This window comes from Notechis scutatus, chromosome 1, assembly GCF_049901735.1.
Source record: "Notechis scutatus isolate UNSWTSFEM ecotype Mainland chromosome 1, rNotScu1.2, whole genome shotgun sequence".
In the NCBI taxonomy this organism is placed as follows: Eukaryota; Metazoa; Chordata; class Lepidosauria; order Squamata; family Elapidae; genus Notechis; species Notechis scutatus.
Genome location: NC_142009.1, coordinates 234,717,185 through 234,827,714, shown reverse-complemented (window position 1 = coordinate 234,827,714; position 110,530 = coordinate 234,717,185). Strand labels below are relative to the sequence as shown.

Below are 110,530 nucleotides of genomic sequence, written 5' to 3'. Positions count from 1 at the left end.
CTTTTAGTTCTGGAAAATTTTTGACAACTTAATAGTGCACAAGTCCTGAAATCCCATATGTGCATCCCTTTAACTTCCCAAATCAATATGTTGGATCCATTTCTCTCTGCTTCTCAGAAGCTATCTTGGCTTTTTTTTTTTTTTTAAAGGAAGACAATTACATTATTCTATTTAAAATTACAAGAGTTCTAACCTCTTTTCAGAATAATCTATGCTTGCAATTTATAATGATAGAAATGGAAACAATTGTTTCAGAACTGACTGCTACATTTGATGGCATGAAGATACAATGTTTTAAGATGCCATGGATTTTTTTATGCCCATCTGCCATTCTCTGCCGTCCCATTCTTCTATTGCCCTCAATCTTTCCCAGCATTAAGGCTCTTCTCCAGTGAGTCCTTCCTTCCCATTAGGTGGCCAAAGTATTTGAGTTTCATCTTCAGGATCTGGCCTTCTAAAGAGCAGTCAGGGTAGATTTCTAGGACTGACGGGTTTGACCGCCTTGCAGTCCAAGGGACTCGCAGAAGTCTTCTCCAGCACCATAGTTCAAAGGCCTCAATTCTTTGGCGCTCAATCTTTCTTATGGTCCAACTTTCACAGCCATACATTGCAACTGAGAAAACCATACCCTTGACTATACACTTTTGTTGGCAGGATGATGTCTCTGCTTTTTAGTATGCTGTCTAGAATTGTCACAGCTTTCCTCCCCAGGAGCAAGTGTCTTTTAATTTCTTGGCTGCAGTCCCCATCTGCGGTGATCTTGGAGCTCAGGAAAATAAAATTGGTCACTACCTCTTATTTCTTCCCCATTTATTTGCCAGGAATTGAGAGGGCCGGATGCCACGATCGTAGTTTTCTTAATTTTGAGTTTCAAGCCAACTTTTGCACTCTCCTTCTTCACACACATCAAGAGGCTCTTTAGTACCTCTTCACTTTCTGCCATTAGAGTGGTATCATCTGCATATCTGAGGTTGTTGTTTCTTCCAGAAATCTTAATTCCAACTTTTGATTCATCTAGCCCTGCCTTTCTCATGATGTGCTCTGCAAAAAGTTAAATAGGCAATGTGACAGTATAAGCCTTGCTGGACTCCATTCCCAATTTTGAACCAATCAGTAGTTCCGTGTCCAGTTCTCACTGTTGCTTCTTGACCCACATATAGGTTTTTCAAGAGACAAATAAGATGGTCTGGTACTCCCATCTCTTTAAGAACTTGCCACAATTTGTTGTGATGCACACAATCAAAAGCTTTAGCATAGTCAATTAAGCAGATGTTTTTCTGGAACTCTCTAGTTTTCCCCATAATCCAGCGTATGTTGGAAATTTGATCTCTAGTTCCTCTGACTCCTTGAAATCCAGCGTGTACTTTTGGTACTTCACGATCCAAATACTGCTGGAGTCTAGCTTGTAGGATTTTAAGCATAACTTTACTAGCATGTGAAATGAGTGCAATGATGCAATAGTTTGAACATTCTTTGGCATTGCCTTTCTTTGAAATTGGAATGTAAACTGACCTTTTCCAATCCTGTGCCTCCTGTTTTTTCCACATTTGCTAGCACTTTTACTGCATCATCTTTTAAGATTTTGAATAACTCAGCTGGAATACTGTCACCTCTACAAGCTTTGTTGTTGCTCAGATTTCCTAAGACCCATTTGACTTCTGATTTTAGGGTGTGTGGCTCAAGGTCAGTGACCACCCCATCATGGTTATTAGGGACGTTAAGCTCATTCTTGTATAGTTCTTCTGTATAATTTTGCCACCTCTTCTTAATCTCTTCTGCCTCTGCAATTTTGATCCTGTATCATGCCCATCTTTGCATGAAACATTCCCTTCATATTTCAATTTCCTTGAAGAGATCTCTGGCCTTCCCTATTCTATTGTTTTCTTCTATTTCTTTGCACTGTTCATTTAAGAATGCATTCTTATCTCTTCTAGCTATTCTCTGGAATTCTGCATTCAATTGGGTGTATCTTTTTCTTTCTCCCTTGCCTTTCACTTCCCTTTTTTCCTCAGCTATTTGCAAAGCTTCCTCAGATAGCAATTTTGCTTTCTTGCATTTCTTTTTCTTTGGGATGGTTTTAGTTGCTACCTCTTGTACAACGTTGCAGACCTCTGTCCATAGTTCTTCAGGCACTCTGTCTATCAGATCTAATTTCTTAAATCTATTTGTCACCTCTACTGTATATTCATCAGGAATATGATTTAGTTCATACATGAGTGTCCTAGTGTTATTCCCTAATTTCTTCAATTTAAGCCTAAATTTTGAAATGAGAAGCTCATGATCTGAACCACAGTCAGCTTCTGGTCTTGTTTTTACTGATTGCATAGAGCTTCTCCATCTTTGTCTGCAAAGCACATAGTCAATCTGATTTCTGTGTTGAGCGTCTGGTGTGATGTCCATGTGTAGAGCCGTCTCTTGGGTTGTTGGAAAAGAGTGTTTGCTATGACCATATTCTCTTGACAAAATTCTGTCAGCCTGTGCCCTGCTTCATTTTGTACTCCAAGGCCAAACTTGCCTGTTATTCCGGTTATCTTTTGGCTTCCTACTTTAGCATTCCAATTCCCCATGATGATAAGGACATCATTTTTTTGGTGTTAATTCTACAAGGTGCTGTAGGGCTTCATAGAACTGGTCAATTTCATCCTCTTCAGCACCAGTGGTTGGGGCATAGACTTGGACTACTGTGATATTGAATGGTTTGCCTTGGTTTCAAACTGACATCATTCTGTCATTTTGGGGACTGTATCTCAGTATTGCTTTTCCTACTCTTTTATTGACTATAAAGTGTTGTGCCTCCGATGTTTGAACCAGGTCAGTCAGCAGATGTAGGCTCGAGTGATGAAGAAGATCTGGCATTGAGATTCGAGCCTGCATTACTGAGCGACATTGAGAGGAGTCTGGGGGAGGAGGAGGAGTTGAATCTGAGAGATGAGCCTGATTTATTAGAAGTTTCAGAGGCGTCTTCCTCTTCTGGAACTCCCTCCCTGATTGCACCTCAGGTGTTAACTGTTAATCAGGAAAGTGTGCCAGAGGCTTCAAGCGATGATGAAACTGCCAGATGCTGGCTTGATGCTAGGACTAGGAGAAGATTGAGACGTCAATCTCAATTAGAAAAGAGACGTCCAGCCAAGGATTAATTAAAGAGACTGACATGCCCCTTCAGGGGATATATAAGGAGCGTGTTAACGCCTCTCCCCCACTTGAAGCAAAGTGCTTGAAGCAGCCGTCGATTTATGGACAATTCAGACTTGCCAGACAGATTCCAGGAAGACTGCCAAGGACTGTGAAAACAGCAGTTAACTCTTTTCGGTCTGGTTTTGTTTTGCTTGAATATTTGAACTCTGGAACTTTGGATTCTCACCTGTGGATACAGGTGAGACATAACAATAAAGGCTACTCCATTTCTTCTGAGGGATTCTTACCCGCAGTAGTATACCTGATGGTCATCTGAATTAAATTCACCCATTATTCCTTTCCATTTTAGTTCGCTGATTCCTAAGATGTCGATGTTCAGTCTTGTCATCTCTTATTTAACCACAACCACGTTGCCTTGATTCATGTTCCTATGGAAAACAGAACTTTACAGCATTAACCTTATGCTATATTAAATGTTAAAAGGTTATTTGCTGCAAACTTTTTTTTCTGTGTAAAATAGCCAGAATAAATTTCAGTAGGCAATAATATAAATGGAAATTATTTTACCAATAAATGAGAATATTTGTAGCTTGGGGTTGAAATGAGGGATCCTTGATGTTCTTTGAGCTTGGTTGTTTTCTTGCAGAGATTTCATTGTCTTGCAGACTTTTCATTACTAGGTAACATCAGTGCTAGTAAAGAAATTATTCCATATTGATAAAAATATTTTGAAAATCACAGAACCATAAAATCAGTTCAAAAAATTTATTACAGAAATTGTAACAACTGAAATAACATCAAATATTTCAAAAGTCCTAAAACAATTTCAGTGGTCCTTTTGGTGTTATTTTATTAGCTGCTTCATCTATATAACATTTTGTAAAAGATTGAAATGTAGAAAATTTTCATAGACAGCAAATAAAAAACCAATTTCACCAAGGATTTGACAGCAGTATTTAGTTTCTATGTAAGATCTTGCATTCTTGGTCTGTGAGGCTGGAACATATTTGCTGTTCATTAAGACTTTTCTAAGCTTGAGGATGGGGAATGTCTAGAAGTGCTTTGCTGCTATAAGAAAAAAAAATCTTGATTGCATTTTTGTGCCATAAAATGTAATTCATTAAATATATAATTATATTATATTTACTGACATTAACCATTTAAGTGGTAAAATAAAAGCCATAAGACTTAAATAAATCTATAAATTGCTTTCCTAAGAAGCATAAGGATAAAACAGAAAATAGAAACGATATATTTCTCCTTGTTCTGTGCTAGTGATGAACACTGGCCACAACTGGAATATAAATCGTACTGAAAGCCCAGAAGTAATGTATAAGGAAAGAGATGGGCCAAAAACAGAGAAGAAAAGCAGAATTCCACTACCTAACAGTGCTAACATAGTTTTTAAAAAAGGTTTGGTGCCAGAAACTTTGGAAGTTTACAAATGAGAACAATTGTCTATCAAAGACAATGGACAGATCGAAAAATAGATTTGGTAGTGAAATTTTTAGGTGGGATTAACAGGAAGAAGAAAGATGTAAAGGAAGAGTTCAGAGAATTTAATTTCAGAGTCAAATTTAACATTGAAGAAAGCATGGAACTGAACTGACATTAAGATTACTAGAGCTGGTGTGATGTGGAAAATGTATTAGAGTTACTAGCTTACATTATAGTAGATGAGAAAATAAATACTATAAAACTACATTAGCAAGTCCTGTTTTTTCTTCAGAGGTAAAAGAATGTTAACAGTTATCAACAGGATAAGTCAGCTGAGTTTAGGATGAGAGGAAATGTAATTTATTGGAAGAATGTACAAAATGTGTGAAAATGAAAAGTATTAATCAAAGGTGGTAATTGCAGAGTACAGAGAAGGCGCCTGTTAACAGGTATTATTTCTGCCTTGTCTGTGGCAGCACATGCCCTTTGGAGAGCCCTAGTGTCTGAGATTAGGTTGGCCCTGACCCTGCCACGCTTTCGGAAAGCTCTTAAGCCCTGCTATTTTCCTGGACGGGAATCACCAGTCCAAGATGTATCGGTTGATTGGCTATTGTTGGTTGCCTTTTTATGCTTTTGTTTTTGTTTGTTTGTTTTAGTTAATATAAATAGTTTGTAATGAAGTTTTAAATTGTGTTATCTGAACTTACCTCCCAGAGTCCCTCTTGCAAGATGGGTGGCAAGCTAAATAGAAGTGAATGACTGGATGATTATGGAGATGGAATTAAAGAGACAGAAAATTCCACAGTAGAAAGGCCAGACAAAAATATTCTTTATAAAGAATAGATCAAAAGTGTACAAGTAAGCAAGAGGAAGAATTTGTCTAGTACTGAAGGCCTCATTCTGGCTTAAAGAGCTGCACTCTTTGTCATGTGCAGTTAACATATTTATAAAACAAGGTATTTTTGGAGTGTTTTCTGCACTGAACCTGAAACTGTATCTGAAATAGACTGAACTATATGTGGCAATAAAAGTTTATTCAATTGTTTGTTCCTACAGTATTTATTTGAACTAGAGCTATAAAAAAAGAAGTTGCATCTAGGAATCTAGTTTTCATTTACCTTCCCTAAAGGATAGTCTAGTGACAAAGAAGTTATTTATCATGTTTGCAATTGATGTGTAATTTATTGGCTACATAGCTCTGAAGGGTTAAGAACATTTAATTTTAACCCCTACAGAATTAATTTCTTTAGATCACCTGAAAATTTAATTCTAAAAAATAGTTATTTATGTTTGAACTATAAAGTTTCCAAGAACTTTTCTTCAGGTAGGATAATTAAAAAGAAGGTAGAAGAAAGCAATGGAAGGAATTGTGATGAAATGTTATTTTTTTAGAGAATAGGTAGTCCCAAGACAGGCTTTTATGGTTGGATTAGCAGCTCTCCCAAATCATGCTGGGAAGATAAAACAAGCAAGTTTACTTTTAATTTTGAATCCAGTATAAATAGACTCTTTAGTCTTCACCTATCACCCAAAGCAGACTGACATGATGATCTAGGAATCCTTATACATACATATTTCTGTATAAATGCAATAAGTATACTTACTATATTGTCTATTAATGTGCCTTGGCTGCTATATTCTGAAGCAAAAATGTGTTCCAAAGTTCCTATATATGGAAGACAAAAACATTTGAAAGCCAACTGAATTGATTTTAAAAACTTCCAATAGGTAAGCAGAATTACAAAATATTGAAACACAAAATTTCTCAATATTCATTCTCTTCAGTTATCTCTGAATATTTCCATAATAATTTAAAAAAACTAAACAGATTTATATATGTTGTCCTTTTAACTCTTACTTTTGTGTTTATAAGCTACAAAATACATATTGTTGTACTGATTGTTTTGTTTTTGGATAGCATAATATTGCATTAGTTAAATTTGTCTCAGATAGCCAATTCGGTATAGTGATTAAGACACTAGGCTAGAAACTGACAGTGTGAGTTCTACTCCCATTTTAGACATGAAGTTAATTGGGTGATCTTGGACCAGTCAATCTTTCTCAGCACTAGGAAGAAGGCAAGGACAAACCACTTCCAAAAATCTTGCCAAGAAGGTTTCATGGACTTGTTCAGGAAATTGCCAGGAATCAAGATTCGCTCAAAGGTACCACCAAAAAAAGAAAAAAAGCCAACCTATGTCACAGATTCTTTCATGTTTGGAAGCCAAACAGTACAATTTAAATAACTACTATAAAAATAAGCTAACTTTAAGCATAAATAACTAGTTTTTGATATATTTGTAATTAGTTTGATCATTTCTTTGAATTGCAGGTGAAATTATTTCACCTATTTTAGGTATTTTTCACCTATTTTTCAAATAATTACTTTTACTAATTAATATTTAAAGCATTTTCTTTATTAAAATAGTAACTTTTTCCCTAAGAATCTTAGTTAAGGCTATAATTAAATGCACATTTGCCAGGGAATAAAGTCTAATAAACACAATAACTTTAACACAGGCATTAATATTTATAATCTAAGCACATACTATGTTTGTTGCCATACTTTTTCTATGAATAAACTTATAATTTTGTTCTCAGGAGACAAATAGTGATAAATGTAATCCCTTGCTTTCTCAGGGGAAAAAAAAATCAAAAATCCAGAATCACTTTTTAAATTATGTGAGATGATTAGACTTTTCAGTTCTTCAATAATAAAAGCAACCTAGAGACTTTGACTTTTAATAAATCATAACACAGATATATACAAGCTGTACTTGAATTATAAATATATAATTGATTTATTATATGCCAACAAGTGTGTCAGCTCTTAGTGCCCATGTAGGCAAGATTTTTTTATGTCCCTAACCTGACCCTTTTAGATCTTCCAGTGGTGCACCCATCACTGCGGTAATTGAGTCCATGCACTTTGCTAATGATTGCCTTTTTAAAAATCTTTCCTCTCACAGTACGAAAGGACACAGCTCTCCTGAGAGGTTTATAATTCTGAGAAAGGTAGAAAGAAAAGGACTATAATTTTAATTAAATTCTCTGATACTAAGCGTTTCAAGTTCCTCCTCACCAAATCTCTTCCTTGCGTGATACTGGCATATACCATTAGGTGCTGTGCTCTTCCGCTCTCCTTTTTCTTCAGTTCGTATAATTAATAATTTTGTTGCGGCTGAAGTACCTTGTATCTGGAAGAGTATCTTAGTAAGTTATTGTGGAAATCACAAGAATTCATTCCTATAGAATCAGTGTAGTGAGCTCTACTGATAATGATTATTAGGCTGATTTGATTCTTTGGATGCCTGTGCGTCTTGTAAATAAATATTTAATCCTAACCAGCAAACTATCATCATATTGATAACACTGTTCTTTTAATTCACTGCCAGGTGCTGAAATATAAACAAAATATCAAAAATATTCCATCTATTCTTTATTTTCTCATGCTTTCCAGATGTTTGCTCTCCTACTCGGCTTACTGATTGTTATAAATTATATAATTATTGGCTAGCTATAAAAGTATTTCTTACCTGATGGCAGATTTTAGGTAAAATGTATGGTGCCAAATAAGGCTCCCCAGATTGACAATCCTGCACAGTTCCATGTACAAGAATTACCTCATCCATAGCTTCATCATAAATATCACATTTAGTGTGATTTGGTACATCCACGACATATGTATTAGAAAACTGCATACATATTCTGTATGACCAATCCTGTACACCAAAGACATAAATTAGATGAACATTTATAACAATTCTAACTTGGCTATAATTCAAGATTTTTATGCAGGACAAAGTAAAATTTCTCTTGAATCAAGCTTAACTCTTGATAACCACATATCCATGTCCAAAATGTTTATTGTACTCAAAAGTATTTTGAAAGGTTTTAAAGTGTTGCTTTGATCTGCTCATTATTGTATACTTTGGATGAACTATCAAAACATCAGTAAATATTGTTATGTATTTAGGTTCTAATTTATAGGCTGGCTATCTCAAATACATTTACTTAAATTATTTCCCAGATTTGTACCCTAAATCATACTTTAACTATAAGCAGAATTTTCCAGTTAAGAGCCCTTAGATCTTCTAGTACTCAAACTTTAGATATTTAACAAAAATATCTAAAAATTTGGGAAGGCGGGGCTCACATTGCGGCAACATGACACATCTCCATGGAGATCCACGGGTTCGCACCCAATTCAACCTGCTAGGAGGTTCTGAAGGAACTAAGTCACCCTGGAGGGGTAATGAAAATAGAAAGGACATTCCGTCGATCACAAACTCCTTGTTTGATTCGGAGGAAGCTAAAAATTTTGCACAATAAGGTTAATAAATAAATGTAACACATATGTTACATTTGGCATACATATTTAGTATGTATTAGCAGTGTGATATTTAACCCTCTCAGTTTGAACTCAACAGGAGACTCTTGAACAATAAAGAGCTTTATTATTTAGCTTTTGCAAAAGCTGGAATTCTGTGCTCATATAAGCAGAGCCACAGAAGACATCTTACATAGGAATACTTGGGGTTTATATACAGTTTCAAAAACAGTCACTGCCCCTTTCTGGGTTCACAATCTATCCAGCAACTCAATCCCCTTGATAGTTGCTATATCCTATTATTAATTTTAGGATAACAACTGGTTTCTTGACCTGCCAGCGATCTTCCTTTGACCTGTAAACCTAGTTCTGTTGACCTGCCAACTAAATTCTTTACTGGAAATAAGATTTTTATAGCCTTGTTTGTTTATTTCCTGACAGGTAACATTCTTATACAATTCCTTACATAAATTCCCATCAGGGATTCTTAAGTTATACAGAGGATAAATATGGCATTTCTATTGCTCTTTCTCTACAGGAATAATTCTCATTTCTCTCAAGCTGAAACCATAATTAAAAATTATTATCAATTCCATTCTGTACTCAAAGACATATATTTGTTCAGTAGGATTAACACATAAGGAGACTGTCATTCCCATATATAAACCTAAATGTTATGACTCCATTTAAATTCATACTTCATTTAAACAATAAGCTATTCTTTATAGTTCTTCAGTATTTTATAAATATGTCAATTTCATAAACATATATAATTCAGACATTTGTTTTAATCTTCCAAGTTCCTTTTCTTACATTTGGCATCATGATTATAACAATAAGAAAATGTTCTTCCCCGCTTTTTTTCCTAAAAGGAAAATGCTGCTTGTATCTCATTTTTATCAATCTAGGAGTATGTTTTTCCTGCTTTCTAATCTTCCATTAGAACAAGAAAGATTGCTTTAATAGGGATTATTTCAATACAATGCATCCTAAAACTCAAAGTAGTGAGATATCCCACAGCATCACTCAACAACATTTTTTTTTTCTTTGAACAAATTACCACTGGCAAACCACAGCTTTTCTGTAACACTTAGTTTATATTAAAACAGTAGATATCCAGAAGTACGGATGAAACTCGAAAAATTAGAATATCGTGCAAAAGTTCATTTATTTCAGTAATGCACCTTAAAATGTGAACCTAATATATGAGATTGATTATAGCTTGCAGCTCATAAAAACCCCAAATCCACAATCTCAGAAAATTAGAATATTACATGCAATCAATAAAACAAGGATTGTACATAGAACAATCAATATCAGACCTCTGAAAAACAGAAGGTATTTATGATAAGTTGACTGATTTACATAAAATTTTGATGGGTACTGATGAAAAGGTAATTAAAAAACTTTATGGATACTTGTTAGAATTTAAATTGGAGGAGGAACAAGTTAAAGAAACGATGATTGCTTGGGGGAAATTTTGGATATGGGATTGATTTAGAAAAATGGCAAAAATTGTGGTCTCAAAATTATAAAATGACAATGTCAACTGCATATAAAGAAAATTTGTATAAGATGTTTTACAAGTGGCATCTACCCCCAACGAGACTTGCAAGAATGTTTAAGAATAAATTGGATAAATGTGGAAATGTCATCAGATACCTGGTTCATATTACCATATGTGGTGGACATGCTCGGATGCAAAGAAATATTGGACTAAAATCCACACATGGTTGGAAAAAATGATAAAACAACATATAGACTTTAAACCAGAGATCTTTTTATTGGGAATTATACTGGAAATATACAACAAAGAGTTGAAATATTTGATTGTAAATGTATTAACAGCGGCTAGGATTGTATTTGCTAAGAATTGGAAAAACGATAAAACACCTATGCAGGAGGAAGTTATAAAGAAAATTATGGATTGTGCTGAAATGAGTAAATTGACATTTGAAATTAGAGAACAAGAAGATAAACAATTTTATATGATATGGGATTTGTTTTATCAATGGTTGGATAAAAAGACATGGTAATGTAATAGATTAGATAATTCTGTGATAGAAATTTAATAGATTGATATAAAACATAATACAGACATATATAACCATTGGTTGAAAGTATAACATAAATTTTAAGATAAAATTTGGAATATCTCGTATAAAATGATGGAATAAGTAGTTTAGTCATGGATGATTAATAACTGATAAACATATAAGCATGTTAGTTTGACAATGTGAAAATTGATATAAACTGTGAGTAAATGACTATAAAAGGATAGCACAAAAGATTTGTAACTAACTGACACACACTGTATGTATATAAAATGGAAGATGGTTTTATGTTTTTATGTTTTGTATATGTATGTTTGTTTATTTAAAAAAATAAAAACTCTTTATAAAAAAAATAAAACAAGGATTGTACATAGAACAATATCGGACCTCTGAAAAGTATAAGCATGCATATGTACTCAGTACTTGGTTTAGGCCCCTTTTGCAGCAATTACTGCCTAAATGCGGCGTGGCATGGAAGCTATCAGCCTGTGGCACTGCTGAGGTGTTATGGAAGACCAGGATGCTTCAATAGCTGCCTTCAGCTCTTCTGCATTGTTCGGTATCATGTCTCTCATCTTTCTCTTGGCAATGCCCCATAGATTCTTTATGGGGTTCAAGTCAGGCGAGTTTGCTGGCCAATCAAGCACAGTAATCCCACGGTCATTGAACCAGGGTTTGGTGCTTTTGGCAGTGTAGGCAGGTGCCAAGTCCTGCTGGAAAATGAAGTCAGCATCCCCATAAAGCTCGTCTGTGGAAGGAAGCATGAAGTGCTCCAAAATCTCCTGGTAGATGACCCTGGACTTAATGAAGCACAGTAGACCAACACCAGATGACATGGCTCCCCAAATCAACACAGACTGTGGAAACTTCACACTGGACTTCAAGCATCTTGCAATGTGTGCCTCTCCATTCTTCCTCCAGACTCTGGGTCCTTGGTTTCCAAATGAGATGCAACAGTTGCTCTCATCAGAAAAGAGGACTTTGGACCACTGAGCAACAGACCAGTTCTGTTTTTCTTTCGTCCAAGTAAGACGTTTCTGATGTTGTTTGTTGTTCAGGAGTGGCTTGAGAAGAGGAATACGACATTTGAAGCTAATGTCCAGGATCCGTCTGTGTGTGGTGGCTCTTGATGCACTGATTCCAGCCTCAGTCCACTCCTTGTGAAAGTCCCCAACACTTTTGAACGGCCTTTTCCTGACAATTCTCTCCAGGCTGCAGTCATTCCTGCTGTTTGTGCACCTTTTTCTTCCACACTTTTCCCTTCCACATAACTTTCTATTAATGTGCTTTGATACAGCACTTTGGGAACATCCACCTTCTTTTGCAATTACCTTTTGAGGCTTTCCCTCCTTATGGAGGGTGTCAATGATGGTTTTCTGCACAACTGTCAGGTCAGCAGTCTTTCTCATGATTGTGATTCTTACTGAACCAGACTGAGAGACCATTTAAAGGCTCAGGAACCCTTTACAGGTGTTATGGCTTAATTAGCTGGTTAGAGTGGGACACTTTGAGCCTAGAATATTGAACCTTTTCACAATATTCTAATTTTCTGGGATTGTGGATTTGGGGTTTTCATGAACTGTAAGCCATAATCATCTCAATTATGACAAATCACAGCTTGAACTATCTTGCTTTGCATGTAATGAGTCTATCTCATATATTAGGTTCACCTTTTAAGTTGAATTACTGAAATAAATGAACTTTTGCATGATATTCTAATTTTTTGAGTTTCACCTGTATTTCAGGTGAAATTCAAAACTATAGTTTATTGGCCTCTCCCCCCATCTTCTCAAAGCAGACAATCCAGAGATATAAAAATCTGTATCTAGGAACCAGTGAATCCAGATATTCACATGTCACTATAAATATTAAGAAGGTTAAGAACCAGTGAATCCAGATATTCACATGTCACTATAAATATTAAGAAGGTTTGCGAGTTACATTTCTGAAAATTATTAAAATTTTTCAGCTTCTTCCCTGATAAGTCTATTTCATTTGCAGCACAGTTTAAGCAAGAGCATCAGCAAAACTCAGACTAGAACCATAAGAAAGCTGCAGATATGCCTACCAGATTTGGAAGACTTTCTTTAAAGGTTTTGAGAGCAACATCAAGAGCAATTTTCAACCATATTTTATATTCCAGGGAAGGTGGTTCCAAAAACGTATCAAAAGCTTCAAATAAATCATCAATAGAGATGAAACATGTCTGGAGGGGTGGAAAAGAAGAAAGTAAGCCCATGAGACAATTACAGCTATCATGGTACGTTATATTTGGGCAACTGTATTGACTTCAATTTCAATTTCTTCTTTGGCTGAACCTTACAATATCTTGCCCTTTTCATACTTTTCATAGAGCCTCTGTGGCGCAGTGGTTAGAGTACAGTACTGCAAGCTACTTCTGCAGCCAGCTGCCAACAGTTTGGCAGTTAAAATCCCACCAGGCTCAAGGTTGACTCAGCCTTCCATCCTTCCGAGGTGGGTAAAATGAGGACTCAGATTGTTGGGGGCAATATGCTGACTCTGTAAACCGCTTAGAGAGGGCTATAAAGCGGTATATAAGTCTAGGTGCTATTGCTATACTCCCTGTGTGAAAATTGGAGCAAACATTGTGTGCCATCCTATCATGAAAACTATTATACAATACAAGCTGTACTTGTAATTGAGATAAACATGAGGTTCTCCACAAATGTGCATGCATGCAAACAAACACACACAGACACATTGAGTCTCACAAGAGAGAAGGAAGAAATTCAAGTGGCATAAAGAGCTGGCAGGGGAAGAGTTGTCATTGGACTAAGAGGAAAAAATGAGAAGATAGCTAGCAAGGAAAGTTGGATTTATGTAGTTTTAGACTGCTGAAGATATGCAAGTTCCTGGATAATGGAAGAGAATCAGAGGACATAAAGATCACCATGCAGGTAGGAAGGCAGCATAACATTGGGTGTCTACGTGATATAGATTTCAGAGAGGGAGAAGAGGAGCCAAAAAGCAAAGTTCTGCCAGTATGAGAGTTGCTTGATAAGTTTTAATTAAATCCTTGATTAATTTTTCAGGGAATTTAGTCATAACTGCTCACTTAACAAAAGCTTACTCGGGTGGCATTACTTTTGAGATCAAAAATTATGCAGAACAAATAATAATGTAAAACAATTTGTCATATTCCATTTTATTTTGAAGTTAAAAATGGAGGAAGGGAAGCGTGGAAAAGGATTTGCTTCTCTCAGCTTCAGGTTGGTTAGTCTCTATCTTTTTCAAAAGTTAGACAAATGTTTCTTCCCTTCCCCAAATAGTCTGTCTTCTTTTGTCAGACATGAAGTCAAAATGGATGGACAGCCAAGTGGTTTGAACTAAATAGTCCTTCCAAGTAATCAAAGATTTTAGTCTCTCACTTTTGTGTCAGGAATCAAAATATATTCAGCTTCAAATTTTTCCTCCACTCAACAAAATTAGAGAATGGTAGGCAGGAGAGAAGGGGGCAAAAATGTCAAAGACAGAATTTAAAATGCTCCTACAAAACCCATCATCATCTGTTAGGACGCATATATAAATGTTTATCAATAAGAACAAACAAAATTATGAGTGGTAAAATGGATGTAAACATTTTAAAGAAACACTTAAATAAAATAATGGGAAGAAACTGTGGATTAAATCTATAAAATGAACACCAAATTCTAACTTAAAGGAAAACTAGTACAAAATGTTCTACAGCTGGCACACAATTCCATTAATAATACCGAAGATAAACAAATCATACAGTAATAAATATTGGAAATGTCATAAAACATAAAGAATGTTTTATCACATGTGGTAGACATGTAAAAAAAGATTTAAGCAGTCACTTTGTAGAGTGAGGTGGGCAGCATATAATTTTAATAAAAATATAACATAAACAATGCAAAAATTTGAAATGGAATTAACTTTCCTAACTATGTATACTCTCAGAAAAAGTCAACAAGAACCATCATAATTTAATGGGATAAGTGAGATAATGAGCTGTGAGAATAAATTTTGGTCAAAACTGAAAGATACAATTTTAACAATATTTGATTGGGAACTTAAATTTGTAGAATATGCAGCAATGGCAAATCTAACTATTCATAACAGATGTTTAACCAAATTTAAGCAAGAAGGTGCCCCATACATAAAATACATCATGCAGTATCGCAAATATAATCACTTACAGTCTAGTTTCTAAGGGAGCCTAAACATCTATAAATATTGCATATTAGAAAATGTATAAAAAGAGGAAATTAGAAACCCAGTAGTTTGTATTCTTTGGGGGGGGGATTTTAATTGTTAAGTTTGCTTTGCTTATCTAGTTTTTCCTTTTATTAACAAAGTGCAGTGGAGATCTTAAACCATAACCTTGTTGTACAAAAAATCCTTTGATGCAATCCGAAGTAATTTTTTTGCTTAATGTTATTTTATTTATTTATTAAACCCATTTGCAACCCATCTAATCAGAGACTGTTCAGAAATGTAAAATAACATTATATTAAATTCTGGATGAAAAACTGCTGGGCAATTGGTGGTTGTTATACTACCAGCAGCTTTAGCTTCTTCCATACAAAGGAACTCATATCCATTCACGTCCAGAGCACTGGCCCTTAATACGGTAATAATTTCTCAAACTATAATAGAGCCCCTCCTCAATTTTTATGGTGCGACTGCTACATAGCAGCTGAAACTCAGCTGGAATTTTCTCAAGAGGATTATATCTCTGTTGCTTTCCATCCAGGTCTCAGGGATACATGGAAGATCTGCATACCTTTCAAGAAAATATCATAAAGGGATGCAGACCTGGCTTTTAGCAACTGCAACTGGAGATCAAGGTGCTTGACAACTCAACCATAGGCTTAGGAAAAGGACAAATGGCTTAGAAGAAGGGAGATGCAGTAATATATATGTCTCCTTTCTCCTGCAATGGGCTTCCCAGACTACTCCATAAAACAAAGGAATTAACTTTCATCTTACATTCTTTACAAGAAGCAAATATGTCTAGGGAGGGAAACACTCAATGGCAATGGCTCAGTTCTAGATGGAAGAAACAATTCCCTAGAAATATTTTTTCTCCTTTAGATCATTGTAACTTAAAATCGCAATACAATTTGTGCTTAGCAAAGAGTGCAATCCCCAAATAATTATACATAGAATCTATATACCCTTGACCAAAAATTTATATACTCCTTTTGTCTGGGATGGTTGTCGACTTCCATTGAGCAAACAACTTTGGAAGGGACACACATGAAATGCTAAGGGACAGACACCAATGTAGCCTACCACATCTGTCAGATCAATATTGGCAAACAACAGGGTGACAGATGTCACAGTCAGTTTGCCCTTTCAACCATATATATGTAGGAAGCATTGAAAAAGAACAATCAGTTGCTTTTCTAATCTAGTTATGACTACCACTTCAAACGCCTCAGGTAATTTCCTCAGCCATAAATTCTGTAATACCTTTTTAGTATTTTTAAGAGCAGCTTATCTGGCAACTATTAAGTGAATTAATTTTGTGCAATGGACACAATAATTTGCTGCTTTCTATACTGTCCTACACTGATATAATTTTATCTTTTCGACTTTAGGGCACTGGAGAAAATACAAATATAATACAAAGCAATTGCATAATTCAATATGCTTTATTTAAAATTTGTTAAGATTTGATTTAACGTTAAGTATTTTGAATTCAGTTTTAAAACCTAAAATATGAACTACCATTACAAAATGTTTACACATTTTATATAATTACATATAATTTCTTATTAGCCAAAAACTTTAATTCTAATACAATGTAAAATCACTTTATAAAGTAGAATTCTCCAACCTGCACAGCAGTTTCACAAAAAATTCTATATTCCATTTCTTGCTTAGTTAAACAGTTGAGCTCTCCTAGTATAGCTCCAGTCACAACGTAATCTGTGTAGTGAGAGGTAACAGGATTATGAATTCTTCTTTGAATATTTTTGTCAGTCTCTTTCAGAGTATCTTTAACTTCTTGAGAAACTCCATAAGAAGGGGATTTACCAGAAAGCTAGGTATAAAGAAACAATAATAATTAAATTTAGGAAGATAATGAAGTAATAATTTGCATGTACTGGTATAGGTTTTCACGGCTGGCATCAATGCGGTGATGAGCTTTTAGGCTGGATGTCAATGGTCTAGTTTTCTTTTGTTGTTTTCTTTTGTTTTGCTGTTCCACCAGCTGGTGTGACTGACATCTTCAGAAGCAGAGAAGGCTGCTTTGTAGTGTATCTCTCAGCAGCTAAAGACAACTGAGCTAGGTTGACTGGGCTCTTATGCAAGCTGATTTCTCATTGGTCCTTGTACAGGTGGACTTCTGATTGGATTATTTTGGACAATTCCAAGAGTTATGGTTCCTGATTAGACTGTTTTTGAGCCACGATGCTGCTAAGTATTCTTTCTGGTAAGGGTGCTGAATAAGGAACCAATCAGTAGTCTGGCTCAAAGATAGGTTAATCAGAAACTGGTATTTTGGAATTTCTTCAAAATGGACCAATGAGACAAAGAACTAATGAAGAACCAGCTTTCTTGCATATCCATGATATGGACCAATCGGAGATCAGCTTGCCAGCATGCCATCACTGCTTCAATAATTTGCACCTATTTCATTTCACTATTAACCATTAAATATACATCTAAGAGATACAATGCAGTAAATGCAGAAAGACTATTCTAAAGCAAACATTTTTAAAATTGCATACTTATTCCCTAAAGCATGTACCAATGAGACCAAGGTAAAGGTAAAGGAATCCCTGTGGATTTTCCTCTGCTAGTTGTTGCTGACTATATGTGGTGGAAGTGCTTCCACAATTTGCCATATTATGAGAGAACCTGCATATGCAGTACACCAGCCACTGAAAATATTTCTCATATTTTGTTCAACTGTCAATTATATGCTCCCATTAGGCTTAAATATTTATCATCCCTATGGAAGAGAACAGCCCACTAGGATCTAAAGTTCTAAACCACATATTGTTGTATTCTTCCTGGGCTCAAATGTACATATTGTAGGCAGAACTGCTAAATTTATAACTAAGGTAGTGGTCCTAAGAACCAGATACATTGAGAAAATTGGTGTATTCTGTACGGGAGATCCATTTATCTGATTACTGACTCCTTATACCAACACATAGGTATTTTATTACTCTACTTCCTCCTATCTGTCTTATTCCAGAATTAGACTACGTACTGAATTTTATTTTTAATTTATTTTATTGATAAGGTTGCAAGATTAATCGAGTTATAAGCTACTACTACTATGTGCCAAATATTAAGAATTAATATTTTGTCCCCTTGTTCTATTGTGACAACAAAGATACCAATTAAATCTTATATTTAAGGTCATGGAATTGATTCTGATGGATGTAGATGTAGATCAGTAATTTTATCAAAAATAATTTTATAGATACAGTATATGGGATGATAAGCAAGATGACAAAAAGGGCATTCTTCAATATAACAGCAGACAAATAATTATGACAATCAACAGTCCAATAAATAAGCCTTAAAGAAAGAAAAATTCCAAATCCTCAGTTGAATAGAATCAACCTAATCCTCATTTTATTAGAATAAATAAAAAGGACAAAATGAGCGTACAAGTTTTTAAATTCTTCAGAACTTTTAATCAAAAAATTAGTAGCAGACAGGGACATTCAGTGAAGGGAGATGTTCTGATGTAAGCTTCACAAAATCACGAAACAGACTCCTTGTCCTGACAAAACCCATTTTTATTTGGCTAATGTGAACTCCTATCATTCACATCCAGCAAAGTTCTGGCAAACAGTCTTTCAAGGGTGAATTACAACCACAGACCTTATCAGGCTTGGAAAGTTGCCACGCCGATAGCTTCCAAGTGCAACACTGTACAAGAAAATACTTGGCAAGGAGTCTCTGAGAATCATGAACAAATCTTTACACTAATTAAACGAACTACCGTATATGCCGGGGCGTATAAGACGACCCGCGTATAAGACGACCCCCAACATTTCCACTCAAAATATAGTTTGTTATATACTCGCCACTCTTCCGCACGCCTTCCACTTTTGCACTTTTTTTTTTTTTTTGAGGCATTTTTGCGCACCGTGGAAGCGATCCGTGAGCCGAAAGGAGCAGCCAGCCTTCTCCCAGCTCCCAAGGAAACGAGGCTTGCACCGCCCGGGCTCCGCTGAGGTATCCGGCTGGGTCTGTCAGGAGTTGTTACCGCTAGCGCAGCTCAGCGCTGCTCCAGTCCCGTTGCCTTTGGGAAGGAAAGGCAAAAGGAAGAGCCGCGGCGGCGCTTGCAATGGCAGCAGCGGCTCCTGGTTTTGCCTTTCCTTCCCGAGGCAACGCGGGACTGAGCCGCGCCAGCGGTAACAACTCCTGACAGCCCCAGCCGGATACCTCAGCGGAGCTCGGGCGGTGCGAGCCTCCTTTCCTTGGGAGCTGGGAGAAGGCTGGCTGCTCCTTCGGCTTCACGGGATTCGCTTCCACGGTGCGCAAAGTGCCTCAGCCGCAGGCAGCCGCAGTGCTTCCCAATTACTATTTGCCGGCGTATAAGACGACCCCGGCATATAAGACGACCCCCCCAATTGGAGGCATGTTTTTCAGGGCAAAAAAGTCGTCTTATACGCCAGCAAATACGGTAATTGTCTCCTGCAACCCTTTAGTTCTTTATTCTCTCTGGGAGGGGCCATTCACCGTCCACCTGTGCTTTAACTCCCGAGTCAACCCTTGTTCCTTAAATGTTCCCTTCTGGCAGCTCTGTGCATTGGGAACAGGCTCCAGCTGTTCTTCTGCCCCACTGATCTCCGATTCCTGATAACTGTCAGACAGCCATCTCTGCCTTTGACACAGAGCACTCATCAGAGCTTTCCCCAGACTCCAGGACTGGCTCATGTTCCTCCCCAACCTCCTCACTGTCCGAGTCTGCCACCAGCTCTGCAGGCCGCTGGCGGGCCACAACAGAAGAGGGCGTTTGTCAATACAATCAAGAAGGTGGTTACAGTGCATGATCAAAACCCAGCCCCTTTTTTATATGCAATACATATACTTTTAATTATAGCAAACAATAATAAAGAACAAAGAAGTCTAAAACTTTGACCGGCAACAAAAAAACATTCGGTTTTTAAGTTAGATTACAGACTAGTAGCAATTGAGAGTTACAAGTTGTATACAATATTACTAACATTCTAAGTAATATTAATTTCTTCATTCCCAGTTATATTCCTGGGTATTTGTTGATACCAATATCTTACCTTAACCATGCCTGATACAATTAAATGGATTCCTTGTGGCATATCGCCTTCTTCACATATGTTATCTCCATAATCATAATAAAGAATGTTTGCTTTTTTCTGAAAATAAAAATAAGTATTGAATACAGACTAAATAAGTTTCTAAGCATACTGCCAAAGACATCCAGTAACAAAAGTATTTTTAGTGCTCTGAAAATTTTAAGAGAGTAGCAACTGACAAATACAAACAAAAGCATTTTAAAATTAGAGGACAAAAATCAATGATAAATAAAATTTACATCAGTAAAATATATTAAGATATTTAAATTATGTAATTATTTCAAATTTCCCATTCAGAAGATATCGACAATAAATTTGAGTACAAAATACTGGGGATTTTTGTTAGGCAAAAGATGAGCTCCAGATTTTGGTCCCAAACATCGAATGGAATATCAGATGAATGTAAGAGTGGCCTGGGATTTGAAGGTGAAAACCACTTGACCATCTTGCACAACAATGGAGAAAAAGCTCATATATAACAGGTATCAAGTTTTTTAAGATGAATGTTAAATGGGTAAAAACTTATTTCAAACAAAGACCATAACCTCAGTTGTCAATGGTGATCTACAAAGCATCCATAATGGTCCTTGGCATGGTCTTGTTGATATTTAACCTTTTAGAGGGTTTGCAATTACTAATTCACTGGAAGAACAGAAAACTGAGGAAAAACAAAACAAAAAGCAAGCAAACAAAAGAAAATTGCTGATGCCAAGGTATGCACTAAAATTACTACAATCAAATTCTCAAGGGGCAAAAAACCCCATTCTAATAGTCCTATGGAGAACTAACAGAGTAACACAGCACTGTTAGAAGGCTACAATCCAGACCTTATGAAAAATCAAATCTTCAATTGTCCAAAATGTCCTACAGGCTGTCATAACAGAGATGCAAAAAGCTCTTTCTTGATGGAACTGGATATACCTAATCTTGGTGGTATAAAAAATGTATGAGTGAAAAGACCAATCCCTACATCAGAATATGATGAGTTCCCTGCAATGGGTTTCACATACAGATTTGAATTCTACAGACCAGGGGTGTCAAACTTGTGGCCTGCAGCCCAGATGTGTCTCTGAGGAGGCAACTGGATGGTAACAAGTACTGTGACGACTGGATTTAGCTTTTTTCCTAATTTGGCAAGGGTCATCCGGAAACTGAGATAATTAGCAAGTGTTTGTATTTACATTCATTGGAGAAAGGATTATAGATATTCCTTGTTTAGTGATCACAACTGGATCCAGCAACTTGGTCCTGATGGCGCAGTGGTTAAAGTGCAATATTGCAGGCAAATATTGCCTACAGCCTGGAGTTTGATCCTGATAAGGCTCAAAGTTGACTCAGCCTTCCATCCTTTCAAGGTCTGTAAAATGAGGACCCAGATTGTTGGGGGTAATATGCAAATAATGCTTCGACATTAGAAATTGTCCAGAGAGTGCTGTAAAGTGTTATGGGGCAGTATATAAGACTTAATGCTATTGCTCATTAAGCAAAGCAATCACTATGTGAACCCATGACTATGCTTGCAATCTTAATTCAGCTTTCTTTTGCTTTACAGATCTGTGAAGTTGCAAATGCAAGGACTGGTTGCAAAGTTACTTCTTCATCACTATCATAACTGCATAACTATAGTCACTAAACAAGGATTATCTGTATAAGAGCAAGCAGGCACACAATGGGGAATGCACTGGCACCATCTGCCTAGCATACTACTGTCAGCCTCAAGATATCTTCCATAATATGTATATTCTGCATTCTAACTATTGCTTCTCTGCTGCTATGCCAATCTATTTCTTTCGGCTGTCATTAGCAACGGAGGGAGGGGGGAATTTGGAGGAGAAGAAGGCTGGAGGTGTTTTGCATTCCTTTGCTGGGTTAGCAAGGGGCCGGTAGCTCGTAAAGCTTTGGACGAGGCGCACCAGTCTCATAAGAAATTTGCTGACAGAAAGTGAGCCCCGCAGATGTCGTATCAAGTGGGCGACAAAGTATTCCTCTCGACTAAATATTTGCAGACTACCCAGAAATCGAAGAAGTTGGGTCCTAAGTATGTGGGGCCTTTTCCCATTGAGCGGATTGTAAATCCTGTGACTGTTCAGTTGACTTTACCAAAGACTCTTCGTCGTATTCATCCGGTTTTCCACGTCAGTTTGTTAAAACCCGAACATACCTGTACCTTGAGACCGACCCAGACTGATCCCCCCGTACCATTGTTGATTGAGGGTGAACAACATTTCGAGATTAAAGAAATTCTAGACTCTAGGAAATGGAGGGGTCGTATCCAATATCTTGTAGCTTGGAAGCATTTTCCTCCATCCTATGCTGAATGGGTTAATGAGAGAGACATTAGGGCTCCTGAACTGCTCAAGAACTTTTATGCCAAATACCCTGATAAACCATAGAGATGTATGCAAATGCTAACATATGTTTATGCTATTTTTTCTTACAGGGACTAATGTCCTTCTTCTAGGGGGTCCGAATGTCAGCCTCAAGATATCTTCCATAATATGTATATTCTGCATTCTAACTATTGCTTCTCTGCTGCTATGCCAATCTATTTCTTTCGGCTGTCATTAGCAACGGAGGGAGGGGGGAATTTGGAGGGGAAGAAGGCTGGAGGTGTTTTGCATTCCTTTGCTGGGTTAGCAAGGGGGGGGGATTCCTTTCTTTAACTTTCCATTTCTTGGCTAGCTTCTGTCCCCTTTTGCGCAACTGCGAACTTTTATCAAAATATGTCAAGGTCAACTGACAGAAGCCTCATCACCACCTGGAGATGGCCACATGATCATATTCAGAACTTTTAATTGGAAGAGTCATTTGGACTTTGGGGGGTGGGAGCATTTCCATTCCTTTGTATATGTGATCTGCCCGCCAATTTCTCAGTTTCGGAATTGAATCTGTAGCTTTCACTTTATTTTCCAGTAAAAGGATAACTTTGCTCTAACCATGGAGTCTGAGTATTTCTTTCTTGGGATTTGAAGGGAGCACAGACTGACAACTACACTGCAAGTTGTTAGCAAAAAGGCTTTACTGTGAAACTGACTAGAGTCTTGTCAATTTCAGATTGCAGCTACATCCCATCCAGAAGGTTCTAATCAACTAATTAAGGTCATAGAGCTGAGCTTGTTAACTTGCAATTAGCATTTTTGGGGTAGTGCTAGGCTGGGGAGAAAAACAGCTCAGGAAAAGATAATTTGTTTAGACAATCCACTGTCGGAGGGTGAAGAGAGAAAAATAGGTCAGGCACAAGACAACAGGTACTGACTATAATGGCAAACACATGTCTTGAAAGAGAGGCACTGCAAAAGTTATAAATGCAGGTGTGGGTTGCAAAATTATTGTTCATCATTATTATAACTTCAAATGGTCCCTGTCCAAGACAGCCATTAAATGATGACTACCTGTACTAGTTTGCTTGATCAGAAGGAAATTTATTTTAGTTGCATGTGACTAATTCTGAGCTAGGAAGATAGCAGTGTTATTTCTCACCATGATTTTTTGTGGAACACCAATCAGAATTTTGCAATAAAATGAGCAGCTTGTTATTGACTAAGCCTGTGAGACAATCACCAAAGTTCTGAGCTGATTCAACTATAATGGAAGTATCTGGTTTAGTTGTTATAATTCCTCATTATACTGCCAGAATTGATTGGGTGTGGTTTGCTATTTAAGCTTATTTGGCTACCACTGCTTAATGAACTCTAGCAAATTTAGATGGCAGGCCTATCACAGAGGGAAAGCCAAGAGAAGCAGTGTGTCTGAGAGAAAGAGCGGCTTAGATAATGTAATCTGAAGTTCAAAGCATTGATTTTAGTCTAATCCAAAGAAATAGTGAAGAGATGGTCATAAGTCATTCTGTCAGCCCTCATACTTGGTTTGTGACATGGGACCCTCAGAAAAGAATGAGTTGAAACCAAAAACAAGGGCAGACAGTCTGCAGATTATAGCTCTTCTCCAACTGTCCTCCAGCTGTGCTGCCAAAAGACTGCATCTTTGCCCAAGCAGCCTCAGTTGCCTCTTGCTGTTCCTTGAAGGATTAGATTCCACCAGTTCATCAACTGTAGTTGTGTTCTTTTAAAATGGTGGGGGGGGGGGGGGGTGGGGGTTGTGGGGGGGGGTTGGGGGGGGGGGTTGGGGGGGGGGGGGTTTTGGGGGGGTGTTTTTTTTGGGGGGTTTTTTTTTTTTTTTTTTTTTGGGGGGGGGGGGGGGGGGTTTTTTTTTTTTTTGTTGGTGGGGGGGGGGGGGGGTTGTTTTTGTTGGGGGGGGGGGTATACTGTTTATCCCCAGCTTTACTCCCACAGTTGGCTTAGTCACCTTGCTAGTTCTAGCCCTAAAGGGACATCAAGTTCTCTTTATTCAAGGATTCATAGAGCACACATAATATTCCTCTTATGAAAGTCCACCCGCTGTAATGAGAAACTTGAATTCAGAAGGCATGAAAACAATACATTCATCATTTCCAACAATATTGTTGTAGATAAAATTGGTTGTCTAAAGCTCTTCTGCTGAATCTGCCATTATCAACTCATCATGAGTAGATAGATATGACAAGACCCAAAAAGCAATGAATGGGGATCAGCTGTGGAAATGCCCATAACTCATTAATAGCAACATATATTACATTCCTGGGAATCTATTTGTATATCAAATAGAAAGCTCTTCTTATGCATTCCGGCATTACTTCACCACCAATGCATCTCTTTAAGTACCATCATTAAAATGATTGTAACATGCATTCTAATGACACAGTTAAGTAAAAGCCTTTCTGAACAGCTCAGTTTTTAAGATATTTCTAATGATCAGGATCAATGCAACCATCCAAATATCAGTAGAGAAGCTATTCCATAGGGTTGGTCTTAATGCTAAGAATAGGATGATATTGGTGTCCCCTAAGGTGTCAAACTCATGGCATTACATTGTTGTCACAAGACATATCATGACGGTTTTCCCTTTGCGGAGCTGAGGTGGGTGTGGCCTGCCCATGGTCTGGCCTGCGGGCTGTCAGTTTGATACCCTGCTCTAGATGTTAGAGAGGAAACGAACCCTCAGCAAACCAGAGATATGTGTACTGGGTAGGTTGGATCTAATTGATATAGATGGCCCTTTAAGAGTCAAGTTTCATAAGGCTTGAAAGATCAGATAGAAAGCCCAAAGCACTGGAGTTGTGTGCTCTGGAGAAAGTGGCTTTCACAAGCAGGATGCTGGATTTTGGACTAACCACATCTTCCAAGTAGTTTTCAAAAGCAGCCTCGTATAGGGTGCACTGTAGTAATCTAAGCAGGAAGTAACAGACAAACCTCAAGTGAACAAGGGAGAGTCTGACCATGCAAAGGAACATGCAAATGGAAGGTCATTTCTTCCATTTTGGCATCCTCTACTGATTTGAGGTGAAGATTAGATCTAATGTGTGACCACTGATACGCATTGGGCCAGATATTACCTGTGTGAAGCATCCAAAGCATCAGTACCTGAATGTATTCTATCTGTTTTTTATTACCCTGAAGCCACACAATATTGCATAGAAGGTCATGTGCAGTAGGTGGGTCAATTGTAGGGGGAAGTCTTCCAAGCTGTTGTTTTCTTAAAAGAATCACCTAAAAAAGAAGACTATTGTTATAATACATAGTTCTTTAAATTCATATTATTAACAACCACTATGAAATGATTTCTACATTCTTAAATCTAAGACATCTTGAATGATATAATTCTAAGGAAGTTAAACGGCTCTAAATGACATAGTATACTTTTCTGATTAATGCAGAGATCCTTTTTCACAATGTGCTGATCATATAGTTTCAAAAATTTCAAAAAAAATCCTCAGCTGCTGTTTTTTATTTCGAACATATTTTATACTACTCTCAAAAAACACTAGTGAGAACTAAGGTGAGATACATTGTTAACCTTTAACAGTCATTGTCTGAGAGTATGTATTTATGATGATCAAGTATATTTGTTGAATCTTTCCAAAACTACGAAGTTTTGAATAGAAGTATGCCCCCACTGTAGATAACCTTGGGTTTAGCTCCTCCTATACCCTCAATTCCAATAACTGATACAGTAAAGGAATTAGAAATGCATTATATGGAGGAAGCCATAGCTGAAGCCAGTTCGATACAAATTGGAAAAGGCTTATCTGCTAACTGACAGCAGAAGCAAACTATATGTACAATCCACCCAGAAAAAAATTAAGCTAACTAGAAAGTGTCACTCTAGATCAATACAATCCAAGACAGTAGGCCAAAACCCATTATGCACCAAAGACTGCCAGTCCATAGATAGGTTTAACAAAAATAGATCTACAAGTAGGTTCAATTTACTATTGAAAACTAATTTTGGAATAAAGCAAAAGAAGTTGACATTAGGGCAGAACTGTCAATAATATATGTCCATCAAGAAAACTTACAGTGTTTGAGGAATTGTCTCACCCCAGTGGGACTAGGTCATCCCACCTATGTCAACAGAATAGGCATGCTGCTGGTCCTGTCAGTCAAGGAATTCTGGTGAGCAGGGTTCAGGAGAAGAGCCTTTTCTGCCATGGCTCTTGCCCTTTGGAACATTTTTTTTGCCCCACCCCCACCCCCCCACCCCCACGTTAGATCTGCTCCCGCTTATAAGTCTAGCCAAATTAAAGAGCATTCCTAAGTTGCAGATCTGCTGTTTTGGGGAGTGTATGACACCCCCCTTCAAATGAAGGTGCTTAGATCTGGCCCACGGGGCTGCCCTGGGAACAGCAAAGGACTGGCCTGCAGTGCCTCTGCCTGTGAAAATGGAGCTTGGGAGGGCCAGTCTTGGACCACCACAGGCATCCCTGACATGAATGACATCGAGCTGGCCATGTCCATCATGGTTGCGCCCCTCCCCAACCCCCCCGAGGTCAAACATAACCCTAATGCAGCCTGCAATGAAATTGAGTTTGACACCCCTGATCTAGAGCCTTAAATCCTCAGGCATCTATCATTTGGGTCCAAGGGAGATGTATAACTGGGCAACTTCAGTATGATGATATATCAATCTAAACCAATGAATTTTTTTCTACCAGTTTACCTAGATGTTAAATAGAATGGAGAGAGAACTAAACTGAAGCACCCCATATAAAAAAGGCCAAAAGCTTGACTACTCACCCTCCCAATCAATTTTCCGCAGGAAGGAATGGAAACAGCATAAAATAGTGTTTCTAAATTCCAGCTGTTGTATCATGACCCTAATCCTAATCTATAGTCAATATTATAAAAAATAGCTGAAAAATCCCACAGTGAACTTTTATTATTTTAGTTGTGCATTATAATTTTTTCAAACATGACAGAATATTGCAAACGAATGGAAGCATTGCCTCAAACAAAATAATGCAAAATAATGCACACGCACACACTGTGAAGCATGGTAAGCTTAAAAATGTCTCTGGTGAAGAGTCAAAACAACAACCTAGACAAAGAGCAAAGAAACACAAGTAGAATGGTCACGCGGAACCTCTCTGGACAAGTATTAGATGAAATGCTGGGAGACAATTATTCATCAAGATCACATCTATGGCAGTGCTTTTTAAAGGACACTAAATTGGCTAAATTCATTTCCAATCCTTGTAAAATCTCTTAGGTAAATGTTTTAGGACTATTGGACATTTTGGGAATGACAAGTCTGACAGGTCACTCAGTAAGTGAATATTTCTGGACCACAACAAATTAACTAAGTTTAACATTTGAAATACGTGGCAAACATCTAAATAAGATTTGAAACTAAGAAAATAACAAATAAAGGGTCCAGGGCAATTTGGAATATTGAATTTTTTCTATAAGATTTTAGAAAGCTACATAAAATAAATAGATTTTCATGTGAATCAGAATTATTATGACTACCAGAAATTATAATAGAGACCTTATGAATTAAATTAGACACTACAGGAGATTATAGTCCAAGCAAAAAAACCCTGACTTTAGGATTGGGATATATAGAAGTCACAAAATACTATAACATTTAAAATATTAAAGGAGATATTAAAATAGTAGCCATAATATCAGCAATGTTGTCTGCTTCTACAGGTAGGCTATGTTTAAAAGATGTTAGTTTAGTTTAGTTTATTGTCATTGCACCTTTTACAATGAAATTAAATGCCATCTTCAGTGCACATTATAACTATAAAAATACAATACAAACACACATCCTTCACATTCTATACAACTGAATTGAAAAACTCTGATATTGCATTAATATTGCTCTATACAGTAGAATTCAATATAGTTACTGCTCTGGGATAGAGGGAATGACAGATCTGAAACAAATTTTGCTTGATGCAGAAATAGTAGAATCGAGAAAAATTGGATTAAAAATGTGGACTACAAAGCAGACAAGGCATTCCAAATAAATATACAAATGACAGGAAAATGGATTAAAAAATAAAGAAGAGCCAAAAGAGCAACCCTGAAACACCTTTATTGGATACAAAAAAGAAATTGGCTAAACATTGAAAATCAAAAGGGAAAACCAAGACAATAACCTGACAATGATTTTCCACTGGACTCACAAAAGAGGTCTATTAAAGCTCCAAAGAAGCCTTTGTGATAGGAAAAAGATAACATCTAATGAATTAAAGATTAAGATTGTTAGAAATAAAAGGAATATAAAATTGATTTGTTTGATCAAGGTTAAAATCAGACATGTTTTATACAGCGTTAGTAATTCTGTACAAACTTTTTGCTGATATCAGGATTGAAAAGTTGATGATTTATAGTTTGCATACAGGAAAGGATGGGTTAAGAAGAAATTTGCTTGTAACTTTATAGGGGATGATGAGTTATCAGATTTGTTTTTACTTGTTCTGATGAAGACTGTTAGTCACTTCTTTACATATTTTTTTCTTTTAATTCAGTTCAGCTTTTCTATATTTTCCATTATTATGTGTTTCTTTTTTGGCACTTTTTTCTTTCTCTTTCTCTCTTTTTTTCTGAGTTTAACTTTCATTTGTTTTTATGTTACTTTATATATTTAATAAAAATAAAATGGGAAAAAAGAAACAAAAAATAGAGGAAAAAATGCCTACTCAGTCCAATTCACCATACTGTACCTAGAAATCTTAATGATCCCAATGCAATGCTTAAGATTTCTAGAGTTTATCTCATTGAAGTGTTTTCAGGTCTGTTATCTGATCCATCAGGGCTGGAACAACTGGGAAGTTTAATTAACACCCAGCTTCTTCTTCATACAACAAAATTTGATGATGGGGTACCATTATATCATAGTGTTCATTATGTAATAGCAAATCTCTTGAGAGTGCACAATTAAAATCTTTTATAAAAATAATATTAAAATAGGAAGCAGAAGCAGTGGTTACAGGCTATAATTAGGCACATCTCAAAGAAAGGTGGAGAAATATCTTGAAGAAATTTTTAGGTCACAAAGAAGCTCAGCACTTGAGCTCAGATTCCAGATAACAGTAGGAGCAAATGATAGTTGCCCATTTTTTTTTGGCAGAAATCTATGTGAAAAGTAAATATGCAGCCATTTAATGTTCTCAAAATTCTTTCAATGAAAATTTATTCATATGAGGTTAATGAAAATTTTGTTTACTTTTATCTCCAACTTTCCATTTTTAACATTGGAAATCCCCATATCCAAAATTTGTATATATAATTTGAATTTTTCTGTATTAACAGAAATATCTCATGTTTCATATATAATTTTGTTTGAATTACCTTATGTAATTCATTTCCTTCATTCTTATCCACGATTCCTCCTGCTATCATAAATTTAAGAGTTTCAAAAGCTGTATTTAGTACCGTCTGAACTGCTTGTCTGGTTTTCACAGCAATGACAATATCTGGATAGTCACGCTGCATTAATCCTAAAGTAAACAAAAAAAAATTTAATACAATAAATTATAAATGCCATTCAAAGTGAAAGAAAACTGCTTAGGAGTAAATGCCCCCTCCCCAAGAACTAGTAGGAACTGCAGGTATGGAGATATGCACAAATGGATATGAGAAATCATGCCTATAAAAAAATCTTAGTTCTAGACCATTCTTGAACAAGGTTCTGAATAAGTGCAGAATTCCATTCACATGATGTGCAAGATTGCAAATATGTTAATACAGCAAAACTCATTAAATTATACTGAAAGACAGAGAACAAAAATATAAAGTATTCTTTTTTCCAAAACTGAAAGTTCTTTGCAGGAGGTCCTCGTTGGATTAAAAAATAAAAACCAACTGAAAGGAAAAGAAAAAAAATCAACAGTTTTTTCTAGTCCTATTGACTTTAACATGACTTTAAATGAAAGACAAGTACTTTCATTTTTGTATTTTGTTCTTTTGTTTTTTTCTCTAAGTAATAAAGATTACTTTTATAATAACAAGCAACCCAGAGGCTGTTTGTTCCCAAATAAAAAAACATTTTTTTCAGTATCCAAGAAACCATTTAATAATTTCTGAGGTACTATTTCTCCTATTGACATCAAATTTGCAGCCCTCTCAGACTAGACTGGAAAAGCAAAGTGAACTCTCTCTGTGCTCCTCAGAAATAAATATATAAACAAGTACTATTTTTTAAAAAAATAAAAGTAGTTTCAGCTTGAAAAGAGAAATATAAGTAATTAGAAGTAATCAAATAATTTATTTGGATCACTGTCAATATCTCTTGTATGAAACAAAAGTCTTAGGAAGAAGGATGTTCTCCTTTAGATAAAAACATGCAATTTAAAAAATCCACTTTTTTCTTGCGCTGAACATTTCATTATCATTGGATATGTCTGCACAGTAAATCCAAGTATACTTATGAAGTTTCCAGATACTACAGCTGCCAAAAGTGGTATCCATAGATAAAAATACATCTATTTTATATTGCTTTGCATATACAGGAAAGTTGAAGTGCTTCTTTATATAGGTAAACTTCGACTTACAACAGTTCATTTAGTGATTGTTCAAAGTTACAACGGCACTGAAAAAAGTTACTTATGACCATTGCAACATCCTCATGGTCATGTGATCAAAATTCAGATGCCTGGCAACTGGTTTGTATTTATGATGGTTGCAGTATCCCGGGATTATGTGATCCCTTTTTGCGACCTTCTATCCAGCAAAGTCAACGGGGGAGCCAGATTCACTTAATTGTGTTACTGGTACTAACTTAACAACTGCTGTGATTCTCTTAACAACTTTGGAAAGAAAAGTTCTAAAATGGGGCAAAACTCACATAATGAATGTTTCACTTTGCAACAGAAATTTGGGGCTTGATTGTGGGTGTAAGTTGAGAACTACTTGCATAAATCTTCTCTATTAATGCACTGTCTCTACTCACAGTTAAAGAAAAAAAGTGTCTCTGCATAGAGAAAGCAATAATTCTTTACAACTGAAAACTGGTAGAAAATGAGATTTAAGGGCAGCGACTACCCACTCTAAACATCAGCATAATTTAGCCCCTGGGTGTTTTTTTAAATAAAACTTTTTATTGCTTTAAAAAAAAACAGAAAAACAAAAAACAAAAAAATGTGCATTATCAAAAAACTCCACAAATATGTAAAAAATAGGTGAAAAATAAAAAATAAATAAAAAACAAGATAAGAAAGTATAATGTGTCCTTATATATACATAAGATTTTTTTATCCTACACTATTTCATTATATTTTGTTTCTTATTTACAGTAGCTCCCCCCTTTTTAATATTGCTGATGTGATTAAATAATTAGAGCAATCTTATTGTGGCTTTAATAGTTAAGAAGTATTTGCCATCCAAAATAGTATTTCAGTTATGTAAAACGTTAATAAGAATTAACTGTAAATATTAATCAGGGCTATTTAATTGAATGTATTTCAGGTTCTTCTACAATTTATCAGCTGCGGAAATTCTCTGAGATAGATATTTAGGCATCCTGAAATAAATTGTGATTTATGCACTCATCCAGTATGCTAAGAAAGACTATGGAATTTAAGACACTGAGGACTGCTTTGGTCATGCAGATAAACTTTCTTTCCATTCCCTTTTTCTTTCTTTTAGGAGCTACTAAAAATGCAAATGAACATTGCATTAATAATGGCAATCCAGGTAGTCCTGATTGCTGTTGTAATTCCAAGACACAGAGTTCATTAAGCAGAAAGTATCAAGGAAAGGAACACATGGTTCTGGAGGGAGATGAGGGAGCAGGTCACAAATAAGTTGGAGGAGGGGGTGCTGCAGGTACATTCATGCAAGCATAGGGAGACCCCAAAAAAGAAAGACACAGGTCATAGGGAGGAGAATTACAGAGTGATTTGCCACCTTCCCTGCTGGCTTCCCTATTGACTTTTCTTGTGGGAAGTCAGCTGGGTAGATCACAAATGGCAATCACATGACTGTGGGACACTGCAACCATTGTAAGTGTGAACTTGTTCCCAAGCTAAGCACCTAAGCTGAGTTCACATGACCCAGGGGTGTTGCAACAGCCAGAACTTCAAGGACTGTTTGTAATTACCCCTCATTCAGTACTCTTACAACTAAACAATCCCTGAACAGGAAAGCTAAGTTATGTGACTGCACAGATAACAACTTGAAGCATTGCAATGTTTTTATACAGGTAATCCTCAACTTACAACTATTCATTTAGTCATTTGAAATTACAATGGCACTGAAAAGTCTGACTTAAGACAAGTTGTGTTTTTCACACAACTGTTGCAGCATCCCCATGGTTATGTAATCAAAATTTGGCCTCTTGACAACTGGCTCATATTTATGACAGTTGCAGTGTCCTGGATCTGTGTGATCACCTTTTGCAACCTTCTGACAAACAGTCAATGGGGAAGCCAGATTCACTTAACAACTGTATTCTAACTTAACAACTGCAGTGATTCAGAGTAATTTTGGCAAGAAAAGTCATAAAATGGGGCAAAACTTACTTAACAACTGTATTGCTTAACAAGAGAAATGTTGGGCTCAACTGTATTTGTAATTTGAGAACTACCTGTAGTTAATGTGCAGTTTCAAATGGGGCTGAGCAGGATATAGTTATTGAAGCCAGAGTAAATGCAGAGGAAACCATGGAGCTTACTACTGTCTTTCTGATTGTCCTTGCTTTGAGTAGCTCTTTCGTGCACATAGAAAATGCTATTTCGGCTTTGTAAGAATCAACACTATGGAAATTAAAGTTTCATTAATAATAATGAAAACAATATTAAGTCATAATAATGATAATGTCTTTAAATTCATACCTAACTCTTTCATGGCTTCTTGTTTGTTCATTTCCAAAATTTTGCTAATTGCCTGTTAAAAAGGAATATGCATTTTATATTAATGAAACTATAAATGGCCAAGCAAGACCATTTTCAATTGTAGCAATCTTCCCAAAAGGCTACAGAACACAATGGTTTAGCTTGGTTCTCCCCTCACCCCCTTCTTCTGTTTTTTTTTACTTCCCATGATGTTTTTCATGTATGGTATCTTTTACATTGTTAGTGACTAAAATTATTTTTAAGATAAAGAATGCAATAGAATATTTAAATAAATTGTCTACAATGATCTTTATCTATTACTGCAAATTAACTTTAAAACAGATTTCTCCTAGAACACACACACACATACACAATTTCTGCTAGAACACATATAGGCACATACCAGTGGTGGGATTCAAATAATTTAACAACAGGTTCTCTGCCCTAATGTCCAGCTGGGTAGGCGTGGCTGGGTGGTCATGTGACTGAGTTGGCATGGCCAACTTGATGTCACTAATGTCAAAGGGCACTTTGCCTTGCCCAGCCTCTTGTGATCGTAGGGATGCTGCAAGTGTGAAAATGCTCATAAGTCACTTTTTTCAGTGCTATTGTAACTTTGAATGGTCACTAAATGAACTGTTATAAGTCAATGATTATCTGTACAAAAATACAAAACGCTTCTTTGCTTGCAAAAAGCTGCTCTAAATACCAATCATTGGATTAGAAATGTAAGAATACACACTGAAGATCAATGATAGCCACAGCCATCATGGACCTAAACCATTCAGCAATACCTGTAACCTGGAGTTACAAATCAGGCAGGGTGCCAGAGCACCTTGAGGAATTAAAATAGTTAAAATGCAAGGATAACTATCAGCAAAAAACTCTTGCTCATAAAGTGAAAACTTTAGCAGAGAGGTCTTTTAAGCTCTCCAGAAAGAGGGTGTGCATATTTGAGCTACAAAATGCTGAGCTAAAAAGACAAATTAACGAAGTATACAAGGGACACAGGTTCAAGTCTCCCAAGCTTGGCCACTCTAAAGCAATGCAAGAGATTCCTGTTCCAAACGTGCTTTTTCAAGAAGCAACTGGGCTTTCTGGAAACCAAGAATGTCTAGTTGCCTCTTGTAGAAAATTAGCACCCCCCCCCCCACACACAAGAATGAAATATTTTGAGAAATATTAAAAGGGTAGAAAATTATATGAGAAATAGAGAAACATGCTCTTAAAAGGCAGGAAACAGACTCAATCTTTCTTAATAGCCCCAAAGAAACTGAGGAGGTCACCTTTTAAAAATGCAGATTTGGTAATCCATTCAAGACTGGATTAAAACCCCAAGGAAGCCAGCATCTAGGATTAATTACATTTGTTAAACAAGATTAAAAACCCCAACTCACTGCCAGCCTTTGGGAGATGAACTAGTTAAAATCAAATAACAAAATACAGAAAACAAGCCTCTAAATTACAAAATGCTGTAGAACAAGCTGTATAAAAATCCATGTATTCATCAAACCAATTGGTCAGCTGCCCAGGACCTCAAACCCATGTAGTCCTGTTCACCAATAAACCATCTTTCCAATGGCTTTCTCTGAACCAGATGGATATTTCTTCCAACACTCTTGAAAAAAGTATATTTGGGACAACCATGACCTGGACAACTGAAGAAACCCCATAGAAAAAGAGACTCCTGTGGCTCTGTGAACTGACTGAAGGGAGGCCCCCTCCCCAGATAGAGGAAGAAGACATGAGGCAGAAAATAATCAAAACACAATACAAATAATTAAATCACAAACTATTTAAATCCTTTTTAACTAAAACACAAGGGAAGGGGGAAAAAAACCCTGTGTGGCTCATTGCCAGAGCTTACAGCAGCTGCCCTTGTTAAATCAATTACCAGAACAAATAGACACAGGAACTAGCCAGATTTCTCAACCCTGCTTCTTTTCAGGAACAGAGATTAACCTTTTTCCTTCCAAACAAAGCTGAATAGGGAAAATTATCTCATCAATAAACACAGGATTAAACATTACCAAAAATGGATGAATGTCAATCTTTCTAGCTAGCCAAGAAACCTTGCTGAATGTCACTCATCTTGGTTCCTTGTTATTAAAAACTTCTTTCTGGCATTATTCAATTATTTCTTCAAAGCACTGATCATTGCATCCTGGCTGGAAAAATCCCAGTAGAGGAGTATTTCCTCCCAACATGACAAAGCACCCTTTCACACCCACGAGAAGCAATACTTGGATCCATTTGCACCACTTAGAAGATACCAGCTGGTCTCACTCAGCTCACAAGTTATGCTAAGGAAAGCAACCAGATTTAAGGAAAGATCACATGCCCCCAGAAAGGCAGTAAAAAAAATCAGAGTGCCAAGCTTGCATCCTGCCTCTTGGAAGTACATCCCAAAAGTACACTCCAAGCAATGTAAAAAGCTTTTTAAAAAGTCAAGCCCCTAACAAAATATCAGCGCACACACACACACACACACACACACACACACAAAAGCCTCCAGAGAAGCTCTGGAGGTTCCTGCCAGACTGGGTGTACTGCCAAGAACCACTAGCTGTTACAATGTAGGAGAGACAGTTTCTGGAAATACTTAAGCAGTGCAATAAAGATAAGGATTAGGCTGGAAACAACACAGAGGCATGCTTTCCTGACAGGATTAGCCCTGTAAAGTGAGAAGAAGATTTCTTCCAACAACCGGTTCCTTGAACTGCTCAGAAAGTTAACAAACGGTTCTCCCATACCAATGTGAACTGGCTGAATCCCATCACTGGCACATACATCACAAACACTTTTGTGAATCACTATCAGAGGAAACAAGAGGAAATTCATAATCATGAGAATTTTTTTAAAATAATTTTTTAAATTCTGTATTTTGCAATAATTCCATTTCATTTCAACCGTGTGTCGACTGGGAACATTTATCTTATGTTTACAATTATAATTAATACTTTTCTTATCAATATAACAATAATCACATTTTCTGATATAGTATCTCCCCCTCACATTTTATAAATATTTAAGTATATCTTTTTATGTGACAACACTGGAGAAATGACACTTGGCTACAATGTAAAATGGTGAGTATACAGCTTGTATAACAGTGTAAATGTGCTGTCCAATCAAAATAACGCAACACACAGCCATTAATGTCTAAACTGCTGGCAACAAAAGTGATGTCAAGTAGCTGTTTTCTCTCCCTGGTGGCATGTGACTCGTTAGTGTTACAAGGTTTCAGGTGTGAAGGGGGAACAGGTGTTATCGCCCTCACTCTCTCAAACTGGTCACTGGAAGTTCAACATTGCACCTCATGGCAATGAACTCTCTGAGGATCTGAAAAAACGAATTGTTGCTCTACATCAAGATGGCCTAGGCTTTAAGAAGATTGCCAAGACCCTAAAACTGAGCTGTAGCATGGTGGCCAAGACGATACAGCGGTTTAACAGGACAGGTTCCACACAGAACAGGCCTCGCCATGAACCAAAGAAGTGCTCAGTGGACATATCCAGAGTTTGGCATTGGGAAATAGATGTATGAGTGCTGCCAGCATTGCTGCAGAGGTTGAAGGGGTGGAGGGTCAGCCTGTCAGTGCTCACTTTTGCTGCCAGCAGTTTAGACATTAATGGCTGTGTGTTGCATTATTTTGAGGGGACAGCACATTTATACTGTTAAACAAGCTGTATACTCACTACTTTACATTGTAGCCAAGTGTCATTTCTTCATTGTTGTCACATGAAAAGATATACTTAAATATTTATAAAATGTGAGAGGGTGTACTCATTTCTGTGAGATACTGTAACTATTATTTAATATATCTATTATTTTTTAACAATCTTATCTTATTGCTTTATATATTCATCTAATCCATTTTAATTTATTTTATTTTCCAACCATTGATAAAATAAATCCCATACCATATAATATTATACATGTATTAATTATTCATGTATTAACAGCAGCTAGAATTGTATTTGCTCAGAACTGGAAAAGCGATAAAATACCGATAGAGGGAGAAGTAATTGAGAAAATATTTGAATGTGCAGAAATGAATAGGTTAACATTGGTAATAAAAAAAGAGAAAAGAATATTTCTAAGGCATAATCTCCTTCTCCTATCTATTCATGTATTTGTGCTTAGTTTCCACAATGGGAATACTTATCATTTTAAAGAAATGAATATACCGTATATACTCGAGTATGTCGACCCGAATATAAGCCGAGGCACCTAATTTTACACAAAAAAACTGGGAAAACTTATTGACTCGAGTATAAGCCGAGGGTGGGAAATGCAGCAGCTACTGGTAAATTTCAAAAATAAAAATAATTAATTTGGGAAACGATCTCACTATCTCACGTCGCCTCGGGAAGGGAAAGGCAAAGCGCTTTTGCCTTTCCCTACCCGGCTGGGGCTGTTGGGAGTCGCCGCCGCCTGCCTTTCCCTTCCCGGCTGGGGCTGTTGGGAGTCGCCGCCGCCTGCCTTTCCCTTCCCGGCTGGGGCTGTTTGGAGTCGCCGCCGCCTGCCTTTCCCTTCCCAGCTGGGGCTGTTGGGAGTCGCCACCGCCTGCCTTTCCCTTCCCGGCTGGGGCTGTTGGGAGTCGCTGCCATCGGCGCGGCCCCAGTCCCAGCGTCGCCTCGGGAAGGGAAAGGCCACGGCTGAAGGCCGCCGCTGGAGCGAAGCTGCGCGCGCAGTCGCTGCGCTAGCATCGGATCGGGCGCGCCGGACGGTTCCGACCGAGCCCTGAGCGTCGTCTTTGGCGGCCGCCCAGCGCCCCGAGCTCCCTGTGCCGGGAGAAGGGAAGGCCCCCGGGCGGGGCAGGGAGAGGAGCTTCTCCCGCCCGCCCCTCTTTCCGCGCCCACGGTGTCCCTGCAGGGCGACCCCCGCCCGCAGTCGCCGCCGCTTGAAAGAGCGGGCCGGGGTGGGTAGAAAGCGCCGGGCGCCCTTGGAGGAGAAGGTCCCGCGTTCGCCTGTCTGCCCGCAGATGTCAGCGGAGCAGCCGCTGCTACGGGAACAGTTTACTGCCATCGCCCTCAAAAGGGGGGCAACCGGACAGGGAATCCGAGGGCAGCGCTCGTTGCGTGCAGGAGGCGACAAGCCCCGCTCGGGTGGATGTGTTTGCCCAGAGACCCCGGACGAAGCAGCGGCAAAGCTCCACTGACATCCGCGGGCAGACAGGCGAACGCGGGACCTTCTCCCCAAGGGCGCCCGGCGCCTTTCTACCCACCCCCGGCCCATCTCTTTCAAGCGGCGGCGACTGCGGGGCAGGGGTCATCCTGCGGGGACACCGGTGGGCGCGGAAAGAGGGGCGGATGGGAGAAACTCCTCTCCCTGCCTCGCCCCGGGGGGGGTCTTCCCCTTCTCCCGGTACAGGGAGCTCCGCGGCGCTGGGCGGGCGCCAAAGACGCACGCTTGGGGCTCGGTCGAACTGTCCGGCGCGCCCGATCCGATGCTAGCGCAGCCGCTGCGCCGCAGCTTCGCTCCAGCGGCGGCCTTCCAAGCCGTGGCCTTCCCTTCCCGAGGCGACGCGGACTGGGGCCGCTCCGGCGGCAGCGACTCCCAACAGCCCCAGCCGGGAAGGGAAAGGCAAAGCGCTTTGCCTTTCCATTCCCGAGGCGACGCGGGACTGGGGCCGCTCCGGCGGCAGTGACTCCCAATAGCCCCAGCCGGGAAGGGAAAGGCAGGCGGCAGCGACTCTAACTAGCCGGAAGGAAGGCAAAAAGCGCTTTGCCTTTCCTTCCCGAGGCGGCGGGACTGGGGCCGCACCGGCGGCAGCGACTCCTAACAGCCCCAGCCGGGAAGGGAAAGGCAAAAAGCGCTTTGCCTTTCCCTTCCTGAGGCGGCGGGACTGGGCCCGCGCCGGCGGCAGCGACTCCACACCATTTTTTTTTCAGAGGGGAACCTGACTCGAGTATAAGCCGAGGGGGATTTTTTCAGCACAAAAAATGGGCTGAAAAACTCGGCTTATACTCGAGTATATACGGTAATTGGAAGATAAGCATTTTCTTGCCCCTAAACAGGAACACCAGACAGTGCCTCTCTGATGGAAAACAGAATCAGTCTGTAGAGTTTATCAATAACAAAATGAAACCAAACTGCTTTTTAAAGTTTCAGTTCCATATTCTTGGTCATTTTAACTTTTGGTTTGTGTATTCATATATATTATGTTACAACAATGCACCAGATAACAGTATTTTTGTGATCTAAATATATTTTCAAAATAATAATTTGTAGAACGTAAATAAAGGATATGACAAATACACTTCTCTTTATATATATGGCTATTTTACTCACAACATAAACTTTCTCATGGCCAGCAATCTGTCCAATTAAACATTTTACATCTTCTTCACCTTGAACATATCCTTTAGCAATATCATACCGAAAAGTGAGCTGTTTGTTTATTTGTTTATTCAACAAGAAAATCATTTTGGGTATCATTATCTGAAATAGATAATATACTAAAAATCAATATTTTTTCTACACCCTTTTGTGACTTCTTTGTCCACCTGCATTCCTTATTTTGCTCCACCATAAAACGTATATTTCTATTAATTTTCTGTTTCACCTTCCCAACTTCCAACGTTACTTTATCTGCTTTCTTCACAGTAAGACTAATTTCCTCAGCTTGCCTGTTCTTTCCTGATTTCCCTATTGCTTTCTTCAAATTGCCACAATTTTTCTAACTCCCCATGCTTTCTGCATCTATTCATTTTTTTCAACCTAACTTTCTTATTTCTATATCTTTCTACTATTATATGTTTTCGGTTGAGAAAAAAAGGAAACATAGAATACACAAATAAAAAATAATGCTATCTGAACATCATCAGTTAAATTTAATGAGGCAATGCAGTAAATGCCTCTTCTGGAAACACTGTTGGTATCAAATTACATTGGGCATTTTAAGTCATAATTATCACTTTGCCTTATGCCTTGATTAATCAGAAGTGAAGCTGATGAAATAAATGAAGTTGCATTTGGCTTGCAACCACCCAATACATTTTTTATAAAGAACACTGTTGAGTCTCATATGATTTTCATGATCAGTCTTTGATTTTTGCATTATCTTTTAACAGTTCCTTGCTTTTAGCTCTGGGTGCTTGAGAATGTTTTGAGAAGGTTACAGAGTGATTATAAGGAAGGGCATTGGTGAATAAAATTATGGAGCAAATTGGTTTGTAGAGTTCTGATGAATGACTATGAAGGAAAACGTGTGCACTTACATGAAGTGAAATTGGGAATATTCAAAAGAGAGGTTCTGATAAATTTGTAGTATAGAATGGGTTTGCCAAAAATGAGTAGGTGCCGCTAAAAAAAAAGTTTTAAATACAAAGAAATGGTTTAATGTAACAGGAACTGGATCTATTCTGCTTTGGGTTACTCAACCTGACAAGAATCATGCTATGAGACATGTAATTCCATGAAATTCCTTGTAATCCAATGTATTTAATTTTAAAAAAAACTTACCGTATTTGCCGGCGTATAAGACGACCCGGCGTATAAGACGACCCCCCACCACCACCGGAAACGCCCTCCAGAAATCCCCGGGGCTGCAGCGGCAGGGCAGAGTGCCAGGGGCCGTGGGAAGAGCAGTAAGGCTGCAGCCTCGGGCGGAGCGAGGCGAGCGGGATGAAGCGGAAGCGACGCAGGGGATCCAGGAAGCCAGAGGCGCCTTCGCTGCGTCCAACAAGCCTCCGAAAGCCGGCAGTGGATATACCGGCGTATAAGACGACCCCCCCACTTGGAGGCATGTTTTTCGGGGCAAAAAAGTTGTCTTATACGCCGGCAAATACGGTATATAAAAATCTTGTCCTTTTTCAATTTAGAAAAAAAAACCAGCCCATGGTTTTTTCTCTTTCTAGACAATTCTCTTTAACTATTCTATTTCACTGTTTGGAACTATCATTAAGTACAATAAAATAAATAAGTATTGGAGAGCAGACAGCTTTATGCAGCAGAACAAATGCATGGAAAATATTCTAAAATAAAATTTAAACATTTGTGAGGTAGCATTCTTAAGATTAGTACTTGAGTAAAAAAATATGAAACACACTTCTTCAGGAAATAACATGGATATAGCAAAAGCATACGATGTGCTTTCTTCCACTATGGACAAATAGACAGTCAGGTAAATACTGAAACACACAAATCAGATTCAGATGACAAATAGAATTGAAGTGAGATAGAAAGGAAATGGTGAAAGCTCTAAAAATACTAATTTAACCAACAGGTTTTTATATGTAGAAAAATGCAAACTAAATCTTTTAGACAACAGGATAAGAAAAATATGCAGAATCCCTGTAATTGCCTCTACATTTATTGCTCCTATTAGTCAGTAAATTTATAGAAAAAAAATAGTACAGGCAAAATTGAATTCTAATATTGTCTGCCCATAAGAAGAAAAACATTCAGCACATAAATGCAAGAGAAAGCAAAAAAAAACCTAGACGTGGAAAATATTCTCTTAAGGAGATTCCTAAAGTAAAAATGTAATATATGAATGTGGCTTTCAAAATATGATTACACTTGATTTAAATCTACTTTTTCCCCTTACTAAGAAATGCAGACACATCTCATGAAATAACCACTTTTGCTTTTTTGTATTATTCATTAGTAGGAAAGTATAAAATGTCACTAACCAAACTAGTTGGCTATCACAAAATGAGTGATGACAATATTCCAATACTGTATAATATGCCTCCCAAAAACTAACACCCAATTGATAAACCAAAGCAGAAAACAAATGTCTTTATATCATTTCAGATTCAAACTTTCACCAATACTCAAGAGATATGAATAGATGATACTATCTTTTTGTGGAGATTGTTGTCATGAAGCTTATAATAAAGGGAAAGACAGACTGTTGAGAAGCTTATTCAGTGCCTTTTCATGTTCTGTGAATAAAATCGAATACATCGAACCTTCCCAACTTATGGATTCCATAAGTATTTGCTCTGCATTCCCAAATTAGCAGAAAACACTTTAAATGAATTTAATTGAACAGTCAAACAATCCAATGCTTATAGTCAATAAGCATAAACAAACAATGGACTAAATGGATTTAATATTTTAATATTTGTAATATTTTCTTTTTTAAAAAATTCTGAAACAAACGAACACCTCAATTTTTCAACAATAACATCATATTTACCTTTAAGAGACGCAGAATTCTTACAACACGAAGAAACCGTAATATCCTGATAGTGTAAATAATGGCATATGTTGGACTAATTGATTTAATGATATTGATAATTACAACATCTATAATTCCAATGATTATTATTAGTACATCAAACTGGTTCCAATGATGACGGAAATAGTTCCTTCCCAGTGCAGACATCTGTTAAAAACAATACAATGGTACTAGATAGACAGACATTAAATGTAAATATCATGAGACTCATTTTAAGTTATATATTTATACTTGAAGTTACTGTATAATAAAAATTATCACGTAAATGCTATAACAGTAGGATGCCAGAACATTTACAATTTTCCATTTCTAAGCATGGGCTCCTGCTTCACTATATAACCCACAAATTATTATCTATTAAATTTATGTGCTGCCTGACTTCCAGCAACTCTGGGGAGTTTACAAATGATTTAAAGCATGAGAAACATGACAAGAAAAAAGGAGGAAAAAGGATAGAGAGGACAGAATACTGAATGGAAGCAAATGAAAGCAATCTAAGTTAAAAGGAGGCTCTAGTCATCCCTATCAAAGGCCAGATCTTCAGGTCATAATTTCTGAATTGACCAATGCCCTCTTCTGTTCCCCTAATGCAGCTTTGTGCCAGCTTAGTTCTAAGGAAGATTCTGTGCCTTCCTTATGGTACTCCTGCTACCTATCTTTGAATGAAAGTAGGCCTATCCTCAATCTCTGTTAGAATTCACCTTGCAGTGTTAAGGAACAAAAAATTAGAAAGCTTCCCAAAATCTCATCATTAAACTCAGTTAATTGTACAGAAAGTCTTTGAGTTACAATTGTGATGGAGCCTGCCCATCAGAGCCATAACTCAGGATGGTCATAAATTGGGTCACTCATATGACCGACCTGATTGTATAACTTTTCACAGTAGTCATTAAGTGAATCACCATGGTCATTAAGCTAACATGATGGTAGTTAAGCAAACCAATGGTTCATTATGAATGAGATAGCTGTTGTAATCCCAAGATCATTATGGGAAAAGGCAGAAATCCCAGGGAAAGAACAGGTAGATGCCAAGGCTGGGACACAGGGAAGGCCTGAGTTCTGGTCACATGCAGTCAAGGGAGGCTTGGGGAGAAACTGGGTGGGGTTGGCCCATGCCACACTGAGCTACAGGTGGCTAGAGAAAGCCTGGGAGGGTCAGTGACAGTTGTGCATGGCGGGGGGGAAGGATACAGCAACTTGGAACCTTCCCTCCTAGCTTTTTCATTGAGCTTGCTTGTGGAAAGTCGGCAGGAAACACCTCAATCATGACAACTCAAATCATGAGGTGGACACCAGTGGTGGGATTCAATATTTTTTACTACCGGTTCTGTGGGCGTGACTTGGTGGACGTGGCAGGGGAAGGATACTGTAAAATCTTCAGTCAGAGGTGGAATTTGCTGGTTCTCCGAACTACTCAAAATTTCCGCTACCAGTTCTCCAGAACTGGTCAGAATCTGCCGAATAACACCTCTGGTGGACACCCTGATAGTGTTCACATGATCACATGAATTTCACAGACCAATTATATATCCATTTTTTTTTAGTAATTTGAACAATTCCCATACAAATAGACATAAGCCAAGGACTCCCTTTACATCTGTTTACTTAGATAATGCCTTTTTATTATTTTTAAGGGAAGTTTTTTACATGTCCAATGGAGAGTACCTGTGCCCCTGTAGTGCCAACCAAGTAGACAAGATTAATAAATATGTCCTCTACTGCCCTAAGATAAAATCGAAAGGAAAATGCTAATGACAAATGTATGGTGCAGGATATTAAACAATCAAATTACCTTCTCACCAGGCACAATTGCAATTATTAACAATAAGGTCAACTACCTTTGCCATGCCTTTTTTAAATTTTGAAATGAAATTTTAAGCCCCCAATTGTAGTATTGGTTGGTTTTTATTTATCTTGTATGCTTTCTTTACTGCTGATTACAATTTTATTGTTGATCAATTTCATTCTTCTTTTCTGTTATGTCATGTTGTTATGGCCTGTGGTCACAATAGTAAATTATTGAATTATGTGATTATTGGTGATGGACTGGCAACATGTGAACCTCAAGCCATAAAATAGAAAATTATATTATTATATATCTTAATAAAAATAGTTTAGCTTTCCATTGTAGCTGATTTCCTGATCTGGCCTTTCAATTTCTCTTGGCTGGTTAATGGTTCTTTCATATTTCCAGCTTACCATTTTATTTTCCTTGTTCTTGAAACATATAGAAAACATATTGTAACATATGGCTATATTATCACCCTTGTAAGATCACACATGATGCTTGAATTAAAAGTTCAGCAAAAGGCAAAATATTAAGTTTAGAAAAGCAATTACTACAAAAACACTGAAGAAGTGATAGCACGATATTTTATATTTATAAAAATCTCTAGGGCTTCAATTCATATTTTTGAATAACATATTTACATTTCTAACCTGCAAATAATAAAAAATGCATATTCAGGTTATTGAGCATAGCAGGCATGTTTATTTACATTATTAATAAGAAATATATCATTAATTTATGTAGTTTGTACCTTCAGTATAGCTTCCAGCATGTACAAAATCAGAAAATAATAGTTGCACAATTTTAGTTGTGGAAAAAATGGTGTATCGGTAGTAAGTATGAAGTAAAGAGAAATTGGAAAACAGTTCAAAAGGGTTACTATGCAACATATATATTCAAATTCCTCCATTATCACTAATTGGTAGCATGTTCTCATAAACCTGTGTCTGTAAAGGGAAAAAAGGTGCAATTAATAAGTCATTTAAACATCTATTACTTTTCATTTCTTGATACCATATATGGACAGTGATCAGCATTATCCGAGAACCTTGCTCTGAAAGAGTAATTCAACAAGAATCCAACTCTGTGATTTTATGAACAGTTACAGATGCCAAATAGATAACTCAAATTACCACAACAAAAAAATAATGGAATGGAGTGCTTTGCCCGCAAAAAGATAGAATTTCTGTCAAAGGAATTAAATCAACATGAGGTAAATTGCCCAAAATATTTTTGAAGGATGTTGAGGGATCATAAATATATGGAGGTATAAAATGGTGATTCCAAGGAATATATGTTCTTTTTTGAAAGACATAACACTTTCTCAAAAATAGATATTTCTAAGTATTTCCAATATGAAAAATGTATATGATCTGAAGAGAAATCAAGTATAGTATTTCTACAAACAAACTGGAGTTATTATGATAATCTTTTTCAGATTATAGATAGTTCTCGATTTACGATATTTTTTATAAAAGACTGGAAAACTTTTATGAAAACTTTTTGCTGATAATAAGAAAAAAAGTAAAAATGGTGATTTCTGAATTTGATTATTGCAAAAGCATTGAATAAGGGGCTGAATATTTTGTAATATTAAAGAGGAAAAATAATGACTTCGTAACTGCTGTAAAAGTTGGAAGTTGTGTCTTTAATTATTATTTTTCTTTCATTAACTGTACTTTTCTCTGCACTTTTTCTTCTTTCTCTTTATATCTCTCTATATTTGTCTTTATATTTAAAAAAAGATATTCAGCAGCCAAATTCCCTTGAGACTAAATAATCTTTTCCCCCAGTTTGCAAGTAAACTAAGTGTCTCAATGGACCCATCCAAATGATAATTCATAAACAGACTGCTAACTGATCATGATTGTCACAATTTTCTGAGCAACTTAACTTTGAGAATTTTCCACATTCTTTCTCATAAATCTGTCTTAGAAACTGATTACCAGTCTGTACTAGCCTTTCTGATATCGAGTTTCCAATTTGAATCATTTGTTACAGTTCCTTTTTTCTGCATTCAACAACATTGATTGCTATTTCAGGACTAGAGCTTGCTGAATTGGAATGAAAGCTAATTTCCAATAAATACGGGTACTTGGGCTCAGTAATTCTTAATTACTAGTTATTCAGTATTCCAATTATTAAGGCTAGATTATAATAGTGCATATATCACCTTCCTTATATACTGTAAAATGTTAATATTTCCCATCATACATATTTTGATATCTATTAATGTATACTAACCTTGATGGCTTATAACTTTCCTCTTTCACAAAGTGAACCCATTCAGTTAGCCAGTTCTTAATTGTGACCAATACACCTTTGCTTTCCCAATAACTTTTTACTTCATGAATATTCATAAACCTGGAATAATAAAAACATATATTTCTGTTTTAAAGATAAAAAGTGAATACAAGAGAATTCTCAATACTTTTACCAAATACAGATAATACTCAAATTATGACCATTCATTTAACAACTATTCAATGTTAACATTGTTAAAAAGTGACTTATTTGTGGTTTACACACTTATGACTGTTGTAACATCCTGTCACATGATCAAAATTCAGATACTTGGCAACCAGTATGCATTTATGATCATTGCAGGATCCCAGGGTCATGTGATTGACATTTGTGACTTTCCCAGAGGGCTTCCAAGAAAAGTCAATGGGTGAATCCAGATTTGCTTAACAACTATATAGTGACTAGCTTAACAATTGTGCCAAAAATAGTTGTAAAATTGAATGACTGCATCACTTAGCAACAAAAGTTCTGGTTCCAGTTGTGATAGTAAACAGGGAACTACCTGTATGTTGCTTTGGATTATTTTTCTCAATAAATAGATGAACAAGTACAATATTTTTTACTTGTATAGTTGTTTTTTCTTAAATCTAGTTCTAGGATGTGTGGAGAAAATATAACATTTCAGGTCATTTTTATGCAAAAGTACTGAAAATGCAAGAGTTTACAAAGTTTTAACACCATTGTGAATGCACATAATAATGTAAAAGAAAAAAAGGGAAAACAAAAAAATAAGGAAAAAGCTAAAGAATAATTAGTAAAAATACTTATTGGGAAAAACACATTTTAAATTCCTTCCTATTGTACGTGACTGATATAACATAAATATATTGTATTTCTCAACTGTTTCTAGTTACTGTCTTTGAATCAATTATTTTCCCCTTGAAAACTATACTGTTAGGTTTCTGAGTTTGCCTTATTATGAGAATGACTGTATATCAGAAAACAATCTTACTTAAATTTAGTCAAATTTCTGTTATGAATATATACTGTTAATTTTACTATTGTTGCATATATTCTACGAGTGTGGTTTCCCAGTCTGATATTGTTGGCAATGTCGATAATATAGTTTGTTAGTGATCTTAAATTTAATAAAATGTAAGTTTTAAATATTTCCACTTTAAAAAAGTTTTTTTTAATTTCTCTCCATAATCTGATTTAATACTTTTAATAAATTTGATTTGCCATTTCTTTTGGTTCTGAAACATGCTACTTTATGTCTTAAATTGATGTTCTTTTCTTAATAATTTATTTGAGTTGTTATCTTCCTTGAAGTTTAGCTTACTAAAAATTCATTTTCTTGTAAGTATCATTGCCTTCCAGAAGATTTAACTAGTTACAAATTGCCCTTTCCCCTCCAGGATTTGATCTTCTGACTTTTGATTCTATTTATTTCAAATCTTTGAACAAAATAGCTTTCTAGTTTTGTGCAGCTTGCTTTCTATTTACTGCCAAAGAGATAAATATTACAATCCTTTCATAAACACTGCTGAACTTCCAAGCTGTGAATAAAAATATATCAGGAATTGAGCTTCATTTTATTGGCCCTTCAAGATTGGTCTTGGAACCAGGTCTGTTTAGTATATGAATGGATTTCATCCAGGAATTCTTACACATGTAGGACTCTGTCTATCATGGTTGTAACTAGCGTCAGTCGTAACTCTCGCTTCATTTCACTTTATGGTATTTTATACAGCTGTTTATATATTTTTGTTACATGTAAATTGCATTTTTTTAAAAAAGTGTACATCTGCCAGGAGAATGGGGTGTCATTGTTTTTTATATTGGGTTTTTATCTTTGTCAGCTGCCCAGAGCCAATGAGTGAGTTGGGCAGCCATATAAATTTTATTAAATAAAATAAACAAAAAAATAAATACAATTATAACATTTTATACATGTCAATAAAAGTAATTACAATAGTGTCAATATATTATAGTATCTACTCCTCATTGAAAATATTGAATTACAATAGCTGCGTGTGCATTATTTTTATTAATTGTTAAGCACTTACTTTCCTTTAATATCAACATAGCTTTCTGCTGCACCTATCAATATTTGTGCAGCATCTTGGTTTAGCATTCCACTGTTATATTGCTTCTGATAACTAGCCTATATTTAAAAAAAAAGTCTGATTAAGTAGAATTTCAGAACTGTTTACTAATTAACCCATAAAGCAATTTATATATCTATATATATATTATTAACTGGTATCTTTGGACTTCAACCATTCTGAGGGGAAAAACAGAGATTGCAGTCATTCTGCTGTTAAAATGGATGTCAACTTGAATTATCTGTAATTGCTATTGAGAACATTTTTCCATTTTAAAATTAATTGGTTACTATGGGTCATATAATACCTGTGGTTTCTCTTTATCATACCAAGTATTGAATGAAATAAAGTTGATTTCCTTTTGCTTTTAAAGTCACTGTTTTCTCAGAACAAAGAAAAATGTAGTTCCATTCCCATGAAAATAGAAAAATGACCCCAGGCATGGAAGTGTCAATAGGTAATATGTTTAAAGTTTTACCATTCAGAACTTTTTGAGCCTGACAAAGTTCATGTCCTAAAGATAAAACTACTGTATATACTCGAGTATAAGTCGACCCGAATATAAGCCGAGGCACCTAATTTTACACAAAAAAACTGGAAAAACTTATTGACTCGAGTATAAGCCGAGGGTGGGAAATGCAGCAGCTACTGGTAAATTTCAAAAATAAAAATAATTAATTTGGGAAACGATCTCACTATCTCACGTCGCCTCGGGAAGGGAAAGGCAAAGCACTTTTTGCCTTTCCCTTCCCGGCTGGGGCTGTTGGGAGTCGCTGCCGCCTGCCTTTCCCTTCCCGGCTGGGGCTGTTGGGAGTCGCCGCCGCCTGCCTTTCCCTTCCCGGCTGGGGCTGTTGGGAGTCGCCGCTGCCTGCCTTTCCCTTCCCGGCTGGGGCTGTTGGGAGTCGCCACCGCCTGCCTTTCCCTTCCCGGCTGGGGCTGTTGGGAGTCGCCGCCGCCTGCCTTTCCCTTCCCGGCTGGGGCTGTTGGGAGTCGCCGCCGCCTGCCTTTCCCTTCCCGGCTGGGGCTGTTGGGAGTCGCTGCTGCCTGCCTTTCCCTTCCGGCTGGGGCTGTTGGGAGTCGCTGCCGCCGGCGCGGCCCAGCCCGCCGCCTCGGGAAGGGAAAGGCAACGCTTTGCCTTTCCCTTCCGGCTGGGGCTGTTGGGAGTCGCTGCCGCCGGGCGCCCAGTCCGCGTCGCCTCGGGAAGGGAAGGCCACGGCTGGAAGGCCGCCGCTGGAGCGAGCTGCGCGCAGCGCTGCGCTAGCATCGGATCAGGCACGCCGGACAGTTCCGACCGAGCCCGAGCGTGCCTTTGGCGCCCGCCCAGCGCCGCGGCGCTCCTGTACCGGGAGAAGAGGAAGACCACCCCGGGCGGGCAGGAGAGGAGCTTCTCCGCCCGCCCCTCTTTCCGCCCACCGGTGTCCCCACAGGACGACCCCGCCCGCAGTCGCCGCCGCTTGAAAGAGACGGGCCGGGGTGGGTAGAAAGCGCCGGGCGCCCTTGGAGAAGGTCCCGTGTTCGCCTGTCTGCCCGCGGATGTCAGCGGAGCTTTGCCGCTGCTACGGGAACAGTTTACTGCCATCGCCCTCAAAAGGGGGCAACCGGACAGGGAATCCGAGGGCAGCGCTGCGTTGCATGCCGGAGGCGACAAGCCCCGCCGGGTGGACGTGTTTGCCCAGAGACCCCGGACGAAGCAGCGGCAAAGCTCCACTGACATCCGCGGGCAGACAGGCGAACGCGGGACCTTCTCCTCCAAGGGCGCCCGGCGCCTTTCTACCCACCCCGGCCCGTCTCTTTCAAGCGGCGGCGACTGCGGGGGTCGCCCTGCGGGACACCGGTGGGCGCGGAAAGAGGGGCGGGCGGGAGAAGCCTCTCCTGCCCCGCCCCAGGGGGTCTTCCCTTCTCCCGGTACAGGGAGCTCCGCGGCGCTGGGCGGGCGCCAAAGACGACGCTCGGGCTCGGTCAGAACCGTCTGGCGCGCCCGATCCGATGGTAGCGCAGCGGCTGCGCGCAGCTTCGCTCCAGTGGCGGCCTTCCAAGCCGTGGCCTTTCCCTCCCAAGGCGATGCAGGACTGGGGCCACTCCGGCAGCAGCGACTCCCAACAGCCCCAGCCGGGAAGGGAAAGGCAAAGGCGCTTTGCCTTTCCCTTCCCGAGGCGGCGGGACTGGGGCGCGCCAGCGGCAGCGAGTCCCAACAGCCCCAGCCGGGAAGGGAAAGGCAAAGCGCTTGCCTTTCCCTTCCCGAGGCGGCGGGACTGGGGCCGCGCCGGCGGCAGCGACTCCCAACAGCCCCAGCTGGGAAGGGAAAGGCAGGCGGCGGCGACTCCCAACAGCCCCAGCCGGGAAGGGAAAGGCAGGCGGCAGCGACTCCCAACAGCCCAGCCGGGAAGGGAAAGGCAAAAAGCGCTTTGCCTTTCCCTTCCCGAGGCGGCAGGACTGGGGCCGCTCCGGCGGCAGCGACTCCACACCATTTTTTTTTTCAGAGGGGAATCTGACTCGAGTATAAGCCGAGGGGGATTTTTTCAGCACAAAAAATAGGCTGAAAAACTCGGCTTATACTCGAGTATATACGGTAATCTGCCAAATCAAATACTTCAAATGAACCCCAAAACCTCAGAACCCCAAAGAGAATTATAGCCATCTTCTATAAAGGAGGGCAAAATAATTTTTGTACAAAAGATCCTGTTTGCATGGAGTAAAGGTTTTAAGAATGCTAAATAGCATCTAGGTAGTGGTGACATGCATTCATTCATTTTCAAACCATAGTCCCCATTATCAGCAAACACCATTTCAAAATAACAAAATGGAAATTAAAACTAAGAATTAGGGGTCTCAACTAATCTTTTATCCCTAAGTTTTATATTTTTTATTTATATATAAATATTTTGAAAACTTATTCTCCAGGCACTTAATTTTACTGAGAAACAATAGATATATTAGTAGTAATAATAATATACATAATATAGCAATAATTATAGTTATATTAGCTTATTTGTAATCATATTTATACTAGCATGCTTATAGCCATAAATAACATTCATGTTTTACATACACATAACAATAAACTTTCTTCTTCTAACTTCTACCTCTTATATCTAATCACTGGTAAAACCTATCCCATGTTGAATAATGCTATGTATCTTCTTTATCTTTCATTTTTAATATCAATCTGTCTGTCTCTGCACATTCCAATGTTTTCCAGATTATGTTTTTGTCTGGTGGGTTGTTCTCACCTTGGTTTTTTAATTCCTGTCTGGTTTTGAGTTCCCCTTCCCTGTTTAAGATGTCTTTATAGGGTACAATTTTTTCCAAGTTGACAATATTTGTATGTATCAAGTTTTCCATTGTAGAAAGCCAGACTGCTATTTTCCTACTTTTTTATTTAACTTTTTCCCATACTAAAAATAAAGCATTTCTCACATAGTGTCTTTGAAAGTATCTATGTACTTTATTCCTTCCATACCACAGAAAGGCATGCCACCCTAATTGAAGATTGTTGCCCTCCAATAATAATAATCTTTTATGCCTCAAATGTATCCATTCTTTCACCCATGTAAATACAGATGCCTGGTAATACAATTCCCAATCCGGTAACCCAAACCCTCCATTGCCTTGACTCCTGTAACATTTTCACTCTTATTCTTGCTTTTTTCCCTTGCCAAATATATTTCAAAATTATTTTATTCAATTCCCCAAAATATTCTTCTCTGGTTTTATCGGTATTGTTTGGAATAAGAAAAGTAGTTTTAGCAATATATTCATTTTTATAGTAGCTATTCTCCCTATCATTGAGAGTTGTAAATTCTTCCATTTCTCTAATTTTATAAATTTTTCACCAAAGTCCATACACTTTAATTGTTGCACCATAAACTGTCAATTTACATTGTCAAAAGCTTTCTGAGCATCTAAAAAGATCAATGCCAATTGTTTTTCAAAGTGTACTTCATAATACTCTAACATATCTAAAATAATTATCACATTATTTTTAATTTGCTTTTTAGGTAGAAACCCATTTTGATCAGAGTGTATAAACTCATTCAAGAATCTCTTAAGTTTTTCAGCTATTATTGAAGCAAATATTTGCTAATCTTGAGACTGAAACTTGTAACCAGTGAAAAATATATTTGGACCTGGCAAAGATATCTTGGTGGAAAAGTTATTTTTGTATGCTCTTTCATGTAATATCATGTCATTTCATGTCATGTAATATAATATAATTTCATGTTAGTATGAAACTAGCAGAAAGATTTATACTTGAAACTATTTGGAGGAAGGGTGTTTTGAGTCTGCAGTGCCGAATACAGATGGCCTTAGCCAGTTCTGCAATCGTCTTTCCTGAAACCCATCACTTTGTTCTTTATTGGCTAATTAAAAGCATTATTAAAATGGGGATGTGATATATAAGAATGAATCTCCTCACACACTATTTTCTTAGCATAATTGGACTACATCTAGTCTTCTAAACAAGTTAATGAAATAACCTGAGATTATCGTTGGATGTTTGAGGGATCATATACATATAAAGGAATATCTTACAGATCCAGAGAAGCTTTATTACATAAAAATGTCCTTAGGTAAGTGATGTTGTGGCCCAAACTTTGCTAACCTTAAAGCATCCAGATTATTTTGAAGCGACCACAAAATTTTACTAGGCATGCAAAAAATACACTGGCTACCAACAAACCATTGGCAACTTGTTGCAGCCCTGAGCAAAAGGAAAACTAGAGCTTATTTATCTCCTTAGGCCTACTACAATGCAATCCTTGGCCTACTATACTGCAAAGGCAAGACAAAGGAAAAAGCAAAGCCAGTATAAATTATAGGTTCTCACTAGAATGTTTTTGACAAACCCATTTGAGTGACCTTATTATTTACCCCTTCCTAGTAGGTCAGAGAATATAAATAACTTGGTTTACTAGGCCACTGGTCATTAACTGATTCTTCTCCTTTTTGCCACTGAATGTCAGTTTAGCATGTTCCAACAATTTTTTAGAAGGGCCCTTTAAGCAGTTCACAAGTGGGGTACAGGTCACAACATCTCAGATTTTGTAGTGAATGCAATTCACAAGTGTATGAGTAGTGGTACCTTTTATTACTATATTGTGTATATTTACTTACTTCAGTTTAAACAGCCACCCATCTCAAGTATATGACTCTGGGCAGAATACATGACTGTAGATGGATAAATAATTTATTTAATTTATTATTTATTTGTTGAATTTATATTGCCATCTATACACCCATGGTGACTTGAGACGGCTTACAGAATATAAAACCATATTTAAAATAAAAAAACAATAAAAACTATTTAAAAGAATCAAATAAATTAATAAAGGACAATGGCTGAAGAACAAAATCTGAAAAAAAAAAATCACCCCCAACTCCTACCCCCGCCCCGACGACAGCAGATCACATGAGCCATATGATGGGCTCCATCCCATTCTGGGTTCCCAGGCCCACTGGCAGAACCAGATCTTCAGTACCTTCTGGAAGAGTATTAGTGAGAGGGCCATTCTAATCTCTGGGGGAATGATGTTCCAGAGAGAGGGAGCCACCATGGAGAAGACCCTTCTTCTGGGTCCCAACAGGTGTATCTCCCTCAGGGATGGGACCCGCAGCATTCCCTGCCTCCCTGCTCTAATGGTAGATGTGACCAGCAAGAGACTTTCCCTCAGATAACCTGATCCCAAGCCATGAAGGGCTTTAAAGGTGACAACCAGCACCTTGAATTGCACCTGGAAGCAAATCAGCAACCAATGTAGCTCCCACAGGAGAGGTGAAACAGGTACACACCGGGGTCTGCACAAAACCATGCAGGCCGCTGCATTTTGCACCAACTGAAGCTTCCAGATGTTCTTCAAGGGCAGCCCCATGTTGAGTGCGTTGTAATAATCAAGATGAAAAATGACTAGGGCATGAGTAACTGTGAGTAGGGACCACTGGTACAGGAAAGGGCATAACTGGTGCACTCCCTGATGGTCCTGGCCCCATCCCTGCATCACACACAGACCCCTCATCTGAGTCCTCGCTCTCCGAGACCTCAGCCATCCGCACCTGCTTCCGGCGAACCACAATACTGACTGAGAGCAGCCACAGAGGAAGGAAGTGAACCAGGACAGCACAAGGCCTCCCACTCCCATCCCCCAAAGTCGCCCCAGTAGAATCCTATGGTCAATGGTATCAAAAGCCATCGAGAGATCAAGTAGCGCAAGGATGGATGCACTTCCCCCATCCTGCTCCCGCCAGAGATCATCCAAAAGTGCGACCAGTGCCGTTTCTGTCCCAAATCCAAGCCTGAATCCTGATTAGTAGGGGTCGAGATAATCTGTTTCATCCAGAAACCCCTGGAGCTGCTGCGCGACCATCTTCTCAACAACCTTCCCCAAAAACGGAAAATTGGAGACAGGTCGGAAATTATCCAACCGGGTGGAGTCTAACGATGGCTTCTTAATAAGAGGGCGGACCACACAGAGGTGGTATTCAGCAGATTCTCACTAGTTCTGGAGAACTGGTGGCAGAAATTTTGAGTAGTTTGGAAAACCGGAAAATACCACCTCTGACTAGAGATTTTACAGTATCCTTCCCCTGCCATTCCCACCAAGCTACGCCCACAAAACAGGTAGTAAAAATGTTTGAATCCCACCACTGGGACCACAGCCTCCTTAAAGTGCTGGGGTACTGCCCCTCCCGCATTAATCAATGCCAGAGTCCACCTGCCTGTCACCTCCTGGGAAGCTTTCACAAGCCAGGAGGGACATGGGTCCAAAACACAGGTGCTTGTGCGCATACTCCCTAAGATCCTGTCCATTTCCTCAGAAGCAACAGGGTCAAATCGTTTCCAGATAACAGGGCAAGAACTTGCCTCAGGAGCTTCCACCAGACCAGCAACCACACCGGCATCTAACTGGGAACGAAGTCAAGCGATTTTGTCTTCCAGAAAATTTGCAAATTCCTCAGTGCGCCCCTTCAGGTGGACCTCAAGCTCCTCCTTCCCCGGGAGGAGATGGTTCACCTTAAGGAGGGTTGTTGGGTTATTATCTGCAGATGCAATTAGTGTGGAGAAATATTTACACTTCGCTGCACGTATCACCACGAGGTAAGCCTTAGTAGCACTCTTACCCGTGTTCGATCGAGTTCATCTCCTGTCTTCCACCAGCGGTGCTCTAGATGTCTCCTCATGCATTTCATCTCTCTCAGTTCCTCTGTATACCACAGAGCAGAGAGGTCTACGGGTGAGGAGAGGCCGCAAGGGTGCAATCCTATCCAGAGCCTCAGTCACCTTCCCATTCCAAACAGTGACAAAGAACTTGGCTGGACTGCGCAGTAGATCTGCAGTTATAACCTACAGCTCCTTCTGGAACGGTGCAAGGGGAAGCCAGCTGCCAGAGCGTGCTGCAGCAGCAGCTCTTGGTTTTATTTTATTTTATCAATTTTTATTTAAATAATATTTTCCGGAGAAGATAACAGCATAGACCACAAAACAAACAAAATTTTTTGTTTTGCTGAGGACTAACAAGGCATGGGGAAAAGAAATAAGTGCCATAGCACTAGCCCAGGATCTCTCCCACCAGTGAAGACTGCAAAACAACCAAGAATTGAGGAGCACTTTGCTGGCAAGAGATCTGTAAGTAAAACTACCCCCCCTCCATTTCCAACAATCTTGAGAAATTAGAACAGGACCTGCAAAGAGATCTTACAAAACAACAGATATTAGACTTTCCCGATCTAGTGGGGGAGAAGCAAAATGACTGCCAGATTTTTTCACAAACAACTAAACCAGTTACAGCTGATATGGAGACTGTGATAAAGACTAAAAAGATTAACAATAATCTAACTCAAAGTGAGGAGAGCTTACCCTGGGAGAATACAACAGAGTTTATGGCAAAACAATGCCTTCTCACAGCACAAATGGTTGTCTCAATATTTGAACAATTAATAACCATCCAACACAATGTAGAGATATTAAGAAAAGATATCGCTGTCTTTCTGCAAGCACAGCATCGGGCTACAGACCCCACCACCAACGTGCTTACAGCAGACCTGGGTAAATCCCATACTTAGGATATGAAAGAAGAAAAAGAGCAAAGACCCAAGGAAACAGTTAAAAAACCTGTTAAAAAGTGGCAGCCCTCCCAGAAAAACAGCCCTTCTCCAGACAAGGCAACAAGAGGAGGAGGTATCGATAGAGAAGTTTCATTGGAAGCCAGGAAAACGTCTCCCCTACAATCACATCGCTCATTGCAAACACAAGATTGCTTTGAGAATCCATATGAACAGACTTGGATTACTAAGAGTGCTATACTAAATTCCCTAAGTCAGCTTTTTCACTGCCATTAGGGGCAGATTGATCTTCGTACTGTGGAGTGGCTTCCCGAGTTTCCAAATTGGAAGCGGATACTCATGTCTTTCAAGCAGCCCACCATACCACTGATGCTGTTTAAGATGAAGGCACATCTAGCCTCCTTCCAATTTTTTTCCATCAGAGTTTTCTGTGAGGAAAAGGTTAAGCCTTTAATTGTTAACATGTGAGCTCCCACGGCTGCTGTCTCTTCTGCATTCTCAATCTTGAAAAAAAGAGAAAGAAAGTGGGAGTCAGCCAGCCTTGGTCGGTGAAGATCTACTTAACAGCACAGAAACCAGCCTCATTAATGCTTTTGGAGCTCTCCCAAGAAAAAAACAAGATAACATATTATTCAAGCTAGAAAATTTAAAGAAATCCTTGTTGGTCACAATGGACACTGCTGAACCGCTTATAGATCTGGCCTCCCCAATAATTGAACCTCTTACTTCTCCCCAGAGAGCAAGGGACTGCATGAATACAAGATGGAAAACAGAAGCCAAGATACACAGGGACCACTAGGAGCTCCAGTAGAGATGGAGATACTATCATCCTTATGTAAATATCCTATGATACCTTCAGCACCACCACAAGAGATTGGGAGAGGTCCCACGACAATACCATCATCTCAAAGTCGAATGAAGCATAACCTAATAACCCCTTGCCCTATACCTAGAGAAGAAGCACAGGAATGGCAAGCTCTGCTAGCTGGTGCTAAAACCCCTTATCCTGAACTATTTTCTCAGGAGTCTACACAGGATGTAGATGGGTCTCCCCTCCTTTTAGAGAAAGCCAATTTTGTGGGTGACGACACTTCAGTCCATTGAAACAACCCTACAACTTCCCTTTGTATAAATCAAATTTCCTGATGAGCAGCAAAAGATGATCCCCTCTCCATTATAACCTGGAATATAGCGGGCTGGACTGTCCCATCAAAAGACCAACTATTTTTTGACTACATATCACAATTTGACATCCTCTTCTTACAGGAAACCTGGACCCCCACAGAGATACAGTTAGATGGTTATTGGACCAACTCTATCCCGGCTGCCCCAAGTAAGGTGGGTGGGAGGGCTAAAGGAGGTATTGTGACACTAGTTAATACAGCCCTGCAATTTAAATGTGCATCACTGCCACCTTTTCAGCCATGGGTTGTGACTACCTTACTTTTATATAAACAGGTGGAGATTTTGCTTTTTAGTATCTACATTCCTCCACTCAATAAGAAGGATTTGATCAACAAGATTTGGGCTGGCACAGAAGATTTTATCCTTGGCTGTTCAAACAAATACCCCACAGCAGCAATAATTATTGGAGGGGACTTAAATGCTAGGATGGGTCCAAATGATCAAGCATTATTTAATCAATTTAAGATCCATTATGATGAGAATGTAACAGAAGAACCCCTGCATTCCAGACAATCTAAAGACCCTAAAGCAAATCGGGAAGGTTTATGTGTAAGACAGATGACTTTATGTTTGGACCTTTGTATCCTTAATGGTTCCACAAAAGGTGACTACCCAGCAGAATATACTTATCGGGGAGCAGGAAGAAAAAACATAGTTGATTATTGGATAATATCATATGACCTCCAGAAGTTCTTGCAAAAGATGGAGGTAGACTCATGACTGGAAAGCGATCACAATTCAGTAATCCTTATTCTCACATTACACCAGAAATCTCTAAGGACTGGTTCAATCTACCTACCCAGGCTAGAGAGCCAAAATACCCAGGTAAAAATTAAATGGACCAAGAAAAATGCAAAGGAAGTTACTAAATTGATGTTATTGCCAGAAACAATAGAACTTCATACATCTCTACTAAAAAATAAGTTTGAAGGATCATACTTAGAGGGGTTTGAAACTTTAATTTCAAATTTGAAATCAGTTCTCACTAACAGAATACTAGCTCAATCCAAAAAGCCAATTTTAAAGAATTAAAATTGGTTTGATAGAGATTGTGTGCAACTGAAAAGGACATATAACAAAGAGTATAGGAAAAGTAAAAACACCCCTTCTGAGGATCACACTCACTACTTAAAGCAGTTGAAGGCACAATATAAGACCCTGCTAAAAGAAAAGTGTGGCTCTGAAGGAGTCTCGGCATAGATTAATTGCAGCAGTCAAGACAAAAAATACATCCCTTTTCTTGCACATCACTAGAGGATTGGGGAAATCCCCCCTACCCCCAACTAATCAGGTACCGATTCATGCCTGGGAAGAATATTTTAGAGAGCTATATACAGACCCTGACTGTGTAACTAAGGAGAGCCAAATTAGTTTGGACCAAACTCCTTACTGGCCCCCAGTTACACAAGGAGAGATATCCCAGTTGATTGGAACCCTCAAGGCTAACAAGGCACCAGGTGCTGATAATGTCTTGCCAGAAATAATAAAAAAGAATGCCAGTTGGTGGGCTCCACTCTTAGCATCTCTGTTTACATTTATAGATAAAACGGACCATATGCCAAGAGATTGGGGATTAGCAATTATCATACCAATCTATAAAAAAGGTAATAGAAATGACCCAGGTAATTATAGACCTATTAGCCGTCTGAGTGTTATTAGTAAATTGTATGCCAAACACCTAAACTATAAACTCCAGGATTGGCTAATTTCCGGGGGGATAATTAAAGATGAGCAAGCTGGTTTTAGAGAAGGAAGATCTATGGTGGATCATATCTTGGTACTTCACCATCTGGTTCAAAAATACACGAATAAAAAAAAATCCTCTTTTTTCGTGGCCTTCCTTGATTTTAAGCAGGCCTTCTATTCAATAACCAGGAACATTCTCTGGGAGAAATTAAAACGCACTACCATCAATAAACGCCTCCTTTTCCTCATACAAAAATCGTATGATAATTCCACCTTGAAAGTGAGGTGTAATCCTCAAGGGACTTTAACCGGCCCAGTAAGGGTACAAAAAGGGGTATGGTAGGGTTGCATCCTATCCCCCTCCCTTTTTAACTTTTACATTAACTCTCTGATCAACCTCTTACAGAACCCTGATTTACAGCCTCCAAACGTAGCACAACGTAAAATCCCAATTCTCCTATATGCCGATGATGCTGTTATAATCGCATAAACTCCAGTAGGACTGAAGAGCGCAATTACGGCAACACTTGAATTTTGTAAACAGAATAAGCTGGTCCTTAACTTTGATAAATCAAAAGTTTTAGTTTTTGCAAACAGACCCAGACAATACTCCTGGAAAACAGAAGGGTATAGTTTAGAACAGGCCAGGACTTTCAGATATCTTGGGGTAGTTTTCCACTCACAAAGGACATGGAAGGCACACCTGGATCACACGGTGCAAGCAGCCTATAGGTCCTCAAATGCAATTAAAACACTTTTTTTACACCAGTGGAGGGCAATTAGTACCTGCGGCCTTAAAACTTTTTGAGGCCAAAACATTGGCACAAATTCTATATGGGGCACAGTCAGAAATCCTTGCAAAAAAAACCAAAAAACTTACTAGAACCTATACAAACCAAATTCCTGCGAGCCACCTCCAAATGTTCAGGTAAGAATTGAGACAGGCATACCTCAAATTCAGTTAAGAGCCTGGAAGATGATGATCATTCATTGGCTAAAAATGCATTTCTTCCCAGAGGGACTGGCCCGTCTAGTATTGACTGATAACTATCCCTCCCCCTGGAAACAGGCAATAAATCACAAGCTGGGCTCTTATGGGCTCTCACCAGTATTCTTAATGTCCCTAGGCTTTGACCAAGCAAAGCAAATAGTAATCAATAGAATGAAGGACATGGAGTTCCAAGAACTAAATAGGTTGGCTCGCCACAGCAGGGACAGAATTAAACAGGGAGTGTGGGAGTCAGCAAGATATCTAAATGATCTGATCTTCCCAAAACAAAGAATAGCATTCTTCAGAGCCAGATTTAATATTTTCCCATCAGCATTCTTTCAGGGCAGGTTTAAGAAAACACCAATAGCAGAATGGGTATGTACATATGTGGTAAAGGAGAAGTTGAAGATATCTCACATGTTTTATTGTACTGTGAGTTATATAGAGATCATTGTATATTCTCCCCTTACTAGAGAGATTGCCAGGGAGGGCAGACAATTTTTATGTAGACTTTCTCCTCCAGGATTCAAACCCAGCTATTACGCGTGCAGTGGCAAAATTCTGTGTTGCTGCAATGTCTACTAGAAAAAAATTGGTTTGTGACAATTTTTGGAGATAGAACAAACTTTGGAAAATGATATTTACACACATACTTATTGGCTCTCCACTCGTATAAACCAGGGAGTGCCCCTAACTGTTTGAGAACATGTATTTTCTTAACAGATATTTTTTATCCACTATTAATGTATTATAATGTGTCAGTATTTTTTATGTATATTGTAAATAGTGATGTCTATTGCTGGTCTAAAACCATAATAAAGTTATATTCATTCATCCAGGTCCATTAGTCGACGGGGGTGGACCAATCTAATAGGTCCTGCCTCTCTGCGGGGGCGGGGAAGCAGCTTTTGAGAAACTCATTGCCACCAGATTGTGATCCAACCATGACAAGGTGACCAAGGACAGGTCCACCAATTCCAGGTCACATAGACACTGCTCAGACAAGAACACCAAATCAGGTGTGTGACCAATATTACTAGTCGGGCTCTGGATGATCTGGGACAGGCCCATGGAAGTCATGGTTTCCATTAAATCTCAGGCTACCTCTGCCCCTGCCCCCAGAGAAGGCAGGTTGAAATCCCCCAGAACTATAAGCCTGGGGAATTCCACCGCCAGCCCTGCAGTGAGGTTCAGGAGCCCAGGTAGGGAAGCTGCTACACAGCAGGGAGGTTGGTACAGCAGCAGTAATCCCATCTTATCCCTTGAGCCCAACGTAAGAAAAAGGGTCTCACAACCAGGCACTTGTGGAACAGTGCTCTGGAGGCTATCAGAGATTCTCTGATAACAATAGCTACACTTCCTCCCCGGCCCTGAGGTCTAGACTGGTGCTATGCTTGATAATCCACTGGGCACATTTCTACAAGGGGAACACCTCCCTCAGAGCTCAGCCAGGTCTCAGTTATACAAGCCAGATCAGCTTCTCTTCGAGGATCAAATCAGCAATAAGGCTAGCCTTACTGCAGGCTGATCTGACATTTAAAAGCAGCAGTCTAAGACCAGGGCCACCACAGATCTGCTGACCAGGAAAATGAGGTGTGTGCAAGGGGGCAGAATACAAGACTGGTACTAAACACTGAGGTCGTGTTCCCCGTGCCTGCCCTCCCCCTTGTCTCCCATATCCCCATTACCTGACACCACTCCCATGCCTTCCCTGAGAACCATTCCATCCCCCATCCCCAGCACTCTTCCTTAGAAAGGGAAGAAAAAAAAACCTTCTCCCACTGACAGTCAGTTAGTTTATCAAGCTTGTCTCTTTCTTGCCTTTCCCTCTACACACTTATCCACTTCTACACACCAATCTCTACAATCCAAATTCTCCAAAATACTCTCTGCACAACACTTTGGAGTACCAACTACAAACACATGCAGCCACTGTTGCCATCTTTAAAAAAATTAATAGTGGTGACCGAGGAACTATTGGAGGAGTAAGAGTAAGGAGACTCCAAAAGCTCTTACTAGCCCTGCTAAATACTTTTGCCCTCAGATTATATACATCAAATATATTTAGAACAAAAAAACATTAAGGAAAACAAAAATACTAACTATCTGTGCAGTTAAGAGACGTAACCTGGCTTCCTCAAATATTTCAGCAATTTGTTCAGGATCTCTCTCAAATGTAATATCTGCATTGCATTCTGGACATCTAAGCAATCTGACCAATTGATTAATTTCTTCTGCACTTAACTGGAGGAGGAAGAAAAGAACAGCAGTGTAACTAAAACAATGATAATGATGTTAAATTATTCAGTCAATCAGAGGAGGATTGTAAATATTCTTTTTTATTTTATATTCTGTACTAATATCACTCCATCTAGTTCCTCCCTACATCTTTACTTACAATTATACTATCAATTCCCAAGCAGCCTTTATCCTTTCTGCATATCTATCTGGGCTTATTTGAAAATTCAAACCTCACTGCAAGCTGAATAATGACCAATTCAATTGTATGATGAAAGCTGATTTCTTGTATTTAGTCATAGCAAATATGTAAATACCATATTAATTTATGTGTTTTCTAAACTATATTTTTATTTAACATTTGTATTACTTACTCTATAAGGATAATCTATTTTGATTGCTTTTTCTGCCATTGCCCAGTTTGCATCAGCCAAAAATCTATCAAGTTTTAGCATTGCAAAAGTGTTGGCCTCCATTTTTCTAATACGTTGAATAGCATTAAACATTGCCATACGCTTTGGAAGAGTAATATTACAAAGCCCTGTAATAAAAAAAAAAAAGGTTATTGTGAAATGTGTATGAAATATGTAAGCATTAATGAGTCTATGAATGACAATCTATAAATAAATCATGTGACTTTCACTACCAGGAAATTATTGAAGACCTGGTTGTTCTCTTAGGCCTTGGGACAGGATGACTGCAGAGGTTTTGTTTTGGTTTCAATCTGTTTTGGTTTATTTTTGTATTTTGCTCTTCTAGGTTAATTGTATTTTTAATCCATTGGATTTTTTAAATTGTAAATTGTTTGGAGACTGGGTAGCCTATAATTTTTTTTAAAAAAAACTAGCTCAACTTTAATGAAACTTTACATTCAATTTTAAGAGAAGGGTTGACTTCAATTGCTAACTCTATTTCCACCCATTAACCTCTGCCACATTTCCCACTTTTTTCTCCTGTTTCTCTCTTTGCCTTTACATTGCTTCTCAGTCCATATCACTTACTCTCTGTATTCAATGTCTTACTATTTTTCTTGAAGTTTCCCTACAAGTTCTCCCAGAGGTTATGTACAATCTCCTCATTACAATCTCAAACTTACGCTTCCTAAAGCAGCAGTCGCCAACCGGTGGGCCGTATCCCACTGGTGGTCCACGAGAAAATTTTGGTGGTCCTCAGAGAAATGCCACCCCAAAGCAATTAATCCAGGCTGAGGGGGAACACAAGGCTTTGCCGCCCACATGGCCCGGGAACACAAGGCTTGCGTCGCTTGCACTGTGAACAACACGAGGTAGTGAGGGGAGGGGGGGAAAGGGGGAGGGGGGAACTTGCCTGGCCACCGGGTTGCTTCTTTCGTCTTCTGTTTTTGGTTGCACACAAGGAAAGCAGCAAAAGTCTTTCTTTCTATCCCCCAAACTCTGCCAGAAATTAGTCTTTGCAGCCTCTTGGAGCAGGATGCCTTGCAGGGTCCCAAAGACTCATTTCTGGCAGAGTTTGGGGGATAGAAAGAAAAACTTTTGCTGCTTTCCTTGCATGCAGCCTCAGAACAGAATTCAAAGCAGGCTAGGAATGGGGCTGCCTTGGAAGGGGTGGGGGTTTGTGAGGGAGAAAGAAAAATCACCAGCCCTCAGGTTAGATCAATCTCCCTCCCCACTCCCTCTAAGAACGGAGCCAAAGCAGGCTAGGAATGCCACCCCAAAGCACCCCCCCAAAGCAATTATTCCAGGCTGCGGGGGAACACAAGGCTGTGCAGTCCACATGGCCCGGGAACACAAGGCTTGCATTAGGAACAATACAAGGTAGTGAGGGGAGGGGGGAAAGAGGGGAGGGGGGAACTTGCCTGGCCACCAGGTTGCTTCTTTCCGCTTCTTTCGTCTTCTGCTTTTGGCTGCACGCAAGGAAAGTAGCAAAAGTCTTTCTGTCCCCCAAACTCTGCCACAAATGAGTCTTTGGGACCCTGCAAGGCATCCTGTTCCAAGAGGCTGCAAAGACTAATTTCTGGCGAAGTTTGGGGGAGAGAAAGAAAGGCTTATGTTGCTTTCCTTGCATGCAGCCTGAGAACGGAACTCAAAGCAGGCTAGGAATGGGGCTGCCTTGGAGGGGGTGAGGAAGAAAGATAAAGAAAATCACCAGCCCTCAGGTTAGATCGATCTCCCTCCCTCCTCCCTCTAAGAACAGAGCTCAAAGCAGACTAGGAATGGGGCTGACTTGGAGAGGGTGTGTGTGTGTGAGGGATGTGTGTGTGTGTGAGAGAGAGAGAGAGAGCACAATCCATCACTGCTGGGGAATTAAATTCACGGGGTGGGGGTGGGGTGGGGATTTGGATGTCTCTGTGTCTTTTCTTTCCAGCCTCAAGGTTGGGGGGGGGGTAGAAGGAAGGAAGGGAGAGAGAGAAAGAAGGGAGCGATCCATTGCTGCTGGGGAACTAAATTCACGGGTGGAATTTCATGGCTTGACTGCTACAGAGTGACCTATATCAGGAAAATGTTAGATAGTACTGTGCATTCAAATGTTTGTCTTATAATGACTGGAATGAAAATGGAGTGGAAATGGGTATTTCGTGCTTGCTGACAAACTTTCATAAATGTGAAAATATAGGGGAAAAAATACTAGTTACACATTACTCTTAACAAAGACAAAACACCAGGACTTTGGATCCGCCCCAAACCCAAAGGATGAGAGGAGCCCTTCCTTTCCCTTCATTCACTCTGCCCCACAATTCCCATTTATGTTTATGTTTAATATAAAAAATAAAAAAATATATTAAATATATTATCTTCTTTTAAAAATTCATATTAGTGGGCCTCGGGATTTAAAAGTATGAGTTTGGTGGTCCCTGAAGTCCAAAAGGTTGGCGACCCTTGTCCTAAAGGATTCTTTGCCTCCTCACCATGCTTTCTTTCACTTTCTCCTGCTACTTTCTTAACTCCCTGCCCTATTCTACTTCTTTCCTAAATTTTTTGTTCCTTTGGCATCATATTCTCTTCTTTGCTGACTTTGGCCGTTATGTGTGTCCTGTAAAGTAACATATTAACACCAACTACAAGTTATTTTAATACTCAATTTTAAACGTTAGTTAGTTACAATTCACTCTTGTATCTGTTCAGAAGTTAGATGGGAGAAACCCAAAGTCAGTCTCTGTAGGGAATTGACATCTTGTTGTATTTCAAATAAATTAAACATAATGAAGATGTCGTCAGCATTCCAAGTAACAACCTCCAGAGAAAAAGACTCCGAAAAATTGATATTTGGACTGTGAATTACAATTTAGAATATAAAGATATTACGTACCATACATTGTGTAAAGAATGTTTTGGCTTTGACAGAGTATAAAAATTGAATATGACTAAAATAGATATAATATAAATTTATAGCATACTTATTGTGCATTCATATGTAGAAATGTGTTTGCATATGCACAGCTTCAGTTAAATTTGATTTGAAATTCTGTGTAAATCTGAAGTTAAAATTCTTATCCTTAAAAACTTCATTAAAGGATTCCAATTAAAATTACTGGAAAGTAGATGCATTTTATATATAATTTTCTTATTTAACTAAAAATTGGCTATATTGACAAGTTAATACATTTTCCTCAAATTTGCATTTGATATATATGCAAGTATTCAATACATTAATGGCATAATCCCAGACATGCTAACTCAGACATGTCCAACTGCATTCAGTAGCAAATATTTCCAGGAAAATGTACACAGTCTACCTGTTAGAAACTGAATAGAAAAACAAGTTTGTTTGTTTTAATGGTATGTTTAAGGTGTCACCTAAGGTTACAACCAGCGTCTTCACAGTGGTTGAATTAATAATCAACGTTAACAGTGATGCTGTTCCAGCATGCATTAGTATCTGAAACACACAAAAAAATATTAGCAACTTCATAAAATGTTCATACATTTATGATACCATATTTTAAGGGAGCAAGGCAAAGTAGAAAGAATAGATACATATAGTACAATTTCACCTAATAAGCTGATAAAACAAAATTAAACATAACCAACTATGCTAATATAGCCCTGGATTCTGAATTTTGTTTGGTCCCCATAAAAAAGGAGCTGAAAAACAAAAGGAGTTCATTTAGGTTCTCCACCTACCCCTGCACTGCCACTAATTGTTCACACCAATATTTTAACAAAAAACTTTACAATCAACACTAATTTACTATAAGAACTGACTTTTAAGAAACAGGGAGTTGAACTAGGATGCATTTGTCTCCAGATCTATTGCACTTGAAATTATAATGAGAGAATTAGAAAATAATTGCAATAAAAGCTGTGGGTTTAAGCACTAAAATTGCAATGACATAATTAAACAAGGTCAGAAAGGAAATATATTGATATCACAACAAAAACTGGGAAAGCTAAAACAGTGTCTTTCTAGTGGTAAAATGTAACTGTAAAAGTTGGACCCTGAAAAAGAATAAAAAATACCTTCAAATTATTTGTTTAGAGATGTTAACGAACTCAAAAACAATCAAACCATCAGTTCTAGAGCACAAGAGACTGATTACTATCTTGAAGCAATGAGAGACTGATTACTATCAAGAGACTGATTACTATCTTGAAGCAATGATCTTGAAGCAGAACCTCATTAGTTTCATTTTAATTATATTTGAATATTAATAGTCAGGAAAATAGTTAAAATACTGCTTTTCCCTGATCTTCCAGAATTTTATTTTATTATGTTTTGGATGAATTAGCTAGCACCTATAAGAAAATATTTGTTTGCTAGTTTATATTTTTTAACCTTACATCTCCTTCAGAGATCATGCTTTCCCATTATTCCATCTGAATATTATAACTAAAATTGTTAGCCCTCCTTATCATACATTGTTTGACTGAATCTTCTATTTCAAATTTTAACAAAAGTTTATATATTTTAGGAATTATACTGTATGTTCATTTGAACATGTAATTCTATTTCACTCAGACTTAGTTTTACAATGTTCAAAACCATAAATTTTGTCTATATTTTTCTAAAAATTGTAAATATGACAACCATTGAGATATCCTTCTGCCATTAATTCTTCTTTTGATTTTATTTTCCATTTCTCATGACAAAATTCTAGTATATTGTGGGAAGCCTCCTAGAGAATGAAATATTTTGGGGAATATTAAAAGAGGCAGAATATTACATTTCCCCAAAGGAGAAATGGAGAAAAAACTTTAACAAAGGCAGAAAGCAGCCCCAACAGCCTCCAGCAGTCTTTAGAGATGGATATTTTGTGTCCGTTAAGAAATCCAGACCAATCTATTCATAAAACACTTTCAGCTCCAGCTGAGGGGATTAAGAAGGACAGAACATGATTTTTAGGACATAATAGGATTAACCCACCACCAATCAAATAATAAAAGCACACAAAGCAAACCTCAAAATTATAAAATAGTGTAAACTGTATAAAAATAAAATAGCAAGCTGCAGGATTAAATTTCAAACTACTGATTTTTTGGTATTATATTGTATTAAGCCACTAGAATCAGTAGGCTGAGTAACATAAAAGAGTCACCTTGGGTAAGACGGTGGCATACAAGTTTGATAAATAAATAAATGTCTGTGTACATCAGTATCAAAACAATTAGATGTTGGTAATCACCTTTAAAGCCCTTCATGGCATGGGTCCAGGTTACTCATGCCAGCAAAGGGGTCATATTGTGGGCTCCATCAGCAGGGTATTCCAGTGACAGGATCCAGGAGGAGAGCCTTCTCTGCCATTGCGCCTGCCCTGTGGAGCATCTTGCTCCCCAGAGTGAGGTCTGCTCTAACCCTCGTGTCATTCCACAAGAGCCTAGAGACCTGGCTCTGCCAGTTGGCTTGGGGGTCCAAAGAAGGGTCTTCATGTTGGGGGTGGTTGATAAATTAATATCTAATCCCATCTCTTCATTCTACTCCCCCCCCCATCTTTTAGCTATTGTATTTTGTATTCTTATATTTCTGTAGTATTTTATTTATATAGTTTGTCTTTTTAATATTGTAATTCGCCTAGAGTTACCCTGTGGTAAAATGGGTGACTAATAAAATTAATAAATAAAATAAAAAAACAAGATACTCTTTTGATCATGTTAACATCACTTTAAACAAATGTTCTGTATGCTCTAGTTAGTAGTGTGATATTACCAGAGAAAAAGCTACGTAGGATTAGGTTAACAACTCTTAATGCCTTTTTGGCTATGTCGTTACAGTGGGCTCTAGTACTTAGGTCATTAGAGATGAGTACTCCAAGGTCCTTGACAGAGTTTGGATCATCAGCAAGGTCTTGACTATTCAGCTTGTATTTTATTTTCTGTTTTTTTTAGGGTTTTTTTTTTTTTTGCCAATATGTAAGACAGAGGATTTATCTGTTGAGATTTGAAATTGTCATTTGTTTGACCATTCTGATACATAGTCAATGTCTTTTTGAAGGGTAGCACTATTGACTGTGGTGTTGAATAGCTTTACATCATCAGCGAAGAGAACACAGTTGCTCTTAACATGATCACAGAGGACATTTTTGTAGAGTATGAATAGAGTTGGTCCTAGAACACTGCTTTGGGGGACATCACTGTTGACAGGTACAGAATTTGATAGGACGCTCCCAATTTTGACCATTTGTTGTCTGTTTGACAGGAATGCTTCTATCCAGTTATGCAGGTGTCCAAATACCATAAGATTTTAGTTTTAGGACTAGTTTGTCGTGTACCACTGAATCAAAGGCTTTACAGAAGTCTATGTAGATTGTGTCTATTGCTTTGCCCTGATCGAGTTGTGTAGTCCATATGTTTTTGCAGTGTAAGAGTTGCAGATTACAGGATAGTTTTTTTCCTGAAACCAAATTGCTTATTAGAGAGTAGGTTGTTTGCCTCTAAGTGGAGGATAATGGATTGGTTAATAATTGATTCCATGACTTTACAGGTGACGCAGCATAAAGAGATTGGTCTGCAATTTTCAACTAGGCTGGGGTCTCCCTTTTTGAAGATAGGGATGACCGTGGCTTGTGACCATAGGTTTGGCAAGGAGCTGGTCCTGAAAGATTTTTCAAAGATTATGCTTAGAGGTTCAGCTATGGCAGTAGATAGCTTTTTAAAGAAGTAGGCACATATTCCATCCGGTCCAATAGATAGAGATGGTTTTAGATTGCGTAGTGCTTTTTCAACATTGTCTTCTGTAAAATCGATATGTATTAGATCATTGTAGTTGTCTGTGGTTCGACTAGGAAATACTGGGCACGATCCATTGCTGTTTACAAATACTGAGCCAAAGAATGTGTTAAAGAGGTTGGCTTTAATGGTGTCATTGTTGCAGTCTTTACCATTAGGTCCTTTCAGGGGTGAGATGGACTTTGAGTCTTTTAGTTTGTTGTTTACAAAATTGTATAAAGCGCGAGTGGAATTGGTGCATAGAAGGTTTTCCTCTTGTTTAATGTGATAATTGGTGCATTCAGTGTTTATCTGGTGGTGTAAATTTTTGTATCGGCTTTTGAAGTTGGCAATGTGACCAGATTTGTTTTTCCGCCAAAGTGATTTCTTTTTGGATTGAAGCTTCCTTATTGTTTTGGGTAATTTGTTTTTTTCTGGTTTTGGGAGTTGTTATTGGTACATATAGTTTAATGACTCTTTTGACTTCAAGTAAAAATATGTTGTAATGGTCTTCAACAGTATTGCATCCAGTGAATAGAAATTGCCAATCAAGAGATGAGATTGTTGTCTATAAGATCATAGTTGCCTTTTTTGAAGTTATAAATGGGGATCCTGTCGTTATAATTATTTTTGTGTGGACATATGTTGAGACAAAAGTCAATCATGTTGTGGTCACTGTTGGAAAAGGGTTCTTTAATTTGTATTCCATAAATTGAATTCAAGCTATTGCAGAAGATGAAATCGAGGCAGTTGTTAAGCCTAGTATCGTTGGTTACTAGTTGTTCCAGTCCCAGATTTGTTACAGCATTGTAGAAGGTTGCATGTATGGGTTCAGTTTTACATTCGTTTAGGGTCCAGTTAATATGAGGTAGATTGAGGTCACCAAAAAGATAAAAGTGTGGGGGCAGGATCTTGCCCATATTAGTAGTGAATTTAACTTGTTTACCTGTTCAATGTCATAATCAGGGGCTCTGTAACATAGTAAGAATTGAAATGTGATATTTAAGAGCAGTTCACGGACGATGGTCTCAGGAAGAGCAAGCTCCTGGGTAACTTGGATGTTTTTTAGATGTAGGGACTTTTTATAGAAGATAGCAACACCACCTCCTCTACGGATTTCACGATCTGATCGGTAAACATGATAATCTCTTACTGTGGTAATGGAGTTAGGGAGAGATGCATTGAGCCATGTTTCACAGAAAAATATGATGTCGAATTTAGCCGTATTTAGTAAGAGGAGAAATTCAGGTATTTTATTTACAAGGCTTCTTGCATTGAGTAGATTGCATTTAAGGCCAGTTGTAGTTAGAATAGAGGTAATTAGGGGCGTGCGTGCCTAGTTTTGAGTGATGGTGGATTGGATGAGGTAGGGTTGGATGTGGAGTTGCAGGTTGTGTGACTTTCTTTTGATGCAATCAGCACGGTAGTCAATGTACAGGTCCTTTTCTCCATTGTCTAGACGTTGTTTGAGTTCTGTGTGGAGTTCATGGGAGCAGATTCTTTGCAATATGGATAAGTCTGGTCTTGAGTGAAGTTTTTTTATGGTTGGGATTGGTTTTTACAATGGCATTTATTGTATGAATGAATATATGTTTGCTGGACTCATTTTTGCAAACAGCTCTACAAAATCTTCGGGCCACAGAGCCGTCATTGTATTGAACTCAGGACCATCTCTGGTTATTTCAATGATATCTTCAAGAGAGATGTTTGTTGTATTTGAGCTGCTTATTATATTGCGAACTTTGGTGATGTCATCTGATTCCTTGGTGTCTTCAATACCAAATAAGATGGCATTTGGACGTTTCTGATCACGTTCCATGATGTCTCTGATGAGTAAGGGGATATCATTTGTGGAATTATTTGATGGGGTAGTAATTGTTTGTGGCTGTGGTTTGGTGGTTATTTTTGGTTGTATTTTATTACCTTTTGCTGAGATAATTAAGTTAATCATCACAGTTATTAAGTGAGACATCACATGATGGTGACTTGAGACTTTCCCTGCTCACTTCCCCATTGACTTTGTTGGAAGCTAGCTGGAAAGGTCACAAATGATATTCACCTGGTCGGAGGACACTGCACACACTATAAATGCGTGATGGTTGCCAAGTGGCTGACTCACAATTACAACCACAGGGATGCTGCAATAGTCATAAGTTCAAATTGTCACTAAATGAATGGTCATAAATTGAGAGCTACCTGTATACCCATGTTATATTTTTAATATAAATTAAATCTCACAATTTTTATAAGTCAAACTGAACTATATTTGAATTACAATATCCAATATGCTAGTATGCCTTCACTTCAAGGCTTTAAAAAGCAAATCCAGAGGACATTTTGCTAAAAAGATTTCCATAGGTTTAATTTCTTATATAAATTTATTAGAAATGTTGATTTTCAAGATACTAATTTATTTTTACCTGGTTCTTAATGCTAGCCTCAGCTGGAGTCTCACTCTCTGTCTGGCTAATTTGAAGAGCCATGTTCAAGGTAAAAGTGCCTCTCATTCCACTCCAAACAATAATAGCTCCCCAACGCCAATTAAATCCATAGCCGAGTCGACTCAAAAAAGGACTCAATGTCAAAATAACTAAAAACCTAAGTAAATAAAATGTAAAAATTCACAAAATTATATTTAAAATATTAGTGAAATTTTATATCATAATAAAATAATATAATTTATTAAACAAATATTTAATCATTATTATCTATAAAATAAAAGACTGCATTTATCAATCAATATAAAAGTTTGTTATTAAACAAAAATATATCATGTTATTTTTGCTTTCATATAAACACTGTCTTTTCTCTACAAGCCCTAAACAACATACATGGGAGTTTTCCCTTATTTTATAAGCATAAACCTGTAAGGCTAATTAATCTGAGAAAAAGTAATTGGCTCAAATTATGCAGTGAACTCCACTATAAATTGATACTTAATTGTGTACCTAATGGGAAGACCCTGAGTTTCTCCACCTCAAATTAAACAATTTAACCATTATGCTACACTGAATTTCCAATGTATTATTCAAATACTTTGTATACATTTTTTTCAAAAACATAGCAGGTGTTACAAAATCTTAATACTCTCATGTTGATTAATATCACTATGATTGGTTTTAAATTATACTGTAATTTACTGAGTTGTAACACAGTTTACAATGTCCAGGCCAAAGATGACTCTGAATTGCAGGTTGTTTTTTAAGTTAGAACACACACACACACACACACACACACACACACACACCACACACACACATACACACAATGTCAAAAATGTGGAAGTTTTTGAGTTTTTCATAAAGTTTTGTCCCCCATGGGCATGGTATATGCAGCACCTAAAACACTTGACATAATTCAAAATAAATTGTTTGGGGAAAAAAACACTGACATAATTCATTTCAACCATTATGGAAGAAGGGAAATACTTTCTACATTCAACAGCAAAAATTTAATGGGAAACAGTTCTTCTATAGCTTGATTACAATGAAACTCATTAGGAAATAATGAGAATAAGCGATATACATGCATGTTCAGTGACAGAGCTATCACAGAGCTATTCAACCAAAGAGAGCAATTTACACCAAGGGTTTCCATGCTAAAATAAACTACAATGCATGGATCAAAGATTTTTGACAGCTTGTTTGTTTGTTTGCTTACCAAATTTATATGCCACTCATCTCACAGTTCGGTGACAATAACTGTAGCACTAAGAATTTTATTATTCTGTCTGTGTGTTTGTGCATGAGCACGCGTGCATGCATGCTTGATTGTGGCTTACTTCCAGTTAAATGTTTAGAAGACAGCAATTTAAAAATATGATTTAACTGATATAATCTGATAGGCAATGTTAGTCAATTTCCAAAAAAGTAAAAAAGTATTTACCTTACAAGATTCAGTGAAAGGTAGACTGTCACAATGTAAAAAAAAGCACGAGAATTTATATTTGGAAATGTTTTTTGAGCTATCACAATTCCTATTATAAGATATATAATAATGTGAGCCAAAAATGTCAGCATGGACCAAAATCTGTTTTAAAAAAAGCAGATTAAGGGGGACATTAAAACATGTCAATGAGAAAACAAATATTGCAATTATTTATCATTTACTAGTATAACATAAGCTAAATTATATTTCTCACTATTGAACAAAAGTAAATCTACCATAAACATTTTTATTTTATACATAATAAAATGCATTTTATTATATCACTAACTTTTAGTTAGTAATAAATGTTAGCCCATTTGAGATTATTTTAGACTGGAAATATTTTTTAAAAATATTTTTTTAAAAGGAAACCAGGCCATCAAAGAACACGGTGACTGGACACTCAAAGCTGACACTAGCCAGAGCACAGAAAAGCTCAAAGAAATAGGGCAAGATCAGAAGATATGCAAAGACCTGGCTATTGAATCATCAAGAGTCAAACTCGACCAAATAGATGACATCATCATCATTTTTAAAACGTAAAATTAGATGAGCAAAATTTAACCAATTTCAATCTGTTTTAATCTAGACTATCTAGACAATCATTGACACTACTGATACAATCATTTTGATATCATTTCAACATTTCAAAACGTATTTACTAATGTGATAAGGGGATTATTTATTGATATGATTTTTATCCCATGTATATAATAGTTTATAAATAGCTCAAGATGGCAAACATTGCTAATACTGTTTATTCCTCCTAATTTCCCCACACCAACAGCCCTGTAAGGTGGGTTGAGCTGAGAGAGAGCAATTGACTCAAAGTCACCTAGCCAGTTTTTCAAACCTAAGGCTGGACTAGAACTGGTTTCCTGGTTCCTTCCTAGGCCAGCATCTTAACTACTAGACGAAACTTAATATAAAATATAGAGTATAAATTGTTTCTTTCCTCCCTGAAATTAAATCAAAACACAAAATATATAATTCTGTACCACTTCAATACAGAAATAATGGCCACATAACATGACATTTGAAATATTTTCTGTTCATTTCAGTTCTTGAGAAAACTATAGATTTTATAATATGGGGGCTTATAAAGAAACAGTTTGCTTACCTGTAACTTTGTCCTCTCTCAGTGATTGTATTTATATATCAGTCTCTGCATCTGCACAGAGCAAACTTTGAAATATTCTACAATTTATTTTTTAGGAAGCCTGTAATACTTTCTCTTGGGCACTAACACTGCATTTGCATTTACTTCATTAATAGCAATGTTTCAGAATACAGTCGCTATGTACCTACTTTAGGAGTTAACAAACTACATCTTGCAGGTCAAATTGGCTCATCACCATTTGTATGGCTCCTGAGCTAAGAATGGACAGGCTGGTTGGTGGCAGATTGCCAGGTCCAAGCTTCAGCCAAGATCCTAGGGTGAGAGGTGGGGGCAAGGCCTGGGTAACCTGCGCAATAGGTTATCAGTGATCTCCCGCTAGTGGAGAGATGTACTAATGATGTACCAGCCATGACTGTGGAAGCAGAGGAAGGGTGGAATCTGGTCCCAAAAATGTGTCCTGACCTTCAATCCAAATACAGTCACCAGAGTTGGGTGAATGCATAGATGATTAGCCAATAAATCACAGTTATATATAAATAACCTATCCCTCACTGATCACTATATGTCACAAACATGCATGATTACTAAGTTATACTTACTGATGATACGGAAGATTCATAACAAGAAATGGAAGCACAGCACAGCTAAATGCAGTGTCTGCACAGATGCCAAAGATGTTAGGGGACTGAAGATTCATTCCAGGGCCCAGAACATTTGTTAATATATGATTTATACCACTTGCTCCTGTTATAAACTGAGTCCCAGTCTTCCATATATCAATACTGATTTGGATTACAGATATTGACTTCTGCTGCCATCATCACAGTGAGAAAATTTGGAGCAGGATGGCTATAATGAGAATTCAATAGTCTTCCCATAAACCCAATACAGAGTTTTTAAGCATTCAAAAATTAGAGGGGGAAAATAATATTTTTGTGAAACTTTTTTCATCAACTATAGTAAGCAGGATTAGAATGCAAACTGGAAAGACAGAACTGGATGTGATCAGTTAGATTATTGGATCTGCCACAAGAATAGTTGGGCATATCAACTCAATAATGAGAGATTATAAAAAGTTTGTGTAGAATCATTGCCAGATACTAAGCAAAATGATTGAAGTCTATGAATCCACTGGTGTCAAATTCAGTTCATCACCATCCTTGGGTGAGGATAGATTAATCAAGTGAATTTGTATCTCAGAGAAGAAGAAAGAATTTATAATCCTTCAAAACAAAACAGACAGTTGACTAGCAGCAAGGATGATGGAATCCAGGCGCAGTTTGCAAAAGGATGAGAAAATGGTTTTGCTACCAATTGGAATGATATAGTAAATGGTATAGTGAATGACAAGCTATTACGATCACACACGAATAGCTAGAAAGGGATTTTCTGCAAATGGGAGTGGTGGGGATATGGGGAGTAAGAAACAATGGACTTCAAGCAAACTCTGGCCAATGCTGGCAGGTTTAATATGGTCTCCAGTGTAAAGTCTGGATTGACATACAAGTGACATAATGAGGGTAACTTATACACCGCAGAAATAAATGGAAGTATTGCTGTAGTGGGCTTATTAAACCATTAAAGAAAAATTTAGAAAAACTAAAGAAATACACTTTCTTTACAAATGAACAAGAAATATCCAAGAAAGGATTCAGTCACCTATGCTGGCAGAAGTCCACTTCTATCATCAGGAATTTATTGCATACTTAGCAGCTTAGACAGATATATATTGGAACTATAAAACGTAGTATTAATTCATCTAAAAGAACATGAAAAATATTGTCGGCTAGAAAAATTTGAAAAAACCACAATAGTTGAACACTTACTGCTACCTAATGGGCAGAAAATTCAGTTTAAAGACATATGAGTACTACCAATCATGTCAAATTATCATGCACAGTTCCATAGAGAAACTATTGAGATTTATAAACACAGTAATTTTTATAAGAAAAGAAGAGTCTGAAGGTTAACAAAGCGTGATTTCCAGCTTTATATCACACCAAAATAAAATAGTCTTAATTAACACTTAAAAATCTTTAGCAATCTCATCTGAAAAACAATAAACAACAGTATATTTCAAAGAAAGACCAATCAAAAAAATTTCTCCTCTGGAGATTCTTCAAATTGGACCAATTATATTTTCATCTGGATGAAGAATCAGTCAGAAGCTACGTTTTCAGAATTCCAATGACATGATCCAATTAAAAATTAGTTCAGTTACAAATACAAGAATGCAAATCAATTCCTGCTCAGTAGTCTGTGAACTCCCAAGTGTACCACAGAGCAGACCAATTTCATCTCTGAAGTTGCCAGTCACAGTTGCCTCTAGATGCCAAATAATTAGAATGCAGCCTATTAGTCTGGAAATTCATCACCACTGAACTGAGATCATTCTTTACTAGGAAGCATTCTAATTACAATTGTGGCAGTATTTCAATTTCCCCTATTTTCAGACCGTTCACCTAGCATCCAGGGGAAGACCAGATCACAGTTGATGTTGCACAGCCGATATTAGGAAAAGAATGCACTGAGGTCACTCTCATGATTTTCATTGGAGCATGATATCCAAACAGGGTAATTCAAAACAGCCTCAAGATTTATACCTTCACCATTGTGCCTGAGACCACTTCAACTAGCTTGGCCACAGCAGTCAATGAGCAGCAGTTTAGATGGCATACAAATAATTTTCTTCTGTCTGACTCTCAAACTCAAGCCCATTTTCATGAGATTTCTTCTGAGCAAAATGTAAATTCTATAGACCGCAACTATAATAATTTTAGTTTATCAATATTCATACCATTTATTTTATAAAAACCTGGTATACAATTACTATAAATACAGAATTTGCAGAATGGAAATTCATTATACCATTCTATAGTCATCTTAATGGCATTAATTTGTATTATATCATACGTAAATGAGATATTAAATATTTACAAAGTGGTTAAGATAAAGAGATAAACTCTTACTTATAAAGAAAAATATCCATTCCTGGACTAAATGATACCGAATCCAAAAGAAGGCCCAGAATAGAAAGAGCTATAACTCCAGACATGCCAAACCATTCAGCTGAAGATAGAAAGGGGGGGAAAGTCATTATTATATAAAAGTAAGCAAGTCCGCTTTAAAATTAAGCATTTGACAAAGATTATATAGTGAACTTACCAATAAAAAAAATTATGTATGCCATAGAGAAGCTTAAAACTACTTCAATTATTCCATCATTGAAAATATGTTGCAACCAATAAAGAACTAGCCTTGAACTCAAAAATCCAAATGCAGCACTTGCAAAAAATTTCAAAAAGAGTTTTAAAAAAATCTCTTGAACTATAAAAGGAAAAAATAATTATTTACAACTTGATTGTTTTCATTAAATTACATTTAATAATGCATATCTAACTGTATCATAATTTTAATATTCCCATTTTATATCCTATACTGTCTAGATGTCATATTCTTGCCTTACTCAAATCAAAGTAATACTATTTAAAACAATATAAAATCTTACAGTGAAATAAAACTATAGACTTAAACCCATTGATTCAAATGGAACTATAACATGATTAAGATAGGATGCAAATGTAATTGGAACCATTCTGAGGACAATATGCATACAATAAATCTAAAATATGTGGGCACATTTTAATGGGCAACAAAAATATTTAATATATAATTAATATATATAATATATTTAATATATAACAGCGAATAGATTAGAAAACACTATGTCTTTTTTTTTTTTAGCTTGTAAATTTTATTTGAGTTTTCACAAAGAGAAAAAAAAATACAAATAAAACATCTTTTTTGAAAGTAGCGTAATCCCGGGTTACATTTCTTCGTACAAACACAAATTCAGGTTCATGCTCATTTTTATATTCTATTCCATATCTTATTACTATTTTACATTTTCTGCATAGCTTCTCCCCTCTTTTAATTTTCTCAATTTTATTTAAATTATCTCATCTCAATTCAAATCATTGTATTTATATTTTTTGTCTGTCCTGTTTCAATTATCTATTATCTTTTCTCATTAAACAAAATTTCTCCTGTAGTTACTGATTGGAGTATGACGCCTTTATATCTTTTCCCTAAAGTTGTAACATTCAATATAATACATAACTCCCATTCGGATTCTGCTTGATACATTCTTAAAATACACACTGTATTCTTAAAAAAAGAAAAATTATAAATGTAATTAAAACAACATTCCATTCCAATTCAATTCTATCATTAATATTAATATTCATTAAAGTCTTAACATCTTTAACATTACTTTTCAATTAAATATCATACTTCTATGGGAACAATTATAAGCTTTCCATAGTTAATTCCCCCCCCCTTCACTTATATTTTATAAAACATTAACTAATTAAAATGTTCCCATTCCTTCCTAATTCAATTTTCTCATTTATTTTATTTCATTTATTTTATTCACAAACATTTCACTAAATTACACTAGCTATTTTAATCAGTTAGATTTTCACTCATTATCTCTAAATAGTTCCTGTTTCTCTATATCTTGCTCCAGTCCTTTATAACTTCTTTTCTTTTCCTTCTTCCCTCTCTTCTTCTCTCTCCCCTTTTTACCCCTTGTCTCTCTACCTCTATTTCTCTCTTCTGTATTCCCCTTTCTGTTGCTTTCCAGTATTATACTTATTTTTCGAATTATTTTTCTTTTCTTTGGTTGTTTTTTTAAGTCTTAAATTCTCCATTCTCTTTCCCCCTTTCCTTTTTCTTCCCCACATATAATTATTTGTTCATTAAAGATGGCTTCTTCTTTGTCCCAGTCTTCTTGTTTTGCAGTCTTTTCTTGTTGTTTCTCATAGTTCCAAATCTCCATTTCTAAGAATTGAAAAACAAAGCCAAAAGAACCCTTCCTTCTTGTGCATCTTCTTTGTACTTTTAAGTTCCATTTTCAATTCATCCAGAAGTGGTGCCATTGTATAAATTTTTAAACAACCACCCGATTGATTTTAGCCATTCAAATATAATAACCAAGAATCCAAAAATCACCAAATAATCCAAATACACGCAAGCTGTTTCTTTTTTGCTCTTTTTTTTCACTTTCTCTTCCTGGGGTTTCTATTTAGTTGCAAAGATTCAGTTAAAATGTATCTTTTAGAAGTCTTGTTGAAGTTTACTGTAGATTCTTTTTAATTCCAGGCAGTCTCCTCCCTCTTCCAGATCCTGCCCTTATTCTTTTTCTCTCCCTTCCTGCTTATGAAAAAGAAAATTTTTAATGTCCAGAAATCTTTATTATCCCTTTGGCATTTTGTTTTATTTTCAGCTTAATTGCCTATTGATGTCACAGCGGATTTTTCCGATTTCTTATTTAAGTCTCTTAGTTGTCAGTATAGGGAAGGAGAGAGAAGGTAAAAAAAGCCAAACCTTTCCCTTTTCACTTTCCTTCGCTGCTTCCGACTCTTCTTTGGGAGCGATGTTATTTTTTGTAAGTTTAAATTCCAGGGTACCTTAGTTGTTGCTTTTGCAATTTAACCCGGTCAGCCAAAACTTTCACTTCTTATCTTCCTCCTGCACATTCTTTTCCGGTCGAGTTCTCCTTTGAGGTGGCCATTTCTGACCACCGCTACAACCGCCTTCGGGAAAGGGAGTAATGACCAGCTGAGGAGGAGAGATGCGGCTCTCCTCAACCCTGCTGGCGGTCTCCCCTCTCTTCACCATCTCTACGGGGTGGCTTAGCCCCAAAATCAGCCGGCTCGGGGCGCTCCAGCGGCGAGCCCAGACAGAAACCGCGCATGATCGCGGATTTCTGTCTGTCGCCGAAGCCCTTCAAACCGGAAGTCCCAGAAAACACTGTCTTTTGAAGAATATATATATATATATATATATATGGTATATATTTCAAAAATATTTGAATAGCTTTAGGAGTGTATTATTCAATTGTGACTGTTAAATAAATTACAGCAAAAATTATGTCTAATACCTATTTTTTAAAAAACACATAAATATATTCATATATTAATATTTAGAATATTTTAGAATGGATGTTATGGACATATATAACAGTACAACTACTGAATACAAGATAATCCAGCCTTCAAATAGCTAACATAAGGTCTATGTGGCTCTAACCCTGGCAGCTTTCAAAAGGACTTTGAAAAGCTCTACCCCTAACCTAAAATGTATATTCAGGCCTGATTATAGTACTAAGACAACATTGATTTACTTGTCAATGATCTCTGGCTAGCTCAGGTAGTACATCCATCCTGATCTCAGTTGTTTTTGATACCATCAATCATTGTATTTTTCTGGACCAACTCAGTGGGCTGGGAGTTGGGGGCACTATTTTGTGGCTCTCATCCTTTCTTCCAAGGCCAATTCTAGAGAATAGTATTGGTAGGAAAGAAGAGTTGAACCCAATGACCTTGTTTGGACAGGCACCTCTTAGCTGTATCCTATCCCCACTCCTTCCTATTTAACATTTGCTTAAAGCTACAAACCAAGGTTATATGTCAGTATGAAGTGCAGTATCATCAATATGCTGATGATACCCAGTGGTACATCTTTTCCTGGCCCAATCAAGTGATGTTATGAAAGTCATTTCTTACTGACTGGAGGCTACAAGATTATAGATGTAGGAAAACAGGCTTCAGCTGAATCCTGATAAGGTAGTCATTGTGACCTTTAAGTCCGCCCTCCCTCCCCCCTGGATTTTCCATCCTAAACTCTGCACAGAGGTGCACTTCTCCAGTTAAATTTGGTGAACAATTTGAGGATGCTACTGGACTTACTGCTCCTGTAGAAGAGCAGGTAGCAGACATGGTCAGGAGGGCTCTTCTACAGGTATGTCTTTGTCCATTCCTCTACTAGAAAGCTTTGCTCATGTTGACTCATTGGGATTACTGTAGCGCACTCTGCAGGGGCTACCCTTGGAGACCACACAAACACTACATCTGGTTCAGAATGCAGAAGCATGGAGATTTGGGGGCATATCTCACTATGTGCATGAAACATTGTTGCTCCATTAGCTGCACTGCCTCTCAGTAGGCTTCCAGATATAATTCAAGACACTGATTATTGCTTACAAAGACCTCCATGGCACATGACCAGGCTACTTGTGCAACCATCTTTCTCCTATTGGTCCTGCCTACCCCATCAGATCTGGTAAAGAGTTTTGGATTTCCTCTATTAAAGAATGTCATATTATGGGACCAGTCATGCTTTCTCAATAGTACCATCTGGTCTGTGGACCGGGTAGCCTCATTCCCAACATTTGAATGGCCCCAACCCTGGTAGCCTTTCACAAGGCACTGAAGATCTGACCATTTCTGGAGATTTTGCCAGGAGGCAGATGTGTTTTCTTTCTATTGATGATAACTGGGATTAACAGTGTATTCTTGGTGCCAGAGGATTATGTTTGGGGTTTGTTTGTTTGTTTGTTTTAATCTTGTGAACCACACTTGTCTGGAATTGGTAACCGTATTGAATGATCAGATGCTGTCTTGTTATCTACATGGCACTGCCTTTAGTCTGTTTGTTTTTTTTAGGTGCTCAGACTCATTTTGAAGTCAGGGAACATCTAAATCTAATAAAATAAAATGCGTTTCACAACCCATATTTTCTGCAAACGACATGTAACAGATTCTATAGAGCAATAGTCTCCAACTGTTTTGGTTCTGCAGACCAGTGATACTGGCGATGGCTTTGGTGATTTCGGTAGCAGGGGAATGGTTTCACACACACAATCTAAATCCCATGAATGCGCAAATGAAGCTTTGTCCATTCACCCACCCTTCAGCAGCCTAGTTCCCAATGGACCGCGAGCCATGGCCCAAGGGTTGGGGACCCCTGTTATACAGTAATTATTTCTCATAGTGTACAAATGCAGTGAAATAACAAACTGATTATCATTAATCACTCTATTAGGAAGCATGACAATGATTAATAAATACTAAATATTGTAATTCAAATGGCCTTGCAAATATATAATTAAAAATGATCTGCTGAGAATCATGATATTACTATATTATTCTATGCAAGAAAAAGTTACATAAAAATAGACACATACCTACTTCCTGGTGGCTCTGATTTATAAGGTCCTTATACAATTCAAAAATAATTACTGTAGTTGCATCATTAAACAAAGATTCACCTTTAATTAAGTTGATAACTATTTTTGAAAGGCCTAAGAAAAAAATATGAAAATTAATGTAATTTATTCATTTATTTGTTTATTTAAGAAAATGTATATGACTGCCCAATTCATTCTCAGTGACTCTGGGCAGCTTACAAAGATAAAAGCCAAATAAAAACACAATAAAAAAGCCATAACCCCCCCCCCCATGACAACTATTTAAATGAATTAAGATTCACTTTTAATGTTAACATTTCTTTACTTGTTAACAAGAAATCTAATTGGGGGGGACACATTACCGCACTTAAATTTTTATCTAAAAAGCAATGATGAAATAACAGCATCATGATATTCTCAATATAAATCCCATTACCAGTTTACATTATGCATTCTCATAATGTCTCAAAGGTAATTGCTGTAATTGACCAAGCTCAGAATGAGGTGAAATTGGCAAAGGATGCTAGATTTCTTAATTTCTTACTTATATTCAAAGTAAAACAATTACTCTACAAGTTGCTCAAATTGAAGAGATAGGAAATTATCAGCACTGAGAGGTCGTAGGAAAGATATGATATTACAGTACCTGAAATAATATTGCCCAGAATATCAATTATCCAAGGAGTTAGTGGGCTTCTCTTCAGTGGATGTTCCAAGACAGGGGTGTCAAACTCAAGACCCACTGGCCGCATCCAGCCCATGGGGTGCTTAGATCTGGCCAGCGGGGCTGGCCTGGAAATAGTAAATGACTGGCCCATGGTGCCTCTGCTAGCAAAAATGGGGCATGGGGGGCATGGGTAGCCCCCCTCCCATGGCCCATTTTGGCTGCAGGGTGCTGCAGGAGGTGTCCATCCCATCTCCTCCTGCCGCCCCAGCTGGCTTGCAGAGGACAACTACAATGCTAATCTGGCCCTCCAAGAAATCCAGTTTGACACCCCTGTTGTAAGAGGATGAATATTCTTCTGTAAAAGTACTTTAATCTATACTTCAGTAGTGAACAGAAGTTTGGATTATTGATTAAATGGCCCCTTCAAGGTCTAGGATTATATGACTTTATAAAATTGAAATCAATCCTAATGTACTTTCTATCAAATCTATGAATCCTGTAGTCATTCATTATTTTTTCAGATGTGATTTCAGGGGTGGGATGCTACTGGTTCAGCCCGGTTCTGTAGAACCGATAGTTCCAAGGAGCAGCAGACACTGAACTAGTTTGCTGCAATGATCTTCTGGTCACCTCTTTGGCCCACCCATCCGCCCAGGTTCTAGGCTGTCCTCAGTCTCTGCTTTTTCCTCCTCAGCTGGTTTGCATGGCACAGCTGAGTGCCGTTCATCAGAAGGTGAATGGTTGCCGGACGCAGTTACTTTGTAAGTAATGCGCACGCACGTATAGTGTGCATGTGCACGCATTTGGTGTGCATGTCTGTGAAGCGAACCGGTTGTTATGCCGGTAGGATCCCACCTGTGTGATTTGGACATATTTGTTTTAGCATTCCCCACCCACCCACCCACCATACCTCACTGTTGATGGTGGGAGAACAATATAAAGCTATTATACTGACCAACATGGCTCTAGTCTAAAGAAAGACCTGGGGACCTACTCCAGTGTTCCCCGCCAACAAACTTTATGGATCAACTAAAAATGTGGAAATATGGTACCAAGCACTGTGTCCCCCTGGCTTGGAGGTACCAATAAAGCTACAAGGGAAGAGCAAAGACACTATCATAGTAGCAGGAGCATCCATGACGTGGATGGGATAAATCCTAATGGCCCTCCAGCTATTGAAACAGCTCCTCATGAAAAGAGGTATCTCCGCTGTTCAAAGACCTTCAAATTAAGAACATGTAATATCAAAAAAGAAATATGAATATTATTAAGAACAAAATGAATAGGCTCAAAATTGACATACTAGGCATCAGTGAAGTTCATCGGACTTACTGTGGCTTCTTCAACTCTTATGATCATATCAAGTACTACTCTGGCAATGATACCATCAGAAGAAAAGGAGGTTTCATACTGCATAAAAAAGTGAACTTCTTACTCACCAAGGTTTTTTACAGAAGCTACAGAAAGGATAGGATCTGTTGTACTAAGAATTATGCCAAACAGCATGCTATCATCCCAAGACCAATTGTATTTATTAATTTTATAAGTTATCCATCCAAGGAAAGCACAATTCATCAAAAATCCAGGAACTGATAGAATTACCACCTGTAATAAACAATGTATCCATATATTTTTGGAATTCAGATGGGTATAATTCATTTATATTATTTGAAAATCATTTGTTAAATAAAATGCAATTAAATGATAATAAATACAGAAGTTGTAAATATGATTTTCTCAAATTAACTAAAATGTAAATTGCATACAGGTAGTCCTTGCTTAACAAACATTAGTTCAGCAACTGTTCAAAGATGATAGAACTGAATAAATTGTTGTCACGTTTTCAAAGTAATACCATTGCAGCGACCCCCAAATCATGTGATCGAAGTTCAGCACTTGGCAGCCCACCTACAATTATGACCAGAGCATATGTTTCAACTCCCTTCACCTGCCTCCCTTCATCCCTGCCCTTTTGACTAACCAGCCCTTTGCCCCCATCTATTCCTGGAGCCCTCCCGCCCTATCTTCTTCCTCCCGCTGCTAGCAAGGTACAGTGGCCAAGGCAGCTACTGGTCCTTTACAAAGTGAAGTGCAGGCAAGCATGGCAGAATAGGAGAAGCATCTAATGACAGTGCAGTCCTTGCCTAACAACTGCAATGAGAAGTGCCATCACTAAGTGGTGCAGTCATGTGGCATTCTCCCTAGCCACAATTTCATTTAGTAATGGAAATTGTGGTCCCAATTAAGGTCATTAAGTGAGTACTGCCTGTACTTACACCAGGGAGTGATACATTTAGAAAAGTTATAAACACAAACTCTTCACATTTCACACACTTTTATTCATATTTGTTACAAAAGACTATAATATATAAAATAGTTGTACATATTTGGTTCATCACAGCTGCATGTATGGAATATGTTCAACAGGAGGATATGTGGAAAAACAACAACAGTACTGTGGAGAATTAAGATTAACATAATGCATCTGACAGAAAGAGAAATAATGGTGATATTATATATGGAGATGGAGATGTGCACTTTAGTAAGCTTAATTATCTCTTAGTTTTTTTATTTTGTCAAGTGATTGTTAGATACCAGGTATAAGTATAAACATGGTTATGAATACATGAAATGGATACGAATAAGAAACAAACAATAGGACAGTGATGGTAGGCAGGTTGGTGCGCTTATGCACGCCCCCTACAGACCTCTTAGGAAAGGGGTGAGGTCAATAGTAGACAGTCTAAGGTTAAAGTTTTTGGGGTTTGGGGAAGAAACCACAGTCAGGACAAGTATTACAGACATTGAACACTCTGTTGTTGAAGTCGTATTTCCTGCAATCAAGTTTGATGTGGTTTACCTTGAGTTTGTATCTATTGTGTGCTCTTGTATTGTTGTGGTTGAAGCTGAAGTATTCATTGACAGGTAAGACACTGCAATGTATAATTTTATATACTATACTTAGATCAGACCGAAGGCGGCATAATTCTAGATTTTCTAGGTCTAGAATTTCAAGTCTGGTGGCATAAGCAATTATTCTGCAACTTGTAGAGGAGTGGAGAACTCTTCTTGTGAAATATTTCTGGACTTTCTCAACTGTATTAATAACAGATACGTAATGCAGATTCAGATTGATGAGCTGTATTCAAGTATTGGTCTAGCAAATGTTTTGTATGCTCTAGTTAGTAGTGTGATATTACCAGAGAAAAAGCTACGTAGGATTAGGTTAACAACTCTTAATGCCTTTTTGGCTATGTAGTTACAGTGGGTTCTAGTACTTAGATCATTAGAGATGAGTACTCCAAGTCCTTGACAGAGTTTGGATCATCAGCAAGATCTTGACTATTCAGCTTGTATTTTATTTTCTGTTGTTGTTTTTTTGCCAATATGTAAGACAGAGGATTTATCTGTTGAGATTTGAAGTTGTCATTTGTTTGACCATTCTGATACATAGTCAATGTCTTTTTGAAGGGTAGCACTATTGTCTGTGGTGTTGAATAGCTTTACATCATCAGCGAAGAGAACACAGTTGCTCTTAATATGATCACAGAGGACATTTATGTAGAGTATGAAAAGAGTTGGTCCTAGAACACTGCCTTGGGGGACACCACTGTTGACAGGTACAGAATTTGATAGGACGCTCCCAATTTTGACCATTTGTTGTCTGTTTGACAGGAATACTTCTATCCAGTTATGCAGGTGTCCAGATACCATAAGATTTTAGTTTTAGGAGTAGTTTGTCATGTACCACTGAATCAAAGGCTATACAGAAGTCTACGTAGATTGCGTCTATTGCTTTGCCCTGATCAAGTTGTATAGTTCATGTTGTTGTAGTGTAAGAGTTGCAGATTACAGGATAGTTTTTTTCTGAAACCAAACTGTTTGTTGGAGAGTAGGTTGTTTGCCTCTAAGTGGAGGATAATGGATTGGTTAATAATTGATTCCATGACTTTACAGGTGACGCAGCATAATGAGATTGGTCTGTAATTTTCAACTAGGTTGAGGTCTCCCTTTTTGAAGATGGGGATGACCGTGGCTAGTGACCAAGGTTTGGCAAGGAGCTGGTCCTGAAAGATTTTTCAAAGATTATGCTTAGAGGTTCGGCTATGGCAGTGGATGGCTTTTTAAAGAAGTAGGCACATATTCCGTCCGGTCCAATAGATAGAGATGGTTTTAGATTGCATAATGCTTTTTCAACATTGTTCAATATAATTAGGTAGAATTGGCTGAACAATCTCAAATTACAGGGCAATCTGTACTGTTCCTTTTAGAATATATTCGTGGATAATATTTCCAAGACTGATAGAAAGGAGAGAGAAAAATTAAACTGGAAATATAATCCCCAGATTATTTTTATCTTGATTGCAAGATCTCCTTCAGTAACAATGGAAGGATCTTAGTCAGCCTAATTTTTTTCTTACCTGCATCCACACTGTTTGAACAATGCCGCTTTGAAACCAATCTGGTAAGGAACTTTACAGTTAACTTAAAACAATGTTATTCAATGTGTTACATACATCAGCCTTTTCTTAACAGACTGTTATTCAAATAATATATTGCAGAGTCATCAACATCAAGGCAGTTTCATATAGCCAAGGTGTTATTTCTTTTTGTGCTATCCTGTTTGTAACTTGTTAGAGACAAAGTCAAGTAGTGACACAAAGTAAGCTAATATGCAGTGCTCATATGCAAAATTCAAGATTTGAGATAAACCAGACAGAATTGAGATCCAAACAAAAGGTTCGTACAAAGGTTGAAATTGACAAGTCACTCAGCAGCCATCATAGGCCCAAACCTTACCAAAACACCAAAATTTCCTTAATCCTCTCTCCTATTAATTCATACCCCAAGGCCAGCTCTCACATTAGCCTTCATTCTATCCTCTAGAGTCTAAACCTAAGAATAACAATCCATTCTTCCTATCACTCTTCCAGCTTTTTCTCCCTAACAGCATTGTATAAACCAATGCATAAACAAAAAGAGTTTCCACCAATAATATCTCCCTAGACCATCCTCTTAATCAATGACCATCCTATCAGATAACAGTTCACATTGCATTGTTACAAAAATTTCAAGTTGTACCAAGCCAAACGGCAAGTTGTTTTGACAGATCTGCCCAGGCCCAGCAGTTTCAAGGCTCAGACATGTGAAAGATAACTGCAAAAATCCAATTCCACACCCACGCCTATTATGTTCTGTTGTGGAATAATACAGCATGGAATAACAGACCAGCTTTGGACACTCTTCTCAGATTTCTTCCTTGGTTCTCCCCCTTCAGTACCAGCATTTATCAGCCTCTATAGATAAGGCTCCATATACTACAGCCTGATTCCTCTTATCACATGCACGTTGTTTGCTTTTGTCTCAGTAGTGCATCTTAATACTATGCTTCATGCTGCAACCTTACTGTGCAATCTCTATTTTTCCTGTAACACATTTAAAAATTCCCTGCTTTTGCTCTTGCTTTCTTTTCTATCTTAATTCCACCACTGGCCATCTCATTTCAAAGCAACCCTGGGTGGCTTATAACATTAAAAGCAATAAAACTATAAAAGATAAATATTCTAAAAACAATAAAACTACAATCCAAAGTAAAGATAAAGTTTATGACATAACACCTGTTAACTCCCAAATCCACCAGATATCTGAACTGTAATCTCAACTCACTTCCACTTACCTTCACTTTTAATAAATGTCAACCAATTCAACTACATCCACTTTACTCATATAGCCCCAGAAATTTAACAGAAAAAGGATATTCTCTGATCATGATTCTATCAATCTCAATTGGCTTTTTTTTCTTTTCTAATTTTTCATAAAGTTACTTTGAACAAATATATGGGGGGGGGGGGTATATCAGCTACCCAATTGACAAGTTGGATATCTATCTTGAGAACCTCTGAAGGCCCAATGTTTTTTGAAACATACAAGAAAATCTGAGGAAGCCTTACTGAAACAAGAACTGAAGGGATTACTTCCTGCCTAGTAGTTAGTAGTTCTCTGATGAATGTGAAAGACTGTAGCAGGACTTTTGTTCTCTTCTTCTATGGCTGAGTAGCTTAAGAGAATAACTTCCCCAGAAGATGAGGGTTGGAGAGGGAAATCATTTGCTCAACTTATTTGTAAAGGTGCTTATCCAAAGTGGAACCACAAGGTGGCACTAATGTCAAAGGAGAAAATCTTTCAATTTTTCTTTTAAAATAGTAGTCCTCACCTCTACCAAAAACTTTTTTGTTTTGTGACACTTGAGACATTATTTTGGCTAGAGTTCTATATTTGGATCTGAAAGTATTCCTGGCTGACCTTCCTTCTTTCAGTCCCCATGTGCCTCTAATACTATTAGCTTAGATCCAGAAACTTTATTGTCCAGCTTTGCAGATAAATCATTTTGGGATTTTTTTAAAAAGGGAATTTACTTTTTGGCAAAGAGAAAAAAAATGCCTTCCATTTTAACTAAAGGAAAAGTGCCATCAACCTCTGTAAACTTTTAATTCTAAAATTAGGAAGTAGAATTAGAAAAGTACAGCATGTCAGTAATTAATGCAAATCACATGGAAATTGGCAAATATTATGCTTATAGTTATTTTAGATTGGAATCTTGAGTAGAATAAATCATTTTTTGTCTAGCAATTTAACTACTTACCAACTGAGGCTTGCGAAGATAAAAGAGGTTGCAACAGAATGCAATGCAATTAACTGCTTGCCAGGTGAAGCTAAGAGAATGTAACAGCTTCTCACTTTGATATGCTTCATAACAAAAGAGGAAAACTGGTGTGGCCTTGCACCACATTTCTTTTTGGAAAGCGGCTTACCCCGGGTTACCTCTTTTTATACAGACATAAATCAAATTCATACTCACTTAATATACTGTTTCATATCTTAATTAACATTCTGTATTTTCTATATATTTTCTCTCCTCTATTCACTCTCATAATTCTATTATATTTATTTCATCTCATTTTAAATAATTATACTTGTATCTTTTGTCTGTTCTCTTCAATTATCTATTTATCTTTTCTTTCTAATACAATATTTCTCCTGTAATCACTGGTTGAAGTATGACAACTTTTTATCTTTCCCCTAGATTTGACACTTGAAATATTACATACTTTCCATACTGATTCTGCTTAGCACAAAGTACTACATTTTAAAATAATAAAACAAAAATAAAAAAGGGATTGAGTTTATAGTATGATCAAAACAATATTCCATAGAAAATTAAACTCTATTATTTACTCTTAAACATTTTATATATTCCCTTTAATACATTATTAACTCATAATATTTCAGTTTTCTAACTCAGTTTCAAATACTAATATGTACAATACAATCTTATGTACTTTTGCAGAATCATATATTTTTTTTAATTTAAATTTTACCCTTTATCTCTGAAAAAAACCTTTTTTTAGCATCTTGTTTTAAACCTTTATGGCTTCTCTTTCCTTTTCCCTTCCTTTCTTATCAATTCTGGTCTTTTTGCCCCCCCATCTCTCAAATTCCACTTTTTTGATCTTCCCTCTCTGTTGTGTTTCTCTTTTCTGTTGCTTTCTGGCATTGTATTGATTTTTCATCTTATTTTCCCCTTTCTTGGTTGCTTTTTTAAGTTCTGAATTCTCCATTTTCTTTCCCCCCTTGTTCTTTTCAGCTATAACTTTTTGTCCATTAAAGATGGCTTCTCCTTCTTCATCCCAGTCCTCTTGTTCTTGTATTTCTTGGTAAGTGGAAATCGCCATTTCCAAAAAACGAAAGATAGATCCAAAAGAGCCCTTGCCTTCTTGTTCCTCTTCTTTTAGCTTTTGAAATTCCATTTTTAATTCTTGCACAGATGCCATTTTTTATTTTTTTTATTTTTAAAAGAGCAACCCAAATGTTTTTAGTCTTTCAAGAAATAGTTCCCCAAAAATCCCAGTCACAAAGTCACAAAGCAATCCAAATCAGAACTGTTCCATTAACACTTTCTTCTTCTTTTTTTCCCCCCTCCTCCTGGGATGAGATTCAATTAGACAGTTTCAAAATGATTTTTAGAAGCCTTATTGTCATTAATTTCTAATCTTATAAACTTCAAGCAGTCTTCTTCAATAGAGTCTTAGAATAAGTTTTTTACCTCTTCCTTCCCACTTATAGCAATAAACTTTTAATTTTTAATTCCAATGTTCCAAAATCTTTTATCCCCTTGGCTTTAATTTTTAGGTTTATTTATCTTCTTTGCCCAAGCAGGTTTTCCAAATTTTCATCAGCTACTTCCGTAGGGAAGGAGAGTGAAAAAAAATAACTTTCCCTTTCACAACTTTCTTCCACTGCTTGCACAGTCTTTCTGGGAAACAATGTAGCAATAAAAAAGGCAAGTTTCCAGGTTTTAAAGGCTCCTCTTTGTCCCGGTTCAGCCAGAGAAAAACTTTCACTTTCTTCCTCCTGCACAATCTTGTCCAGCTGCAGGCTTCTTTGTGGTGGCCATTGCTGACCGCTGCTCCTCCGCCTTGGGAAAAGGGGGTTTTGCCGGCTGGGGAGGGGGTCTGCGACACCCCCAAACCCCTGTCCGGGTCCCCCCCATCTTCTACGGGGCAGCTATATCCTCCAAATCCAAACGGATCGGAGGAACCTCGGTAGCGAGCGCAGCAGGGATCGCGTGGTGTCGCGAATCCCTGCCGCTGCCGAAGCCTTGCAAACCGGAAGTCAGGTCTTGCACCACATTTCTAACAAATCCAAAAACCTAATAGCTACCTCACAAAGTGGGGAATCTGCTTTTCTTAAAGACTAGAGATAACAGTCTTCATCTTTGAACTCTGAACTCCAGAGATGGAACACAATGTATTAAGATGTACGAACCCACTCAGAAAGGTGGGAAAAGATTAGATTCCTCTCTTCTAAAGCACCCTATTTACATTTCAAAATCTGATCCATAGGGTTGAGTAATTCTAAGCGGATATTTATGAAGTATGGGAGAGGATTCCTAGTGTATGAGCTGAATGTCATTTTTGAAATTTTGTATTTCAATCTCTGGAATTTATTTAGCTGGATTTGTTCATTTTTGCAGCTTCTGAGATTTGGATGCCAGTATTTATATTTCCTCATTCAATGATTCTATCAGGAGACATTATCTCTTCAGTCAATAGCTCTTGAATTCAACTCACTCCAATACCATTTATACTGATAGAAATGATATAAATTCCTATAGATAATTCCACTATCAATATCCTCCCTTTTGTGTCTTTATATACTAATTTTGATGCTATTTCTTCCTTAATGTATATTGCTACCCCTTTTTTTCTTCTGCTAGTGTTGTTTATAATTTTCCTATTTTTTTGTATTGTAAGCATCTCTCGTCTTGGTTTTTAATGTGCACTTCTTGGAGACACACTACATCCATCTTCTGTTTCTCTATTTTAGATAATATTATTCTTTTTGTTGGTGTGTTTAAACCGTTCACATTGATTGATAGGAATTTCAGTCCCTGTTCTATTTTTATTTCTGTTCCAATCTCTGTCTTCTGTTTGCTCTAGTTTCTCTTTGGTTTCTGGTTCTTACTCCTTCTTCTTCTTGGTCAGCTATCCCCTCGTTATTTCCTTTTTCTTGTTCTTTCTCTCTATTCTCTTGCTGTTGTTTCTCTTGAGTCAGTAGGTCCAGTTCTTTTCTGCTTTCCTCTTCGGGTCCAACCAGCTGCTCATAGAAGTCTTGAGCTTTTCCCAAATTATCAATTTTTATTTTCTTATTATTCCACGTTATCAGCATTCCTTCCAGCGTAATCCATCGGAATAAGATGTTCTTTTTGTTTAGTTGGTTAGCCAAAAATTGGTAGTCCTTCCGTTGCTCATGTACTCTCCTGGGGATCTGTTTCAATACGACTGTTTCTTTTCCATTGTACATCATTGGTTCCTCTCTAGTAATTTTATAAACAATGTCCCTTACTTTCCTTAAAGCAAATCTTATATGGACCTCTCTAGGAAGTCTATGGAGCCTCATATACACCCTGTAAACGTCATCAATTTCATATATCATTTCTTGTCTGTCACTCTGTAGGGCGTCTGCCATCAGTTCAGCCATCAGTATTGTTAGGTCTTCCTTTTTTGATTCTGTTACATTCTGGAACCTTAAAAAAAAGGAAGCCCGATCCATTTCAAGGTGGATAAGAGATTCTTACATTTCTTTGTTGTATCCTGACATCTTCTGGTCCATTGCCTCTAGTTTTTTCTGTCTGTTCCATTTTGTCTACAATTAATTTTTTTATCCTTTCCTCGTTTTTCCTGATCGGTTCTTGGATGGACCCCATTTTACCATCTAAATTGTGTATTTTTACTTTCATCTCTACCATTTCCGATTTTAGTTCTGCTTTAATCACTACCATATCAGATTTGATCTCCATGTGGTTATTCGACATAGTTTCTTGTAATTTGATCGTTTCCTGTATTGTCAGTAGGGTAGTTTGCATCATTTGCATGTTAAGAGTGGTATTCAGTTTTTCTGGAGTCAGCATCCTTTCAGTTTGCTGATTTGATGTAGCCGGACTGGAGATCGACACCAACAATGTAGGCTTTTTCCCCATCTTGGTGGTCGTAATGCTGGTCATCTCTCTGATTATTTAATGCTGTTCTCCTAAGATCTTATAGATGTTCTCCCAAATTACCATCTGGGTCAATTAGTTTCTTTTGGAATTTTTTCCTCAATAGTCAATAAGTTAATTAATAAACCAAAAAAATCAATATTATGAAAATAGGTAATACCAGTTAATAATCAATTATTTGTTAGTAATTAGTGTTCATAGTCAATAATTACTAATTTGTCAATAATAAATAATAAATATTTAAATAATAAATAATAAATATCTATAGGAAATAAAAGCATTTTATTACTAGGGATATACGCACCGAATATAGTTTTACAAAACTATACACGATAAAATTATTGAATTAGGACATCAGAACGTATGTGTAATTGGGGACTATGATGCAATAATAGACATCTGGAAAAACTATGCTAGTGAACAAAAATGTAAAAAGAAAAGAAATACACTACCAAAAACCTTCTTTGAAATATCGGAAGAATTGAACTTATTGGACTTATGGAGAATAATGAACCCAGGAGAAACCAAATTCACCTTCTACTCCAACCCGCATAAATCCTGGTCTAGAATAGATATAGCCTGGGTAAATGAAGACCTAATTAAAGAAATTGAAGGAACAGAAATAATGCCAAACACTTGGGCCAACCATAACCCGTTCAAAATAACATGGAAAGGACAGACGAGGAAAAGAGGCAGGAAGATGCTAAATTCACAAATCCTAAAAGAAAAAGAATATATTCAAAAAATCTCGGAAGAACTAGAACTATTCTTTAAAGATAACAAAAAACAGCATACCTCATTGCAAAATCTATGGGACACGATGAAGGCATATTTGAGAGGAATAACGATAGCCTATACGGCAAAAAGAAATAAAGAAAAATGGGGGAATCACAACAGATTAATAGGGGAGATAAAGAGATTAGAAGACAAATTACAAAAAGGCCCCGGGGAAAGAACAAGCTAGAAACAATCCTGCCCTAACAAAACACAAATTGAATATTTTAGAGCAAGAAGAATTGGCAAGGGATTTAAAATATACAAAACAAAATTACTTTGTACATGCAAACAAACCTGGTAGATGGTTGGCCTACAAATTAAAAAAAGAGAATGAGAGAAGAATCATACATCAACTATTAAATAAGAATGGAATTGAGAAAACCAATATGGAGAAGAAAAAAGAAATTGCAAGAGAATTTTTTGAAAATCTCTACAGCCAGGAAGATAGAAATAGGAAAAATAGATGAATATTTGAAAGGATAAATGCCCCACCCACTATTAGAAGAAAAAAGGGAATTCTTAAACAAGGAAATAACACTTATTGAATTAAAGGAAGCAATTAAAAGACAAAAAATCAATAAAACCCCAGGGTCGGATGGCCTACCAGGATAACTCTACAAAAATATAGGAGAATCAGTAGAAAGTGTATTCATGGAAGTTTGCAATGAGGTATTGCTAAAAGCAAAGCTACCAGATTCGTGGAAGGAGGCCTTTATTACATTAATTCCAAAAGAAGGTCCAGATGCTAGGCAAATTAAAAACTACAGACCAATATCCCTCCTAAATGCTTACAAAATCTTCATGAGTATAATGGCAGATAGGTTGAAGAAAATATTAAATGATAGAATACATCCCAACCAAAATGGTTTCCACCCAACATGACAAATTAGAAACAACACTAGAACAATAAATAACATTAGAATATTATGAAGGGCATCCAGGAAGCCAAGTAGCTCTTGTCTTCTCAGATGCACAAAAAGATTTTGATAATGTTAATTGGGAGTTTATGATACAACAGATTAAATTGATGAAATTTGGAGAAAGATTTGAGAAAATGATAGAAATGATCTACTCTATCCAAAAGGCTAAGGTAAATGGAGAAATGACAAAACCATTTGAAATAATGAAAGGCATTAGGCAGGGATGTCCACTGTCACCTCTTCTTTTCATCCTGACATTAGAAACACTACTGAGAAGAATTAGATTAAATAAGGAAATAAAAAGAACACAAATCAAAAAGGAAGAATACAAACTACAGGCCTTTGCTGATGACATGGTAGTTGTTATTGAAGACCCACTAGAATCTGGCCTGATATTATTGCAGGAAATAGGGAAATTTGGCAAAGTAGCAGACCTCAAAATTAATAAAGATAAAACCAAAATGCTAGTTAAAAACCTGACAGTAAAAGACAAAAGGGAATTAGAAGAAGCAATGGGTCTCCAAATTGTTTAAAAAAAATAAATATTTAGGTATTTGGTTAACTGCAAGAAGATCAGCCTTAAAAAAAGATAATTATATAAAATGATACAGCAAATAAGAAATGACCTGGAAAAATGGAGGAAATCACAGATCTCATTCTTAGGGAAAATAGCTACAATTAAAATGAATATCCTACCTAAATTGTTATATTTGCTCCAAACTATTCCAATAAAATTAGATTAAAAAAATTTCAAAGAGCTAAACAAAATAACTATTAAATTTATATGGTCAGGGAAAAAAGTACAAATAAAATCAATTTATCTACAGGATAGTAAAAGCAGAGGTGGCTTTGGACTCTCAGTATGGGAGACCTACTACAAAGCAGCATCTTTAGTATGGATTAAAGATTGGATTAAATTAGAAAACAAGAGAATCTTAATATTAGAAGGACATGATATGCAAATAGGGTGGCATGCCTTCATATGGGACCCCAGGAATAAGAATCACTCCTACTTTTATAGACATGTCTTGTGAGATTCACTGATAAACACTTGGGAGGAAATCAGGAAGAAACACTATACCAAAATTCCAGGCTGGCTGTCCACTATGGAGGCAATGATCCACCCAAATATCAGTAAAAAACTTTTGGATAATAAAGGAAAGACTCACAACAACTCAAGAATTAAAAACACAAGGAATATTTATAGATTGGTGGCCGTACCTTTAAGCGCAGATGAGATATAAAAAATTCAGCTTTGAAACAAAAACAATCCAATTAGATAAAATATTGTTAGGACCAGAAGAAAAAATAATATCTAAAATATACAAATATTTGCTAAATTTTGATTTAGAAGATGAAATCATTAAAGGACCAATGTTGGCCTGGGCAAAAAACTTTGGACATAATATTGAATTGGATGACTGGGAAAACGTTTGGCAAAAAAACTTTTTCATGACAAAATCGGTTGCTTACAAAGAAAATTTATATAAAATGCTCTATCGATGGCACTTAGTACCATCAAGGCTTGCAAAAATTTACCCCAAATTGTTGGAAATGTAAGAAAACACAAGGCACCTTTTTTCACGTCTGGTGGCTATGCCCAGAAATTAAGAAATATTGGATTAAGATGCAAACATGGCTAGAGGAAATGACCCACTGCAGGTTGGAGTCAAAGCCGGAATTATTTATCCTGGGAATCATTAAAGAGAAATATCCCCAAAAGATTCGATATTTGATTATCGAATTGCGCAAGCTCAGACCTGGAAGATGTCTACCACTCCGTCAAATGACATAATTCGCAAAATTTTGGATTGTGCGAAGATGGATAGACTCACATTGAAATTAAAGGACAAAGAGGACTCAGAATACTACTTAATCTGGAATACCTGGTATCAATGGTTAGACAGTAAAACATGATAAAGAAAGGTCAAAAAAGGAAATAAAATTGGTATATAGGTAGGAAAAAGGAGAAGTTGTAGAAAAGGAGGAACTGTTAGAAAAATGGAGACAATTAAATATCTATGTCGGATTCATAAATTCCAATGTGGAAATATGTATATTGAACAATTAAAAATGTGTACTCCATTTCCCCCCATGCTTACAGAATGTTAAAATGTAATACATAGATTATAATTACTCCTGACTTTATATATGTGTGTGTGTGTGTGTGTGTGTGTGTGTATACACACATACATACACACACACAGTATTAACATGATACTCCTTTTCATACTTGAATTATTGACCTATAAAGATGAAATATTTTTGTTTATTAATAGTAGCAAAGCACTGTGAATTAATACCACTAATACAATAAATAACTGTCAAATATTATGTGTATCTACGACATTTATGGTACTGCCAAGTGATGTTGAAAGATATTGACATAATTTCTTCTACAGAAACTTTTGTAAATCTTTTTAATATTTTGTAAATTTTTTAATATCTTGAATTTCAATAAAGAATATTTTTAATTAAAAAAAGAAAAAGAAATGAAATAAATTAAAGAAGCTAACCCAAAGGAACATACTGTATAGATTTCCACTCTATGTCTGACCGTGACCAACAGAATGATACTAAGTAATTTGATTGAAGCTAGTTTTAAGAACTGATAACAAACTGAAATTTATAAAAATGATTTAAAATTTTATTAAAAACTAATTTTCCAGGCTAGGCAATCAAAAATAAGAAAATATGAATAAATAAATTAACAGAAGAGCAGTGCATGATAAAGTGATAACTATTATAACAGTTTGCAATATTCAGCCAACATTTCCTGCTCACAGAATCAGAGCCTTTTTTTTTTTTTTTTAACTTTAGGCCTATTTATAACTTTAAACCAGCAAGTGAGTAACTATTTGCTGGTGGGTCCTTGGTGCTCTTTGAACTTGCTTATTTTTTTGTAGACATTTCATTACCCTTAGCTAGGTAGCATCATCAATGCTAGTGAGAAGTGCTGTTTGCTTTGTTTATATTCTCATGGCATGTCTGTGTGCGTGGAGATTCTTTGGTTGGGCTATTTACTGATGGCTCTTTGACAGTTTCTTTATTGAAGTATTACTTACTTGATTGTTAGTCTGAAGTTGATCTTGGAGATAATCCATGCTGGTTTGAGTGCTGATTACTGGTGGAAAGGTATTTGACTTTTTTTCTTATTTGGGCTGCTTAATTATCTCTTTTGCATAGTCTATAAATGTTAATGTCTTATGTATCTATTAATGGCTGATTTGTCAGAGTGCTAGGCTTCTAGAAATTCCCTGGCATTTTTGGACTTAGCCTGGTCTAGGATTGTCACATTTTCCCAATTGAAACTATGGTTAAACTATGGTCAACAATTTGTTGAGATAATAGCACCAGGGCTGACCAAGTGCAAAAGAAATAAGTATTTTGCAATACTCTTGTGCACATATATCAATACAATTGTAACTTGTTCTTAGAACTGCAATGAAAATTATTCTGCAAGAATGTAAGCTAAGACCTAGTGAAAAGCCAAAGTTAAAACATATCGGATTTTATATTCAAATAATTCTTATGACTAGGCAGCTGCAGCACTAATCTCTTGCTGAATTTATCCTAACAAAGAGTCTTACTGCCCCCCTTCTTTTGATGTATCTTGCTTCAGTCTCCACTTCAATTCCTTTTCCTCACAAATGTTGAAGCACCACTGGACATCACCCTGGACTAACCTCTTCTCCTCTCATCTTTTCACAATTCTGGAAGGAGCCATAACTACCTTGAAATTTGTCTTTTTGTAATCAATAATGCTGTTTTCCTCATAAAAGCTCTAGCCTCATCTGTTACTCCTATTGAGGTAAGATGTTTCCATCATCCAAATTAGAGGTGAAGAATCTGCAGCTCCTTATTAATGAACTGCCTCATATTCTGACTAGAAAGAAAAGGCTCAGAACACCTAAAATCATATAAATCCCAGGAAGGATTTGAAGAAATTTGAGGAAAAGAAATAGCAAATGGTTGAATCACTGATTATCGTGTTTCTAAAGAAAAAAAGTAAAAACATATTGGACTTACCTGCCAAAATGATTTTCGAAATATATATAAATCCATCTCAAATGCAGCTGTAAATATTATGATTGGTGTAAATAAATGAAGAAAAAGTATCGGATCTATATTTGCGATAACTTTCACAAAAGGCAACTGACAATAAAAATGAGTAAAAGATATTGTAAGAATTAGTAAAAGATAATGTAAGATTTGTTATATACTAGCTTCAAATATTGATTGAATGAATAATCTGCAGATTGATTCATTAAGAGTAACTTTGTGTTATAAAAATTGGGGGGAATTGATAATGAAAAATGTGCCTTGGCAGAATATGGAGCTGGGCTCAGGAAACCATACTATTTGCAATTTTTAAAAGTATTTTTTAAAACTCAGTCCTAAATTATAGCATATTTCTAATGTTATTAAAAACATGATAGGATTCTGGTGCTTCCCAATAATTCTTCCCATTTGGAAGCATATTTTTACTACTTGTTGGGAACTCAAATTATGTTCAAAGTATTTCAGATGGTCATCTATATGCCAGGCAGACTGCAGATATTCTGAATAAAATTTTATTCATGTTAAGACATAGAATTTACATTTTCACAATGAATAATGGCATGCTCTGTGTCATGTTTTATTATGTTTATTATGTTGTAAGCCACTCAAGTCACCTCAAATATAGCATATAAATTTAATAAAATAAATATTGTGCTTATCTCTTATGGAACTGTTTTATCTCCCAAGGTGCGGGGGGGGGTTAAGAAAGGTAGTTACAGAGTTAATTTTTTGTTATTCTTTGTCATTTTATTCCTTTTAACTTGTCAGAAAGGTAAATATAATTTGTGTAATCCTCTTCTTTCTCATATGCTAGGTTAGAGGAAACTCAAGGCAAGGTGCCTCCCTGGAAGATAAGTTGGTGACAAGAGTAACTTCAAGCCACTATACCAATTAGGAGGCAGAATTGTAAAGTGTATTGAACCAGGCAATATTTGGGACAGGAGGTTTAAGACCACTCACCTTTCACCACCTATATACACCACATCATTATCATTGTCATTCTAAATCCTATGTATCTGCTGTTAATAACAAAGAATTTACTTTTGGCAAGGGGCCAGACTAGCCCAGATAACTGTTCTTTCTTCTTGTGTCTTCAGTGTTACAATGTTACAACACATGTAGAAGAATCACCCAAGTGCGAGGAATGCCGAGACATTCTATTTTAAAAGTAACAGTTATCTTGAAAAAATATATTTTCCATTATTTCTGCTGAAGTGGAAATACTTTCCAATATTCAAAGTACCATGGCTAGAAGCACAAATTCTACTTAAGCTCAAGCCAGATAAGGATTTTGGAAGGCATTGTGGTTCATTTTTATTATATATAAACAGTAACATTATAAATTGGGGGGGGGGGGGGTTGATATAGGTAGTGCAGACTTTTTTTTTAAAGGTATCCAGTATCCTAACCCATATTTACATATGTTTTATTTATTGTTGAATTTAGATGTTGCAGTATAACATTAAATAATCTATGAAATTTATAAGTGGAACAAAGAAGAAAATAGAAGATGCAATGTATTGTTGCTAGAATTAAAATATTTATTAGAATAATATTTCATTTAAAAAATCAAACTGAAGCCACTTAAGGTAGTTTCTCTCTCCCTCTGTTAGGAGTGGAAATAAGCCATTTGAATAGAGCATAACAGGCATGTTCTTTTCTCACAGAAATTGTTTTCTTGCAAACAATTCTTTTAACAGCACCTTGGACAGCATCCATTTGACTTCTGTCCATCCCAACAAGAATTTAGTATGTCTGATCAAATGCCTCAAATTGGCAAATTAAAATGATATACCCATCCTGTAATTTTTGGGCTCACAGGATCCAGAGTAGGTTTTAATTTATTCATTGCAGATTCCTGGGCATTTCTGTTTAGACTCTAAAGGAGGACTGGGAGGGAGGGACCATTAGTGGAGAAGTGAAATTGTTATAGAGGTAAAGTCTGCTTGCATTGATTCCTCTATATGATTTAATAAACCTTGTTCTGTTTTGTTCACCATACGACACTAGCCCTATGTATATTGCTAAAGCCAAAACATATACATCTTACATATAAGTAATTTAGAATAATGATAAAATAGCTCACTATTATTCCACAAACTATACCACATAAAAAGCTGCATTATATATTAATTCAGAGTTGATAGCTAGTACATAGGAAACTGGATAAATAGAAAGGGTTTCAACAGTACTGACCTTTAAGTTGGGGAAGGTACCCTTATTTATCAGTCACTAAAGCCTCCTTCCCCATCAACACACATATTTCCTAATATATTACTATCCTCCAGAATCCATTAAGCTCAATATATTCATGTAAACTTTAGCAATTAATATTACTAAGACTGAAGAACATGTGTTATGAATTCTAAGACAAGTATTAGTGTAGGAGAGGGGGTGACTGAACACTTGCTTCACTGTAGCTTTTTATAAGCTTGCTATGTTCTTCTGGAACTTGGGGAAATTACCATGCCAATATTAGGAAATCAAATCTTCTCCAAAGATTAACAGGAATAAGTGACAGATAAGATGATAAAGATGTACTATTCATTCTATGTCCTAATATTTTTAAATAAATCCTATTATCCCAGGGTATATTTTTCATCAGATGAGAAATCATTTTCCCACTTATCCCAATATAATCAATTATTTAAATCTAAAGTTTCTATAATAAATGGAATTCAATAAACTTAACCAATCCTACTACACTTGGTTTCTTTAAATCAACTTCATTAAAACAATGTTGAGACAGGTCTATGTCTTAAATTCATTGAACCCACAGATTCTAGAACAATGGATTCACAGGAATAGTTTCCAATATCTTCTGGGAGTAGGAACCTATTTGTTAGGAGTCTGAATTTCCTTTGTCCTTTTGCCATCCCAACCTAATATAGATTAATCTCCAATGCCTATTTATAAACTGTAATAAGATATATTCCCTGGCTCTCTATATACTACTATCTTAATACTGTACCTTTTGTGAAAAATGGGCTACTATTCCAAGAATAAGTCCAACCAGGAATATAATTACAAGAATAGGGATTTTTGTTTCCTTCAAAATAGTTCGTAATAAGGCTGAAAGAAAATATTACCATTAAACATGTAATTTTGTGCTGAATCTTAAGGCAGTATCTATGTTTTAAATGAGTATAGCATTTTTGAATCAGCAATAATTCATATGCAACATTCAAATACATTTTAAGCTTTCTTAGCTAATTGAACTAACAAAGATGTAATTAGTGCAGTTAAACAATACCAAAGAAGCATTAATATAGTCTAAGCTGCAATGAAATGAAATAAAATAAGAACAAAAACAACAGCTTGGAAAAGTTTTTGCTTGGTGCTCAATGAATCAGAAAGTTTTATACAATAAAGATGCTATCAACAAGATATCTTGAGTATTTAGCCATTTCACCTCACATGGCATTGGAAACTACAGGTTAGAGTATCATGCAAAAGTTCATTTATTTCAGTAATGCAACTTAAAAGGTGAAACTAATATGAGATAGACTCATTATATGCAAAGCAAGATAGTTCAAGCCGTGATTTGTCATAATTGAGATGATTATGGCTTACAGCTCATGAAAACCCCACATCCACAATCTCAATTAGAATATTACATGCAATCAATAAAACAATGATTGTACATAGAACAATATCGGACCTCTGAAAAGTATAAGCATGCATATGTACTCAGTACTTGGTTTGGGCCCCTTTTGCAGCAATTACTGCCTCAATGCAGCATGGCATGGAAGCTATCAGCCTGTGGCACTGCTGAGGTGTTATGGAAGACCAGGATGCTTCAATAGCGGCCTTCAGCTCTTCTGCATTGTTCAGTCTCATGTCTCTCATCTTTCTCTTGGCAATGCCCCATAGATTCTCTATGGGGTTCAGGTCAGGCGAGTTTGCTGGGCAATCAAGCACAGTAATCCCACAGTCATTGAACCAGGTTTTGGTGCTTTTGGCAGTGTAGGCAGGTGCCAAGTCCTGTTGGAAAATGAAGTCAGTATCCCCATAAAGCTCATCTGTGGAAGGAAGCATGAAGTGCTCCAAAATCTCCTGGTAGATGGCTGCATTGACCCTGGACTTAATGAAGCACAGTGGACCAACACCAGCAGATGACATGGCTCCCCAAATCAACACAGACTGTGGAAACTTCACACCGGACTTCAAGCATCTTGCAGTGTGTGCCTCTCCATTCTTCCTCCAGACTCTGGGTCCTTGGTTTCCAAATGAGATGCAACAGTTGCTGTCATCAGAAAAGAGGACTTTGGACCACTGAGCAACAGACCAGTTCTGGTTGTTCAGGAGCGATTTGATAAGAGGAATACGACATTTGAAGCCCATGTCCAGGATCTGTCTGTGTGTGGTGGCTCTTGATGCACTGACTCCAGCCTCAGTCCACTCCTTGTGAAAGTCCCCAACACTTTTTAATGGCCTTTTCCTGACAATCCTCTCCAGGCTGCGGTCATCCCTGCTGCTTGTGCACCTTTTTCTTCCACACTTTTCCCTTCCACATAACTTTCTATTAATGTGCTTTGATACAGCACTTTGGGAACATCCAACTTCTTGTGCAATTACCTTTTGAGGCTTTCCCTCCTTATGGAGGGTGTCAATGATGGTTTTCTGCACAACTGTCAGGTCAGCAGTCTTTCCCATGATTGTGATTCCTACTGAACCAGACTGAGAGACCATTTAAAGGCTCAGGAACCCTTTGCAGGTGTTATGGCTTAATTAGCTGATTAGAGTGGGACACTTTGAACCTTTTCACAATATTCTAATTTTCTGAGATTGTGGATTTGGGGTTTTCGTGAGCTGTAAGCCATAATCATCTCAATTATGATACATCACGGCTTGAACTATCTTGCTTTGCATGTAATGAGTCTATCTCATATATTAGTTTCACCTTTTAAGTTGCATTACTAAAATAAATGAACTTTTGAACAATATTCTAATTTTTCGAGTTTCACCTGTAATCTGATGATCTGAATAGCATATAAAAAAATCAGTTACTTGGTTCCTGAATCAGGAAATATTTCTCTGAAATAGACCCCAAAAGAAACAGGGTGTATTGCAGTTGTTTAGTACAGGTATAACACCACAGGTTAATTTTATCTTCAGAAATATTACCACAGTCACAGAATCAATGTATAAGTTACATCTCTTATTTTTATGTTATAAAACCTCTATTTTTAAAAAAATCTAATTCATTTCTTTTTCTTACAGAATCAAGGCAGGACAGGAGATGAAGAAAAAATATTGTTCAAGTTGTAAGCAAACTGCATTTCTACTTAAAAAGCTAAACTACTGCTCTTATTTTATATTTGTGAATGAATAACTATATTTGAATACTAAAACATAACTAGCAAGCCTAGAAATAAAACAACCAAGAACTCTGAAATCTGTTCATGGCAAATAAAGAAAAAGCCTACTATGAATATTAAAAATTTCTCAGAAGTTTCTCAATACAGTAATAGCAGACAAGCAAAAATTTAAATTGACTTTTTTGAAAAATAAGTATGAAAGCAATATTTTTTCTATTTTGCCAAATTGTCCCCAATGGTCACATTATTATAATGCATATACAAGTAGTCTTTGATACGGCCATAATGAAGTCTGCCCATTACAGTCTATGTTGCGACAGCCATTGTGAAGCATCTCACTTAACAATCTCACCAATCCTGCTTTCCCCAATGTAATTAAATGAAAGTGCAGCTCATTAACGGGTGGAGGAAGCCTTTGTAGGCCTACCACAGGCCCATATATCGAACAGGCTCTCCACATATGGAAGCACCCTGCTTATTATAAACCTGGTTCACATTACGCATTACTTCATAAATTATAATTCATTCAGCATGCTAAAAGATTATCTTCACAGAATGTATTTACTCATTATACTAAGAAATGGATTATGGTTTGCTGTATAAAGCACAATAGATTCACCATACACATTATTTAACATATTATTTAACAGCCCATAAGGGCTGAATTCACACAATGAATCGTGAAATCCTGAAAGATAAGGTTAGGAACCGATCGTCATGGAAAATAATGTATCCATCTGGTCACAAAGAGTCAACATTGATCTGATGGCACATAATCACTCCATCAACTGTGCTGAAAGCCTGTTTTTAAAAAGGTTGTCTAGAAAATGAAGTCATCTGCTACATTAATTTTTAAAATAGCATGCTTATACACTGTAGCTGCAATCATTAGTAAACTATTTTCTATATTTTTATTAATTTTGCTGAAATATGGAACTACTGCAATTCTTCATGGAGAAAGTTGCATTTTATTTCTCTGCAAGTCAGCTCTTTACACTTTGCATGCTATCAAACTGAGTGACTGCAATTACACACAGTGGTTGTACTAACAGTCTACAAATATTATCCTAATTACATCTGAAGCTCCAAGTCCCAGTTTCATTGGTATAATGTACTACAAATAGAGATCTTTGAAAAACTGACATCCGAAAGGCCAGACCACTCTAATACTAAGTTTCAGTGTCCTAAGAACTGCTTTGTAAAATCATAATTTACAAAATTTAACATCAATTTTTACAGAAAGGCAATATAATTTGGTTGACAGTTGTGAAGAGATTATTCATGTATCACAAAAGCAAAATGTACATTAAACTGTTCCACTAAAGCAATAAATTGCTATATTAACCACAGCATTTATACTTCATCTTTCTTTCAAGTCATAAAAGACAGCACATGTGGTTCTCCCTACTTCTCTTTTGGTCATCCAAAGAGGTGGCGAAGGGAAGTTAATGATAAAATATGAATGATGGCATACCAGGACACAAGTACTGATGGCACTATATGAATGTCACCTTGTGCTAAGTGTCATTTTATTGCAATTTTCTGCAGACTTTACTAGCCCTTGCATTTATCATAACTATCCTAATTAATGCTAATGAATGACAGTGACTAATCCAAGACCCTATAGAGCAGCGGTCACCAACTGGTGGGCCGCGGACTACTGGTGGTCCCCAAGAAAATTTTGGTGGTCCGCAGTGCACCGAGGTAGAGGAGCTGCTCCGGGATGACCAATGGGACAGTCCTGTGACTAGAGCTCTGGAATATGGCACTGGCCAGGCAGCTCATGGTGGGGCTGCAAATCTCCGCCAGAGGGTTGTACGTGCAATATGCAACTTTGTAGGTGGTGTAACATGCAAGGAATAGTGTAGCCCTCACCGGTCGGAACGAGGTAATGGTGCTGTTGTAACAAGGGGGAGGCGGCGGCGCAGACGAGCCGAAGCAATGAGTGTCAGCAACCCGTGGCTCTTTCATCCCCCTGCTGTGGCTCTCTGTTGGCTGAGCCCACCAGTAGCTGGCCCCTCCCCTCCCCCTCTCCTCCCAGTCACTCCTTGCCTGGCCTGAGAAGGTAAGGGCAGGGGATGGAGACTTGCTCCATATTCCAGAATGAGAGTGAAGCGTCCCTGTACTTGCTTCATTCTTGCTGGGTCTCACAGGTGTTTCTTCTGCCCCTTTTTGGTGCTGCGCGCACCACTGGCCCAACTCGGAAGTTTCTCTCCACTGCTGCTGTTTGCGCCTCCATGGCCTGCCCACTGTTCTCGCAGCAACTTGAGCAGCAGTTAAATTTAGTGAGCTTCACAATGGGGGAGACAGTGTCCCCTCCTCCTCCTGGAGCCCATTACAACGCAGAGCATCGGCTGCAGTCAGGTTGGGCATCTCGGGGTGGAGAGCAGGTCGTGGGTCTCCCCGAGCAACCAAGGTATGTCCAGCACCAACAAAGGGCGGAAGAAGCGCCCATGAAACCCAGAGAGCGCCGGAGAATCAGAATGAGAGAAAGAGGCAGAGACAGACAGAGAAAGAGACACACAGAGAGAGACAGAGAAAGAACAAGAGAGAGAGAGATGAGAAAGAGTGAGTGAGTGAAAGAGAGAGATAGAGATACCCGTTTCCCATAGAAAACACAAAACCTGGGTAGGCATGGCGGGGGGGTGTCATGTGACTGGGTGGGAGTGACGTCGAGTTGGCCATGCACACTCAAGTTTTGTGGCTCCCAGTATTTTGTTTTCTGTGGAAAACAGATTCAAATGGCTCTTTGAGTGTTTAAGTTGCAGAAACAGGCAGCCAAGCTAAGTGCCTGAAGGACCCCATCCCATCACTGGGAGTCCAGGTCCTTCAGCGAGCGGCGCACTGGATTCACATTAGTGTTCCTCGGGATTTAAAATTATGAATTTAATGGTTCCTGAGGTCCAAAAGGTTGGTGATCCCTGCTATAGAGGGCATAAATGGTCTATGATGGCAAAAAAAAAAATGTGATTGTAACATTTACAATTAGCAAATTTTATTAAAAGACATGTGAGACTAACACAATTCAGCCATGTGTCTCATGTGCAATCTGCATAACCCACCCACATTTAAATCCTACATAAATTCAGGCACTCTGAACTTCTAATGAAATGAGCTGCAGTTCACAAAAATGTATCCTTTAATAAAATGTTTTAGTTGGAAAAGATGCTACAGACACCTGATGTTTCAACCACTCCAAGGATACCCAGCTTAGTAGTAGTTTGAACATGGATATTCTCCCATTCCTCACACAACGTTTACCTTACTACTGACATTTAGGCAAAGAATATAAGGCAGGAGCAAAACAAGGGAGGAAAACCATTTTTTCTTCATTTTAAATTGTTAACAAACTGTATAACACAATATGGTAGTCACTGTTTGAAAATAAGAAATGAATCTACATGTTTATGAAGTAGATTATAAAGTTGAAGAAGACAATTCAGAGTACTTAAGCAGGAATGCAAAAAATAGGTATATTATGCAAACATCAGGAAAATTATGTGCATTCAAAAACACTTCCTTCAAAGGATTTGCACAGCCTTGATTAACAATCACAAAAGCTGCAGAGAAGCAGGAAGGGGGGGGCTTATTTTCCTATATATTATACAGCAGGAATTTGTCTTCATACCAAAACAAGTTCTAAATCCAGACTGAAGGGAACCAAGATAATGCATTTCATCTGAGAGGTATTGAAGTTGTAACACCAGAGCTTTGCCCAGCAGCTTGACCCAACATGGAATCTAGAGAATAAAGTACAGCCCTCTGTGGAAGAGTCTGTGTCCTAAATGTGGTTTGAAACCAGTTTTTTTAATGATATTAAATTGCTATGTTTAATTGACAACTGTGTTATATAGCCATCTCTTTACTTTAATTCAATGCAGGTAGTCCTTGACTCACAACCATTCATTGAGTGACTGTTCAAAGTTACAATGGCAGTCAAAGAAGTGACAACTGTCACAGCAGTCACATGATCGTGTGACCAAAATTTGAGCACTTGGCAACCAGAATGTCTTTAAGATAGTTATAGCATCCTGGTCATGTGATCACTATTTGCTACCCTCCCAGCTGGCTTCTGACAAGCAATCATGGGGGAAGCCAGATTCACTTAACTGCAATGATTTGCTTAACAACCATGGCAAAAAAGATTGTAAAATTACTAAGCAAGGGGGTTATTAAGTTATGCCCAATCAAAATTCTAGTCTCATTTGGGCTCATAACTCAAGAACTACCTATATAGCCTACTCTAAGTGGCAGAAAATTCCACCTTCAAAACAGAAGCATTAACATCCAGGTATTCACAAGGTTATGAAACATTTTGTGTGACTATTAATGTGTTTTATTCATTGACCATTAAATATGGATTTTCCACTAACCATAACTAACCCATACTGTAACAATGTACATCCAAGCCGAAGTTTCAGTTATTGCTTTTTAGGATCCGGACGCCCAAGGCTATGTTTAAAGGATATTTCTGGGCGCTTCGTCAAGAGCCCAGAAAAGACCTCCGACTTCCTACCTCCGAAGGCGCAGCTCATACACATTACCAACAGAATTATCGGTCTGTCCTTATGGATGATGTGAAATTTGCCATGAAACTCCTCTTCCTCGTCGTTGCCGCCATCCTGCTGACTTTCATAGCGAGGAGAAATAACGTCTGCAAAAGCGCCGGTGACAGCAATGCTCAAGTTTAAGGAATTCATGCTACCATGTACTGCATATGCACTTCACACCCTCAACAAAGCGGGAGATTCATACGGCGGCACAGTTTGCCTTTCCCGCCAAATAAGGATTTCAGAAACCCGTAAGCCTCCCTATCATCACACGCTACACACTCCCTTTTCTCTCTGTCTCTTTCCTTCCACCCACCCCCCTCAGGTATCGGTTTTCAAGAGCCTCCTTCCAACAGGAGAACCGTTAGAGTGACGCGGGCGGAGGGGGGCTTTTCAAAACTGCGCGCGCCACACCGATGGGCGAGTTCGCGTTGCCACCAACGTTCCAAGAGGCAGGGAAAGGTCTCGGCGTCTCCTTGGAGCAAGCGCGACCGGCCGTTGGCATTCAAATTCGTCTGGTCTGCACCAGCACGTGGCTTGTTGGCTGAGAAGAGCCGGAAGGCGGGAGAACT

The 110,530-nt window shown here is 37.5% G+C and overlaps 1 protein-coding gene and 1 pseudogene across 1 annotated transcript; both read right to left on the bottom strand.

The window, feature by feature from the left end:
• Positions 1-7,610: 7,610 nt before the first annotated feature.
• LOC113412606 (solute carrier family 9 member C1-like) lies at positions 7,611-110,108 on the bottom strand. The gene is made up of 25 exons (XM_087959252.1): positions 109,925-110,108; positions 103,059-103,159; positions 100,055-100,180; positions 85,210-85,375; positions 83,101-83,217; positions 78,237-78,398; positions 78,041-78,140; positions 73,910-74,053; positions 72,445-72,622; positions 66,680-66,761; positions 63,281-63,447; positions 62,772-62,912; positions 48,710-48,807; positions 46,641-46,760; positions 45,148-45,343; positions 42,566-42,754; positions 39,709-39,858; positions 33,412-33,463; positions 29,930-30,078; positions 25,712-25,837; positions 20,214-20,312; positions 16,784-16,990; positions 13,025-13,162; positions 8,109-8,294; positions 7,611-7,769 (listed from the first exon to the last, which is right to left on the bottom strand). The coding sequence occupies exons 1-25, from the start codon at positions 110,106-110,108 to the stop codon at positions 7,611-7,613; spliced, it is 3,537 nt and encodes a 1,178-aa protein (XP_087815378.1).
• LOC148133272 (uncharacterized) lies at positions 59,749-62,395 on the bottom strand (annotated as a pseudogene).
• Positions 110,109-110,530: the final 422 nt, after the last annotated feature.

Coding starts and splice junctions, on each gene's coding strand:
- LOC113412606 (XM_087959252.1), bottom strand. CDS start 110,108: ATGAATTCCTTAAACTTGAGCATTGCTGTCACCGGCGCTTTTGCAGAC. Junction 46,761..48,709: donor TATGTTGATATTAAAGGAAA/GTAAGTGCTTAA, acceptor TTATTATTCCAG/GTTTATGAATATTCATGAAG. Junction 7,770..8,108: donor TACCTAAAATCTGCCATCAG/GTAAGAAATACT, acceptor ATACTCTTCCAG/ATACAAGGTACTTCAGCCGC.